Consider the following 144,179-nt stretch of genomic DNA (forward strand, 5'->3'; position numbering starts at 1 on the left):
GTTTGAAGCTCTTCCTCAATCTTCTAATCCAATTGAATGGTTTTCAAAATCTATGTCAGATTCTCCACGTTGTTTTAAATCTTTTCAGGTACCATATTTGGAGTCTTTGGAAGATGATTTGCTGCCATTTCAAGATGAAAAAGAATTGAAGTTAGATAATGAGACCTTCCTACCATCTCAAACAAAGGAAGAGGATATGGTCTCGCATTGTATTCACAAGGAGAGGCGAAAACGCCATCATAATCAAGGCCTTGTGGAAATTCAACACACGATTTTCAAAGTCCCTTGAAAGGAATCACTTCTTCCGACCAAGGTTCAGAGGTACCTTGACTTCTTCCCACCCTAGGCATTCATCTATCATGGAACCATATCTCGCCTAGACATTAAATAAAGCGCTTGCTAGGAGGCAACTTAGCTAGGTTTGTGTTCTTTCCTTTTATTCATGTCTTTTAGCTTTATTTTATCTCCATTCCACACACTCTGCCTATTTGCATTACTGCATTCCATTCATTGTTTATGCATCAAAGACAATGCTCAGTTTAGGTTTGGGGGTGTGGGATTGAAAGTTTTCCTTTGTTTTTAGTTTTGGTTAAGTTTGCTTTTGCTTCCTAATGTGAATGTAAATGAGGGCTATGTTTACAAACAAAACTACAGTATTGTCATGAAAAAATTTTGTATCTTATTTTCTTTTACAAAGATGTTACTCTTGGAATTATGATGGTAAAAGTACCATGCTCAAATTCTGGAAGAAGAATAGTGGAGGCTACCCTAATGAGTTATTTTGAGCCTATTTGCTTCTTTGAGAGGGTTTAACTGTTTCTACTCCTATCTTTTTCTTTCAATTTCACTTTAAATGATCTCATTATTTCTCTTTGATTGAATGCTAAGAATAATCCTATGTTGCAGATGCCATGTGTTTATTATCACCTATGAATGAACTCATTGAGATGATGTTAGGTTGTGCATGTTTTAACCACTAAAAGGCCTAATTCCTATCCCTTTGTGTGCTCCATTCACCCTTGTTGCAGCCAAACACTTTTAGCCTAGTTCTTTCATCACCCATACCAAACTCTATCAATTTTAGCCCATTACAACCATACCTTATAGTTTGGGGAATGCTAAAGTGATGAAGACATAGATCGATTGAGCTCTAGATTAAGAATGTGGCGTGTACCAAGGTAACATATGCTGGAATTACAAATAAAAGAAATAAAAGTTACAGAAAAAAAAAAAAAAAAAAAAAAAAACTTATTCATGGGTCCTAGACGCCAAGAACAAATAACAAAGACCAATTCAAGTGAAGAGCCTGCTTATTTCATAACAAAGACACCTTGGTATGTCCCAAGCTCTAGTATTTCCTATCCTTTCTTTCATAGCCCATAGCCTATACCTTACATTACAACCTTGTGAAAGACCTAGTAGATCTTTGGGGATGTATTCATAGGTGCTGGTAAGTACGTGTGTTATCAATATTCTTAGTATTTGATTCATTCCATAAGATATGTTCAGAAATTGTGCTTTTATTTCATATTTCATACGTGAGAATTTTTTAATCCCTTTTACATAATTTCACTCACATATGTTTGTGGAGAGACTACACCTTAAGATCTGAGTGAAAATTTGAGTGATATTTGTGAGGACTAGAGTTGGGGCGAATTCTATCTTTGGCATTTGAGTATGGTGTCTTTGAAGTCATAAGTCATGGAGTAATAGTTTTACACTTTACACATGATACAATTCTTTGATGTGGCAAACTTTTAATTTGGATGTATCACTAAGCTTTCATTGGTTCTTATTAGTTTGTTTTCAAGTATGCTTTAACCAATTTGTTTGTACAGTCTATAGATGTTTGTGGGCGTCATCACTGTAAACCCTCAGGAGACACAACTTCTCCGACTAGGGATACCTAGAGGTTCAAAGGCTTGTTGCACATGCTCAGTGCAATCATGTAGCCAGTGAAAGTGGTATAGTTAGATTTTATTGTTTTTGTGTGTTTTTAGTTATAGTTTTCTTAAGGACTAGCAAAAACTAGGTTTGGGGGTATTTGATAAGCCATATATTTCATGCTTTTATACCATCCATTTTTAGTCTCTTTCTGTTATTTTTGAGTTAAACCGGTTGCATTTTACCTTATTCTGTGCTAGTGTGTAGTTACATGTACTTTAGGATCAATTTGAAGGCAAAAGAAGTGAAGACATGCCATTTTTGGATCTAGCCCTTATTCAAACGTGGAGAGAAGTTTAGTGGCCTATTTGGGAGCCCAAATAAAGTTGTTACTTGTTTTGAAGCCCAAATAAAGAATCCAAAGTGAATTTGGCTAGTTAGGAGACCAAAAGTACAATGGGAAAGGAATTGGAATATCTAGCCTGATTTGGAGGAACCAAATAAGGAAAAATGTTCAAAACCTTGGCTTAATGGTTGGGATCACCTTGTAATCAGTTGTAGCCCCATTTAGCATATAAATACTAGGGTTTCAAATCCCTTTTGTACAAAACCCCCTTGGGGTCACCCAAGGCTCTCTTTCTTCTCTTTCTTTGGCCTTTCTTCCAGAAATAAAACCCTATTTCCCTTCGCCATCCGCAACCACCGAAGAAACCACGTAGCTATGCTGTTCTTGAAAGATTTCCACATCAGAATTGCTTAAAGGGGTTTCTTCTATGAACTTTAATTTCCCTCTATATTATTCTTGATATTTATATATTATGTAATCATGTTGTGTACTTAAGTTCATAGCTAGGGATTTCGATGTAGCCTTGTAGAACTACTCTATGTTATTAAGTTAAAGTATTCAAACTACCAATTTGTGTTCTTGTTTCATTCACTGGTCTTATAGTTTAATTTGTTTGTTAATCTTAATGTTTGATCACCACTAGGTCTGCTTATGAATTATTTGATCAAGGTTATAGTACACATCATGCTTAATCTTGGTGGACATGTGAATGAATGAAGAAACTCCAATGCTTGTATCCTACCATGTGATTTCTATGGTTCTTTGAAGTTTTCTTGTTCTTAATGGATTCTTACTTGCTAGTCTAAGTCGAACACCCCAACTAGGTTGCAGATTAGGAGTACTTGATCACAACCGCACATCAAATGGATGATTATAAATAAGTAAAACGAACCCTAGTTGCATATTGGAGAGTTGAATGCGTTTTCACTTAATTTTCATAGAATTGACTTGTAATGGTGAAATCGGTATCCCTAGTTCCATTCCCATCATTTCTAAATCAATCTATCATTCATCTTTATCTTGTCTTGCATTTAAAGTTACTTTAGCTTTCAAAACAAAAATCTAAATTCAGTTTTCATTTTCATTGCTTAGTTAGGGTTCACATAAAGCTAGTAATTTGTAGAGTTCTAATCAATCCCTATGGTTTGACACCCTTACTTGTGCCATTATACTATCTTTATATTATGCACTTGAAAGGAACACAACAAGATTGTGATTCCATTGTCCACTATAGTTCTATCAACGATGGTGTGGGAAATTGGACAAATATCACCAGGGTGTCATCATGGGGAAAGTCTACTTTTTGGTGTCCTGCTCGGTGAAGCCAATGATCGAAGCTACTATGACTCACCCTGATCCAGAATGTCCACCTGGACTCCAAACCGAGCTGTGCTAGCCGACACTAGAAGGGTGATGAAGCCATAAAGTGTGGTGATGTGGAAAATGTGAATAAATTCAAACCTAAAAGTGCCTAAATATAAGAGTGTGCATGTGAGCAGGGAATGAACCCATTTCATAAGTGATGTCAGAGCAGAAGTAAAGTACAATAAGGTAAGATGAGAATTATGCCATCTCAGGAAAACTCATATACCGAACTTTTCCACGAATCCTCGTCAATACAAAAGCTCAGCTACTAGAACCTAGAGGGGCAAAAAACTAAGGTGAGTAAGCCTAAAAATAAAGTTTTGTAAAACCTTTTCAAAAACATAATAACCCTTAAACCAGTATAGTTTCCAATATATACATGCTACATATAGTATGAAAATACTTACCGTAGCCTACAATATCTCAAGATTCAATATGTCATAAAATTCGTAAATAAGCATCTAACTTCTAGTAATCGCAATATCTCGCAGAAATAAACATATCACATCGAATGCTCATCGACAAATGCTGACACACGAGTTCATGCACATGTATTCTAACATGAACAAGACTAGGTGTAATAATGAATTACGCTCCAACACTACAATCATGTGAAGACTAGCGCTACGTGCCTCACATGCGAGTCCTAATTACCTATAGCAATCTAGGACAGGACTGGCACCAACAATGGCTCCAAAGTCAGCATACGGTGCGATGTGAACATATACATGAAAGACTAGCCCTGCCTCGGGCAAGTACTAACACCGCTGCAGCAACGATGATCAGATAACTTAAATAAAATCATGCAGCAGTAAATCAATAATTTACGTCGACCATAATGCTATTCATAACCATAAATATAATTAAGGCACTAATAATAATAATACGCATACCTATGCATCCCGTAGGACATAGCATAACTTCATAATTTATCAATGCGCGAAATCTTATAAACGTTACGCTAATCTAGGGGTATTGTGAAAAACTCTTTACGAAATGTATAACTGGAAACTGATAATTACACACACACACACACACACACACACACTATATGTACTATATAAAAGAAAAGACCCACTCACAGATACTTGTGAAGTCGTAACCGTTCGAACTAGGATAGTCGGAGTCTCCGATAGTAATCGCACCTAAGTATAATATTGGAACCCATTAGTAAAACTCCATTAAAACATTTGAATTTAGAGAAACGAACGACGAATTCGAAATCTGAGCATTGAAATACGCTACGAAGGGTTCTGGGCAATTTTCGTAAAAAGTCAACGACAAGTCAACGGTCAACCCTAAAAGTCAACTGCGTTGCCCCAGTGGTCAACTACGTTAAAACTTTGGAATTTTTTAAATAGATGTCAAAAATGGACTCGGGACATTGAAATTAGCCTAGGAGGATTTCTGAAATTTTTTTGAAAAGTCAACGCAAGAAATATTCTTTAGAATATTCCATGATCAATTTTGAAATTGGGCAGGGTTAGGTAACAGCCCAAAGGTTTGGACCAAATGTGACAACCCGTCCCTAATTTTACATTTTTATTAATTTTAAAAGCGTGAATTTACGAAAATGCCCTAGAGGCAAGATGTCACATCCCTGCCCGGGGCGGACCACTTCCCGGGCTCGCTCCACCACCGTAGCACAATATTGTCCGCTTTGGGCTTACCATTCCCTCACGGTTTTGTTTTTGGGAACTCACGAGCAACTTCCCAGTGGGTCACCCATCATGGGATTGCTCTAGCCCTCTTCTCGCTTAACTTCAGAGTTCCTACGGAACCCGAAGCCAGTGAGCTCCCAAAAGGCATCGTGCTAGGTAGAGATGGGAATATACATTTAAGGATCACTCCCCTGGGCGATGTGGGATGTCACAATCCACCCCCCTTAGGGGTCCGACGTCCTCGTCGGCACACCACGACCAGGGTGAGGCTTTGATACCAAATTGTCACATCCCGCCCCGGAGCGGATCACTTCCCGGGCCCGCTCCACCACCGTAGCACGATATTGTCCGCTTTGGGCTTACCATTCCCTCACGGTTTTGTTTTTGGGAACTCACGAGCAACTTCCCAGTGGGTCACCCATCATGGGATTGCTCTAGCCCTCTTCTCGCTTAACTTCAGAGTTCCTACGGAACCCGAAGCCAGTGAGCTCCCAAAAGGCCTCGTGCTAGGTAGGGATGAGAATATACATTTAAGGATCACTCCCCTGGGCGATGTGGGATGTCACACAAGAACTTTGACTTCCGTTGACCATCGGTTTGAGAGATGTGGGACTTATTCTTTCAGCGTATCCTCTTAGTACTCGTTGGTACGAATGCATAGGCGAAATCCGTATGCGAGTCCGGATTATAACAGTATAGTTATGGACGTTTGAAAATGGTTATTTAAAGTTTAGTTATAAATTATTTGAATTCCCACCTTGTGGGAAAGTGGCCCAATCAGATTTGTGTTAGTAAAGGACCAATTAGGTAAAGGAGTGAGTGACCAATCAGAATGGGAGAAAGGAGGGCAGCAGCCAATCAGAGAAAGGGAGAGAAGCTCCCAACTTCTCCTTCTCGTGCACAACCCAAAACCACCTTCGCAACCTCCCATTTTCTAAGGCTGATTCCGACCAACTCCGATAGAGTTTTTCGATGCCACTACCACCATATTAAAGCTCTCATTCCCCTCTACGAAACAAGCAAGAACCACCTTTATAAACCACCACATGTGGCAGGCGAAGCTACGAAATCCAACGCATCAAAACCATGTTCGGCCACTCTTTTCAATTTTCCGACGAATCGGCAAAGCAATGGCCAATGCCACCACTTGGGCTTTGTAGCCCATCATCCCAGGAGAAAATCCCAACCAACCTTGACACCGTTGGACCACCGTAGATGATGAATCAACACTGGGAAGCTCTAGGCACCCGGCATCTTTGTGGGCAAAATTGACCATATTCCGTCCACTTTTGGACTTTGTGGTAGGTATGAAAGTTGTTCCACTCCTTGAGATCTTCATTTCTGTGAGTTTGAGAATTTTTAGAAATAGTGGAATTTTCCAGTGAGCTATGGCGGCCAGCCACCACGCCCGGCGGCGCGTGGGCCAAGACTCCACCTGATCTTCCTAGGCTAATTTTGAAGCCCTGATTCCACATTTGACATCCGTTTAGTGAAATTATGGTGTTGAATATAATTTCATAGTTGACCACCTACTTGGCCATTAAGAGGTCCTTGCATGAATTGACGATTTGATCGTTGGATCGTCACCAAGTTTTAATACATTATGATATGTAATATTTGAGGATATTAGAAACTTACGGATTGGAAATTTGACATACGGATCTTCCCAAATTGGATTTGTAAGTTCGTAAAATAAAACTTTGACCGCCACTTGAATTGGCAATTGGCAGAGATCCAACCGTTGAATCGTAATGAAACTTTAGTATTATGTTCTAGAAATATAATGTGTATCTTTAGAAGTTTCGGATCGAAAATCCGAGATGTGGATCTTCCAAATTGAGTTATGTAGGGTTGTGGACCCTACCGTTGATCTTTGACCGAAGGTTGACTTTTGGTCAATGGATATGAAATCATTCTAGAACATCCTTGGGATGTGTTTTATGTAAATTATGGGTTCTATGGATAAGAGTTCTGAGATGTGACTGAATAATTGTTCTAGGTGAGGATCGTTCGTGATGTCTTGATATTCGTACTTGGGAGTTGTAGCGCGAACCTAAAGATAGTGGGCCTTTTCCCTTCTATCGTGTGTGTGTGTGTGTGTGTGTAAGATTGACTCTCCACAAACGTTTATAAATTGAATATTTCATATAATTTCTGTGAATGCTTTGGAGGACTAGTGCGAACTATGAATGGCTTGATCCCTGTTTAGGGTACATAGGCAGTCTAACGAGACGTTAGATGCAGCCATACAATAAACGAGACTAATTAATTGGGATAATAGCCTTGTTTGGGGAATTGAGCAATGCGAAGGATATTGGTGGAAAATGTGAGATTTAACCTTATGATTTTGGTGGTTAAATGTTGGTCATAAATCAATATGTGAGGAATCAAGGAAATGAAGTAAGGAAACATAAGTAATGATGGTTAATTAAATTAGTGTCTAGTTGGGCTTATCACCGATAATTATTCCCGAAAATAAATAGTTTGGAAGTGGGGCGTTACAGATTATACATTTCATGCCATGTTATATTTATATATTTGGAAACACTATGTTATGGTTGAGTTTTAGATTGCTTCATGGCATATCCATATGTATATTATCTGTACATAATTACTATAAATGCTTAGAAGTGCGAAGTGGAACGCAGGATGCATAAGTAAGTTCATGTGAGTTTATGGTGTTACTCGAAATGATCGAGTTATGACATGACTATATTTATGTTTTTAGACAACTCTGACATTGTCGTATAGGTTGCCCATGAGTCGTACATGTTATGTTGAGATGCATTGAGAGCTCATGAACCTGCACCCCAGTGTTAGTGCTCTTGCCCGTGGCCAAGGTACAGTCCTTCACATGATGTTCGCCTCCCACACCTTACGCTCACCTTGGATCCAAGGTAGGTGCACAGTCCTGTTGTACAGACCACAATAGGTGGTTCCGACTTGTAGGTGACCAGCGATTATTCGCACAGTCTTCACGTGATCGTAGCACTTGAGCGTATTTATTTACACCCAGTCCTGTCGTACAGACCACTTTAGGTGGTTCCAACTCATGTGCAGGTATACTTATTGAGCTATAGATTCAGTCGTACAGGTCACTATAGGTGACTCTAACTTATGTGCTAGCATTGATGAATGAGCTACGGATGAGCCGTACAGGTCACTTGAGGTGACTTCGGCTAGCATGTTGATGAGCTATTGATTCATCCATACAGGTCATGTGAGGTGACTCCGGCTAGCATGTTGATGAGCTATTAGTTCAGCTGTACAGGCCACAATAAGTGGATTCGGCTGACATACCATTTCATGTTGATTTATTTCACCTGGGTTACTTATTCTTGTCGAGATATTTGACACGACATAGCTATGAGACTGTTATTTTGGTTATGGTTTTGAGTTATAGTCACGCCTGTTATTTTCTGGGAAATTATACAGGTGTTACGGCGAGGGGTTACTGCCTTTGGTAATTGAAATTGGGTTGAAAAGTTTTGTTTCACTCACTCACATTTTCTATTGTTGCACCCCTCCAGGTTCTAGCAGCAGAGTTCCGTATCGACAAGGATTCATGGCACTTTTCAGTACAGATGTCTTCTTATGGTGGTATAATCATTATCTTACCTTATTGTACTATACTTATGCTCTGTATCACGTGTGAAATGGGTCCAGACCCGCTCACCGGGCACTCGTGTACTTAGGAACTTTTAGATTTTAATTTATTCATATTTTATACATTATCACACTTTATGGCTTCGTCAACTTCCAGGTGTCGGCTATCACGCCTCGATTTGGGGCCTTAATGGACATTCCGGGTTGGGGTGTGTCACCAAAGATTATAGGCCGGGTTTTGGGCTTAAGGCCCCTATTTTTTGTCTTTTTTTTTCCCTTCTTCTCCGGCTGATTGCCACTGCAACTGCCGGAATATGAGAAAAAGGATGTTTGGGATAAACCCCGGCTCTGACCAACCAAAAACTTCACTAAGCCTAGCCTTCCAATATATCAAATTGAAGCTCGGAGAGCAAGGAATCGGAATATACGTTCGGTTTCCTCAACCGTGGCCGAAGTTAGTCGGAAAATGGCTCGAAAGTCGCTGAATCTTTCGTCGAAAAACTGGGTTTGAGTTCCCCGAATAGTTTTTGTCCCCCAACCCTACAACAAAGGCCTAAAACCTTAAAATATTTGACAACGACGAAAAAGGATGAGAGATGGAGGTTCTCGAGACCTACCTTGGTCGGAAAATCGTGGTGACTCACTGGGAAACATGTAGATCGAGGTCCATGTTCGTGTTTCCAGCTCGAGGTCTGGGTATGCGGTTTCACAGTCAAGCAACGAGGTAGGCTTCGAGTTCGTGGCCATAATGCTCGTCAGAAAGGATGGTGGGTGATGGTGGTCCAGCAAATCTCACAGAGAGAGAAAGAGAGAGAGAGAGAGAGAAAGTTATCAGAGAAAGAGGGATGAGAGAGTTCGGGAAAGAAGACACGTGTTAAAAGGAGAATGGAGAGTTTTGGGATATGGGGCCCCACGGGCTAATAATAATTAGAAAAATATTTAAAATATCCCCAAGTAATATTGTAATAATAATAATAATAACAAAATAATCTTAAAAATTATGAGAAATATATAAAATAATAAATAATAGTTTTTACAAAAGTACTTTTCAGATTTGTAGTTATGTAAAACCTTCGTCGTAACCTTGACTTCGATTTCGCTTGCGCCTATGCATTCGTACTGTCGACTAATTCGAAAATACAGTAATATAGTAGCTCGTACGCGTCACGAAATGACGGTCAACAAAAGTCAACAATCTCACCACTAGGGGCATTTTCGTCACTTCACACTTTTAAAATTAATAAGATCGTGAAATTAGGGACGGGTTATCACAATCTACCCACCTTAAAAATATTTTGTCCCTGAAATTTGAAATAAGTTTCTATACAAAAAATACTCAAAATAGAAATAAAATATATAAAGAAGAAATCAAGCTAGAGCAGTTGCATAAAAGAGAATGTCATTCCGTCGCGATCAGATTGCAATGATTCCTCTTTCACGCCTCCAAACTCATACTTTCCTTCTCCTTCAGTACAATAATATAATATAATACTTATTATAAAAACATAAAATCGAAAATATTTATATATGTATAATAACTTCACATCAAAATACATATATATAATAACGTAAAGTTAAAATAATTGTACTGATATTAAAACTGAACATAGAATATTTTTCACCTACACACCTGTTGCATCACGTACTCCGAAGATAAGTGTGTAGTATCTTTGGGTTAAGCCCAAACAATAAATAACTAATTAAATAAATAATACAAATGCTAATGTAGACGACCAATTTGTCCACTTGCTTAACGAATCCAACAAATAAGTTAACAATATTACGGTTTGTAGCCCGTAATACTAACAACGCATTGTTGTCTCGGCAAGCAAGTAATAAATTCTCGAGGGTGCAATATTAACATCATGCCCCCCCATTGGGAAATATACATACATCGCATGATCAAACCCTCGATCGTACTCACGCACTACCCTCTCGGGCAACATCGCCAATATTATACAATTCTCTATATCGTAATCTCGATCATTCAAATACCTGCTCGCAATACTCATATGTCAATCGTATTCTGTGTGTAAAATCTCTATACAACGGCTTAAACAGTATTATAGCCAACCCAGAAAAATAACTATCATTGTACACAACTTAAACAAAGATAGATACCTATCACAGTCATGCTAAAATTGCAGGACCAGACAAAAGCAATATGTTCTCCAAGGTTTAGATAGTTCATTTAGACTGGCGATTAGTCTGAAGGTAAAATGGGGTATTGAATAACAACTTTGTACCCACATCTTTCAAGAAATCTTCCCAAGACTTGGAATTAAAACACGCATCATAGTGTGATACAGTAGTGATATGCACACCCTATAGTTGAACAAATGTAGTTCACAACGCCTTAGTGAGCAAATTCAAAGTGAATTTCCCTCGGATTTAGTGAAAAACTATGTCAAGTAGGCTAAAAGAACACTCAAGAATTTGAGAGTCAAAACAAGTCCATCAAAACTAGAGTACAAGGTAACTGGATTGAGTGCATAATATCTCACTACAACTATAACTTCCTGAATATTCAATCACCAATGGTAAAGATTTGTTTAGCAGAGTATTTATTGGGTGATTGAGGAATTAGTTGTAGCAACTAAAATTTCACTGTCTGGGTGATTCTCCAAGACGATCTGTCTGCAACAGAAACAATACGAAGTGCAGCAGGGTAGACATGTACCCAAGATTGACCAAAATGCCTTCCAATAGGTGATTATGAAATCATATTCAGAATAGATGTTGATCAAAACACCTTACCAAGTGGTCTAAAATGTAGTCCCTCTGGACCAACGGAAGGTGAGTTGACTTGTCAAGTCGGTTAGTAATCATCGAACATTGTCATAATCTCCACATGTACAAGATAACTCGTACCAGGAACTTATGGTGATATTTCTCCATCTCCATTTGGATGTAGGAAGTGATTATAACCACCCGAACGATTCTTGATGATTTGTAAGTAATGTTAAATCAATACTCATGAATTCCAATTGAAATGATATAAGACAAGCTGAAAGTGTGCAAGGGCATATATGTCTTTTGCTGTGGCAATAGTAATTATGTTTGCACAACCGGGGTGATACACGATAGTGTAATCATAGGCGTTGATTTGGTTTCCCCATCGTTGATGTCAACAATTTAGCTATTTTCAAGAAAAAGGAGTATTTGAGAAGTTTGTGAGGTTGGTAAAGATTTTGGACACGTTTCTCCATAAAGAAGTGTCATTCAGCTTTTCAAGTAAGAATGATAATTGTTGACTCAAGGTCATGAGTAAGATGGTTCATTTCATACGGTACCAACCATTGGAAACATAAGCGATACTCCATCATGCTGCAATAGTACGCAACCAAAATATACAGAGAAAACATCATCGTGGATTTCAAAATTATCGAGTCATCGAAAGGTGTAAGAAAATGCTCAGGAAAAAACAATACTTCAGTTGTCAGAAACTTCATTCATAATCAACAACACAACTAAACGAACTTTCCTTGGTTGACATGTGAACAAAAACTCCATAGCCGAAAAACCACTAACAAACGACCAATAAAATCAACAAAACCAAGGATATCACGTATTTCACAACACCTTGTGAGGATTTCAAACTTCTTCCACTAAAACCTTTTTGGGAAAAAGAAAAGAATATTATCTACCAAGATCACGTCTCCCAAGAAGAGTGCCAATTTAAACAAAACTAACATTTGACAAATTTGGTATAAAGTTGATTGTCGGTATTTAGAAAATTTGATCTCATTGCTGAAGTAGGTGGGAAAATCGTCTGTAAGACTACAACAAATTCGACAAGCTAAGGAAGAAAATTCGAGTTCTAACAGTTGGTCAGGTAGACCATCAATTCAAAGTATGGGTTAACGATTTTAACCGTCGCCCAATTGGTTTCCTAAATCTAGGCATGACCCTACGGTTCAGTATTTCCTCTTCGCGGATAGGTTTGAGGTTCCCTAGATAAAGTGTTTGGTTGGCTAAATTCCTAATCAGTAAGCTTTTGTAACTAAGTTCTCTCAATGATGTAGAAGTTGTTCAAAAATACGCAAGGAAATTTGATGTAGTACGAGAAAGTGGATCAATAGTGTACTTCACTTCACCATTTGGTGATATTCCAAGTAAAATTTTGAGAAATGATGCCAAAGGTATATGCCCTCGAAACATATCATATTACTTCCTTTCTCTACGGCACATACTAATAGGCCTTCGTAATTTTCTCAATTCTCATTTCGCTCCTAAAGCGGGAAATTAACTCGTGCTTCGATTCTACTATTTTTCTGTGAAAGTGATGAGACAGATGGCTGGTCGAAGAGGTTTTGTTTACCTAGATGGGTGATTAGGTTAAAACAACTATGAGTTTACTATCCTAATACAAAACTTGCTTCTAAGTTTCTATGATTGTAATTATTTCGACTCAGGTTATCACTGTTAATCAGTCTATCAGTCGCACTACTAATTAACGCATTTAAGATATTTTGATATTGTTCGTTGCCCTGAAACTGTGAACCGGTGTTCTGGCACAAAGGTATCACTCCTAGATACTAGGATGTGTCTGGTATCAGAAATCATACCGCCTGAATATTGGTGGACAATTCCTAGATATTGGACAGTATCGTCAATTAGTAGCACCACTGTAGGTTGATTACAAGTTAGAGCCTGCTTAGGTGGATGGTTTCGGATGATTGGTAAGGAATCGGACCTAATGACTTGGTTTCATTGATTCAAGGAAAAATTGATTACTGCTTTTGGGAAGGAAATCTCGAAAGGAAAAATTGATAAACTTATACTCACAAGCCTACACTCATCGAAATGATCACTACAACATCGAAAGGAAATCTGGGAACTAATGTTGGTTGGAATGTCCTAAGGCTGGAAAAAGGAATTTGCTACTTTAGAACAAACTTAAATGGAAGGTGATCTTCCTCCTGAAGATCTAGAATGATCACTAGTACGTTCGAAAAGATTAGTGCTATCGGGGACCAAAAGTGGTTGTCCCCCAGATGTTCTTCCATCGAGTGCTACCACTCTAGCACTAGGTTGTTGCTCAAGACATTTTTGGAATCTTGACGAAGTAAACGCTGTAGGAATTCTAATAGATGGTATACTAATGGATGCTACCAAGGAATCAAAACTATTCTTGATTTCCTAACTCGAAAGGGTTGGTAAAGATGACGAGATAATAGTAGTGGAATTGATGAGTAAAGTCTTTGGTGGTACACAATTACCAACAAAATAGCCCTGCTTCAGGGCCACAAACTCTTTTTTGAATCGGGATTTTCATTGGTAGGAAGGTTCTTTGTTTAAAGTCTAGAGGAGGTTGTCTAAATAACCCATAACTTAGGAAAAGCTAACACGTTTTTTCGTATTCGACGAGGTAGCAAGATTTGACATTTAGGTTCAAGAACCAAGAATGCTTACATCACGCATGTGATGAGCACAATATTGCCCAAACTTATGCTCTGATACCAAACTGACACACCCCGACCTGGAATGTCCACTTGGACTCCGAATCGAGTTATGTTGGTCAACACCAGAAGGGTGGCGAAGCCATAAAATGTAGTGATGTGGAAAATGTGAATAAATTTAAACCTAAAAGTGCCTATATATCAGAGTGCGCTCGTGAGCGAGAATGAACCCATTTCATATGTGATGTTAGAACATAAGTAAAGTAGGTAAGATGAGAATTATACCATCTCAAAAAAAAACTCATATACCGAAATTAGCCACAAATCCTCGTCGATACGAAAGCTTAGCTACTAGAACCTGGAAGGGCAAAAAACAAGGATGAGTGGGCCTAAAAATAAAGTTTTGTAAAACCTTGTTGAAATAATAACCCATTGCCATAAAACCAATATAGTTTCCAAAATATACATACTACATATAGTATGAAAATACTTACCGTAGCCTGCAATATCTCAAGAATTCAATATGTCATCAAATTCGTAAATAAGCATCTAATTTCTAGTAATCACAGTATCTCACAAAAATAAACGTATCACATCGAATGATCATTGACTTATGCTGACACACGAGTTCATGCAAAGGTATTATAACATGAACAAGACTGGGTGTAGTAATGAATTACACTCTAGTACTATAATCACATGAAGATTAGCGCTACGCACATCACATACGGTGCGATGTGAACATACACGTGAAAGACTAGCCCTGGGCCAGGCGAGTACTAATACCGGTGCAGCAACGATGAGCAGATAATGTAAATAAAATCATACAACAGTAAATCAATAATTTACGTCAACCATAATGTTATTCACGACCATAAATATGATTAAGGCACTAATAATAATACGCATACCTGTGCATCCCGTAGGACGTAGCATAACTTCATAATTTCTATCAATGCGCTAAATCTTATAAATGTTATGCTAATCTAGGAATATTGTAGAAAACTCTTTACGAAATGTATAAATGGAAACTAACAATTATATATATACACACACACACACACACACACACATTGCATAAAAGAAAAGACCCACTCACAGATACTTGCGAGGCCGCAGCCGTTCGAACTAGGATAGCTGGAGTCTCCGATGGTAATTGCACCTAAGCATACTATTGGGAACCATTAGTAAAACTCTCAAGTAAAACATTTGAATTTGAAGAAACGGACGAAGGATTTGAAAGCAGCACGTCAAAATATGCTAAGAAGGGTCCCAGACAATTTTTGGTAAAAAGTCAACGAAAAGTCAACGGGCAACCCTAAAAGTCAACCGAGTTGTCTTGACGGTCAACTACGGTAAAACTTTCGAATTTTATAAAATAGATGTCAAAAATGGACTCAGAACGCCGAAATTAGCCTAGGAGGATTTTCGAAAAGTTTTCGAAAAGTCAATGCAAGGAATATTCCAAAGAATCAAGGAATATTCCAGGATCTCTTTTGAAATTGGACCAGGTCGGGTAACGGCTCAAAGGTTTGGACCAAAGATTATGGGCTAGGTTTTGGGCTTAAGCCCCCCTGCCCCTTCTTTTTTTTTCCTTCTTCTCCGACCGATTGCCACTGCAACCGCCCGAATCTGGGAAAAAAGATAGCTAGGATAAACCCCGGCTCCGACCAACCAAAAACTTCACTAAACCTAGCCTTCCAATATATCAAATTGAAGCTCGAAGAGCAAGGAATTAGAATATACCTTTGGCTTTCTCGGCTGTGGCCGGAGTTGCCAGAAAACAGCTCGCAAGTCGCTGGATCTCTTGCCAAAAAACTAGGTTTGAGTTCCCCAAGTAGTTTTTGTCCCCAAACCCTATAACAAAGCCCTAAAACCTTAAAATATTTCTCAGCAATGAAAATGGATGAGAGATGAGGGTTCCCGAGACCTACCTTGGTCGAAAAATCATGGTGACTCGCTGGGAAACAAGGAGATCGAGGTTCAAGTTTGTGTTTGCAGCTCGAAGGATAGGTATGTTGTTTCATGGCCAAGTAACGAGGTAGGCTTCGGGTTCAATATCCCCAAATAATATTAAAATAATAATAATAATAACAAAATAATAATATAATAATTATGAGAAATATATAAAATAATAAATAGTAGTTTTTACAAAAGTACTTTCAGGATTTGTAGTTTCGTAAAACCTCCGTTGTAACCCTAACTTTGATTTCGCTTGTGCCTACGTGTTTGTACTTTCAAGTACTTTGAAAATATGGTAATATAGTAGCTCGTACGCGTGACAAAATGACGGTCAATGAAAGTCAACAATCTCACCACTAGGAGTATTTTCGTCACTTCACACTTTTAAAATTAACAAGATCGTAAAATTAGGGATGAGTTGTCACATACTAGCGAAAAATAGAAGAGTAATTGTTCCATTAGAAGTGTATATAGTCTCTCTCTCTCTCTCTCTCTCTCTTTTTATACATAGACACACACACACACACACACATAACATGTGCAGTCTTCAGATTGGATGGCATAATGTAGTAAGTGCTCTTTTTAATGGTTCATTTCCATTATTTTTGTTTCATCATGTAGTATTTTCCCTAACATCTTGGTATAGTCATTTGCTTTTCAGGATGGGTTGTTAGGAAGCGGATGTGGGGTGGCACATTTGGTGAAGTGTACAAAAAGGGAGTGCTTTATGAGATTTCATGCTAAAATCATTGCTTGTTTTTGGTATTTCATGTTGTGAGACTATTGGCTTGTTGAATTGATTCTTGGTATTTGTATTTTATAGAAGTACTAAATCCAAATTGATTTTATGTGATTGTTTCGATACAACTTAAGGTCACGTATTGATCTCGGACGTATCTCGGGATTGAGGCGCAACACCACAAGTTTTGGAGCCTAAGTTCCATACCTAAGTGTGATTGGCACTTTATTGTACTTAGCTCAGTGCACTAGAATGGACATCTACTTCGCTATCAAATTTTTGGCAAGTGGCAACCATGTGCCTACACGCAGACACTAGACAGCTGTTAAAGACATCTTTTGCTACCTCAAAGTTATGACGGATTTGGGTTTGTTCTATCCCTATGAATCCTCAAGGAGGAGCTGCAACCCTTCTCGGTTTTCGAGTTGATTCACGCCTTGTTGGTTGTGTTGACACAAGGTACTTATCTGACTCGAACAAGGCACATTCTCAAATGAGTTACATCTTTATCATTGGAGGAACTGCCATATCTTAGAGGTTAACCAAATATACCCTTAGTTGCTATTGGAATGTGCCCTAAAGCCAATCATATGATGATACTTTATGGACATTTCACATGTTAAACTAATCTAGTTTAATATAAGGGCAAATATTATTGTTTAAAGTCATCTCATATAAATATTATGTGCTTGAACAATAAGTCCAAGGAATATGTAACTGAGAGAATGTAATCTAAAGAAGTTAGATCCATGAGACCATTCTTTTTCGTATACATATTCTAAATGTTCATGATCATAGGATTGCCAATTGGGCATTAACAGTCCATTACGATCAGTATGTGATATGTCTTCTCTCTAAGAGAGTGACTAGTCTTAAGTCATTGGTGTGATTGACACCAAGACAAGCATGTAGGTGCTCAATAAAGAATGAGTCCACTAAACGCGATCAACAAGGAGTTCTCATGCTCATGTCACATGAGAACTCAAGGTTGAGGTAATGCAAAGTAGTCCTTTGACCAAATGCATCATTATTGTCTTGTGGTTAGGTCCTTGATCTTTGACCGTGTCAAAGGCACTCCATCAGAGAGTGTCCACGACATAGTTGGGGTTAAGCCACTTAACTATAGAGGCAGGTGAATGCACAACAAGGGAATTATTAACCTTCAAACCGTTGAGGGAGAATACTCTATGATATGATTAAGAATCTCTTGCCAAAGTATTAATGAGATTTAGGAAGTCATTCAATATCACATTCATGGTAATCATATAAGTAAGAGAATCACATTGGATAGTAGACATGAATAAACTATCAAACCAAACAATGTGATCAAGAGTATTGTATTTGAGAAAGACCGTATTGCATTGTAATCTCAAACTGAATAGGTTCCTCCAACATCTTCTGATTAGCTTAGGTAGCCATGACATAGTACTAGGTGTCACTCATGTCTTGTGGAAACCCTTAATGGTGTATAATCAGTAAAGGGACAATTGAAAGTAAGTTTCAATTCACAATCAATTAGTAAGAGTTCTAATCGCCACTGCCTCGCTAAAAGGAATCTAATAGATCACACACTATGTAAGGTAATGATTGAAAGAAATAACGAAGATGAGTAAGGACTATTAAATAGTTTAATTGTATATGGCAAGGATTAATTAAAAGTTAATTAATCAAGAATGAAAGGCTTGTTTAGGCCTTAAGTTAGTTTTGGGTTTCGAGACTCAAAAGGGTTTTGGTCCACAAGGCTCATAAGGTTAAGTTGTGTCACAACTAAAATAAAATGGGCAATTAACCCACTAACAATAGGGAGGCCTACTTAGAGAGAGCGTGGTTTTGGACTTACTACAAGTTTGCCACTCCAGTGAAGGTAGGTATAAAAGTAACTTTATAGCCTTTTCTTCATCAGGGTTTTTCTTTGAGGAAAGATTAAAGAACACAAGCTCTCTCTTTCTCTCTAGAGAGGCCGGCCACCATGGGAGAACATTGCTAGCATTTTGTTCTTCCATGGTCACTCATCTTCTTCCTCCACCATCCTTGGTGTCAAAACTAGAGGTCTCCAACTTGGGGACTTTTGGAAAACCCATTCCTCCATCCATAACCAAGAAGTCATGGAGCCAAGAAGCAAAGTTCCACCATCCACAGAGGAAAGAGACAAAGGAAAGAAGGCCCTCACATGGGTGAATATCCTTTGCTAAGAAAAGAGGTGCTTCAAAGGTATAAAAGTTTCTCAACTCCTTTCTTTAAGATTTGAGTTAAGTACTGGTCCACCCCAACTACTAGGCTTTGAATTTCATAGTTTAAGTTTTGTTTTAAAGTGCATAGAAACATACTTCTGCCATTTAATTGTTAAATGCATGTATTATGTTGCCTAATGAATTTAGTTTTTCACAAATCTTCCTTTAGTTGCGACTTCTTCGATCCATACTAAAATTCTAGTCCTATATAAAGCTGTGTAGGAATGTTTTTGGTTAAGAGTAGTAATGGAACTTATTCAAAGCACCTATGAACTTTCTTTCATCGTTGATGTTCCTACAATGATCTATAAAGGTAACGTAGCATGTATCGAACATCTTCAGAAGGGATACATCAAATGAGACAACACCAAGCATGTTGCGCTGAAGTTCTGCTTCTCTCATCAACAACAACAACATCAGAAAATTGAAGTCAAGCAAATCCATTCCCAGGACAACCTGGCCGACCTCTTCACCAAATCACCAAATCAATGTCGAAGACTATTTTCTAGAAGCTTGTTCAAGGAATTGGTATGCAATGACGTTTTGAGTTGTAACATTGTTAGTTCTCTTTGGAATTATGTCAAACTCAAGGCGAGTATTCTGAAGCATACTTGCTTAATGTTGATGTACTATTTTTTCCTACGATTAGGAGCATTTTTTCCCTTTGGGTTTTTGCTACCTAACTAGGTTTTAACAAGGCACCCATCATGGGCTACTCATACCCTTGTGTACGTCCTGTAGACGCTTAAATTGGCTTTGCATTAACTCACCTTTTTCCTTAGACTATGGGTTTTTTGTCCATATTAGGTTTTACGATATCCGAGTTTTGAGAGACTTATTTCCTTATGCAAATTCCTTTTGTTTGAGACTAGTGTATTCCTAAATCAATGCCGACGAGTTGACTTCCTCAACTTTACCTAATGACCAATCTACTTGAATAATTACACACTCAAGGGGGAATGTTGTGGATACTCTTTAATGGTGGGTGCGTAAACTTAGATTTAGTTTTTAGGTATATCTATTACTCTAGTTATTCTTTCCGTATAGGATTGTACTTACTTGGAAGACAAGTTAATCCTCTCATCTTCTTTTATTATACATAAAAGCACTGCATAAGGAGAAATACACACAAGACTCCCTAAGCATTCTAGTCTAAGCATTCTACCATCTCCACTCTCTCGCTCTTTGCGACAGCTAGGCCACAACAAAATTAACCCCTTTTTAACATAAGACTAACTGAAATATCTATCTGGACTGTAATTGTTAATGGAGTTCAACACAAAACTTAATTTAATAACTTTTATACCACAAGGGTTAGATTAAAAGTATAGTACCACCACAGGAATCACCAAAAAATTTGGCTTTTAATCTATGCAACAATTAAAAAGTCAACCAAAATAATTCTATAGAAGTTTTTATATTGGGTGGTGCTATCTACATACTTTTTTTACCTCTCACGCACTTCTATTAATCTATGTCACTTGATCCTTATGGACCCATGATTTCCTATGAATGGAGTAAGGTGAATAGAAATACACATATTTCAGAAGTTTGGTCATGGACTCAACATCCTAGGCAACAAAGCTAAATAAATGGACCATCATCCTGCTCCAAAATCAATGGAAGACTTCACTGAGGCTGATCATGCTTGGTCCACAAGATACGGAAACCTAATCAACATGGAATCAGCAGGTTTCCTATAATCTTGGAGTCCTTACAATCTAAGGATTGACATGTGCCGCAAGTAATTACACTTGTAAAATGATGCAATATTGACTTCCAAGATATCATCGGGTAACACGATTATTGTATACTTATTCTCTTGCTCACTAGTTCAATCTTATATTGCTTACTAACTTGATTGTGTAGAGCTTTTGATTGACACAGTCCCCCCCTTTCTCCAGTCTTTGGCTAGTTCACGGTTGTTTACTCTTTACAAGTTACTTGGGTTTGTACATCTTCACCTCCACCTCCTACAGCAGTGCACGAATTTGGTTTTAACAATCATTTTTAATTTATTCGATTTAACAGCTGAAAAATTAAGAAGTTGATTAGACCTAAAATTACTGGGTTAGGCCAAGTATAGAATTGTTCTCGGCCCGGAAGCTCTGCTCGAGGATTGCTATGAACCGTCTGGTTCATGGGCCGTCTAACCGAGGTCGGCCAAGTCCTATTGGGAAAAGGAATATTCTAGATAAATAGAAAGTGGGTGAGCCCTATTGTGAAACGGATGAATGAAGAAGTTGAGTCCTGATGCAGGAAGTGAATGCGGCCTGATAAGGGGTTGAGTTCAAAATCCTAATGGAATGAGGACTGGCCGAGACAAGATGGATTGGGGTAAGGAGTCCTAGTCCGAGTATGGTTTTAACTCAATCGTAAGAAGGATTTGTTCTTGCTGCTATAAATAGAGAACGAAGTGCACAATTCAAGTCTCTCCAATTCAACACACAATTGCGCTGCGCAAACCTCTCAAACATCTTGAGATTTTTTATTTTCTTTTTTCGCCGACACATCTTCAGTTTGGATAAACAGCACTGTGAAGGCAACCGGCGAACATCTTCAGTTTGGATAAACAGCACTGTTGTCGTAGAATCAGCCGACCAATGAGCACCTTCAGTTTGGATAAACAGGACTGCATCGAGGCCGACTGGTTACCTATCCAAGTCCCGGTCTAGAAGGGTTTTCGAATCCTTGTTGATAGAGGTCACCTTATTAGCCTTCTAGGTGTTACAAGTTACAACATTCAGCTTATTGAATGCCGAGTGATTTTATGATTGGATATTCACAAGTGAGTTTCAGAGTTCGGCATTCTGACGGCCGAACCACATTTACCATCAAGACATACATCTCCATTGAGTATTTGTGTCCATATAGTCTGGTGTCGATTCGACGTGCTTATACTCTTGCGAATATAATCATTGTGCCCGAATCCGGCACCGACGATTCGTGATCTTCGCAGAACTAGCAGCCTTGTCTTCAGGCTCGAGAATCCGAAGGCTGAGACATGTTCCTTCCTCAGCCCCAATTGCAAGATCAAGAAGTCAGCAACGCGCTCAATGTAACATCAACAAATTTTACTCCTCAGCCGAGCTCGGCCGACGAGTTGGCACGCCTCACATTTGACCGAATGACGTAGTTAGCTCGTTAGTTACTCGGCCTGCACGCCACATAGGCTTTGTAATTTTTAGGGTCAACATTTTGGCACCCCCGATGGGACCCAGTGCTAAAACTTTATGAGTTCATGACCATTGAGACACGGTCAATCAAAAAGAAAACAGTCATGGGAAAATCAACGACTGACCTACCAGTATAGGGCCCTGGACAAGATTTTCCACAGGTGCCAAATCCCCTCATTACTATGCCACCTGAGGCTGCAAGTGCGACACATCGAGAAAAGAAGTTTCTCTCAGCAGCCAGCCTCGCAATGCAGAAATTCCCAATAAAACTACAGGCATTTTCATCGAAAGAATAGTGGAAGATTGCGACGAAGATGATGGGGAAGGTTCTAATCCCCCAAGTAGGTCGTTTCTTCGAAGATGACTTAATGAGTAATCTCGCCAAGTCGAACAGTCAATTGGCCAGAAAATGAACAATTTGCTCAAAGCCATACAAAATAATAGTGATATGCAGACTAGATTGCTTGAACTATTGGTCAGTAAAGCCTTCGAAGATGGCCACGTCGGCCAACCTCGACAACTTCCACTTAAAAATGTTCTAGTACAAGCCAAGACAGGATCCGCTCGGCTCCAACCAATTGACTTAGAAAAAAGAGGGGGATCTAGGAGTAAAACAGACGGGCTCGACCAGGGAGTGGAGACAGCATCCTTCAATATGACTGAGGTCTAAAGGATGATAGACTCGGCCTTAAAAAATGGGCCCAAGTTCCCAAAGTTCATCCATCCATACCTAGCTTATGTGGAGAAGTTCGAATATCCTAAAGGCTTCAAGATCCCGAACTTCAGTCTTTTCGCTAGAGAATCGTCTTTATCCTCGTTAGAACATGTAGCTCGGTTCACTGTGCAATGTGGAGACGTTAATAGTGACTTCCATAAACTGCGACTATTCAACTTCTCACTAACAGGATCAGCATTTGCTTAGTACATTAACCTCCCACCTAATTTCGTCCAGAGTTGGGAGGAACTGGCCGAAAAATTTGATGAATGATAGGAGCATATTCATGCGACTTAATTAGCTTGTTCTCGTGCATTTATGTTGTGTTTACTTATCTATTTCAGTGTTTAAGGCCACTTTTGTATATTTTCAGATTATAAGGCCAAAGTGTGCAAGAAGATGCAAATTGGAGCCTTTTGGAGCGAAAGAGGAATGAATGAGTTGAAGACGTGAAGAAACGACGAATTCCTACTCCAACGATGAATTCTTACCAAAACGAGGAATCCTACTCAAACAAGCCACAATAATCTTGCAGCCGCACCCATCCATATCACCCATTCTACCCTATTTTTCTCCCAGCCATACCTTCCAAATTGACGCTAATTCCCCTACTTTTCATTCATATCATGCAGCACCACAAAACCTAATTAATTCACATTTAAGCCGTAGCCACCATGATCCCATTGCCATTTATTTATTAAGCCACCATATCCCATTTTTTATTACAACCTAATTATCCCATTCATTCATTTGTTTTATTCAACCCATTATCTCATTTTTCTTGGCCTTAAGCCGTGCATTGCCATTAACCCTAATCCTCTAATATATTATTCATCCACCATTCCATATACAATTCGTGCACTAATTTCCCATATCCATATCTAATATATTATTCATCCAACATTCCATTTACTCCCATTATTAAACCCTAATTCCACTAACCCTAAAGAATATATTAGACCTTCACACCATATTCTCCCACCATCCGCACTAGCCCATTATTCCATTTTTAATCGTCCACTTCCCATTATCCCATTTATATACCCTAAACCGTGCATTCCAAAAACCTAACACTAATCAACCATATTCCATAATTCTGATCTTCCACATATTTTCACAATAAGCCGTGTATTATCTCCCAATTTCTCCCATTGCCGCAGCCATTCTTCCAACCTTTCACACCATTTCACACCATTCCACACCTTCTCCATTTCCTCCATTTCATTTCCATTCCACACTTCCATCCCCCCAACCAACTATCCCTAGACCTTATGCTACAATAAAGAGGAAGATAAGAGGGCCTAAACGTTCATACAATTCAAGATTGAGTTGTTGGAATGTTTAGGCGTTTCTTTGATTTCAATGTTTAATTTCAATTCTCTTTGTTTTGTACGTATGAGGAAATAAACCCCCTTTAGCTAGGGGGTGATTCGAAACTATGTTTATATTTGCAATATGAATTGATTACTTTTGGTTGGGATTTCATGAATGTTGGATTCAATTTGTTTAACCGTTTGATTGATAACTTATTTATGAATGTTTATTAAGAATGCGCACTTAATTTTCATGCATAAATATGACGCTAGAATATAAGTGAATTTCACCTAATCGTTATGAACTTATATTCACAAGTAGTGGAGGTTGCTTATAAACAATCGCGTTAAATGAATTCTTGGCACGAGTATCATGCTTTTCATAGTTACAAATGCCTTGTCGATGCTTATAATTTCCAAAGAACGTAATGATTCTAACTTGTATCTTTATCATGCTGTTCATATAGAGAACTTGTTAGGAATAATTTGTTTGCGATGCATATTCATCCAATTCAATGATTCTAGGGAAATTTGAAGGTTAATTTAAGCGGACCTAATTAACTTGGGGCGTTGAGAGTTTCATAATTTATCGAAAGACCAACTGAGAATCAATTTTGTATGCAAGTATAACATGTGTGGAGATGAACCCCTTGGCTATTCCATCATCCATATTTTCATCTTATTCATATTTACGTTTTGCCTTTAATTACAATTTTTCCATTTAATTTAATATTGTCCAAACACAATCCCCCCCTTTACTTTATTGTCAAATTAGTTAGAAATCAATTTAGTTTAGTGTTTTATATTGTTTTTACGTTTTTGAGTCAAAAATCCAAGTGATTAACAATCCCTCCTAATCCCCGGTCCAGAACGATCCCTACTTATACTTATACTACAATTGTCAAAAAGAGGGTTTAATTTGTGTGCGTATAAATAACGCATCAATGAACAATTTTATCGACCTGGGATGGAAATGTCAGTCTCATCATTAGCTAGGATGGCTCAAGCCTCAGATGAGTCACCAATGGAATACTTGACAAGGTTCAAGTCGGCCAGAAATTGGTGCCGAGTATCTCTCCCTGAAGTTGAATTCATCAGAATCGCTCTAAACGGCCTGGATGTGAAATACAAAAAGAAATTCCTGGGGGTAAATATCTGAGATATGTACAAACTGGCTCAGCACGTTGAGCAGTATGATTATTTGCTCTGAGAGGAAAAGATCTCAAAGTCCCCATCCCGGGGAACGATATACAAGAATCCCATAGTTAGTTACGCATTGGCCGAAAGCGAGGATCCCCAATGCGCCAATGTGGATGCGGCTGAAATAGTCATAGACAAACCATATGTTTGCAAGGAATTAGCCCAAATCAATTCCAAGGAGGCCAAAACCCGCTCGACCTCTGAAGAGACGATTAAAACATCGAAAATCTACACTTTCGATATCACCAAGGCTGATGCAATTTTCGACCAGTTGTTGTTAGCAAAGATCATAAAACTTTGGCCAAGACACAACGTCCCTAAGGCCGAAGAGTTGAAAGGCAAAACATATTGCAAGTATCATAATTCAAACAAGCATACCACCAATAATTGCGTCGTGTTCCGTGATACAATTCAAAGTTAGATTGATAAAGGTAAGTTAAAATTTCCTGAGAAACAGATGGCGGTTGACATCAATCCTTTTCCCTCAACGACAATTAGCATGGTGGACGCTTACCTACCTAAAAACAAAAGGAAAGGGAAGGCCGAGTTCGTCCCAGTACAACATATCCTGAAGCGGAACTCTCAGCCGAGACTCCAGATTGATTTATTTTCAAATGCACCGCCCGTGGAGTCTTCGGGACCGGCCATAGTTGAATCTACTTCAGCTTCTAGTTCCAAAGAAACTGATGAACCAATGGTTTTGTGTGGACGCTATCAAACATGAGTTGTCCTAACCGAACCTGAAAAGATAACACCTTAAGCTCCAACTTTATGTCAACCGTCCACGACTGCAACAAAACCTCTGAAGGAACTCGGTGCCGGCCAACGCCGGCAGGTGTTCGAGAGACTCGCCCCACATGTACGAACAAAAGATCCAAACCCAGTTAAACGACGTCTTGACTTTGATGTGCCATTCTAGAATAAGGATTATTATTCGCATAACTCCAGCAGTTCGAGTTCATCGGTGGGTCAAAAAACCTTCAAACCACCTAAGCCACGCGACCAACGTTGGTATAGTTACAATTCTCGTACTGGTATGTACACGACGTTATCCAAGTCTCAAAAACATCATTGCCAATGGATAGACTGCATGGTCCGACGACAGGAAGCACAAACTCATTCAACCATTATGGCCAAAAGAGGTACCAGGACGCGGTGACGACTGACATATCCCAACCATTATGGCCAAATTACTTCAAGAGAAAAAGGCAATTGATCATGATTTTGAAACCACCATTGAAGAGTCCGGAAAATGCATCAAACTCCTTCTTCGGCCTGGAGAGATGAAAGCTCATTTTGAGCATTTCAGACAAGAAGCCAAAAGCAAGCTTCCCCCCTTAGCCCCGCAAGAATCGTTAATAAAAGTCCAGCGAAATTTACACCCACCATTTTTTGGTGAATCCTTGGAATACATGCGAGAATTTCATAAGAAACATTCCACCAATGACTTGTACGGACTGCCCAAGGCATGTCAGGAAGCCCTCGACCTAGCACTAATTTATTCTGATACTGAACAGATTATCCAGAAAACCACCGGTCTAGCAATAAAAGGTAGGTTCTAGCATATACGTGAGGCTCGAGTCCTCGGCTTTGAGGTCGACCCATACACAAATATAGACACTGCCGAGCTACCTTTTCCCCTTTAAGACCTTCAGCACTTGCGATATCATTTCGACGTCTTCTTGGTTGTGTCCTTCTTCGGCTTTTCGACGGATGAGGAAGATCGTGTGGCGCGTTTAGATGCATACCTGGACACAAAGAACACCCGAATCACCTACGAAGAACAAAATCATTCTTCAGCAACAAACAAGCTTGAGGACGATGACCAGAATGAACTAGGTTTAGTCGACGCGCCATGAGAGCAAGTACATAATGGGGCAACAGATGATCCAGTTGAAGACACTCCAAAGACTGGTACCACACTCACTAACCTGGAAGACGATAACTCAGACCCGATGGGTCCTTCGGTCCTCGAGCACATGGAAATCAGCATGGTTCATGTCCTGCCGGTTGAATTTCAACCACCCACCAGTCAAATTTCTTAGATGGGGACGTGGTTGCCGAAGAAGCGACACAAGTTGATTTCATCGCTACCGAGAGGATGGGGAAATTAGTAAAGATGACAAACTTAAAGCAGCCCTGGCCGAATTTTTTCCCCGCTCTCCTTCTGTTAATCTCCAACATTTAAGGTCGTTATACGTTACGACTCGTATTGAAGGATACCCCATTTCCAAGGTGTTTGTCGATTGTGGAGCCACAGTCAACACCATGCCAATTTCCATCATGAAGGCATTACGCCGCTCTAATGACGAGCTCATACCATCAGGAATAACAATGAGTAGCTTCATCAGCGACAAGTCCCAAACCAAAGGAGTGCTCCCGTTAGAGGTAAGTGTTGCACGTCGCAACCACATGACTACATTCTTTATAATTGACTCAAAGACCGAATATAATGCATTGCTTGGCCACAACTAGATCCATCAAATAAGCTGCATTCCTTCATCGTTATACCAAGTTCTCATCTTTGGGACGGCAAATCGATAATAGTCCATCCAGCCGATAATCAGCCGTTCGAGACCAACATGATTCAGGCCTGCTATTATGACGATCACGTCGGCTACATTACCTTACAGGGTTTTAATAAGGATGGACGGCCGACTCGGATGTCAGTCCAGAAAGCCATCGAGGTAGGCGCCGAGACTATACACCAGGATTCGGTGAAACTCGGCTTGGCAGACCTAATCACCAACACCGATGACTGACGCCGCCAAACAAGAAAGGCGTCTGGCCGCGGTTTCATCCACCATGGAACGTCTGCTGGCTCATTGGTATGCTATTTCTAAACAACCGCACTCGGCATAAGCTTAATCAAATTTTTGGCCGAGGGAGATAACGGCCCAGTTTTATCGTTAGATAAAGTTCAGGCCGCACCGGCCGAACTCAAAGACAGTTGGCCACAAGTCAAGGACCCATTAGAAGAGATAAATGTTGGCACAGTCGATGAGCCCCGACCGTTGTTTATTAGTGCGTTGTTGCCTCACCCCATGAAGGTTGAACTTAGTAAAGTACTCAACGAGTTTAAAGATTATTTCGCGTGGAATTATCATGAGATGCTGGGCCTTGACCGAAACCTAGTCGAACATAAGTTACGCATCAAAGCTGGTTGTAAGCCTTTTCGACAACCCTTTCACCGATTCTCGACCGAAGTACAGCTCGGCATAAAAGACGAATTAGTTCGACTTTTAAAAGCCAGGTTTATTCGGACCGCTCGATACGTCAAGTGGTTGGCCAATATTGTCCCGGTGCTAAAGAAAAATTGAGCCTTACGCATCTACATCAATTTCTGTAATTTGAATCTGGCAACTCCCAAGGATGAGTACCCGGTACCGATCTCGGATTTGTTAATTGATGCCGCAGCCAATCATGAAATATTGTCCTTCATGGATGGCCATGTCGGCTGCAACCAGATCATTATCGTCGAAGCTGCCATTCACAAAATCGCCTTCCATTGCCCGAGAGCACTCAGTACATATGAATGGGTCGTCATGCCATTCGGCCTCAAGAATGCCGAGGCCACATACTAATGCGCTACGAATACGATATTCCATAATTTGATCGGTACGGTCATAGAAGTATATATCGACGATGTGGTAGTGAAATCGAAGTGTCGCCGAACGCATCTAGATGATCTTCGACAAGCATTCCTTCGTATGCGCCAGCATAATCCGGCCAAATGCGCCTTCGGTGTATCAACTGGTAACTTCTTGGGTTTTCTTGTGCACCATCGTGACATCGAGGTCGACGAAAATAAAGCCCGCGTAATCATTAACGCTCCACCCCCGACCACCAAGAAGTAACTCCAATCGTTACTCGGGAAGATAAATTTTCTCCACCGTTTCATAGCTAATTCGGCAGGCAAAATGAAAGCATTCTCTATGCTCTTGAAACTTAAGGACTCAGATAGGTTTAAGTGGCGAGAAGAACATCAAGCAGCTTTCACGCAAATCAAGGTTTCCCTTACCACACCACTAATACTGGTACCGCCTTGCCGTGGTAAGCCTCTCAAACTGTACATTTCGGCAGCCGACAAGTCCATTAGTTGCCTCCTCGCGCAAGATAACGATGTTGGGCGTAAACAAGCTATCTTTTATCTCAACCGAAATCTGAATTCACCTGAGTTCAATTATTCACCGTCGAGAAACTTTGCTTAGCTTTGTTTTCCGCCACGTCAAAACTTCGACATTACATGCTCCCATCAGTTACACAGGTCATCGCCCAAACAGATGTTATTCGTTACATACTTACTCGGCCTATCGTAAAAGGCCAAATTGGTAAATGGACAATGGCATTATCAGAGTTCAGTTTGCAGTACGTACCCCAAATGACCGTCAAAGGTCAAGCCCTAGCCGATTTTTTGGCCCACCACCCCTCTCCTTAGACCATCTCCAATGGTTGGGCTAAAAGCCAAATATTTTAGCCCGGAAAATTTAGCTTTTAGCCCAGAAACAACTTTTCTGCTCCAACCGTTCTAGCATAAAATTTTAGCCCGGGATTATTAAAGAATAAACTTAGGCTATTTTTTTTTGTTAAATTAAATTTAAAAAAAATAAATAAATATGTAGACTATTGTAAATTAATTTTATAAACATTTTAATCTAAAAAAATTTAAATTCCGATAAATATTGGGTGGAGTCCACTTTGATTTCTGGGCTAAATTTTGGGGGGAATTTGGCCTTGGTTTAGCATTTAGCATTTAGCCCCAATTTTCCCCTTGGGTTGGAGTGGGTTTGGGGGGAAATTTTGGGGGGTAATTTGGCTTTTAGCCCACCATTGGAGTTGGTCTTATGGTTTTGGGGGCAGCGAAGTCGACATCGGTTTAGTCAAAACATGAGACAACTATTGGATGATGCATTTTGATGGTTCTAGCACCTCAACCTCGGCTGGTGTTGGTATCGTCATTCAATCTCCCGACCACTACCGTTGGTATTTCTCTCAAGTTAGATTTCAGTTGTACGAATAATCAGGTCAAGTATGAAGCTCTCATCATTGGCCTTCACGACTTAAGGGCAACCCGTGTCCTTATCCTCAGTGATTCTGAACTGGTAATTAACCAACTAAACAGTGTTTTTCGTTGCATGAGTTGTACTTTGGCGCCCTATCACATGGTTGCCACCTATTTGGCCAAGTTGTTTGAAAGAATTACACTTGAGCACATTTCGCATGTTCAAAACACTAACGCAGACGAACTCGCCCAAATAGCCTCCGGAGCACAACTCCCGAGGGGCGAGTTAGGCCAGGCAACACCTATAGAACGGCGGTCTTACCTAGCCTTGGTTAATCAGCAAGATCTCCAGTGCAGTCAAGTGATACGTACATGAGTGATGTCTTTACCATCATTGCTAAAGCAAGGAGACCCTATAGATGTATACGCCATCGAGACAATGCCAAACGATTGGAGAATAGCAATTATACAATATCTCGATAACCCCAGTGACAAACACGACCGCAGAACGAGAGTACATGCCACAAACTACGTGTCATACCAGAATGAGTTGTATCAAAAGGGTGAGGATGGTTTATTGTTATTATGCCTCGACCCACAAGAGGCTGCTCAAGAAATCGCCGAAGTACACGAAAAAATTTGTGGGGCTCACCAATCCAGGCATAAGATGTATTGGTTGCTTCGTTGACACGGTTACTTCTAGCCAAGTATATTGAAGGATTGCATCGAATACGCACGGGGATGCATACAACGTCAAATTCACAGACCTATACAGAGAGTCCCAGCCGAATTACTCCACTTAGTTACCAAACCATGGTCGTTCAGAGGATGGGCAGTGGACCTAATCGGCAAAATCATGCCGTCTTCTGGAGCAATGAAACACGCGTGGATATTAGTGGCAACCGATTACTTCACTAAGTGGATCGAGGCGAAATCATACTCCGAATTAACAACCAAAGAAGTTTGCAATTTTGTAGAGGAAAATATGTGACCAAATTCGACGTGCCAGAAACGATCATAACCGATAATGGCACAATCTTCACAGCCGACAGGTTTAAGGAATACACGGTGAATCTAAATATTCGACTTCAGCAGTCTACGTTGTATTACCCATAGGCGAATAGCCAGGCCAAAGTAAGCAATAAGGTTTTGATCGGCATTCTTGAAAAAATGGTAAGAGAGAGACCTGGGATGTGGCATTTAAAGCTAAATGAAGCATTATGAGCTTACTGAACTTCACCCTGATCAGCCACAGGAACAACTCCTTACGTGTTAACCTACGGACACGATGCTATGTTATCGGTCGAGCTAAGTATAAAGTCATTATGAGTGATCGAACAAAGTAGTTTGTTCAGTGCCGAATACAGTCAAGTGATAACACAAGAGTTAGAAGACTTGGAAGAAATTCCACTTGACGCTTATAATTTATTAGTAACACAGAAGAAGGTTGTTGAACGAGCTTATAATCAGCATGTCAGACAAAACATGTTTGGCGAGGGAGAGTTGGTTTGGCAAACTATGCTGCCCATAGGGATTAAGGACCCCAGGTTCGGCAAATGGTCGCCGAATTGGGAAAGACCGTTCATCGTCCACAAAGTTCTCGGCAATGAGGCATACCACCTTAAAGATCGAACTGATTTAGTTCACAAGTTGCCAATCAACGGAAAATTTAAAAAAAAAAATATTATCCAATCACTTGGGAAATGAGGGAATAAAAGCGCGTTCATTAAATTTGGAAAAAAGTTACAAGTGATTGAAGATTAAAGTAGCCTACAGATATACAAAGTTCTAAGGGGTCGAAGGAAGGAAAGCGTTCAGAGCAGCTTTTAATTCTAGCCATCTTACTTCGCCCATTATAACCTTAGCCTGCCGTATCTTCTTGTCAAGCTTCAGTTGCTCAATCCGCTTCGTGCCAGTTACGAACTTGGTCAACTTAACCTTGTTCGATTCAAAATTCTTTTCAAATTTTGAAGCAAGGGCCAATCTCTAGTGTTAAAGTTCCGCAATTTGATGGTCGAGATCAGCCAGCTGCTTCTTTTGAGTTTTGATTGCCTCAATATCCGGTCGGATTGTTTCTTGAACAACCATTGCAGCCTCTAGATCGTTTTCTGCTCGAAGGGCCCACTCAAAAATAGTAAATTATTCTCGAGTTTTCTTTAAGACCGATGACAAGTGAACAACGGATTCATTACTCAGTTGACCTTCAGAGGCAAGGATGTTCAAACACTCTCCTACGGAGTTAAGGCCGTTGTGATATAGGGCTTACGAAGCTGAAAGAAGAATGAGTTCTTGTAGTTTGGCAAGAAGTTGGTCTCGGTTGTGGTAACAGTAGGGTCGGCCGAGGTGGTTGAAGAACCAGCCGTCATGGAAGTGCTCAAGAGGAGAGCGTCAAGTTCGACCTCCTATGAAGGCTGCACATGAGAACATTTTTTTTAAGCACAAGGAAAATTATAAAGGAACAAAATGAAGGGAATTTTTTTTTAAACCTGCCAAGAGGTGACTTCGGCTATGTCCTTTGGTTCATTGCTCGAACCTAGAGAGCTTAATGGCCGAGCCCAGTGTCTAAGACTGCTTTTCAATTCATGCGGCCGATGGAGTTTATCTACGTTTGACGGCTACTGAGGTTGCCAGGAAATGTAGATAACACCCTTCGGCGTATAGAATTGCCGATGAAATGAATGGTCGGCCTGACATTTAATATTTTCCTAGGTTTAGACGCATTATAGTAAAACTAATAAGGAAAAGGGATCGAGCCTTACAAAAGCCGAGGTGACTTTTTGTGGAGGAATGTCGAGGTTTTGATCTTATGAATGGATCGGCGTCTCCGTCGTTGCTTCAGGCTCGACCAGGGGTCTTTTCCCACGATCGGCTGCAGGGGATCCAGTTAAACATTCACCTCGACCACGGGGGAAGGATTGGTGGAAGGAAGTTTGGTTGGTCGAGGGCGACTCGCCAACAAAATCTCGTCGCCCTCGTCGCTTTCATCATCCTAAACAAAAAAAAAAAAAAAAAAAAAAAAAAAAAAAAAAAGGTTAATACTTTTGAGATTAATGAGAGAAGGGAGTTACCAACGATATAATTATACCTCTTCCAAGATGATCGCTGATTGTTTTGGATTTCTGGGGAGATTTTTCTCGACCAAAGGGGTTACCTCCTCCAAGTCAGATGCTACGATCAGCCCCGGAGCTGCAGGTTTTTCAACCAATGGTGCAGTAACTGGGTTAACCACGAGCTCAGTTGGGGGTTGAATTTGGGGTGCTGAGCTGATTGGAGTTGGTCATTTCTCCACCGAGGCCTGGACAATGGGAGCAGGAGGAGAAGCACTAGGAGCGGTCGCTCCCATGGTCTGACTGGAGATAACGTGAATCTCCCGCTTTCCTTTCTTTGCCAATTTCTTGACGCATTTTGTAAGACGAAGAGCTTCACCTACTGTCTTAGTTTCCTGGCAAGGCCGTTTGCTCGGCGGGGTTTGCACGGCGATTTTAGTTTTCTTGGAAGAGGGGACCAATTTTTTCCTGGCCGCAGCCGCGACAATCGCATCTGCTTGTTTCAATACTCAACCGCCTGAGAAAGTGAAATCAAGTTAGTAAAATTGAGCAAGTGATTGAAGCATAAAGGTAAAGATGATCATATACCCTGGGTCGTTTCTTTGGATTGAGGAGCAGGAGCTTTTCTGGGTCGGTCGCCGAAAATTTTATTGACCACGTCTTCGGCCAAAACACCAAAAAAGTCGTGAGTATACTCTTCCCACCAGTCGCTGAAGGTGTCAGTACCAAGAGATTCAGGAATAGTCGGTCGAAGTCAAAAAATTTTGCACTGTTCCTGAAACTCTTTTTCTGTATCTCTACATTCCCTCTCTGAGGAACCAGAGAGGCGTCCTCGGCTTAAGAGAGAGTGAGAAGTAAGTAGGGGCATTGGGCAACCTTGGAGGTAGCCGAGCTGCCGGGCAGCAAAGTAGGGCTGGTAGACCTCCCAACTAGCTCGACGAGTGTCGTAGCCAAGGGGAAGGTCGCGTGTTAACATGAACGACCCCCAGTTTTGACGGAGATCAGCATCTTCAGTCTCATTCCATGCTGATGTTGGAAGCCTGATTGAGGCGGGGTATTCTTGACGCGACATATTAAGAATTCGTTGTCAGAAAGGATGTCTAGGCCAAAGAAGTATTTAAAAACTTCATTGGCCCGGTCAAGAGGCCAATTGAAGGCTGAGCGCTACGGCAGACTGCAAGATGGTAATCTCTGGCCGAAGTGTGGAAAAATAGACCTGCAGCCAGATTTAGAATACCTAGAGAGGTCCGTTCTGGTGTGGGTCGATCTTGTTGATGGTCGTTTCGGCCAGACAACGCAGGAGGTTAGCAAAGATAGCTGGACTGAGCCCCAGGGAGTGACCACTAGCCAGGGCTTGAGCCACCGGCATATTTTCGACCAAGCACTTATTTGACCTCGTACAATAGATAAACTTGTTATACTAGTAAAATATGAAGGCTTCGTGCTCGCCCTTCCATAGACTCGCCTCCCCTCGGCCAGTGAAATGGAGGATGAGGGTGTTGTAATTGAAAAAGTTCTTGTGTAACTTTTGAACTTCTTCATTTGAAAGCTCCTAACCTTCTTGGCTAAGCGTCTCGATGGCCCGTTCGTCGAATAATGCTTGAAGGTCGAGATTCGACAGGCACCCAAAAAGGGCGGCATCTATTGGGATGCCAAAAGGAGAAGTCCCACGAATAGCTGAGATATCAAGGATGGTGGGGCCGAAGTGAAGATCATGGTGTTTGTGGCCAAGCACCAGAAACTCAGAGATGCCATAAGGATTTCTTTATCCATGGCAATCTTCATGGTCAAGAGTTTTATGGCGTCATAAATACCAAGAGCCTCCCATTCTTTGTCGAAGAATTTTTCCATCCGTTCGACCCAGGCTGCCCAGGTCGCATTGGTCGAGGGCCAAGCTCCATGGGGCTTCACCAAGCACCACTTCGACCAATCATACCCTTGCAATAAGGGTGTCAGGCAGTGATCTTTGAGGAAGTTGGTGATGGGCGATGGCACTGCGTCCTTGAAAAGTGGCCCCAGGATTTGATGAGTGGCGCTTAAATCACTCTCGAAGCGTAGTGTTTTGATGGCATTCCGGTCAATGAAATCCTTGCATTTATTGTATTCGTCAGAGAGCTTTGAGATGAAGGATGTCATCGATGAAGACTCGAGGATTTTTTTGGGTTTGAAGGGGGTTTTCTTGGATGGGAGTCTTCGGGTTTTCTGTGATTTTGAAAGCAGAATGGCAAGAAGATTTTGGGGTTTTGTAAGCGTAATGTACGAATGGGAAGGTTTCAGGTATTTATTTTTGAGAAGAAGGTCAAGCGTTTGATTTTCAGAATTTGGGGTAGAATTGACCGAGAAGTTGTTAATCATGAGAATCCACGTGAAAAGATCGAGGTTTTCGTGGTTCAAAGACGCACGATTGCGTGTTACGGCGGATTTAATGCGGAGGAGACGTTTTGGTTGCCGCACATTTTTGAAGGTCATGATTAAGGGCTTCTAGGTTTACCAGAGAATTGACATGTGGCAGGACATTGGGAAGAACTGAGATTGCGCGATCATGTTTCATAAATGCACATGGTGGTGATTATCGAGATGGTTAAATTTAATGACAAAGGACGATTTCGCTTCTTCAAGGCCGAGACTTGATCAAGGATTGATGGTCGATGACCTTAAAAGCTAGGGGGCAATGTTTGGACCTAAAATTACTGGGTTGGGCCAAGTATAGAATTGTTCTCGGCCCTGAAGCTCTGCTCGAGGATTTCTATGAACCGTCTGGTTCATGGTCCACCTAACCAAGGTTGGCCAAGTCCTATTAGGAAAAGGAATATTCTAGATGAATAGAAAGTGGGTGAGCCCTATTGCGAAATGGATGGATGAAGAAGTTGAGTCCTAATGCAGGAAATGAATAAGGCCTGATAAGGGGTTGAGTTCAAAATCCTAATGGAAGGAGGACTGGCCGAGATAAGATGGATTGAGGTAAGGAGTCCTAGTCCGATTATGGTTTTAACTTGATCGTAAGAAGGATTTATTCTTGCTGCTATAAATAGAGAACGGAGTGCACAATTCAAGTCTTTCCAATTCAACACACAATTGCCTTGCACAAACCTCTCAAACATCTTGAGATTTCTTATTTTCTTTTTCCGCCGACACATCTTCAGTTTGGATAAACAGCACTATGAAGGCAACCAGCGAACATCTTTAGTTTGGATAAACAACACTGTTGCCGTAAAATCAGTCGACCAATGAGCACCTTTAGTTTGGATAAACAGCATTACGTCAAGGCCGACTAGTTACCTATCCAAGTCTCGGTTGAGAAAGGTTTTCAAATCCTTGTTGGCAGAGGTCATCTTTCTTAGCCTTCTCGGCAAAGTAAGGTGTTACAAGTTACAACATTCAGCGCATTGAACGCCGAGTGATTTTATGATTGGATATTCACCAGTGAGTTTCAAAGTTCGGCATTCTGATGGCCGAACCACATTTACTGTTAATACATACATCTCATTTGAGTATTTGTGTCCATATAGTCTAGTGTCAATTCGATGTGCTTATACTCTTACAAATATAATCACTATGCCCGAATCCGGCGCCGACGATTTGTGAACTTCGTAGAACTAGCAACCTTGTCTTCAGGCTCGAGAATCCGAAGGCCGAGACGTGTTCCTTCCTCGGCCGCAGTCGCAAGATCAAGAAGTCAGCAACGCGCTCAACGCAACATCAACAAATTTTACTCCTCGGTCGACGAGTTGGCACGCCCCACATTCGACCAAATGACGTAGTTAGCTCATTAGTTATTCTGCATGCGCGCCACGTAGGCTTTGTAATTTTTAGGGTCAACAGAAATATATGTGGAAAGTCAAAGAGAGTATGCATGGTATAGCCCTTTATATTTACACATCACCATTCATCTAATAAGTTCACACTAATTTTTATTTGCACCCAACAAAAACATTTTAAATTTAAACTTTTTTGAAAAACACTAAACGCGACATTTTGTTACCAAATTACACTTAAACCCCAATACCCACCCTTTTGAGGGTACGCTTACTAATCCGTGATCAGATTGAGAAAAATTGAATTGAGGATAAATTGGATTGAGGAGAGATTGAAATGAGATGGAATCAGAATCAGATTCCTGGTGAAGTTGTTTACTAAAACTGTCTAGAATCGAAGTAGGGTTGATTAGTAAATTGCCCTTATATAAATAAATTATTTTCATACTAATTAATTAAATTAAATTTCTTAATTAAATTTATATAATAAAATTTATCTATATAAAAATATATAAATAGGTTTTATTTATTTATTAAAAGATGGTTATTTCCATCCATCTCCCACATGTCCATCTTTCCCACGCCTCCCTTTCATCCTGAAGGTCCAATTGCACTGCATTCCACCCATTCCTACCTTTCATTGCCCGGTCTCTATCTTCCACCCTTTTACACTTGCATAGCCACTGCCCCATAGCTAGGTCATTCATGGTCCAGCACAGAGCGGTCTCTTTGCCGTCTCAATCCCGATCCTCGATTAAGAGTGCAACGGTCGGATTCAGGTAAGAGCCCAGCGATTCAGTGAAACGAATAGAGATTAGGCTAGGTATGTGATGCGGCCCTTCGCGGCGGAGGGCGTGGTGTAAACAGAGATGGAGAATGAGCAACGCTAGTTGAGTATCAAATGAAGGGCAATGTTGGGATAATAAAAAACAAGTGAGGGCATAATTGGTAAAAAAAAAAATCCATTCCGGATTTTCAGGTGTTCAGGAATTAAAATAACTCCCTCATGTAGGGAGTCCAATTCCTCCAAAATAAGGAATGGGATTCCCAAATTGGTGTGGACCCCACATATTTTGATTCCCCAAAATTACGTAAACAAAAGTGTATCCTGTAATCGAGATCTAATTCCATAAATTAATTCCAGTTACCGGTATGTAAACATGCCTTTGAGAGTTTTCGAATTAGATTCATCGCTTTGGTTGGTTCTTTTGGAGGCTTTGCATAATTCCATAAATTAATTCCAGTTACCGGTATGTAAACATGCCTTTGAGAGTTTTCGAATTAGATTCATCGCTTTGGTTGGTTCTTTTGGAGGCTTTGCATTGATGGAGCTTCCAAATGGCAACTTCAGCAGACATGTCAAATTCGCCGATTTGTTTTCGCTTTTCGCCCTCAGACGATAAATACAAATTCGACTATTTTATTCCACATACGTAACATTACCTATTGTGGCCTTGACATTTAACCATGTATAAGATCCTTGTCACTATCATTCCACATAAACAATCAATCATCTCCGTCTCTCTCTTTCTTACGCCTCCAAATTATTAACAATCATCTCCGTCTCCTCTTTCTTTAACCATATATATAATTCAGATCTCACAGTTTAGAACTTAAGTTCCAGGCGATTCGGACCATTTAAATTGAATCTAATGGTCCTCGGTAACTCATTGTGCTGGCCCACTTCAGACAAGCCAAGGGCTCCGATTTTCTAATTCTTTGGTTCCGGACACTAGGGTCTGAAGAGGATCCAAATTCATTATGTGTCTCTGTATGTAAGGTCCAACAACATGTGCAGCACTACAAAAATCATCTTCAAACAAAAGGTCCACCCTTACAACCAACCTAACATGTTTCCTTCTAACATGCTCTCTTCCCATGTGCAATTGTCACTCTATCTCTTCCAGCTTTACATCCAATCATATCAACCTCAATCTTTGTTTCTTTTTCTTTTTCATTTTTTATGATTAAATCTTGCAAAGCATAATAACCAGAATCCTAAGCAGCCATGTTGTTATACAGCTTGGGGCATCATCTAAACAGACATGTCAAAGATAATGAATGAATGAATAGTCAAAAGAAGAAAGCAAAATGGGAAAGGGAATATCATTAAATAATTCACTAATGAGTGTAATAAAAATATCATACAACAAAATTTCTGTCATTTCTTTCATTTTTTTCATTTTTTTCTTGCTCATGATCAGTAGCATCTCAATCAATCTGCTAGCAATCCAAGAATCAATAACAGAAAATTTTTAGAGGTTCTTGAGGTCTACTGACAAAGATCGTGGAAAGAACGAAAAAAAAAAAAAAAAAAAAAAAACCAATAAATACAATAGACTTGTGATACCTGCTGCTTTACTTGATCATATCTTCCACGTCCCAACCCTTTTGCGTCTCTTTTTCTAGTTTCCAAAATGTTATGGTCTCTATTTCATTTTTTATCATCGACAATCCATTGAATCGAACGAGTCAGCAAATCCAGAAGGTTTTGAAGGGATGCTTGATTGAGTTTGAGAGAAGGACATATCGTCAAACATCCTAGAAGTACCTTCATTGGCTTGCCATCTTTGTAACGCTTGCGGAAGGCTCATGTGCAGGTCGATGCCAGAGTTTTCTTCTTTTTCATGGGTGGTCGGTTTCCAGTGCTCAACAAGAGGACCCAGGATGTTGACAGCATGTCCCATGTCCGGTCTCTGGTATGGCTCACGAGCAGTGCAGTGTCCTGCCAGCTCAGCAACTTTGTATATGCTCTCCATTGTCTCCTCATCGGGGTCAAGAGTTTGGTCAATAGCCTTTGGAATGTTTTCTTTGTTGACAAGGACTCTGCGGAACCATGAGACCAAATGAGACCGTTCATCCGGCATTGTATCATCTAGAGCTTTTCTACCACTCATCAACTCCATCAAAACCACTCCGAATGCATAAACATCTACTTTTGTAGTGACTCTGCCAGTAGCTGATTATAGGAACACAAATCATATCAATGTTGTAGCATAACGACATAACTACAATTAAATCATAGAGAAAAACGTAAATTCACAATTTCAAAGTGACAACAAATTGACGAAACTCTTTAATAGTATCATCAGTTCCCAGTGAATTCAAAAGTCCAGTTCAACAAATTACTGAAGGGTATTATATTGTGTCTTTTTCTTCCTCGTTTGAGGTTCTAAAATCTAGTTAAAACAAAACACGCAGTGGAGACAAATACTATTTTCTCCTCCCAAAGAATTAGATGACATGTTTGATGCAATTGAGTGGCAATATTAATTTTGCAGGTGCGCATACATATACAAGTTAGCTTAATGCTGGAAGTCTGGAATGATTGAAGCTTAGGCAAATGCACGATTCCTTCAATTCATAGATGAAAATCTAAAAATTAGAAGGTTTCTCTTACCTGCATATTCTGGTGCGAGATACCCGAATGTCCCGGCCAGCCTTGTCTCAACAGAATACTTCCCGTCGGGGGCATTTTTAACCAAACCAAAGTCAGCAACCTTGGCCCTCATGTCATCCCCCAATAGTATGTTTGAGGGCTTTAAATCTCTGTGAATAAAACTTTGTTGAGCCAAGCTATGCAAATATTCCACTCCTCGTGCCACATCCAATGCTATTGTTACTCTCTGCTTCCAAGTTAGTGGAGGCACTCCAGTCTCGCGCCATTCAAATAAATGTTGTGTTAAAGTCCCTTGTGGCATGTACTCATAGACCAAAAGTCTCTCGTTGCCATTTATACAGGATCCCAAAAGCGCAACCAGATGCCTATGCCTGACCTTAGTAAGGACCGCGATTTCTGCCTGGAACTCGTTCAATCCCTTTGTTCCTACTGCCACAGATTCCATCCGTTTGACGGCAACTTTAGTCCCATCATGCAATTCGCCTTTATAAACAACTCCAAATCCTCCTCTGCCTAATATGTTGTCCTCGCTAAAATTTTTTGTCACTTGTCTAAGAACTTGGATCGAAATTGCAACATTTCCACCCTCAAAAACGTGAAGGTCACCACTGCTCTGGCTTTGCAGTTCACTTGTAACTCCATTGTACCCATTTGCGCTACTCATAACATCACTCTTAGCAATTTCTGTCCCATTTGATGGATTACCCACCCTTCCAAATTTCCTATGCTTTTTACTAGTATAGCATTTGAAGGACACAAACAATACCACCACAATGAAAATTATAACAGCAATAACTATACCAGCAATCATACCAGGCGATACTGAAGAACCATTCGATACCAGAGCTGGACTCCCACTAGGAGTAGTTCCATTAGAACCAGAACCCGACGGAGTACCTCCTTCCCCTCCAGTGCTCGGAGTAGTCCCAATCAACACATTACCATTTGTAATTAACTTCACCGTAGATGGAAATTTTGGAATTGCCCCACTTAGATTGTTGTTGGAAACATCAAGAAGCTGAAGTTGAGCCAAGCTTAGCAAGCTATCTGGTATCGACCCAACCAAATTGTTACGACTCAACACCAAATTTTTCAACGATGTCAGATTGGCAAAAGCAGGGGAAATGGTCCCATTGAAATGCTTGTTCTCAAAATTCACTGTGAAGACCTTTCCCTGTGGATCACAAACAATGAAGCTCCATCCACTGCAAGGCTTGTTCCCTTCCCAAGAGTCAGCAAGCAAAACCGGGTACCCAAAAGCCCCTGCAACCTCAAGCAGCGTGGTGACCAGCGGATCACAACGCCCTGGAGTCGTTTGACAAAAGCTATTACCATCAACTGTGGACTTTTCCACATTGGACCCAAAAACCGGCATTGGACCCTGTAGTTTGTTGTTGTCCAGAGAGACGTTCTTCAAACTGGATATGGACATCAACGTGGAAGGCACAATGCCAGTAAACTGGTTATCCCGGATCTGAAGATCGAACAAAGTTTCGCACTTTGAGAGGTCGGGGATCGGACCAGTGAATTGGTTCTTATGGAGCCATACCTGGGACAACTGGGTCATGTTTGCTAAGACCTCAATAGTGCCAGACAACCCAAATAGCTGATTGTTAAGCCAGAGGTTCTGAATACCAGATCCAGAAAACGTTTTGGGCAAAAACCCAGTAAAGTTATTGTACGAAAGCCTTACATTTTGCAAGTTCGGAAACGAATCAAACACATCAGGCAACGGCCCATATAAATTTGCATTGCCAGCAGCCAAAGTGACCAAGCTGGAAGCTTCAGTGAGCTCCGAGGGGAAAACCCACGAGTCGAGATTGATGTTCTGGCTCATGCTCAAAATCTGCAAGCTCGAGAGGCCTTTGAAGCAGCCGGCGGGAATGGAGGTGAAGTTGTTGGTATCGAGGTAGATTTCTTGGAGGAAGGAGAGGTTGGCCAAAGAAGGAAAGGCGCCGGAGAGAGAGTTGCTCTGGAGAGAGAGAGTGGTGAGCTGAGAGAGAGAGTTCAGATTTGAAGGGAGAGAACCGGAGAGAGCTTTGGAGGCTAAGTTGATGGAGGTGATTCTGTTTGAAGAGTCGCATTTGACGCCGTCCCAATCGCAGTAGCCGGTGCTTTTGGACCAGTCTTTGGGTGCGGGGCTGAGGCCTTCTGCGAGTTTTGACATGACGTCGGAGTCGTCGGCGGCGGAGGAGGCGGTGGTGATCAGGAGGAGGAGAGAGAGAGCTAGAACGAGGCCTCGAAGGGTTTTCTGCTTACCCATTTCTGGGTTTCTAGAGAGATAGAGATGGGACTGGTTATCAGGTTTAGTGGTTTTTCTTTCGGTTTAGCGAGTGGTGGGGGCTTTGTACAGGAAGACAACGAAAGGAAGCTGCTGCTTCTGTTCGCTACGGCTGTTGAATAGGTTCTATTTTTAGATCAAGACCTGGCTGCTGATTCTTCAGCAACCCTCCTGACAGCCAATCACGGCTCAACATGTATGTAAGTTGTGATTTTTTTACTCACAATTTGAATACGTGTTGCACCATGATAGGCCTTCAGAAAGAGGGGTTGTTGATTCTTTCAGCAACAAAGTTAAATCCTTATTTTTATCAATCTTATTTTCATTTTTAAATTTGTTTAATTTTGATTTTATCCATGAATTAATTACACTGCAACCGCTTGAGGTATATTATGTTTTCAAAAAAATCCTTCACATTTGAAAATTACACTAACAACCTATGAGTTCCCAATTTGCTTCCACACAACTCCTTTAAGATCAACATCATCTTAAAATATTTTTTAAAAAACAAATTTGCCTTTATTATTAATTTCTTTATAAAATAAAATATTTATAAAAATAAATATAATAAAAAGAATTAATAAAAGTTGCTCGGAACAAGAACAACATTATAAAAAAAAAATATAAAAAACCAATCTCGCCTCCACCTCAGTCTTCTGCTCCCCTTCACCCACCACCCTACTGCGTACTTGGATCTCTCCGGACTTTTGTCTTTGGATCCAACATGCCTATTGAGCACCTACACATTTGACCGTGCGGCTATGTATTTATTTTTTTAACAGTTGCCCATCCTCTTTCACAGTTGAGGACATGACGACAGCGTCAATGCCTTTTGAAGGAAAATTTTTGGAAGACTAAGTTGTGATGAACCAATACTCAACCATGAAATTCAATGTGATTCTCGAATACAATACTCTTGATGATATTGTTTAGTTTGATAGTTAATTCATGTTTATTATCCAATGTGATTCTCTAGTCTATATGATTACCTTGAATATGATTTTGAACGACTTCCTAAATCTCATTCATACTTTGGCCAGAGATTCTTAATCATATCATAGAGTATCTCCCTCAATGGTTTGAAGGTTAGAGATCCCTTGTTACTAAGTCACCTACCTCCATGGCTAAGTAGCTTAACCCCAACTATGTCGTGGACACCATCTGATGGAGTGCCTTTGGCACAGTCAAAGATCAAGGACGTAACCTCAAGACAACTATGATGCCTCAAGACAAATGACTACTTTGCATTATCCCAACCATGAGTTCTCATGTGACATGAGTATGAGAACTCTTTGTTGATCGCATTCAATGGACTCATTCTCTACTGAGCACCTACACATTTGTCTTGATGTTAATCACACCAATGACTCGAGATCAATCACCCTCCCATATAGAAGACATAGCATGTACTAATAACGGATTGTCAGCACCCAATTAGCAATTCTATGATCAGGAATGTTTAGGATATGTGTACGAAAAAGAATGGTCTCATGAATCTGACTTCTTTAGATCACATTCTCCTAATTACATATTCCTTAGACTTATCATTTAAGTGTATAACACTACAAGAAAACAGGGCTTTGTGGCAACTGACATTCATCAGATAAATATGAAAATTTGTCACATTTGATTATATGTGATGCAATTCCATCACCACAATTATCGTCACATGTACGACTCTGGGTTATGCCAGAGAAGAAACATATACATATACATCTCACACCAACACTAGCTGTGGCTAGTAAAGCTGTCCAACACTTACTTCGCCAGTGAAGCTGGGGGTATAACATAAATATCCTTAACTGTGTTCTATGGCCAGAGACAATATACCCATGTTGTGTGTATGTGTTGTATTATAACCCACTAGATAAGCATAAAAAAACATCTCAAAAGCATATCTCAAAACTCATATCAAACCTCGGATCTCAAATGTTCAAAGCATCATGTCATAAAATCAGAAAAACCTTCTAGCTCCAAATCATCACTAAAACCATAATAAATAGTCATGTGAAACCACAAATTCAAAATTTGTAAATCCACAGAATTTCGTATGTATAAATCCAATGATTCATAATCTTTAGCAAAAACATAAATTCGAATAAATCATAATTATTTCGTAAAAGCAATTTAAATAGATCCTGAAATATGCAATGCATGCAAGCCTAATAATTTCGAAAAATATTTAATTTAAGAAGGGTCCACTCACAATGTTCGCCATCGAGGCGCCGCTCGAACGAGGGAAGATGGTGTCACCTTCCACTGACTCACCTATACACAAATAGAGACCCTTTTAATAAAACTCTACTAATACGATTGAATTTGTGAAAACAGAGTGCGTATTTGGAATTAGGATGTCAAAATTAGTCTAGGAGGGGTCCCAGCCGAAACCCGAAAAGTCAACCCAAAAGTCAACGTTGACAAGTCAACAGGTCGGGTCAACAATCAACAGTCAACGAGTCAGATCTGGGCTTAGGTTGTCGGGTTGGGCCGTTTATTGGGTTAGGGTTATTGGGCAAAGGCTCGGGTTGATGGATTGGGTCAAATTTCAAATCAGGTTTTGGCCCTGGTTTTGGGTTACGGATCGGGTCAACCCGATTTAGCTTGCTAGTCATTGGATTCTCACCGAAATCTACAACATTACATCGAGAGTTTGAAGAGGGTGATTTCAATCCCAAAATTTACAAATTTCATGTTAAATCTCGTAGAAAAACATCACTGCAAGGTTTGGGGACTTACTTAGAGTAGATTTAGGAGAAATGAGGGTCGAATCCACCTTGGGTTCGACAAATTTTCCTCGGGGACCTTTGCCAGAATCTAGAAATGGAAAGCAGAGTGTATGCATGTCAATACATAGTTATCTCTACCCTAAAGTCACATCCAAATAGGTATCTAGTTACCTGGGATAGTGTTCAAAGAAGTTCAAGTGCCAACACCTTCAAACTCGCCAGAAAAGTACGAGGTTCACCGTCGAAAATTGAGACCAAGAGAATGAGTGCATGCAGAGAGTTAAACCCATGAATGCAAGCTTAGGTTAGCCCAACAATACATTAAAAGTCTAAATCGAGCTAAACCCCAAGAAGACAGCCACCACCTAACTTCGAACTCAACGACATTCGCCAGAATTCATCACCGGGATGACATGCATGCACAAATTCCAAACAAGATTAACCCTCGAGATTTTTGACATAAACCTCATCACAGATAGATTAAAACCCACACAACCAATAGGGGGAAATAATTCATACCTGAGATGGAGTTTGAGAGAGCTCAAGCTCTGCGCGTTAATGGCAGAGCACATAGTGGTGCACCGATGATACATACGCTGCAGGCGGATTCCCCATGTCGCAAGGGTTCGAGGTTCAAATTTTTTAGGGTTGATTTGGTTAGCATCGAGAGGAATGGTGGGGGTTCTTTCTCGGAGCTTAGAAAAAGGAGAGTTCAGAGAAAGTGAGTGATCAACAGAGAAAGAGGAATGTCATGGGAGAAAGAGAAAACAATGGGCCAGGTTTGGGCCGGATTTACAAAACCCAACACAAGGGTATAATCGTAATTTGCTTCTATTTTTAAAATGGTTTGTTACAATCTACCTTCCTTAAGAAAATTTCGCCCCTGAAATTTAGAATAACTTGCTATAAGTAAAATACTCGAAAATAGGAAGAAAATATGTGTATATATATACAAGGAAGAAATCGAGTTAGAGTAGCTGCATAAAAGAGAATGTCATTTCGTTACGATCGGATTGCAATGATTCCTCTTTCATGCCTCCAAATTCACACCTTCTTTCTTCCTCAGTAATATAGTATAGTATAATACTTATATAAAAACTATAAAGTCAAAAATATATATAATTATGTAATAACATTAAGTCAAAAAAATATATACGTACTAAGATAATGTCGAAAATAGATATATATATATATATATATATATATATGTGTGTGTGTGTGTGTGTGTGTGTGTGTGTAGCATAGAATTAGAATACCTGTACTAAATTTAAAACTGAAAGTGGGGATAACCACCCAAATATTATGACGTCAAAAATATATATAACTAAAATAATGTAATTTAAAATATTCTCCTTGAAAATTAAAACCAAAAATAAAAATGAGTTACGCCCCTACATTCGAACTGTCATGTACTCCGAGAATGAGTGTGTACATCATGAGTCAAGTCCAAAACGATAACTAATTAGTAACTACTGTTGTAGATGAGCTGACTTGCCCACTTGCTTAGCAAACCCAACAATTAAGCCACCGATATTACGGTCTGGAGCATTGATGTCTCGGTAAGCAAGTGCGAAGTTCTGAATATGCCAAAATACCATTTTGCCCCTCATGCGGGAATATGCCGAAATAGTTCGATTCACGCCTCGATCGTGCTCTCGCACTACCCCAAAGCGCACCAACCAAAGATGAAAGGAATGCTTCGACGATGCTTGAATCTAACGGACCAAGTATTCCATGCATTTTTCGATGGACTCGTGATTGTTTTATCGATAACCTTTTTGCTTACTCCAACCATAAGGCCAGTTCAATAAATATCAACAGCTAGCTTTATGCCAAATTCTTCAAATGTCGATCTTGCTTAGATTTCATACCTTTCTTGGGAGACGTGTGTGTAGCAGAAGATATTCCTACCAAATTCCAGGTTGTGAAGGTTGGAAATCGAGAGTCCTCTTGAGTGTCATAAATTATAAAATATCATTGGTCTTGTCGATTATATCGACAATTGTCAATGACTCTTTGACCATACCCCTAATTCCATTTTCTTAGGTTAGGAAAAAGTCAGATTTGTTAAGATATTTAATGTGAACAAAATTTCCGACAATTGAAGTGGTGTCTCACCCGACCACTATTCCTACGCTTTTCGATGACGTCAATCAATTTCAAATCCTACAGTGATGTTTTATCAAATGGGTAGTTGTGCACTAACGCAACATGATCAAGTGAACGCTTTTACCTTCAACGGTTGGGACCACATGATGTGAATCATCCTATCTACGACCTAGAGTCTATGGTTATCGTTCTTACTTGAAAACTTAATGACACCTTTTTGCGGAGAAACACGTCAGATCTTTATCAACCTCGCAAACTTCTCAGTTATCTTTACTCGAAAGGAACTAAATCTCAGACAGTAGCATTGAAAAGGAAAATACATAGGTACCGAATGTGCAATTGTAGACACTTAGTCTACGATTGCACCATCGCATACCGCCCCGATTGTGCAATTGTAGTTATTGACAACCACATTAGAAAAACATAGGTATCGAATGCTCTTCAACAAGTTCTATTTCCACTTTATGCGGAACTCTCGAATACTTTTGTGACGTTACTTTTTGACCAGCAAGAAACCTTGTTAGCTAATTTTCAAGTTCGATCTTTCTACCTCGGCCTAAGATGGCAAAGGAACTATTTAGTCCTTTAGTATAATTTTTTTTATTTTCTAAATTGTCAGACTTTTTAACGTTTTGGTATGCATCGACTTTGTTCATAATTCTAGATTCACCTCCTAGTACAAAAAGATGTTTTACTCAATCTTGGGTTACTTTTCTATTCTTCGTATCATATCTGAAGTAAACAGACTGTTCAGGAGAACCACCCAGACGTTGAAGTTTTCAGTCAAGATCATCAGTCCTTGAATCACCCAATTAGCATCCTATCAAATGAATCTTCATCGTTGGCGATTTAATATTCCTGAAGATACAGCTGTAGTGAAGTTCAGTAAATTTTGGTTCAGGCAAAAGTCTAACTTTATGTCCTTTAGCTTTCAATTGACTATCGTCCAAGTTAAGTTATCGTTCGACCATTTCAATTACTATCACGTAATCAAGTTAAGTATTTATACGTATTCAAGCAGCAAAGTTGTATATTCAATCCAGATATCTTGCACTCTAGATTTAATGGAGTTGTTTCGACCCTCAAATTCTTGAGTGTTCTTTTAACCTTCTCGACATGGGTTCCCACTTAATCCGTGAGGAATTCATGATGAATCGACTCAGTTGAAATGTGGGCTTAGTTTCATATCGATTTTAACAAGAACATTAGGAACATAATCTGTTTGCAAGCTTACTGGATTTACCAGGAAGAATTCCAAGTGGTCTTGACGAATGTGTAGTATTTTAGTAAGGAATCGGTGAAGGTAGAACTGTAGGCTCCGAGTCCGATGATTGTGGGGCCAGTTTCAGTTGATGATTTGAAATGGTATCCATTATTCGAAGGAAGTGGTTTAGCGATAGCTCCTTTATTACAAGTTTCGAATCTTGTACATCTCGATCGGGGAGCAATCATCGCAGTTAGTCACGAAAGAAATGTTTTACGACAAGTGTTCGTCTTTACGCATCTGACACTCCCCGACCTTGATATCCTTAAATACCAGAATGGGCACATGTTGGCCGACACTCGAGGGTGACGAAACCATTTTAAACATGCACACAAATAAAAATATGTCAATATAAAGAAAAATACTAATGTTGATCGTGTTCAGAGCAAACAACTAGCCAAGAAAAACAGCAAAGATCCGAACAAAGGAATGAGATCTACACTAAGAAGGCTCGAGGATACCTAGGCGGAAATGCCCTGACGCCGAAATCATATGCCTCGCTTCTAACTCCGGAAGGTGCGCAAAAACAAAGGATGAGTGGACCATAATTTATACTAATACTAATAATATGAAAACCATTTTCTTTCTTAACATACTAACCCCCTATTTTGAAAACACATATATAATACTATGTATAGGTTTTTTTGAAACTCTAGCATGCCGAAAATATTCATAGCAACAAGATCATCTCCAAATGTGGTATTGATAAGGCTGAAGGAAAAACCCAAAAAATCTCATAACTCAAATCAATTATAAAATCAATTAGGGGTATCATAGTCGCCCGAAGGCATAACCTGTCCATCACCCGAAGGTGAAGCTGTACGACACTGGGTTACACCAGTGAAGAAACATGGTAGGCCTCATCACCCAAAGGTGAAGCTGTACGACTCTGGGTTACGCCAGTGAAGAAACATGGTAGGCCTCATCACCCAAAAGTGAAGCTGTACGACTCTGGGTTACGCTAGAGAAGAAATATATCTATATATAGCATAACACACCGACACTAGACGTGGCTAGTGAAGCTGTTTGACACTGGTTTCGCTAGTGAAGCTGGAGGTATATCATAAGTATCCTCAACTGTGTCTTATGGCCATAGACATCTACATACCCGTGTTGTTTGTATGTGCTATATGATAACCCACTACATAAGCACTGAAAACATAACTAAAAAATCATACCAAAACATCGGAGCTCAAAAGCTCAAAGCCTTAATTCATAAACCATTATATTCGCAAATCCTTAATATAAATCATATTCGTAATCCATAGAATTTCATAAATGAAAATCCAATAATTCATAACCTTTAGTAAAATGTAAATTCCATAAATCATAAGTATTTTGTAAAAGCAATTTAAATAAATCAAGAAATAAGCAATGCATGCAAGCCTAGTATTTTGGAGAAACATGTAATTTAAGAAGGGTCAACTCACGGATAATGCAACCAAGATCCATAATAGGTGCCACCATCCAAGTTTGTAACCCTAATATCGCACCTATAAAATAACAATGTACAAATTCTAACACCTAATATGAGTAACGGAATATACACCTTTTCCGTTGAAGACTTCGTTAAATTTAACGGAAGTCACTGCCTGTCACTGTTAAGGTTAACAATGACACTGTTCGCCGTCGCTGGAGCTCGCCGGAAAATCGTCAATTATCCAGAAATACACAGAAATTAAAATGAGCTCATTTCCTACATGGATTTCCATCCCAAATTCGCTCATAACACCAAATAAGGGTTTAGGACTTACCCAGTCACAAATTAAAGATGAAAGAGGGTAGATTTGTCTCAGATTTCACCAGAGTTGCACTGGTGTGGATTCGCTGGTTTCTGGAACTGATTGCAGAGAATAAACAGAGGTGAAACACCTCGGTTTCACATGGGTTTACACAAGAATTTCACTAGAATTTCAGATAATTTCCTTAGGGCATCATAACAGATGAAATCGAGTCAAATTCACTTCGATGCGACAAGACTTCGTTGGATTTCCTTGCTGGTTTTCTGGGAAAAATAGCACCAATACATGCAGAGGCTTAAAACTTTGCACAGAGGTTCAGAGATTTACCCAGTCATCGATTAGGTATGAATTGGTCTCTGATTAGATGCAATGGCACCGGTGATGCTTCGTTGGTTTCCAGGTAGAAAATACAGAGCATGCATTAGCTCCAGTCCTTCGAATTTAACTTGAAATTAACATGCAGAGCATGGGTTAAGCTGCCTGAGTTTCGAACGGGACCAATTCGAGCTCATGGGACCCCAAGTTTGACGGGTTCCTCGCCGGAGCTCCACACCGGAAGCCGGGTCAGAGACCCAGATTTTGAACCTAGATTTAATCTGAGATGCTAGAAGACATTGCCTCAGATGAGAAATTCCATAATTTGGGACGGGTTTGATCTAGAACTCGTCGGAGTTCTGCCGGAGAGGATTGCCAGATGCTAAAGTTAAAGAACAGAAAATTACAGGGGTTTTAGACCTTGGATTCCAAGTCAATTCGAACATGCAGGGCTTGAGGATGATACCTGAGACATTATAGGGGAAATATCGAGCCAAAACAGAGACTGGAAGGCTGAGCTCCTCCCTGAATTCGGCGCGAACTATGAAGCTCCTTGTTCCGCTCCATTCCGTCATCAAACTGGACATGTAGCACCACCATTCGATTTCCCAGGCCGCGTATAAGCTTAATTTGAGGGTTTAGAGGTACGATTTAAACGGAGGTTTAGGATGGTATCATGGTGGTGGTGTCTGGCATTTGGTGCAGAGGAGAGAGGATAAAAGGTTTCAGATATTGAGGGAGTTGTAGTAAGAGAGGCGAGAGAGTGGGTTATCGGGAAAGAGAGGAATGTCGTGGGTACCAAGAAAAACCGTAGGCCGGGTTACAAACACAAGACAGTGGTGGGTTCCACACCTAAATTTTAAAAACGGATTGTTACAATCTACATCATTAAGAAAAACTGTAGGCCGGGTTACAAACACAACACAGTGGTGGGTCCCACACCTAAATTTTAAAAACGGATTGTGTTACAAACACAACACAGTGGTGGGTCCCACACCTAAATTTTAAAAACGGATTGTTACAATCTACATCATTTTAAGAAAATTTTGCCTTCGAAATTTGAAATAACTTGATATAAGTAAAATACTTGAAAATAGAGAGAAAATACATACATACATACATACATATATATACACACACATACATACATATATATACACACATACATATATACATACATATATATATATAGACACAAGGAACAAATCATGTTAGAGCGGCTATATAAAAGAGAATGTCATTCCGTCACGATCGGATTGCAATGATTCCTCTTTATGCCTCCAAGCTCATACCTTCTTTCTTTCTCAATAATATAGCATAGAATAGTACTTATATAAAAACTATAAAGTCAAAAATATATACAATTATGTAATAACATAAGGTCAAAAATATATACGTAATAAGATAACATGAAAAATAAATAAATATATACTAACGTAGGATTCAAATACTTGTATAGAGCTTAAATTCGAAAGTACTTATTGATGAGACTACCCAGAATATTCAGATAATTAAAGCTAACCTGAAAGTGGCCCAGGATTGACAGAAGAGCCTTGCTGATAAACACGCCACTGATAGAGTGTATAAAGTTGGAGATTGAGTATTTTTAAAGCTATCTCCGTGGAAAGGCGTTGTGCGGTTCGGTAAGAAAGGTAAGTGAAGTCCTTGCTACATTGGACCGTACCAGGTCACCGAGCGAGTCGGTGAAGTCGCCTACAGACTTGAGTTACCTTCAGAATTATCACAGGTGTATGATGTTTTTCATGTCTCTATGCTTCGTCATTATGTCTCTGATCCATCACACTTGAAACCTCCTCAGCCACTAGAAATTAATCCAGACTTGACATATGATGAGGAACCAATGATGATTTTGGATTGGAAGGATAAGGTTCTGAGGAACAAAACTATGCGCATGGTGAAAATTTTGTGGAGGAACCACTCAGTGGAGGAGGCTACTTGGGAAACGGAGGATCATATGCGAGATATGTATCCACGATTGTTTTATGGATATTAATGGTTTGTTATGTTAGTGTATGAAATTTCGGGGATGAAATTTTCTTAAGGGGAGTATGTTGTGACGACCCGTCCCGAATTAAAATATATTTTATCCTTAAGTGCGTGGAAATGACTATTTTGCCCTCATAGGCCTTGTAACATGGATGTATGTATATAGTCCTCAATTATCTTTTCATTGACATGACTAAGTTGTATTCAATGTTATAAGAGCGTGGACACAAGTTAGGGTTGAGTCGGGTATGTAGAGAAAATGTTATGTTGAAATAAAGGAGATTGGGTTAGTTCTTTTAGTTTGATTCAATTGTATGGATCTTGGGTTTGGTAGCCCAATTAGGGCTTGAGGTTGTTTTAGGTGACCAACCCCGTAAACCACACACACACACACATGCAACCTTGTTCTTTCTCTCTCTCTCTCTCTCTCGAAAATTCCTTCTGTTCGTACGATCTAATTCCTTCAGCCCTCAAACACCATCAATCACCCACAGATCGAGTGATTGGAGGTCACCATCATATTCCTTGTGACTCCACGAGTTTGGCGACACTTTTGGAATGAAGAACAGTTCACGGGGACCCGAGAACTTAGAAGCTCTTGCTTAGTACCCTGTTTCCAAGATGTGATTGTTGAGGCTTTACTTGTTTTTAAGACTTGGAAATGTATTAATACAACTCCTTTAGTGTTTTAGACTAATTTTGTTTAAGTTTGAAAGTCGAAATAAGCTCGACTGTGGGTTTCCAGGTTTAGCAGGAATTTTGAGGAATTTTTCGACAACCTCTCATCGGTTTTAGGACCTCTAAAAGGTAAGAACATGTTCTACTCGTTCAGGGCTTCAAATTGATATAAAGTTTGTGAAATTTGGTTGAAAAACGAGGAAGATATTAAGGTTTAAAGATTTTTACAGTTTCTAGCGACGCAACGGCGATCGGCGCCGAAATTCGGCGAACCACCGAAGAAGGAAGGGGAATATTCCGTCAACTTTGGTAGAATATACTAATGGTGTTAGGTAAAGTTAACATTATATGCTACTATTTAACAGAATATTCCCTAACAGCGTTAAAGATTCCGTCAGTGTGCTAGACACGTGCTTGCGGGTGGCTGGTGCGTGAGGGCGTGTGAGACGTCGAAAAATTATTCTAAAAATGTGGGGATGCTCGTGGTGTTGAGTAGGCGACGATGGTACATTCAAAGACCCCAATTGAGCAACGTATGAGAAGTTATTACACGGTTTTGGTTATGTACTTAAAATTAACATTAAAATAGTGGTTTCACATATAGGTGAGACGTTTCTGGAGGACGAGCGCAGTCAAGCGAGACTCGGGGGTTACGATCCAGCTACATACCAGTGAGTAGGTTTTTGGTTTTCTATATATACGTATATATGCTTTGCGTTTTGCCAGAAATTTGTTTTAAATGGAGTCACGATTTTAAATGCCATGTCAATTGCATTATGCTTTAGAGTATGCATTAGGATAGATATGCATATTGTTGCTTGATGCTGTGGATGCCCATGTAAGCTTCAGGTGAGTATATATTGATGATAGTGGATGCATTGATTGTGGTTATACATAGATGCATTTAGAGCTCATTATCCTGCATCTCGGTGCTTAATGCTCCCGCTAGTGGCCAGGGCACAGTCCTTCACGTGATGTTCACCTCCCACACCACACGCTCACCTTGGATCCAAGTTTGGTGCACTGTTGGAAATGTGCCCTAAAACCAAACATATGATGATACTTTACAGACATTTCACATGTTAAACTAATCTAGTTTAATATATAGGGCAAAGATTATTGTTTTAAGCCGTCTTATATAAATGTTATATGCTTAAACGATAAGTCCAAGGAATATGTAATTATGAAAATGTGATCTAAATAAGTTAGATTCATGAGACCATTCTCTTTCGTATACATATCCTAAACGTTCCTGATTATAGGATTGCCAATTAGGCATTGACAGTTCATTAAGATCAGTACGTGCTATGTCTTATTTTAGGGAGAGTGACTGGGCTCGAATCATTGGTGTTACTGACACCAAGACAAGCATGTAGGTGCTCAATAGCGAATGAGTCCACGAAACGCGATCAATAAGGAGTTCTCATACTCATGTCACATGAAAACTCATGGTTGGGATAATGCAAAATAGTCCTTTGACCTGAGGCATCATAGTTGTCTTGTGATTAGGTCCTTGATCTTTGATTATGTTAAAGTCACTCCATTAGAGCGTGTCCACAACATAGTTGGGGTTAAGCCATTTAGCCATAGAGGCAAATGAATGCGGAACAAGGGATCTCTAACCTTCAAACTGTTTGAGGGAGAATACTCTATAATATGACTAAGAATCTCTGGCCAGAGTATGAATGAGATTTAGGAAGTCGTTCCAAATCACATTCAAGGTAATCATATAAGTAAGAGAATCACATTGGATAGTAGACATGAATAAACTATCAAACCAAATAATGTGGTCAAGAGTATTATATTAGAGAAAGACCTTATTGCATTGTAATCCCAAACTGAATAGGTTCTCCAACCTCTTCTGATTAGCTTAGGTAGCCATGACAAACTGCTAAGTGTCACTCATGGTTTGTGGAAGCCCTGAAGGTGTATAATTGCTAAAGGGAGAATTGAAAATAAGTTTCAATTCACAATTGATTTGAAGAGTTCTAATCGCCCACTGCCTCGCTAAAAGGAACCTAATGGATCGCACACCGTGTAAGGTAATGATTGAACGATATAATGGAGATAAGTAAGGACAATTAAATGGTTTCATTGTATATGGCAAAGATTAATTAATATGTTAATTAATCAAACGAATAAGTTTGTTGTAAACCTTGAGTTAGTGTTGGGCCTTAAAGCCCAAATGGGCTTCAAATCGTCAAGCCCATTAGCTTAAATTGTATGACAACTTAACAACCAAAATTCAAGAAGCCCAAAACAGCCCAAAGGCTTGGGAAAGCTGGCAATAGAGAGAGGAATGACCTTTTGGTCCAATATGCAAACAAAAGTTGAAAGCATAAAAGGGGTATCTTTGCTCCATCCTCATTAGGGTTTTCCAAGGATGAAAAGTGAGAACTGAAGGAAAAATTTTGTCCTAGCTAAGAACATGTAAGAACATTTGAATACATATGCAAACTAATAACACTTTAAAGTAGGCATGCATTCAAAAACAATTCATAAAACCCATGACTTTCAAAGCCTAGTATATGGTGAACCATAAGACTCTTTAACAAAATTAAAGAGAATAAGAATTTAGAGATTCTTTACCCTTGAAGCTCATCCTTGATTGCACAAGGGATTCACCCAAGTGGAGGGCCTTCAAGTCACCTCCTTACTCCTTGGATCTTCCTTGTGATTTTCTCCCTTTTAGTGCTCCTTTTCTTCTTTGAGGATTTGAGGATTTGTTCTCCAAAACACCAAAAGTTTGGTGTCTCTAAGTCTCCACACCAAAGATGTTGTGTGAAGATGAAATGGATGACTTAGGGAAGAAAGATTGCTAGATGTTCCTCACCTAAGGTAATTTGTTCTCAAAGAAAATGAGAGAGTTTGTTTCACCCAAATTCAATTAGAAACCCTAAGGATGAAATGGCTATAAAGATGTCTTTATACCACCTCACAATGGAGTGGCAAACTTGCAATTAAGCCAAGTTCACTACCCTTGAAGCTTATGGCCGGCCATTAGTTGTTATTGGGCTTAATTGCCCATTTTGTTTTAGTTGTCATACAACTTAAACATAATGGGCCTTGTGGACCAAAACGTTTTTGTGCTCCGAAGCCCAAAACTAACTTAAACGCCCAATACGAACGTTTCGTATAATTAATTAACTATTTAATTAATCTTGACCATTCTTCAATTAAACCATTTAATTGCTTATCCATTTCATATAATTTCTTCACTTATATCTTTACTCGGTGTACGATCCATTAGGTTCCAATTAGCGAGGTAGTGGGCGATGTTACTCTTAACGATCGATTGTGAATTGAAACCACATTTCAATTCTCCCTTAAAATTAGTGTTTGCTAATCTTTAGGGCTTCCACAAACCATGGGTGACGCCTAGCCGCATGTCATGGTTACCCAAGCTAAGTAGAAGTGGTTGGAGAACCTATCCAGTTACAACTACAATGCAATACGGTCCTTCTCTAATACAATACTCTTAATCACATTGTTTAAGTGATAGTTTGTTTCATGTCTACTATCCAATGTGATACTTCTCTATATGATTCAATTGAATAAGATTTGGAACATCTTCCTTAGTCATATTCATATGCTTTGGCCAAAGACTCTCGAATCATATCTTAGAGTATTCTCCTTCCATCATGGAAGGTTAGAGATCCCTTGTTGTGCATTCATATGCCTACATGACTAGATAGCTTGACCCCAACAATGCCGTGGACACTCCAATGGAATGCCGTTGACATAATCAAAGATCAAGGACCTAACCATTAGACATCAATGATGCCTCAGGTCAAAGGACTACTTTGCATATTGCAACTATTGAGTTCTCACATGACATGTATGTTCGAACTCTTGTTTGATCGTTGTTCAGTGTACTCGATTACTCTTTCGAGCACCTATGTGTTTGCCTTAGTGTCCAACACCAAATGACTTGAGACTAGTTCATACTCACGCTTGAGTCGACATAACACATACTAACCTTAGCGGATTGTCAATGCCCAATTGGCAATCCTATGGCTAGGAACGTTTTAGGAATGAACATAAGAGAAAGGTCTCGTTAATTTAACTAACTTAAATCACTTGTCTCTTAGATCAAATACATTCCTTGGATTCCCTTATTGCTTAAACACAAGATACTATAAATAGTGATTAACAATAAGCTTTGCCCTTTATTAAACATATAAAAGTTTAACACAATAAGTATTCCAAAAAGCTATTACATCAAATGAGTGGCTTTGTGGGCATACTTCCAACAATCTCCCACTTGCACTCAAAGCCATCCTCCCATGTATCTAATACCCATCTTTTCCATATGGCGGTCAAGTTGGATTTGAGACATTGGCTTCGTTAGTGGATCTGCTACGTTATCGACTGAAGCAACTTTGAGGATGTTGACTTTCCCCTCGGCAGCATATCTTCTAATGATATTAAAGCGCCTATCAAAATGCTTGTTCTTTTGATGTGCCCTGGGTTCCTTGGCTTGAGCTATCGCCCCATTATTATCACAGTACAAAGTTACTGGTGACGTAATGGTTGGAACCACTCCAAGTTCAGTGATGAACTTCTGCATCCAGAACGCTTCTTTGCCGGCTTCAGCTGCAGCGACATATTCAGCCTCTGTCGTGGAATCAGCAATTACACTTTGTTTCTTGCTTTTCCAGCTGACAGCCCCACCATTCAGAGTGAATACATATCCGGAGTTGGAACTTCTATCATCGACGTCAGATTGGAAATCTGCGTCTGTATAGCCTTCCACTCGCAACTCTGTCGCTCCTCCATAAACGAGGAACATGTCCTTAGTTCTTCTTAAGTACTTAAGGACCGTCTTGACAGCTGCCCAGTGTTCTGATCCTGGGTTAGATTGATATCGACTAGTAATGCTCACAGCATATGCGATATCAGGCCTTGTGCATATCATGGCATACATGAGACTTCCTATGGCGGAAGCATAAGGAATAGTATTCATTTGCCGTATCTCTTCAGGAGTCTTAGGTCCCATGGACTTAGAAAGGTGAATTCCATGTCTCACAGGAAGAAAACCTTTCTTAGATTGTTCCATCTAGAACCTACTTAGCACCTTATCAATGTACATAGATTGGGATAATCCAATTAATTTTCTGGATCTATCACGATAGAGCTTTATCCCAAGTACATAAGATGCATCTCCTAAATCTTTCATGTGGAAGGTTTTGGACAACCACACTTTTACAGAAGAAAGTACTGCAGTGTCATTCCCGAATAGTAATATGTCATCTACATATAACACTAGGAATACAACTGCTTCCCCAACGACCTTTTGATAAACACAATTGTCGTCTTCGTTTTGAGTAAAACCAAACGATTTGATTTCAGTATCAAAACGAATGTTCCAGCTCCTGGAGGCTTGCTTAAGTCCATAAGTGGACCTCTGAAGTTTGCATACCTTAGTTTTTTCAGACTTGGACACGAAACCTTCGGGTTGAGCCATATAAAGCTCTTCCTCTAGGTAGCCGTTTAGAAAGGCTGTCTTCACGTCCATTTGCCAGATTTCATAATCATGGTAAGCAGCTATAGCAAGCAAAATCCGAATGGACTTAATCATGGCTACAGGAGAGAAAGTTTCTTCATAGTCAATCCCTTCTCGTTGCCTGTAACCCTTGGCTACTAGTCTAGCCTTATAAGTCTCCACGTTCCCATCAACGCCTATCTTCCTCTTGAATACCCATTTATTTCCAACAGGTACTATACCTTCTGGAGGGTCTACAAGAGTCCAGACCTGATTTTGATACATGGAATCCATCTCGGATTTCATGGCCTCATGCCATCTCTTTGAATCAATGTCGGACATTGCTTCATTGTAGTCTCTAGGGTCCTCCTTTGTGTCATTGTCACCTAGAAGGTGCAATTCCGCAAAGTCATTGTCTAAGCCATACCTCCTAGGTGGCTTAGTGACCCGTTCAGATCTACGTGGAGCTAGGGGTTCAGGAACAGGGTTGTCAACATGTCGAGTGCTTGTTTGTGGTTCATCATTAATCTCATTAATTTCCATCGTTTTACTTATAGTTTCTTTGAGAACAAATTCGTCCTCTAGAAACTTAGCAGTTCTGGCGACAAAGACTTTCTGGTCGTCAGGATGGTAGAACTCATATCCCATAGTTTCTCTAGGATATCCCACAAAATAGCACCTTTCTGATCTCGCTTCAAGCTTAGTAGCTTCAAGCTTCTTGACATATGCTTCACAACCCCAAATCTTAATGTGATTAAGACTTGGCTTTCTTCCATGCCATATCTCATAGGGCGTTTGTGAAACTGATTTGGAAGGTACTCTATTAAGCAAGTAAGCTGCTGTATATAGAGCGTATCCCCAGAATGTTACTGGCAGATCAGCAGAACTCATCATAGAACGAACCATGTTCATCAAGGTTCGATTTCTCCTTTCAGAAACTCCATTAAGTTGTGGAGTTCCCGGTGGAGTCCACTGTGATTTTATTCCACACTCTTTGAGATAATCTAGGAATTCATTACTCAGATATTCACCCCCTCGATCTGATCTTAGGATTTTTATCTGTTTCCCAGTTTGCTTCTCAACTTCATTCTTGAATTCTTTGAACCTTTCAAAGGATTCTGACTTGTACTTCATAAGATACACATAGCCAAACCGAGAGTGATCGTCGGTGAATGTGATATAGTAGGAGAAACCTCCTCTCAACGTAGTAGACATAGGTCCACATACGTCAGTGTGGATTAACCCTAGAATTTCAGTGGCACGCTTTCCTTTCCCAGTGAATGGAGATTTGGTCATCTTCCCTTTCAAACAGCATTCACAAGTACCCATCTGGTCATTACCTAATGGGCGGACATATCAGTCTTTCGACATCTTGCGAATCTTTTCAAGGTTCACATGTCCAAGTTTAAGATGCCACATCCTTTCTTGGTTAACTTCATCTCTAGCCCTTTTGGGTTTTGAGGTATTCCCGCTTTCAATACAGTGCATCCCACTATTCGTCTCTAGGTGAAAAAGTCCCTCTATCATATTACCATGAGAGATAATACGATCGTTCAAGTATAAAGTGCAACTCATTTTGTCAAACAATACTGAGTGCCCATCTCGTAAAAGCTTAGAGATAGAAATCAAATTCTTTATACATGAAGGAAAATATAAACAATTTTTAAGTTCCAGGACTTCCCCAGAGGGTAGGTTAAGCATGTAGGTGCCTATTGCTTTTGCAGAGATTTTGGCGCCGTTCCCAACTCGCACAACCATCTCCCCATTGCACAGTGTCTTGCTCCCTACTAGTCCCTGCATCGTATTACAGATATGTTGACTAGCGCCTGAATCAAATATCCAGGAATTGGAGCTCACTGTAAAAGCACTTTCTATGACCGAAATAGTCTCTTCAAAAGTTCGTGTCATAAGGCTCGCAATGCGCACCCTGTATTTCTTCTTCCAACGTTCATCCCTTCCACAATGAAAGCATGTTCCTTTGGATTTCTTTGCCTTCTTCTTAAGAAATCTTTTCCTTGTTTTTGCATTCTCACTCCCACTGTCCTTTTTGAAACATCTTTCAAATTTACAGCACATGTCAATCATCTCGTTAAAAGTATGATCGAATCTATTCACTTTATAGTTTACAATAAACTTAGTGAAATCATCCGAGAGATATGCTAGGAAAAAGTCTTGGGCCATTTTGTCAAGTATAATGGTGGGTAGTATTTTAGGCATGTCGTTAACTACATAACATAATAGAAATCGTATTAGATTGTTGATTAACTACTTGATTAGGTCTTGAATCAAATAGTACCACCCACTATTTTTGGCAAACTCCACATCCCTCAATGGAATTCGAGAGTTATATTGAACTCTTAGCGGGGCATGGGAGACTCACCATTACCAAGCCTACCTCACGATGATACGATGTTGGTTAGCAAAAATAATGATGAGAGAATAATGCTTTATTCATTTACAACGTTTGTAATTACCCATCTTGTTTGGCCTCTAGAGAATGTTGCCTCACGATGATACGATGTTGGCATTATTGCACTTAGTTAAGTTATTCCCACCATGCTTAGTTCGTGTAGGGGTTCAAGAATAACCTCACGATGATACGATGTTGGCTATCCTCGTTGCCTACACTTACCTCATCATATGTTTATGGACTCCTCCTGAGTGTAAGCATGCACTTTGTACTCCCCCATGATAGGGTGAAGCCGGTGTACAAGTCACAAACGATTGGAGCCCACCACGGTGGAAGGCCTACGAAGAAATGTTCAAAACATCTCTCGTTTATCAACTTAATATTCGTTTGAGGGAGTAGTTTTGGGCTACATCAAAAACATTTTAATCATATTAAAAGAACATGGCCCTATCATAACTATTGGTCCAAGTTAATATGATTTAGTAGCATATAATACTCCCACTGTTTCGTTGAAACAAGCGAGACTATATGGAACTACTAATTGCATTGATAATTATTCTACTCACCCATTTTATTTTGTTCTTTTGTATTATAGTGATGTGTAGATAAGTGTTTTTTTTTCTTCTGTTCATAGGCATCTATGTAGACTTTTTCGTATTTATGGAATGTCACAGAATTTGTATTCAATTTAGGTTCATTATGTTTATTTTTTAATATTTTAGATAAATTTTTCCATGGAGCATGCTCAAAGTCGTGCAAGACAATGGCGTCAATCATTGAGTCCTGAAGAACATCAAAGATATCTAGCTCGACGACGTCTAATAGCACGAGAAAAAAGACAACAAATTCCAACTCTATATGATGATCATACTATGACATCGCCCAGTAACATACAACAAGAAATTCCTAGTATTTATTTCATATTCCTTTTTCTTTAACCCATACTAATGCAAAAAAAAATAAAAAAATAAAAAATCTAAGTTCTAATTTTTCTTTTAACTATGCAACAAGTAGGTCCCAATAATATACAAGAACGAGTTCAATTGGCTAACTATCATGTTGAGGTCGACCCCAGTAATATAGAACAACAAATTCCTGGTATTTATTTCAATTTCTTTATTTGTATTTGTTTCACTCTAAAAAAATTAGGTAATTTTTTAGAACAAAATTTTGTGAATTGAAATCTCATTTTATTCTTTTGTTTGATACTCTCATATTGATCTCAATGTTGTAGTTACTTTTAGTGGTAGTCTTAAGAAATATTAGACTCACAACTAAATATATTAAATGTAACATCCCACATTGCCCAGGGGAGTGATCCTTATATATATTCCCATCCCTACCTAGCATGAGACCTTTTGGGAGCTCACTGGCTTCGGGTTCCTTTGGAACTCCGAAGTTAAGCGAGTAGCGCTAGAGCAATCCCATGATGGGTGACCCATTGGGAAGTTGCTTGTGAGTTCTCAAAAACAAAACCGTGAGGGAATGGTATGCCCAAAGCGGACAATATCGTGCTACGGTGGTGGAGCGGGCCCAGGAAGTGATCCGCCCCGGGCCGAGATGTGACAATTTGGTATCAGAGCCTAACCCTAGCCGTGGTGTGCCGACGAGGACGTCGGGCCCCTAAGGCGGGTGGATTGTAACATCCCACATCGCCCAGGGGAGTGATCCTTATATATATATTCCCATCCCTACTTAGCACGAGGCCTTTTAGGAGCTCATTGGCTTCGGGTTCCGTAGGAACTCCGAAGTTAAGCGAGAAGGGGGCTAGAGTAATCACTTGATGGGTGACCCATTGGGAAGTTGCTCGTGAGTTCCCAAAAACAAAACCGTGAGGGATGGTAAGCCCAAAGCGGACAATATCGTGCTACGGTGGTGGAGCGGGCCCGAGAAGTGATCCGCCCCGGGCCGGGATGTGACATTAAATATTAAACACAAAATTTTTAACTAAACATATTATAATGTGGTCTATTTATTAGAACAAAATGAGCATGAAGGCGTGAATTCAAGGGTTCTGTCAGATATCACAAATCGTGATAACCAAACTTCTACTAGAATGTGTACTCATATAGGACTATTGGCACATTCAAATAGGTCACAAATATCTGATGGGATGCTCTCAATTCCTCCCCACAATGGTGAGCTTAGTATATAATTCTATCTATATATAGATATATTATTAGTTACAAAGAAAATTCTTATACTGAATGTTGGATATTCATGTAAAAATATTAGAAGAAGAACATGCAAATGGAACCAATCATCATGTGTGCCAAAGCAGAGGAAGAAAAAACCACAATTGTGCTAAAAATTATAATGAGAATCGGGGTATCCTAAGTTACCAATTACTTGCTCTAACCACATGTCCGTACTGCTATGCACGATTGTTTACTCGAGAAACTTTGAATATGTGTTGCTTGAAAGGAAGAATTGCTTTACCCCCAATACAGTCTCCACTAGAAATGGTTGCTCTTTTCTTTGACCAAACAAATGAGGGTAGACACTTCAGGCAAAATATTCAAGCTTACAATCACGCATTTGCATTGACTTCAATGGGAGTACACGTGATAGGAGCATATTTATGCGACTTAATTGGCTTGGTCTCGTACATTTACGTTGCGTTTCTTTAGTTATTTTAGTCCTTTATGCCATTTTCGTGTGTTTCTAGGTTCATATGGCTAAGGAAGCAAAAAGGTGCATTTTGGAGCATTTTGGAGCAAAATTGGGCTTGGAATGGATAGCTTACGTTAGGAGCAAAAGGAATGGACAAAATTGAAGAGGATTCCTAATCAAATGAGGAATCTTAGTCAAAGAAGGTTTCCTACTTCAAGTAGGAAAGTTAAAGCCAAGGTTTCCTATTTTGGGTTTAATCTTTCCTAGAGCCTTAATGACTCCATATTTCAGCAATATCAAAGGTTCCTACCTATTCAAGGTCACGAAACTTGCAACCTTAAGCCATGCCGTGAGTCCCTTTGTGTCTCCCTTCCTTGCCGTGCAAGGAAGGGCCTTGTTTCCTATTTTAAACCATTTAAACACATTCATTCATCAAACCATCTCAGCCATTCACTCAAACACCCTAAACTACAACCTTGCAGCCGCACCATATTCTCATTCATTCACATATTTTCATTCAGCCACATGCACTCATCATCATTCAATCTAGCTGTCACTCACATGCTTTCCCATTTCATTATTCATTCAACTTTCATTCACCCTAATCACTCACATGCAAGCATCTTCCCTTTAAACTTCAAAGCCGTGCAAAACAGCACCCCCCTTTGCATTTCCAGCTTCCCACTTCATCATTGCACCACATTGTCTTCCATATTCCCTTTTTAATCCACATGCATTCATCATCATTCACCCTAGCTTTAATTCACATGCAAACACATTCATTTCCAGCACCAAACACCCCAAGGCCGTGCATTTCATACCCTTTCCAGCATGAATCATTTAAGTGTGCCGTGCAATCCCTATGCCATTGCAGCCACCAACCAACCTAGCTTTCACCCACATGCTCTCCCATCATTATTCCCTCTTTAATCCATGCAGCCATATGCTTTCCCATTCTATAATTCAGCCACAACTCCCATCATCATTGCAGCACATTCACTTCCATATTCCCTAGCTGGTTTTCCATTCATTCCCTTCATAATTTCAGCCACACTTCCACATGCATTCCCTCTTTAATCATTCCCTCCTAGCTGTCATTCACATGCTCTCCCATCCATTCTCTCCCTATAAAACCATGCAAATCATTCACACAAAAAAGACACAAAAACAAGAAGCCTAAGCCTTGCAAAACAGCAACCATTCCCATACACACACCATCACACATCCTGATTGCCGTGCATCCCCTTCAATTCCAGCATTTTTCCCTTCCATTTCCACCACTCCTCATCCCTCCAAAACACTACCCAACAATTCCCCATCCCTCCAAAACCTATCCTTAGACCTTGTGCCACAACAAAGAGGAGGAGAAGAGGGCCTAAACGTTCATACAATTCAAGTTTGAGTTGTTGGAATTTTTAGGTGTTTTCTCTCCTTGATATTCAATGATTAAATTTACTTATCTTTGTCTTGTACGTATGAGGAACTAAACCCCCCCTTTGCTAGGGGGGATTCGAAATACATGTTTATGCTTGCGATATGATTTGATTACTTCTAATTGCGTTTCATAAGTTGTGAATTCAATTTACTTATCTATGTGAGTTACATTGATTTGTGTACGTTGGTTGAGAGTGCACGCTTAATTATCATGCATAAATTGGATGCTAGGATATAAGGAAATTTCACCTAATCGTTATGGAATTATATTCAAAAGTAGTAAAGGTTGATGATCTCAATTGCGTTAAGTAAATTCTTGGCATAAGTTTCATGCAATCATAGTAACAAGTGCTTCGTCAATGCTTATGGTTTTCATAGAACTTAATGATTCTTGCTTGTATCCCTATTATGCAATCATGTAGGGGACTTGTGGGGAATGTTTTGGGTTGTCGTATGCAATCATCCAATTCAATAACGTTAGGAAAATCTGAGGGTTAATTAGTGCAATTCACGGTTAATCTGGGGCGTTGAGAATTCATGGTTTATTGAAAAGCAATTAGAAATCGTTTTGTGTGCAAGTATAACATGTGTGGAGATGAGCCCCTTAGTTAGCTTCCTATCCATTCAATTCCATCAAATTCGTTTTTACAATATGTTCTAATTCAAAAAGTTAGTTTTGTTTTTAAATTCGTCCAAAACCAATCCCCCTATATTTTGTTTAGTCTTAGTCATTACAATCTTTCTTATTTTGTGTTTTTAAGTATTTGGAGTCTTGTGGACTTATTTTGAGTTTTTGTTAAGTGAGTTAAGTGTTTTAAAGGTTAGTTTTATTTATTTGAGTCAGTTTAAAGTGTTTAGCACCCCTAGTTAATCCCCGGTTAGAACGATCCCTACTTACATCATTACTACAATTGTCACAAATAGGGTTTAATTTATGTGTCACATTCGTAACGCATCAAATTTTGGCGCCGTTGCCGGGGATTGGCAAAGTTGCTAATCCCTTGTCTTGAGTCTTGTTTAAATTGTTTGGTTTCTGTTTTGTTTTAAATTTTGCACCGTGTGTATGTGTTTTGTTTTTGTGCCATGTGTGACAACTTATTTTCTTACTTGTGCCGAGTCTATTAAGTGGGTTACTTATCTTGTTTGCTCTTGTGTGTAGGTACTAGTTTATGACCCGTAGCTCACAACCTGTTCGTGAGCATATCTCCGACTTTGACGGCGATTTCGAGAGGACTTTGAGAAGGAAAAAGAAATTGCAAGAGTCTAATCCTCCTAGTCCCGAACCTGAAGTAGAAAAGCAAGAAGTTGAGGTTGAAGAAGAGGCCACGACAAAGTTTGAAGGGGAAGTACCAACCATGGCAACGGACAATCGAACCATCAAGGAGCTTTCTGCCTCGGGTTTGGCCAATGCCGCACCATTATGCATTCAATACCCTGCGGCTGCCCAAGGCAAGACCGATGAATTCGAGTTGAAGTCAAGCTTGTTGCACCACATTCCGAAATACCATGGGCTTTCCATGGAAGATCCCAACAAGCATCTCAAGGAGTTCGAGGTTGTTTGTTCGAGCATGACACCCATAAATGTCGATGGGAAAATTCTGATGATGAAGGCTTTTCCATTCTCACTTTTGGAAAAGGCGAAGGATTGGCTTTACGAGTTAGCACCCGGAACGGTTACATCTTGGGATAGTATGAAAAGAGCTTTCTTGGAGAAGTTTTTCCCAACTTCAAGAGTCATTCTCTTGAGGAAACGGATTAGTGGCATCCAACAAAATCAAGGTGAATCGTTTCCTTCTTATTATGAACGTTTTAAATCACTTGTTGCTTCTTGTCCACAACATCAAATGAAGGCGAAGCTGCTCATTCAATACTTCTATGAAGGACTCCTTCCTATGGAACGCCAAATGCTTGATGCCTCGGTGGGAGGTGCGTTGGTGGATAAAACTCCGGGGGCTGCAAAAGTTCTAATTGCCAACCGAGCACATAATGCACAACAATACGAAGGTGTTGGACAAAGAGACCCCCCACGGCCACAAGTGAATGAGGTAAGTTCTATGCCCGAAATTCAATCCTAATTAGCTAACCTTACTTCTATTGTTTCTCAGTTGGCCGAGGGAATGAAGATTCATGGACCAAGTGTGTGTGGTGTGTGCTCTATGCAAGGACATGCCAACGATCAATGCCCTAAATTAATTGAGAATGGGGGTTGGGAATCTGCCAATGCTGTGGGTTTTGGGAACCAAAATCAACCACGCCATGATCCATACTCTAATACCTACAATCCGGGGTGGAGGGACCATCCAAATTTCAAATGGCGGGATCCTCAACAACCCCAAGAAGGATTTAGGCAGCAACCACTGGGCTTTTATACAAAGCCATTCGTCCCCAATCAAAACCAAGTGCAATCTGCCCCAACAACCTCAGGTATGTCTTTGGATAATGATCAAGTTGTTAAGTTACTTACTACTTTGACGCAGGAAGTACAAACTCAAAATAAGGAGAGACAAATCCAAGACAAACGGGTGGACAATTTGGAGAAGCAAATGGATCAAATTGCCGAATTTATGGGGCAAATTAGAGAACAAGGCAGATTGCCTAGTTCAACCGTTATGAACCCAAAGGGAGGATTTGAAACCGCTAAAGCCATCATGTTGAGAAGTGGTAAACGGGTTGGAACGAACTCAAATACATCCAAATCAAGTCAAGACGAGGAAGACAAGTTGCTGCAAGAAGAAGCACGGGAGCAAAGCCCACGGCCAAGGATGACCAAACCTTGCCGAATTCATCTAGTCCTCCTAAACCATCCCAAACCACCAAGGTAAGTCCCAATTCGACTTTTTCTAGTTCTATTCCACTAAATGTGCCCTTTCCTGGCAGGTTTAGGCAATCAAAGAAGGAAGAAGCCGAGAAGGACATTCTAGAGACCTTTCAGAAAGTTCAAGTCAATATCCCGCTCCTTGATGCGATTAAGCAAGTCCCGAGGTATGCTAAGTTTTTAAAAGAACTTTGTACAACAAGGAGAAGGATCTCGAACAAAGAGGTGGTTCAAGTAAGTGAAAATGTCTCTGCTGTGTTACAAAGGAAATTACCCCCTAAATGCAAAGATCCGGGTAGTTTTACAATTCCGTGCGCTATTGGTAATACTAAGTTTGAACAATGCATGTTAGATTTAGGTGCTTCTATTAATGTCATGCCATATTCCATTTATGCATCTATGAATCTTGGTGAGTTAAAACAAGATGGTGTTATAATTCAATTGGCCGATCATTCTAATGTTTATCCCAAGGGAGTTCTTGAGGATGTTTTAGTGCAGGTCAATCATCTCATCTTTCCTGCAGATTTTTATGTCTTAGAAATGGAGGATTCGAGCCATGCTCCATCATTGCCACTCTTGCTAGGCCGTCCGTTCATGAAAACAGCTCAAACAAAGATTGATGTGGCCAAGGGAGCATTAACAATGGAGTTTGGTGGTGAAATAATTAAATTCGATGTTTATAACTCTATTAAGAATTCTAACGATAGTCATTCTTGTTTTGTCATAGGTGTGCATAAGGACAAAGGGCCGAAAGGATCCACACTTACCACGAAGGATGTATCAAGCACCACCATTGGAGAAGAACTTGGAGTGATTGCCCTACAACCACCCAATATGGCCGAAACTTCAAATGGGGACATTGTTGATAGGGCTGCCGATTTTGAACCTTCACTACAATATGCTAGTAAGTCTCCAATCCCAATTCCGATTCCCATTTCAACTAATAGGTTGCTACCTTGTTTGGTGCAGGTACCCAATCAATTTCAAGGTGGTGGGAGCTTTTACAGGGACTTTAGGAATCCAAACGCCAGAATCAGGGAGGATCACTATCCCCTCCCATTCATTGAGCCGTACTACGAGAACTTTATTGAGCATGTTGTGGAGGAGATCCCATTGCATGCTGTGGGTCCTAAGTGAGAAAAGAAGGTTTCGTCCAGCTACAAGACGTAAAAGAAAGCGCTACTTGGGAGGCAACCCAATACACTGAATAAAACAAAGCTTGTTCATTGATCTCCGAGAAATTACAAGTGCGGAAAAAAAAACAAAAAAACAAAGAGAAGATGGAGCCTTCACAAAGGTTGTTTACGTGAAGCCCCACTATGTGGCAAAACTCTAGGAGCGGGAGGCATCGGAGTGGGAGGCATCAGAGCGGGAGGCATCGGAGCAGGAGGCATCAAAGATAGATCATTCGAGGCCTCAATACTTGGTGGAACGCTAGATGACGCAGGAAAAAGGTGCCTCTGGAAGAAAGCCGCAAGCCTTTGACGGTCACTTTGAATTCGACCTTGAGATTCTTGCATCTCATCAAGCTTCCTCTTCATGCCTGTCGAATAATTATTTGCAAGCACGTGCAAACTTCTATTCTCGTGCTTAAGCTGTTTGATCTCTTGCTTAAGATTTTCCACCTCCGCCATCAATGATTCAACTTGACGGGATCGAGCAAGTAGGCGTTGGCCCATGTTGGAAACAGAGCCCGCACACTGAACACTGAGAGCTAGGGACTCTTGAACGGCCAACTCATCGGACCGTCCTGAAAGCAGCCTGCTATCTTTAGGAGTGAGGAGGTTCCTAGCTACTATCGTAGCTGTTGTTGCATCCGTCATCACGGAATCTTCACCTGTAAGAGGGACATTAGAAGATAAGAAAGACGGGCACCATACATTACCTTGACGCGGCACAACCGGATCACTGCTGAGACTCAAATCTAAGCAAATGTTAGATGGGTTAGCCATTTTCAAAGATGTTAAAAGAGAAAGGTTGGATGGAGTAAAATCTCAAAGGGCTGGAGACGATTTTCACGAATGGGCAATATTCAAAGTGTGCATGTTAGAGGTGATCGATCACCTCTACAAAGGGAGAGACGACACAACCACCGATTCAAATTGAAGAGACACCACTCTTCAAAGCCGGATTTTCCTGCGTAAATTTCGCCAACTCTTCAGACACAATCTCGGCTTTTCAGATAACGCGTGCAACTTTGTCAAAAGCTCTCTGACAAAGTTGAAAACACGTGGAGGTCTTTATTCCAACTACACACTTTTGCCGACAAGCGAGGGTGACAAAGCCGCAATCTCTGCTTTTCAGAAAACGCGTGCAACTTTGTCAAAAGCTCTCTGACAAAGTTGAAAACACGTGGAGGTCATTGCCGCATCCGCACTACTACTTGCCATTACAATTCTTATATACGTCAACATTCATGGCAAGGTATACATCCAAAAACCCATGACTCTTCTTCTCGGCCGAGAATGTAGCTGCAACCAAACCTCTCAAACATGCTCAGTTTTCTTCTTCCCTTGAGTACACCTATTCGACCAGTGATGTACCCCCAAAGAAGATACCAGATGCCTGTAGTACAGATGAAGCAGGAGGAAAAGGTAGATCGAAGCATGTGGAGACAAGCGCAACAAATATATGTGCTGATTCATTCGCTGCTTCTTCAAAAGCAAAAGTATCTCATATCATCAAGGGCGAAAGCAAAGGTATCTCATATCATGCTCTTTCCCTGTCTTTTCCTTTGTCCTTGTTATTACTCGCATGGCAAAGTGAAAGAGAGCAATCAGCCGGCACTTGGAGTCAGTCTTCTGATCTACCCTCTTCAATACGAATTGGAAAGATTGAACAAAGAAACAGGTCATCACCTCCACCTCGTGCTTGCCTGCCATGTGTCAGAATCCTCCAACCCAGTTCAAGAGTAGCCTGTGGACAATCAACGATTGGAAGAAACCAGAAAATCTTCCAGTCAAACTAAAGATCAAGCCTCAATGCAATCACCAAGGAGAAGATGGAATTTACACTCCATAACCAGATTTGTGTCCCTAAACTCTTCTCTTTGTTAGTTACATTCTGCCATGTTTAGTATGTTTAGTTGCTGTTTATGTGTTTACTTTTGTTTGGTGTGAATTTAGGCTTAAAACATTGAGGACAATGTTTGATTGAAGTGTGGGGGGGGGGGGGGTAACTAAGTATGTTGATGCAAATTCGTTGGATTTTATCACCCATAACTTCAAGTATTGTTCCTTGCTGTTTTAAAATGTTTTTAAGCTGATTTGGAGTGTTTTAGTGTGTTTTGTTTTATAACTCCGAAAATCACATAAAAATTTGAAAAACATGTTTTGAAAAGCCTAAAAAGAGTGTTTTGAGTCGTTTTTGTGTGTTTGTGTCTTAGGGTACCTTCCAACGCAATGATGAGGATTTGGTTTTTAATTGCATGACTATTAAAAAAGTGTTATAAACATGAAGAAAGGTTTGATTTACTCTTGGTATATGCTTGGTTATGGTTATAATGTATGACTTCATATGCAATCATAAAAGAAAAATTAGTTTTTGTAACATGCTTGAAGGAAGGAACTCAAACAAACGCTACAACCTTGTGAGACTTGAGCCTAAACGTTATTTGGAGAGTTAAAATCTGTGCATTATTGTTTTCTAAAAGTCGTACATGATCTCATAATTCTTTGCTTGGTTACTACTTAGAAGGCGTTTCATCATATAGTTCCAAGTGCTAGAACTCATGCCCATTTCATTCAAAGCATGTTATTGATTTGCATAACACATATTCAAGAAGAAGTTGTGTAGTGACCACCACCAAAGCCAAATTGTTGTGTATCCTACTTCATTATTTGTTTAAGTTAACCCCGTTGAGCCTTGTTAAGCCTTTATTCCTTGTTAACCCACATTATCCACACCTAGCCTAGTTTAGGACAGTCCACACCCTTATTCTTAAAAGATAGTGAGCATAACTTAAATGAATTCCTTTTGAGTTACATTATGCAAGAAAATGAGTATGGGGGAAGGAATGTTTGTTCTTAAGTTTATATGTATGTTTTGAGATTCAAAAAAAAAAAAAAAAAAAAAAAAAGCTTGAAAAGATGTAAGAATGAGTGATTAAGTGTTGAATGTTGAAGAAAGGGTCCAAAACACCAAATCTGGCCCCTAAATTGTCTAAATTTTCCCTTTTTGTTCAAAAGTTGAGTTTTCATTCAAAAGTGAATTCTAAGTTGATTCGAATGCTTTGCTCACTATTTCTTTAAGAACCTTTGTTTTCCATATCCCTTCTTTGTTAGCCAAACACCCCAAGCCCCATTACAACCCTTGACTTCTATCTTGAGTGTTGCGCATTTCAATTTGTAGAGTTTGAATTTGGCATGAGCATATGGTGTCACTGGTTCTCGCGTCTAAGTAGTAGCATTCCATTCATGAGATCATATCTAAACATGCTTATTAACTCCAGAAATTGCTTTCTTTGTGATACATATATGTGAGTGTTCGTTTTCATGTTTACATCAATCTTCTCACATATGACTAGATTAGGGTGTGTAGTTAGAAAATCTGAGTGAAAATTGGGTGCATATCTTGTAAGGAATTGAGCAAATTCTCTAAAGCATGTTACTACATTCAAAACATGGTTTTAAATGCTTAATTGTGAACTAGTATGTGGTGACTATGAGTAAGAATGTACTTAAGTGTGAAGATGACTGAAATCTGTGGAGATAACGAATTTTAACATGTCATGTGCATTGGAAATCCCTGAGGCAGCGTTGGAAGGTTTAGATTGTCTTTTGTTTGTTTTGTTTCGTTTCGTTTTGTTTAGTTTGTTTGTTTTGCTCGAGGACTAGCAAAAGCTAAGTGTGGGGGAATTTGATAGGAGCATATTTATGCGACTTAATTGGCTTGGTCTCGTGCATTTACGTTGCGTTTCTTTAGTTATTTTAGTCCTTTATGCCATTTTCGTGTGTTTCTAGGTTCATATGGCTAAGGAAGCAAAAAGGTGCATTTTGGAGCATTTTGGAGCAAAATTGGGCTTGGAATGGATAGCTTACGTTAGGAGCAAAAGGAATGGACAAAATTGAAGAGGATTCCTAATCAAATGAGGAATCTTAGTCAAAGAAGGTTTCCTACTTCAAGTAGGAAAGTTAAAGCCAAGGTTTCCTATTTTGGGTTTAATCTTTCCTAGAGCCTTAATGACTCCATATTTCAGCAATATCAAAGGTTCCTACCTATTCTAGGTCACGAAACTTGCAACCTTAAGCCATGCCGTGAGTTCCTTTGTGTCTCCCTTCCTTGCTGTGCAAGGAAGGGCCTTGTTTCCTATTTTAAACCATTTAAACACATTCATTCATCAAACCATCTCAGCCATTCACTCAAACACCCTAAACTACAACCTTGCAGCCGCACCATATTCTCATTCATTCACATATTTTCATTCAGCCACATGCACTCATCATCATTCAATCTAGTTGTCACTCACATGCTTTCCCATTTCATTATTCATTCAACTTTCATTCACCCTAATCACTCACATGCAACCATCTTCCCTTTAGACTTCAAAGCCGTGCAAAACAGCACCCCCCTTTGCATTTCCAGCTTCCCACTTCATCATTGCACCACATTCTCTTCCATATTCCCTCTTTAATCCACATGCATTCATCATCATTCACCCTAGCTTTAATTCACATGCAAACACATTCATTTCCAGCACCAAACACCCTAAGGCCGTGCATTTCATACCCTTTCTAGCATGAATCATTTAAGTGTGCCGTGCAATCCCTATGCCATTGCAGCCACCAACCAACCTAGCTTTCACCCACATGCTCTCCCATCATCATTCCCTCTTTAATCCATGCAGCCACATGCTTTCCCATTCTATAATTCAGCCACAACTCCCATCATCATTGCAGCACATTCACTTCCATATTCCCTAGCTGGTTTTCCATTCATTCCCTTCATAATTTTAGCCACACTTCCACATGCATTCCCTCTTTAATCATTCCCTCCTAGCTGTCATTCACATGCTCTCCCATCCATTCTCTCCCTATAAAACCATGCAAATCAGTCACACAAAAAAGACACAAAAACAAGAAGCCTAAGCCTTGCAAAACAGCAACCATTCCCATACACACACCATCACACATCCTGATTGCCGTGCATCCCCTTCAATTCCAGCATTCTTCCCTTCCATTTCCACCACTCCTCATCCCTCCAAAACACTACCCAACCATTCCCCATCCCTCCAAAACCTATCCTTAGACCTTGTGCCACAACAAAGAGGAGGAGAAGAGGGCCTAAACGTTCATACAATTCAAGTTTGAGTTGTTGGAATTTTTAGGTGTTTTCTCTCCATGATATTCAATGATTAAATTTACTTATCTTTGTCTTGTACGTATGAGGAACTAAACCCCCCCTTTGCTAGGGGGGATTCGAAATACATGTTTATGCTTGCGATATGATTTGATTACTTCTAATTGCGTTTCATAAGTTGTGAATTCAATTTACTTATCTATGTGAGTTACATTGATTTGTGTACGTTGGTTGAGAGTGCACGCTTAATTATTATGCATAAATTGGATGCTAGGATATAAGGAAATTTCACCTAATCGTTATGGAATTATATTCACAAGTAGTAAAGGTTGATGATCTCAATTGCGTTAAGTAAATTCTTGGCATAAGTTTCATGCAATCATAGTAACAAGTGCTTTGTCAATGCTTATGGTTTTCATAGAACTTAACGATTCTTGCTTGTATCCCTATTATGCAATCATGTAGGGGACTTGTGGGGAATGTTTTGGGTTGTCGTATGCAATCATCCAATTCAATAACGTTAGGAAAATCTGAGGGTTAATTAGTGCAATGTTAATCTGGGGCGTTGAGAATTCATGGTTTATTGAAAAGCAATTAGAAATCGTTTTGTGTGCAAGTATAACATGTGTGGAGATGAACCCCTTAGCTAGCTTCCCATCCATTCAATTCCATCAAATTCGTTTTTACAATCTGTTCTAATTCAAAAAGTTTGTTTTGTTTTTAAATTCGTCCAAAACCAATCCCCCCATATTTTGTTTAGTCTTAGTCATTACAATCTTTCTTATTTTGTGTTTTTAAGTATTTGGAGTCTTGTGGACTTATTTTGAGTTTTTGTTAAGTGAGTTAAGTGTTTTAAAGGTTAGTTTTATTTATTTGAGTCAGTTTAAAGTGTTGAGCACCCCTAGTTAATCCCCGGTTAGAACGATCCCTACTTACATCATTACTACAATTGTCACAAATAGGGTTTAATTTATGTGTCACATTCGTAACGCATCAACACGTGGATGAAAGAATAAATATTGGTGGTTGTGGGATTTACACATTTCGTGCTCAAGGTGCATTATATCATAAGATTAGTGGACTTTTACTAAATGAAGGGAACATACCGCGATTTTTACAAGCTTATATATATGACACTGAGCATGAAGTTGAAAACCGAATGTGTGAAAGTGAAGTTTTAGATAGATGTGTGGTTGAAAAGTTACAACAAATGTTGAACAACCATAATCCTTTTGTTCATACATTGCGAAGCCTCAAACAACGCCAAGATTTGCCGAATTGCAAGTTGATCCTAAAAGAGCAACCAATAGATCGGTGTCAATATAGTCTACCATCAGCATCACAAGTTGCGGCAATTATAATAGATGGACATAATGCTACAATTGCAAATGGAAGGGATATCGTGGTGGAGACAATTAGTGGAAGACTTTCCCACGTCCGAGTTTATGTCGAATTTTATGATCCTTTACAATATCCACTATTGCTACCTTACGGTACATATGGATGGGATGTTAATAGTCGTGATGATGGTGGAAAAGCAATAACATGTTGCGACTATTATGCTTATATGTTACAGGTTTGTACTAAATAACATAATTTACTTCCCAGTATATATAGACGAATGATGATTCCCATATTAAAAGCAATATATGAAATTTGCTTTTGCAGATACGCCATAATGGATCATCACTTTTGCTTCAAGGTGGATGTCTCTTGCAACAATATGTTGTAGATAACTACATTAAAATTGAATCACAAAAACTTAGATGGTTGCATTCTAATCAAGCCACAGTTAGAGCGGATCTCTACAAAGGACTTGAAGACTCTTTAAATGCAGGTCAACACAATGCAAGTATATATATTGTTTCAGTCATCGTTATTTAGAAATACAACTTTGTTTAAAGTGTATACAAGATATATAGCTAATTGAAAATAAAAAACTATCAGGTAGCATCGAGCGTAGAATTATTTTACCATCATCATTTATTGGAAGCCCACGTGACATGTACCAATGATATCAAGACGCAATGACTCTGGTTCAAAGATTCGAAAAGCCAGATCTTTTTATTACTATGACATGTAACCTAAGTTGGGAAGAAATCAAAAGCGAATTACTCGCTGGACAAACTCCACAAGATGTCCCTGACTTACTCACTAGAGTATTTCGTGCAAAACTTGAGCAACTAAAAGAAGACATCATTGAAAAGGGGGTATTGGGCAATGTTGTTGCTTACACATACGTTATTGAGTTTCAGAAATGTGGTCTTCCACATGTGCATATGGTGGTGGTGTTAGATAAAAATGATAAGATCAATAACCCAGATGAGTATGACCGAATTGTTAGAGCTGAAATACCAAATGAAGATGTAGAGCCTCAACTTTATAATGTGGTGTTAAAGCATATGATTCATGACCTGTGTGGGATTCATAATCCTCAATCTCCATGTATGAAAAATGGGAGTTGTAAGAAAAGTTTCCCAAACTATTTGCACCAATCACTATTCAAGGGAATGCGTATCCAATTTATCAAAGGCGAGGAAATCGATTGCCCGTCTCACTTGATCGACAAGGAAACATAATAGTTGATAATAGTTGGGTCATTCCATATAATCCATGGTTGCTGTTAAGGTATGATTGTCACATCAATGTTGAAATTTGTGCAAGCATAAAAAGTGTCAAGTACTTATATAAGTATGTTTACAAAGGCCCAGATAGAGTGACAGTCGAAGTGCAATAGACCCTGAATACGATGAAATAAAGCAGTTTCAGGATGCAAGATGGGTTTGCACACCAGAGGCATTATGGAAGATATTCAAGTTCATTATTAATCGAATTTACCCATCTATTAAGCGAATGCAAATACATCTTCCTAATATGCCCCAAGTTCAATTTCGTGCTGACGAGAGCATAACAAATATTCTACTTGATGAGAGTACAAGAAAGACAATGTTGACTGTATTTTTTACACTTAATCATGTGGATGCAGAAGCGCAACAATACTTATACATGGAGATCCCATCACATTACATATGGATTCAAGCTCAAAGAAAGTAGTCTAAAAGAATGAATCGTAACAAGGTTATTGGGCAAATATATGCAGTTTCACCTGCTAAAGGCGAAAAATTTTACCTTCGGATTCCTCTTAATCATATTAGAGGACCAACATCCTTCACAAACTTGAGAACAGTTAATGGGGTTTTGCATCCAACATTTAAGTAGGCAATAGAACAACGAGGTTTGTTAGAAAGAGATGACAGTATTCGACAATGTATGCTAGAGGCCTCCACAATTCAGATGTCGTCAGCTTTAAGAAGATTATTCGTCACCATATTGGTATATTGTGCACCAATTGGTGTTCGAGGGTTATGGGATGAGTTCTATCCATTCATGATAGAAGATTATCTTTCCATGACTAACATAACTCCTACACTTGCTACCAACAGACTCTTGCGTGAGTTAAACATACTTTTGGTTCAATTTAATAAGAGTGTAAATGAGTTTGATTTGCCCCAAATGACAAGAGGAAATGAATCAAGTTCATGAATGACAAGATGTATTGAAGATGAAATATCCAAAGGTATTCCACAACAAGATCTTGATGCAATTGAACGCTTAAATGATGACCAAAGAAGTGTGTTTAACATAATAATGGGTGCAGTTCAACGATCGGATAATGCAACTTTTTTTGTGGATGGTCTTGATGGAACTGGAAAATTGTTAGCAAACTTGAGAAGGTTGGGGCACATAGCATTAGCAACAACATCATCTAGAATAGCAACTATGATATTGCCTGGTGGGAGGACAACACATTCTAAATTCAAGATACCGTTTAGTCTTGATGCATCATTGATGTGTTCGATTACTAAGCAATCTGATTTAGCAAAGCTAATATAAAAGGCAAAGGCAATTATCTAGGATGAAGCAACAATGATGCATCGTCATGCATTTGAAGCACTCGATCGAACGTTCAGAGACTTAACAGATATTGACTTACCATTTGGGGGGAAGATAATGATATTTGGGGGAGATTTTCGACAAGTTCTTCCTGTTATCTGAAAAGGAACCAAGTCCGAACTAATCCAAGCAAGTGTTGTTAAGGCATCGTTGTTAAGGCATCATTTTGGTCACAGGTAAAGATTTTAAAACTCAAATAAAACATGAGATCCATAAATGATAAGATTTTAAAACTCAAACAAAACATGAGATCCATAAATGATCTTGAGTTTTCAGAATTTTTACTTCGTGTTGGTGATGAGAATGAAGATGTTATTATGGATGATATGGTAAAACTACTTGAATGCATGGTGATACCATGGGAGAGTGAGCATTCCATTAATCAATTAATTGCCAAAATCTTCCTTGACTTAGAGGATCATATAAATGATGCAACCTACATGGTGGAAAGGGCTGTGGTAACTCCTACAAATGAAGACGTTGATCTGTTGAATGAAAATATAATCAATATGTTTCCGGGTTTAGAAGAGATAATGTATTCATTTGATTCAGTTGAGGATGACGCAAGGAAATTGTATCAGCCAGAGTTCTTGAATTCAATCTCACTTGGTGGTTTGCCTCCACACAAGTTAACTCTGAAAGGAGGTGCTCCAATCATGCTTTTAAGGAATTTTGATCCGAAATTGGGATTGTGTAATGATACAAGATTATTGTGTCATGGTTCTTACTGAAATCTTATTGATGCTGAAATTCTAATTGGACAATTTGTCGAATCCAGAGTTTTCTTACCAAGAATCCCTCTCAAAAGTACTGATATTGCTGGGCTTCCATTTGAACTTACAAGAAAGCAGTTTCCAATGAAACTAAGTTTCTCTATCACTATAAATAAATCTCAAGGTCAGACAATACCACATGTAGGCGTTTACCTTCTAGATCATGTCTTCAGCCATGGACAATTATATGTGGCTTTATAGAGGGGGGTCTCAAAATCAATCACAACTGTGTTAGTAAAAAATGGCTCCATAGTAGGCCAACAAGGTGTATTTACACAAAATGTAGTATACAAAGAAGTCTTGCTTCATGCCAACTAATTATGGTGATTCCTAATAGGTAACAACTTTATTAACGATAACCTTTCAATATGCATTTCTCACTTAGCAATTAACTCTTTTTATTTGATTTATAATTTTCTCACTATCGTTTGTAGATTGGCAATGAAAATTTGAAGCATCAATCATGAACAAATGGGTGGAAATTGCAACATTAATGTCAATATGTAAACTTTCTTTTCAAAAGAAACAGTGACATATAGACTATATGAGTATTGTGAATAATGTACATATTGTTATGTAGGATTTATATTTTGACATTTAAATTGTTTTGTATTTTGCTATGAGTACTTAATGTTGTCATCTACTATTTTTTTATTTACATATACTTACTATTGTTCATGGGCTTTAGGTATGAACTTGCATCTAAAATCGCATGTTGTTTGATAAGTGCATGAATCACATTTAAATCATTACTTTACGCAGAGTAAAAACGAAAAACAAGATAACTTTTTAAGACGTGCATGATAAAAAAAAAGTTCCTCTTTGCACAATACATTTAAAGCATATCTTGACAATTACAATGGGAAAAACTAACGCAATATACCTTTAGGGGGGCGTAGCGCCCGTGATGCAAAAATGTCTCTTGCATGCACGTTAGTGCGTGCGGAGAGGCTAGTATATATATAAAGAAAAGACCCACCCACAGATCATGTCGTCGAGTTGATCGTGTTCGAACTAGAATAGCCAAAGTCATCGATAATAATCGCACCTAAGCATAATATTAGGACCCATTAGTAAAACTCCACTAAAGCAATTAAATTTGGGAAAACGGAGTGCGGATTTGAAATCAGGGCGTCAAAATATGCTAAGGAAGGTCCTGAGCAAATTTTGTAAAAAGTCAACGAAAAGGTCGACGGTCAACCCTAAAATGTCAGCCGCAAGGCCCGATGGTCAACTGCGTTAAGACTTTATAATTTCATTGAATGGATGCCAAAAACGGACTCGGAGCGTCGAAATTAGCCTATGAGGAATCCTAAGAAAATTTCGAAAAATCAACCCAAGTTATATTCCAAGAATATTCTGAGCCCAATTCAGAAATGGCCTAGCCTGGAACAAAGGCCCAAAGGCTTAAGCTTAAAGTTTTGGGTCAGATTTGGGCTTAGGCCCACGGATCCGAATTAGCCCCTTTCTTTTTCTTTTTTTTGTTTTTTGTTTTTCCTCTTCTTCTTCTCCAGGAGGTTGCCACTGCAACCACCGGGTAAAGCCCAGCTCTGACCACCTAGTTTCTTCACTAAACCTAGCCTTCCAATATATCAAATCCAAGCTCAAAGAACAAGGAACCGAAATGTACCTTTTGTTTCCTAAACCGTGGCCGGAGTTGGCTAGAAAACGGCTCGAAGCTACCAAGAAAATCTGGGATATCTTCTCGGCAACGGTTCTGTACCAAAACTCACATCAAAACCCTTAAGAAAGTTAGAAACATACGCTAAAAGAAGATCCAAGACGTTTTGGGTGATTTTTAGAACTTACCATCCTTAGAATTCAAGAAATCTCGTCGAGAAGTATGGCGATGGTGCCATCGTTGCACCTGTGCATCGAGCATAGTACCAAGTCCAAGTAAGTGTTTGAGAGGAGCAAGAAGGATAGGGACGGTTTGGAGGGTGCATTGTCCGGCTTGGTGTTTACCACTACACCGTCCTGGTGCAGTCCAAGGAGACGAGAGAGGTAGAGAGCTCTGATAGAGATAAGTGAGGGGATAGAGAGTTGAGAGAATTAGAGAGATGGGTGAGGTGGAAATCATCCATTGGGAGAGTGAGGTGAGAGAGATTTGAATATTGAGAGATAGTGTCCTGAGAGATAAGGAGGCACATGATGAGTTTTTGTGTGGGTGTGGTTGTAACACCCCACATCGCCCAGGGGAGTGATCCTTATATGTATATTCCCATATCTACCTAGCACGAGGCCTTTTGGGAGCTCACTGGCTTTGGGTTCCATGGGAACTCCGAAGTTAAACGAGTAGCGCGCGAGAGCATTCCCAGGATGGGTGACCCATCGGGAAGTTCTCGTGTGAGTTCCCAAAAACAAAACCTTGAGGGCGTAGTCGAGGCCCAAAGAGGATAATATCGTGCTACAGTGGTGGAGTGGGCCCGGGAAGTGGTCCCCCCCGGCCCGAGATGTGACAATTTGGTATCAGAGCCTAACCCTGGTCGTGGTGTGTCGACGAGGACGTCGGGCCCCTAAAAGGGGTGGATTGTAACATCCCACATTGCCCAGGGGAGTGATCCTTATATGTATATTCCCATATCTACCTAGCACGAGGCCTTTTGGGAGCTCACTGGCTTCGGGTTCCGTAGGAACTCCGACGTTAAGCGAGAAGGGGGCTAGAGCAATCCCATGATGGGTGACCCACTGGGAAGTTGCTTGTGAGTTCCTAAAAACAAAACTGTGAGGGAATGGTAAGCCCAAAGCGGACAATATCGTGCTACAGTGGTTATGGGAATATACATATAAGGATCACTCCCCTGGGCGATGTGGGATGTTACAGTGGTTGTGGGTCCCATGGCCAGAAAAACTAATAAAATAATAAAAAGATCCAATCAGAAAATAATAGAATAATCATTTAGTATTATAAAATACTATAAGATAATTAGAATAGTAATTTCTTCAAAAATAACTTTCGAATTTGTAGTTCCTCAAAAGTTTAACCGTAACTCTGATTTCTATTTTGATTGTGCCTACGAGTTCGTAGCATCGAGTACTTTGAGAATACGTTAAAATAGTAGCTTGTACATGTCATGGAAGGACAGTCAATGAAAGTCAATATCCTCGCCTCTAGGGCATTTTTGTCAATTCACACTTTTAAAATTAATAAAATCTTAAAAGTAGGGGCGGGTTGTCACATGAGAGCCTCCTCTTCCAACTCAACCTCAGCTAGGTCACATCGTTGATGGAGCAAGTTGTGAAACTCCAACAGTAGGTAAAGGCCCAAAATGCTCACATCACGACCCAAATTGCCCATATTGCTACGCAGGAGTCTAGGATGGCCCAGATCATCTCTACTCTTTAGATGTTCGGCTTTCACATCTCAGCCATTGCATCTCCTCCTCATACATCTTCAATCTCCTAGGCCCCCGACCCAGCATAGCCGACCATCAGAGTTGACAGTGACGATTTTGTTTTGTTTTTTTCTTTCTTAAATATTCATACTTTTTCAATTTTCTCCGGCTTGTACATACATTTTCTTATTTATTTTAAATCAATATTTTTCCTCATCAATTACTGTTTCTAATTTAATTTATATTTTTAAAATTATTTTGTTTAAAATTCATTTTATAAACATTTTTTAAAAGAAATTAAAAAAACATTTGTGCGACGAAAGACTTCGTCGCATAAAAGTAATGGAAAGCAAATATTCATCACACAAAATCCTACCTAAGAATTCTTCTCATCCCCAGTAATTTAGCACGATGACAGGACTTTGTGGTGATAAATCATGTTATAAGAAAAACTTCATCCCTCTAAACTTTATGCGACGAAGTATCGTTTCGTCACTCTAGCTTTATGCCACGTAGATCTTCGTCCCTTTAAACTTATTGCAACAAATCCCTGTTTGTTGCACAAAATACTTTGTCCGACGACTGTTCTTCATCCCTCTAAACTTAGTGTGACGAAGCATTTATTCGTCGTGTAAAAGTGTCACATCCCGGCCCGGGCCCTCACCACATCCCGGGCTTGACTCCACCGTAGCACGATATTGTCTCCTTTGGGCCCCTACCACACCCTCACAGTTTTGTTTTTGAGAACTCACACGATAACTTCCCAGTGGGTCACCCATCCTGGGAATGCTCTCGCCAGAACTCGCTTAACTTCGAAGTTCCGATGGAACTCGAAGCCAGTGAGCTTCTAAAAGGCCTCGTGCTAGGTAGATATGGGAATATACGTATAAGGCTTACAGGATCCACTCCCCTGGCCGATGTGGGATGTTATAATCCACCCCCCTTAGGGGCCCGACGTCCTCGTCGACACACTTCCGGCCAAGGATTGGCTCTGATACCAAATTGCCACATCCTAGCCGGGGCCACCACCACATCCCAGGGTCGACTTTATTGTTGCATGATATTGTCCTCTTTGGGCCCCTACCATACTTTCACGGTTTTGTTTCTAGGAACTCACACGAGAACTTCCCAGTGGGTCACCCATCCTGGGAATGCTCTCACTCGAACTCGCTTAACTTCGAAGTTTTGATGGAACCGGAAGCCGATGAACTCCCGAAAAGCCCCGTGCTAGGTAGATATGAGAATATATATTTATATATATATAAGGCTTACAGGATCCACACCCCTGGGCGATGTCGGATGTTACAAAAAGACTTTGCATGACAATTGTTCTTCTCTTCATCACGCATGACCTTTCTTTACGAGCCTTGAGTGACAAAGTGGCGGCGACGAAATTCTTCTTTGCGCAACGGTTGGTGTTTCATCGTAGTAGTGTTAACAACGTGTTATACCATTGATCCTTTTCACTAATGCTGCCTATTCTTCCATTAAATTTAGGGGTATATTAGGAACTCCATCTACATCACTAAAAATGAATTTAAAATGAGAAATGAGAAAGGAAAAAGAACAAAAGAAAAATCAAAGTTTTTTAGTGTTAAAAAAAAAATTGAATACACATGAATTTTTTTCCATAGTTCATTATGTGATTTATTAATTGTTTATGTCCAACCACAATTCAACCTTCTACCAACTTTGAAATCGCATTGTTTAATATTTACAAGTTGCAAAAGTCCAACTATTTTTAATTTGTTTGTAGTTCAATTTCTTTTTGTTTTATATTTAAAATATTATCTATAAATCTTCATTTGTGTTTTAGTTTCTTCTATTGGTTTTTTTAAGTTTTAAGTTGAAACTCCTAATATACTTCTAGATTTAACAGAGGAAATATGATGTAAGTGAAAATGACCAAAGGTGCAACACATTGTTAACTTTGATGTTGCTAACCTTGTGGCCTAAAGAAACTAATATGAGAGTTCAAGGACTACAATTGAAATAGAGGTATAAGTTCAAGGATGATTGCTACAATTAACCCATAACTGTCAAGCAATGTACAATGATTTCTCAATTTGTTCTATTGAAGTTCTAAAATTCATTCAATAAGCAGCAGATTACAAAGGGAGACAATGGAAGAAAAAGAAGACTGAGAAAGCTTGGACCTCTGTAAAATGAACCTTCGGCATAAAAACCTCCTACAAGGAGGACAATTGACCAAAGAAAAAAAAAGAGCTCCTCCCACTTGACATTTATTACATGAATTAAAGATAAACTCCTGCATATGCTAATTGAAGATATCGAACAACAATGTAGAAAAGCACTGTAATTCAAGGTGAAGAAAAGGGAAACTGCCAACTTTTGCTAACATCATAAGGATGCCCAACATCACTCCCAGCGTTGCTACCTGCAAATAGTCCTGGGAGTAGCCCTACATCACTTCCAGCACCATTACCTCCAAAAGATGCAGAAGGCAGATCCATATGACTTTCCGTACGGACTCCAATGTTGAATTGATGTGGCAAATGCCCAAATACTCCATTGTTTGATCCAGCCTTGTCGTCCCCAATACGAAATCCAGTATCCTCATTGTAAGACGTCATACCGAGCCCTAGATCACTTCCCACATTACTAGTAATACCTGCAGCTTTAGTCGCATAACTAGGAAAAACCTCTTGCTCCATCCCAGTTCCACCATTCATGTCTTCAGAATTCATCAAAGTCAACCTTTTATCGCTTCCATCCCCACCAACTCCCCAATCGCAAAAAGGACGACTCTCCTTGTAATTTCCATATTCGTTGTCACTTCCAACATAGTTTTGATATTTGAAGAATCCACTATGGACCCCCATGTTATCCCCAACGCCACTTCTAGGACCTTCAACACTCCTTATTTTCTTAGGCAACCCTAAATCACTTCCATCACAATTGCCTCCCAAGTTCCAAAAAGGCATCCCCATGTCATTTGCAATAGTAAAATTACCAAAGAGCGAGCTTGGTGGTATCACGATGTCACTCCTAACACTAATAGTAGGACCATAATTGTTCTGAATTTGCTTTCCCAGGTCTTTGTACATAAACAAAGACTCGGGAAAATCACTTCCAATTTGGCTTATCATTTCTGACTGATCTCCACCCCCTTGTGAAGGAGTACTTGGCGGATGATTAGGATTCTCCTGCTCAAAATAATCGATACGTTTTTGGATTTCTTTCATCCTCTCCTCTAAAGAAAAAACCACGCCAGTTAGATCATTATCATCAAATTCAAACAGGGGCTTACCTTTTTCAATAATTTGGTGCAAGACATTATTTGTGTTCAGCTCATTGTTCTTTTTCATAATCTTTCTGATTTGCTCTTGCATTTTGGCTGCCCTGTCCTTCAGGTAAGTCTCTTGGCTCATCATTTTCTTCCACCGCTCGAGATCTGGTATGCTTTGAAACCTGGCAATCAATTGTTCCACCACCGTGCGATCCGGCCACACGGTTGGCTCCTCACCGTCTTCGCCATAAACAATGATAAACGCACTGATGTCGCATAAGGTGGTTAGTTCACGCATTTTCTTCACCAAGCATGCATTTCTCTTTCTAAAGCTAGATTTTCTAGCATTATCATTCACTATCCATGCAAGCTTGACCTTATTTCTAGTCATGGTTGATGATAGTCTAATGCTCTACACTCCTGACCCCTCCCACCTAAGGGTATAAATAGATACGTCGAAAACAGTGATACGACTCTCATCATCCACAAACACATCATGGGTGCAATGTTGATATGGAATGAAATTAAAAAATGCATCTTGGAAGATAGTGGTAATTAGTTATGACGATTTAATTTGAAAAAGGGGTGAGATGGTAAGTTATCAAATCACTTTTAATGTTTGTATATCCTCTTAAAAGGAAGAGTTTTTCCTTTTCAGGATGCAAGCATTTATGCACACGATATAGAATGAGATTTTTGAAGTGTCAATAACACTTTCCAAAAAAAATAGTCAATAAAATTAAAACAAGATATAAAAAAAATGTGGAAAACTCTTCGCAATAAACATATGTTCGTCATGCAAGAATATTATCTTATAATATTAAGTGACAAGAAAGTTCGTCGGTTAATGTCACTTTCAGTGACAATAACCATATTTCATCACCAAAATGCAACTAGGGTTTGGTTTGGGTTTGGGTGACAAAGTTTTCAAAATTTCAGAATTTTTTAATCTAAAAGTTTTGACAGCCCCCTCTCTCTCTCTCTCTCTCTCTCTCTCTCTCTCCCTCTTTCTCCTTCTCTCTCTTCTTCTCCCTCTCTTTACCTTTCCCCCTATATGTCCTCTTAGTCCACACTCCATCCTTCTTTCTTATCCTCCGGCCTTCATTTGAAATTTGTCGGACCACTAACTCCATATTTTTCCATCTCTATCTCCTATCTCCATTATCTTTGTTATCTACCCGTTAAGGTCGCTCCTCCACCACCATTGGGTACAGTAAGCAATAACTGTTGTAGCCTATTTTATCCAACAAAAAGAATAGGGCCGGCGGCAAGGGTAGAGAAATAGAGAGAGATGTGTTTGTAGAATTGTAGGGAAATGTGTGTGTTATCCCTCCTACGTTGTGCCTTTATTTATAGTAGTAAAGGGAGAGAAGATATTCCTTCATCCCCAAGGAATACAAGTTGTAATAGGAAAGGATTACTAGAATCAAATCTACTCTAGGATTTACACAATCACATTTAAACTAGGAAAGTTTACAACACTCCCCCTTGAGTGTGTAAATACTCAAAGTAGATTCAACATCATGCAGAAGTTGAGGAAGTCAACTCGGTGACACTAATTCTAAGGAACAACGCTTATTCTCAATAAGGTAGGAACTTACATAAGTAAGTAATTCTCACTAAAAAAACCCTAAGGCTATGGCAAAAACCCGAGGAGGGACAAAATCCATAGTCTAAGGAAATGTGTGAGAAATGCAAAGCCAAAAGAAACGTCTATGGGACATCATCAGGGATATCACTAGCCCAAGGTGGGTGCCTCGTTAAAACCTAGTTAGGTAGCAAAAATCCAGTGGCAAAAATGCTCCTAATCTTAGGGAAAAAGAGTACATTAAGATCAAGCCAGTATCCTTAGGATACTCCCCCTGAGTTTAACACAATTCCAAAGAGAAATAGCAAAGTTACAACTCAGAAAGTTTACGCATACCAATTCCATGGGCAAGCTTCTGAAACGTCGTCTTAGGCAGTGATTTGGTGAAGAGGTCGGCTAGATTGTCATGCGAACGGATTCGTGACTTCAATCTTCTGATGCTCTTGTTGTGAAAAGAAGAACTTTGACGCAATGTGCTTGGTGTTGTCTCATTCGATGTAACCCTTCTTGAGCTGTTCGCTGCATGCTGCATTGTCTTCAAAGATCGTTATCGGGACATCAACGGTGGGATAACGATCACATAAGCTTCGAATATGGCCCACAACTACTCTCAACCGAAAGTATTCCCGAGTTGCTTCATGTAAGGCGAGAATTTTAGCATCGTTAGACAAAGTGGCAACTAAGGTCTGTTTAGTTGACCTCCAAGAGATTGCAGTGCCTCCAACGGTAAAGACATAACCCGTCTGAGAATGTGCCTTATGCGGATCAAATAAGTATCCTACGTCGGCATAACCAACAAGGCAAGAATCGACTTGAGTAGCAAAGGGTGTGGCATCACTCGAAGATCCGTAGTACCCTTAAGGTAACGGAAAATGTCTTTTACGCTTGTCTAGTGTCTGCGTCTAGATGCATTACTGTATCTTGCTAAAAGATTAACAAGGAAGGAGATGTTGGGTCTAGTGCATTGAGCTAAGTACAATAAAGCGCCCATTGCACTTAGATAGGGACCTTCAAGCTCCAAAATCTCTTCATCATCCTCCTTTGGATAGAAGGGATCTCGTTTTGCATCTAGCGATTGAACGACCATAGGAGTACTTGAAGGCTTCATTTTATCCTCATTAAAGCGGCACAACACCTTATGGGCGTAGTTTGATTGATGTACTAGGATTCCATCTGAACAATGCTCTATTCGAGACCAAGACAAAATCAAGTCTTATTGGAGTTATGCCCTGAAAGTCAATCTTTGGAAGAAACCTTTCAGGGCAATGTCCGTATGTATAGATAACTCTAATACAACAAAAGGCAAAGTCACTTATTAAGACTATCTCAATGAACAATATACGTCCAAAATTAGTGAGTCCACGGACAATGGATCGATGGAAGAAGTAATCTAGAGATGTTAGATTACAGAGACCTTCTTCACATAACCATAATGTCCAAAAAGGTTCGTAGTCATATGATTGTTAGAATGACACTAACAATTTGGATAGACTAGTACGTACTATGTCTACTTTAAATGGGAAGGATGGAAAGTCTCAAGCTATTCGTGTAGTGACACTAAGACAAGTATGTAGGTGCTCATTAAAGGAATAAGTTCACTAAATACAATCAAACAAGAGTACTTGCATAGAGGTCTACTCACATGTCAAGCAAGTAACACTACTTGTTGGAATAATGTAAGTAATCCTTTGACCTGAGACATCATAATTGTCTTGGGGATACGTTGCTGATCATTTGATAATGAGACGTGACCATATCTCATCTTGGATGTGTTTTATGCATTGTTGGGGTCACTGATTTATTCTCAAAGGCATGTGAATGATAAAAAAGGGATCTCTAATCCTCGTTAAGAGAGGAAGAATACTCTAAGATATGATTCAAGAATCTTTGGCCGAAGTATCGAGCGTAACGATGGAAGGCATTCCTATACGACTCAATTGAATCATATAACTTGGTATAACCACATTAGGGGTTTGACATTAAGTATCCATACCCTAGTAATGTGATTGTGAGTAGTGTATTAGAGAATGATTGAATTACATTGTAATTCCAACTGAATAGGTTCTTCGACCAAATTCTACATTAGCTTGGGTAGCCATGATATATGGTTAGATGTCACTCATGGCTTGTGGGTTCTCCTAGATGATTAAATAAGTAGTCATCAAAGAACAAGGAGAATTAAAAGTAAGTTTTAATTCACTAAGTGATTGGATAAATACTAATCAATTGGATTGATACCACTCACCTAACTGCCTCGCTAATTAGAACCTTAAACAATTGTACACGGATACACTCTTGTGGTGAGACAACTAAAGGATGATGGAATTAATTAATTGGATTAATTAGGTGTTATGATTAATTATAAAGTCTAAAGAAATCATAGAAGCGATGAAAGATCGTTTCAGGCTTAAAGAAAAGTTCGGGTTCATTTGGGCCCAAACCCATTGGGCTTTTTTTTAAGCATAGGATAACTTGAAATGATAAAAACCCAAAGCCTAAATCAACACTAAAGGCCCGGCCAAAGATGAGGAAAGAAGAGAGTGAAAGAGTCAATTAGTTGACTTACTTCTTTTACCTTTATAAAGGGAGTTTAATGAAAAAGTTTCATAAGGGTTTTTTATGTGAACTTTTCAACAAGACAAAAACATGTCTCTCTCTCGATCTACACACAAACATAGCCGGCCACCAAAGAGGGATATAGCTAATCATCTCTTCCCTTTTTGGTTATTCCAATATCCATCTCACTACACTAGTGAGTGTGGATCTTTAGAGGTCTTCTACTTTGGAGACTAGTGGAGAATCAAAGGAGCTCCAAATCTATCAAGCTGGAGGAAACTAGGAGGGAGGCTAGACTCAAGGAGCTCCAAGAACAAAGAGCTTAGAGGTGGTCTATCCTTGGTCTAAAGTCTAGATCAAGAGGTATGAAACTCAACCTTCACTTTTTTATTCCATATTTTGTTTGATGCATCATGTATGAACCTATGTTTTTTGAAGGGGATTTGCATGACTATAGCTTTGATAATATGTGATAATATGCTTCTGTTGCTTATGTATATAAACTTAGAATTGTATATGGATGCTAGTCACTAGAAATCCCACTATAAATATCATAATTTCCTTCAAATGATATCAAGAGCCAAAGGTTTATATTTGATGTGTCCTTTTGGATTTTATGCATATGGGTTTTGATTTTATGTTTGACATATTATTTCTTCATTCTAAATATGTTGATCTTTTTTTTTTTTCAAGTGTTGAAAAATGTGTTTCAAGAGTTGAAAAGGTTATGTATGCCAAAAGTGTTTTGGATACATGAATGAAGAGTGAGTTTTTTGAACAAAATTTGGGGCTTTTGTAACATAGGGGAGGACACAGTTTTGGGGAAATTTTTTGGCTAGTGTTTGTGTTTTATTTTCAGTCACACACACACACTTTTAAGCTAGAAAGCCAAGGCCTTGTCATATTTGTTTTTGGTTTGAAAAACCACCAAGAAAGTGCAAATCTTGAAATTGTTTTCATGGTTTTGTTCTTGGTGTTCATATCTATGTTCTTGTGTTCATACTTTGATTTTGAATTTGGATATTAAACTTTCTATCAAAAGCTTTCCCTAGATTTACTCCATCCTAGACAAGACTAGAAGGCCATACCCTAACCATACCTTTAAAGTCAACAAGTACAAAAGGTGACAAGGAAAAGTATGGCCTTACTTTCTTTTGAAATTAAGGGAAAAAGTTTGACCTTCTTCCTCTCCCCATCATCATAACCAGCCTACCATAATGATGAGTCCTTTATTGGCTATTTTGCAATTTAAAAAGTTGATTATACTTTCTAGTATTTTTGATTTGACCCCTAACTTTCTATATTTGCATTTCGGCCCCACCTCCCTAGAGGACAAAATATTTTGATTTTAATTTTGTTTGCAATTTAAACTTATCATACAATTATGCCCATATGTACTAAATCTAATTGATTATGCTGCATTCCAATTTAATTATTTAATGGGATTAGGTAGTTAGAAAAATGTCACTATGGGCTGGTGCCTTAAACGATAATTAAGCTATGAGAAAGGCCACTAAATTCAAATGGTTTGAACCTTGGGAATGTGTTTTAATTACTATTTCAATTGGACCACAACACGTTAGACGTTAATCTTTCTCTCCCTCTTAGTATATGTAATTTGTAGGAATTTGTACAAATTGGTTTGTAATTCTTATTACTTCTTTATCTCTTTCAATTAGTTGATTCCTTCTAGTACTAGACTAGAGTTTCTTTAACTATTGGTAAGGAGACATATTAAAAGGGATTTTACATGAGATTAAAGATTTGTTGGGTCCAACGCCCTAATTAGCAATGAATGATTGTCTTTCGTTTCTAATGGCTCAATGTTAAATGTTTTAATTGCATTGAAAGCATGTAATTAAAATGATACAATCTTCCCTAGATCTAATCCAACCAACATCCAATATTAAGTTGAAAGCGGAGAGGTGCTTTGAACACTTCTTTGTGGCCTTCCACCATGGTAGGCTCCAATCGTTTATGACTCATATACCACCTTCACCCTATCATGGGGGAGTTCAAAGTATGTGCTTATACTCAGGAGGAGTCTATTTCAACATTTGATGTGGTGAAGGTAGGCAACGAGTATGGCTGATATCATATCATTGTGATGTCATACTTGGACCCTTATCCGAACCAGCATGGTAGGTCAAAACTTAACTAAGAGAAATGGTGCCAACAACATATCATTGTGAAGCATTGTTCTCTAGAGGCCAACTAGATGGGCAATCACAAGATGGGTAACTTTACCCTCTTATTATTATTTTTGCTAGCCAACATCACATCATTGTGAGATGGGCTTGGTAATAGTGAGCCTCCTACAACCCGTTAGGAGATTTCTTTGAAATCACCTGGATTCCATCTTGAGGGATATGGGATTTGCCAAAAATAGTGGGTGGTGTCATTCGGTTTAAAGACCTTAATCGTTTGACTTAATCAACAATCAAACTAATTTATTTTATTGTTATGTATTTAGATATGGTTGGAAGCACACTATCAAAGATACTCGACAAGCATTGTCTTGAGGGGCACAATATCCAATCATGGTACCATAATGTCAAGATTCTCCTAACATTGGACAAAATTGTTTATGTACAAGACAAGGCTCCACCTCACATACCTCTTGGCCCTGAGGCCATTGAGGATGAGCATGCTACGTATGACAAGCACGTTGAGGATGATACATAAGCCAAGTGCTATTTGTTGGCTTCCATGAAAGAGGAGCTGCAGAGACAACACGAGGGTATGGACAGTGCATCCTTCATCTTACGGAGTTATATGGTGAAGGGACACGCAACCATTGCTTCAGCACTGTCAGTGAACTTGTGAAGACCAAAATGGTCAAGTGAGCCCCAATGCATCAACATGTACTGAAGATGATTAGACTCATTGAATAATTGGAGAACCTAGGTACTTTACTTGACAGAGAATTGGCCCAGGACTTCATCTTGGCTTCTCTTTTTTATTCGTTCTTGCAGTTCGTCATGAACTACAACATGAACAGCACTCTCTATGAGTTACTAAACATCTTAGTAACCACTGAGAAGACTATGAAGAAAGAGAATGTTTTACATTTAGTAGATCCATCTTTAGAGGTGTATGTGCAGCTGGAATATGTGATCTTGTCACGTGCGCTAGATCAGTGAAAGCATCTGGCATGATCTGAGATATGCTCAGGAGATCTAATATGCGATGCACTTCAGTTTCAGACTGAGTGGTGTGGGGATCTAAATGAGACAAAGTGGGGGTCATCCATGATAATTTGTGTCGTTCTTTAGGAACGTTGATGTTCTTATCTCCCCATAATGACAGGAAGATTGTCTTGTAGAAGTGATAATCCGCTCAACCAAAAACGCGCAGATGTGATATGTCGGGTTCATATCCGGTAACAAACTGAAGGGCGCTATATGGTTGTGTCGTAATAGGCCTTAGGCAGACCAACTTTGTTGCGTGCAATATTGGATAGCCCCAAGCAGCAATTGGGAGCTTGTTGTGTATGACCAACGATCGAGCAATCATTTGTAAGCGCTTAATGAAAAACCTCTGCCAGGCCGTTCTAGGTGTGAACTTAGGTTACAGGATGTTCAACTTCAACCCCAACCTACATGCAATAGTCATCAAAAGTTTTAGATGTGAATTCTCCATCATTATCTAATCGATAGATTTGATCGGATAATCAGGGTGGTGAGCCTTGAGCTTGATAACCTGAGCCAACAGTTTGGAGAATGCAGCATTCCTTGTGGACAAGAAGCACACATGTGACCAACTTGTGGAAGCGTAAACCAAAACCATAAAATATCTAAATGGCCCGCAGGGGGTGAATCGGTCCACAAATGTCCCCCTGAATCCGTTGTAGAAAAATGGGAGGATTCGAATGAATCTTGTCATAAGAAGGCTTAGTAATAACCTTTCCCATTGAATAAGTTTAACATGCGATTCCTTGGATCGAACCTAAACTTCGGGTTAGTGGATGCCCGTGTGATGATTTAGGGATACGGTGCATCGTTATTCGTCCAGGATGTCCTAAACGATCATGCCAAAGTGTAATTTTGTGAACGGTCCCAGTAGTAGGGTTGGCCACATAGTGGCTTTCTATGGGGTGGTATACAGACCACTCGGGATACGGTTCATCTTCTCTAGAATACGTTTCTCGCCATATTCGTAGGAAGTTATGCACATAAATTCAACTATGTTTTCTATTTGGGTTATAGCATGGTAATTGTTATCTCTAATGTCCTTGAAACTCAACAACATTCTTCCGGAACGTGGAGAATAGAGTCCCTCAGAAATGGTCAAGATTGTACCATTGGACAACATTATACATGCCTTACCGTATCCTTCTATCAAGTTGGATGGGCCTGAGAAGGTTGTCAGAGGTGCATTCTTAGGTATGAAGTTAGTGAAATAAATGTGTTCACACAAAACTATGTGCGTGGTTGCACTATCTACCAGATAACTAACTTTCCCACTAGTCATACCTAGAATGAAAAATTAATTTGAATCGATCACATGCATAAAAGTTCTAAAAAAAATATCAATTCAAAATAATTTCATTTATTCAAGGATGGTAATTAATTTAAACTTAATATCCAAAAACAAATCACCAACAAATAATCCAAACATAAAAGAAAATTGTTCAAAAATCAACCAAAAATAAAGGTGGGGTTCAACCACTAGGTGGAATTCGGCCCCATTGTCTTATTTCAAATAAAAAAAATAAGTCTATGTCTAAAATTCTAATCTTCCATAAGGGTGGTATCCTCTTGAAAGTCATAAACCTCCACCTTTGTAGTCTCCAGTTCGTCCACTTGCACGCAGTTTGATTCAAACTTCTTACGACGAGAATGATATTCATCTATAACCTTCTTGGGAGGTCGGCAAACACGGGACCAATGGTCCTTTGAACCACAGCGATAGCACATATCCGCATCTATGGTTTCAGGTGCTTTACCTTTATTCTTTAAGTTCGGGGCCTTGGGAGCGAGGTTTGAGCGCTTTTGGGCTTTGTTTCCTCCCTTGGATGGGCCTTGATTCTGTTGACCTTGGTAGGATGGCTTCTGGCAGCCCATACCATGCCTCTTTTTTTGGGCATTGGTTTGTGCTATAATGTGCTTTAGGCATAACAGTCACCCCAGTAGGTCGAGCTTGATGATTCTTCATCAACAACTGGTTCTGCTTTTTAGCGAGAAGTAAAATAGAGATCAAATCTGAGAACTTAGTGAACTTCTGAGCTCTATATTGTTGTTGCAGGACAATATTAGAAGTAGAGAAGGTTGAATAGGTCTTCTCTAGGAGATCCTCTGATGCGAGAATTATACGCACACAAATTAAACCCTCTTTTTGACAATTGTAGTAAGTATGTAAGTAGGGATCGTTCAGGACCGGGGATTAGGAGGGATTGTTAATCACTTGGATTTCACTCAAAAACGTAAAAACACAATATAAAACACTATACTAGACTCAAAGAATGCAAAACTAAACTTTAAAACACTAAAACAAACCAAAAGACTCAAAACAGCACCAAAACACTCAAAACTGCCTTAAAAACACTTTCTGGGCAGTTTTGAGCACTTTGAGTACTTTGGACGAATTTGGGTAACAAATTGAATCAAAACACTTATAAACACAAACTAAGACACTTTCTAACTAATTTGGACAATACAAAGACTCAAAGGACTCAAAACAAGTTCAAAAGACTCAAAACTGCCCAAAAACACTAACTAGGCAGTTTCTGACCTTAAACCCAATTTTGGACGAATTTAAGTTGTAACTTGACTCAAGACTCTTAAAAACACAAACTAAGTTGATTTCTAACTAATTTGACAATAAAGTAAAGGGGGATTGAGTTTTTGACGAAATTAACTAAAATGCACAGATTGTATTTAAAAACAGATTGTAAAGATGAATGTGATGGAATTGAATGGATGGGATGGCTAGCTAAGGGGTTCATCTCCACACATGTTACACTTGCATAATAAAAAGATTTCCAATTGCATTTCAATAAACCATGAATTCTCAACACCCCAAGTTAACCGTGATGCACTAATTAACCTTCAAATCTTCCTAACGTTATTGAATTGGTTGATTGCATACGACAACCCAAAACATTCCCCACAAGTCCCCTACATGATTGCATAATAGAGATACAAGCAAGAATCATTACGCTCTATGAAAATTATAAGTGTTGACGAGGCATTCGTTACTATGATTGCATGAAACTTATGCCAAGAATTCGTTTAACGCGATTGTTTATAAGCAACCTCCACTACTTGTGAATATAAGTTCGTAACTATTAGGTGAAACTCACTTATATTCTAGCGTCATATTCATGCATGAAAATTAAGCGTATACTCTCAATAAACATACATAAATAAGTTATCAATCAAACAGTTAAACAAATTAAATCCGCAACTTATGAAACGCAATTAGAAGTAATCAAATCAAAATGCAAGCATAAACATATATTTCGAATCCCCCCCTAGCCAAGGGGGGGGTTTAGTTCCTCATACGTACAAAACAAAGAGAATTGAAATTAAACATTGGAATCGAGGAAAAGAAACACCCAAACATTCCAACAACTCAAACTTGAATTGTATGAACGTTTAGGCACTCTTCTCCTCCTCTTCGTTGTAGCACAAGGTCTAAGGATAGGTTTGGAGGGATGAGGAGTTATGGATGGTGTAGAATGATGTGTTTAGGATAGGGATGGATGTAGGGGACCTCAAGGCTTCTTTTTGGGCAGAAAATAGGAAGAATGGTGAAGTATGGATGTGTTATAGAGAGGCGATGAATTTCTGGCGTGAATGGTGAATGAATTGTGTATGAATGGGAATGAATCCATTGTGGCTGCAATGGATGCTTATTTATAGGTGAAAAGGAGGGAATATGACAGCTAGGAACTTGGTGGAAATCTGGAATGGTGATGGGAGATGCATGTGGCTGATTTGTGAAGGGAATGCATGTGGATTAAAGTGGAATGACAGCTAGGTTATGATGATGAATGCATGTGCAAAGTTGGTTGAATGATTATGGGTGCATGTGGCTGATTTATATGAAGGGAATGCATGTGGAATGAATGTGTGAATGATGGCAGATTGTGTATGTGAATGATTAGGGTGAATGTGCATGTGCTTTGACAGCTAGGTTGAATAAATTAAAGGGAGTGCATGTGGCTTGGCTGGAATGATTGGAATGCAATCTGAAATGGGATGTGTTGGTGTGAATTTCTGGTACAAAGGGCCTCCTTTGGTCTTCAATTTCGTCCATCTACTTGGCTTCAAGTATATGCAATCCATTTAACGCCCCAAACTACTCCAAAATGCACCCTTTTGCATACTTTGCCCTTAGAACCTGAAAACACACAAAAGAAGCATAAAGGACTAAAATAACTAAAGAAACATAACGTAAATGTACGAGAACAAGCCATTTAAGTCGCATGAATATGCTCCTATCAAATACCCCCACACTTATCTTTTGCTAGTCCTCGAGCAAAATAGAAAGAAAAACAAAACAAAACGAAACGAAACAAAACAAGTAAAACACAACCTAAACCTTCCAACAATCGTCTTAGGGATTTCCAATGCACATGACATGTTAAAAATCATCATTCCCACAGATTTTAGTCATCTTCACACTTAATTACATTCTTAATCACAGTCACCACATACTATTTCACAATTAAGCATTTAAAACCATGTTTTGAATGTAGGAACATGCCTTAGAGAATTTGCTCAATTCCTCACAAGATATGCACTCAATTTTTACTCAGATTTTCTGACTACACACCCTACACTAAGTACATGTGAGAAGATTGATGTAAACATGAAACCGAACACTCACATATATGTATCACAAAGAACGCAATTTCTGGAGTTAATAAGCATGTTTAGATATGATCTCATGAATGGAATGCTACTACTTAGACGCGAGAACTAGTGACACCATATGCTCATACCAAGTTCAAACTCCACAAATTGAAACACATAACACTCAAGATTGAAGTCACGGGTTGTAATGGGGTTCGGGGCGTGTGGATAACAAAGAAGAGATATGGAAAACAAAGGTTCTTAAAGAAATAGTGAGCAAAGCACTTGAATCAACTTAGAATTCACTTTTGAATGAAAACTCAACTTTTGAACAAAAAGGGAGAATTTAGACAATTTACGGCCAGAATTGGTGTTTTGGACCCTTTCTTCAATCACTCATTCTTTCATTTTTTTCAAGTTTTTTTTTTTTTTCTCTTTCTTTCTTTCTTTTCTTTTTTTTTTTTTTTCTTTTCTTTTGAATCTCAAAACATACATAAACACTTAAACATTCTCTCCCCCACACTCATTTTCTTTCATAATGTAACTCAAAAGGAATTCAATTAAGTCATGCTCACTATCTTTTAAGAACAAGGGTGGGGATTGTCCTAAACTAGGCTAGGTGAAGAAAATGTGGGTAAACAAAGAATAAAGGCTAAACAAGGCTCAACGGGGTTAAAACTTACAACATATACGAAATATGGGAAGTAAGGCTATTTGGCTTTGATGGTGGTCACTACACAACTTCATCTTGAATATGTGTTATGCAGACCAATAACATGCTTTGAATGAAATGGGCATGAGTTCTAGCATTTGGAACTATATGATGAAACGCCTTCTAAGTAGTAACCAAGCAAAGAATAATGAGATCATGCAACGACTTTAGAAAACAAGAAATCACAGATTATACTCTCCAAAGAACGTTATAGGCTCAAGTCTCTCAGGGTTGTAGTGTTTGTTTGAGTTCCTTCCTTCAGGCATGTTACAAAAACGAATTTTTCTTTTATGATTGCATGTGAAGTCATACATTATAACCATAACCAAGCATATACCAAGAGTAAATCTAACTTTTCTCTATGTTTATAACTCTTTTTAACAGTCATGCACTTACAAACCAAATCCTTATCATTGTGTTGGAAGGTACCCTAAGACACAAACACACACACAAAAACAACTTTAAAACAACTATTTTTGGGTTTTTCAAAACAATTTTTCAAATTTTTATGGGATTTTCGAATTTTTAAGTCAAAACACACTAAAACAGTTTAAAAACATTTTAAAACAGCAAGGAACAACACTTGAAGTTATGGGTGATAAAATCCAACGAATTTGCATCAACATACTTAGTTACCCCCCCACAATTCAATCAAACATTGTCCTCAATGTTTTAAGCTTAAAACACACCAAACAAAAGTAAACATATAAAAAGCAACTAAACATACTCAACATGGCAGAATGTATCTAACAAAGAGAAGAGTTTAGGGATGCAAATCTGGTTATGGAGTGTAAATTCCATCTTCTCCTTGGTGATTGCAGTGAGGCTTCATCTTGAGTTTTTCCACAGGCTACTCTTGAACTGAGCTGGAGATTCTTTTGGTTTCCTCCGATCGTTGATTTTCCTTTGTGCTACTCTTGAACTGGGCAGCAGGATTCTTTTGGTCTCCCCCGAAGGTCTGAGCTTACTCCTTTTATCTGTTTCTTTATTCAATCTCTCCAATTCGTATTGAAGAGGGTTAGAGGATAGCTCAGCATATGCTTGTCTCCTCATGCTTCAATGTATCATTTTCCTTTGCCTTACTTGCTCCCCTCTGCAGAAGTGGTCCCTTCTCTGGAAGTGTATCAACCGTTGAAGATGACTACTCGAGAGCAACGCTAGGTAAGCAACCAGGGAATAGAGTCCAGGTAGACTCCAAGTGCCGGCTGATTGCTTCTTTCACTTTGCCATGCAAGTAATATCAAGGACAAAGGAAAAGACAGGGAAAGAGCATGATATGAGATACCTTTTCTTTCGCCCTTGATGATATGAGATACCTTTGCTTTCGAAGAGGCAGCGAATGAATCCACATGCTTCGATCCACCGTTTCCTCTTGCCTCCTTTGTACTCCAGGCATTTGGTAGCTTCTTTGGGGGATACATCCATGGTTGAAAATGTGTTCTTAAGAGAAGGAGAAAACTGAGCATGTTTGTGCGGGTTGGTTGCAGCTTACATTTTCGGCCGAGAAGGAAAGTTATACGTTTGTGGGTGTATGCCTTGCCATGAATGTTGATGTATATAGGAATTGTAATGGCAAATGGCAGTGCGGATGCAGCAATGTCTTCCACGCGTTTTCTGAAAAGCCAGGAGCTTTTGACAAAGTGGCACGCGTCTTCTGAAAAGCCGGGAGCTTTTGACAAAGTTGCACTCGCTTTCTGGAAAGCCGGGAGCTTTCGACTTTGTCACCCACGTTTGTCGGCTAAAGTGTGCAGCTGATTTCTCGCCTTCCACGCGTCTTCTGAAAAGCCAGGAGCTTTTGACAAAGTGGCACACGCTTTCTGAAAAGCCTGGATTGCGTCTGAAGAGCTGGCGATCTTTACGCCGGAAAATCCGGCTTTGAAGAGTGGTGTCTCTTCATTTCTGAATCGGTGAATGCCTCTCCTTTAATAGAGGTGATCGATCACCTCTATCATGCACACTCTGAAAATTGCCCAGAAATCGTCTCCGGCCCGTCGAGATTTCACTCCATCCAACCCTTCTCTTTTAACTTCTTGAAAAATGGCTAGCTCATCTAACCCATCGAACATTTGCTTAGATTTGAGTCTAAGCAATGATCCGGTTGCGCCGCGTCAGGATAAGGTATGGTGCCCGTCTTTCTTATCTTCTCATGGCCCTCTTACAGGTGAGGACTCTGTGATGACGGATGCAACAACAGCTACGATAGTAGCTCGGAACCTCCTCACTCCCAAAGATAGTCAGTTGCTTTCAGGACGGTCCGATGAGTTGGCCGTTCAAGAGTCCTTGGCTCTTAGCGTTCAGTGCGCTGGCTCTGTGTCCAACATGGGCCAACGCCTTCTTGCTCGCTCCCGTCAGGTTGAATCCTTGATGGCGGAGGTGGAGAGTCTTAAGCAGGAGATCAAACAGCTTAAGTACGAGAACCGAAGTTTGTACGTGCTTGCCAACAATTATTCGACAGGCATGAAGAGGAAGCTTGATGAGCTTGATGACCGTCAAAGGCTTGCCGCTTTCTTCCAGAGGCACCTTTTTCCTGGGTCATCCAGCGTTCCACCAAGGATTGGGGCCTTGAATGATCTATCTTCGGTGCCTCCCGCTCCTATGCCTCCTGCTCCGATGCCTTCTACTCCGATGCCTCCTGCTCCGATGCCTCCTGCTTCGAGAGTGTTGCCACGTAGTGGGGCCTCACGTACACAACCCTTGTGAAGGCTCCATCTTTCTCTTTCTTTGTTAGATACAATTGTAGTTTCTCGAAAAATCAATGAACAAGCTTTGTTTTATTCACTGTATTGGGTTGCCTCCCAAGTAGCGCTTTCTTTTACGTCTTGCAGCCGGACGAGACCTTCTTAGGCTCAATTGGAACCCACGGCATGGAATTTATCTTTGAATGGGGGGTGATACTTGAGATGATCCGGTAATGGTTTAAATTCTAAAGTGGGTGCCTGAATCATTAACAACATATTAGTATAAACCAAAATTGAAATTCGGGGAGGTGGCTAACCTGTGTGCTCCGACATAAACTCAAGAATAAACACCCCTTCGAAAGTTGTAAGACTAGAAATTTCCGCTAGATTTGGTGTTTTGAGCGTTATGACTTGTCCTGTGTCATGAAATCCAATTTCTTTGCGAATTGTTGTCTCAAGTATATCCTCTTTGATGAATTCTAGACATTCCCCAGTCACATCTTGCTCTTGATTCTTTGGAAAGGATTCGAAGATGTCTTTCTCACCCTCTTCTTCCTTGGATTGCATGATCCTGCAAGGAATAGGGACATTCAGTGGAACGGGGTTAGAAATAATTAACTTTGGAACAACCTTACCTGAATTGGATGGCGTAGGTGCAATAGGTGCCTGCGGCAAAGGTGTTTCCTCCCTTGCCGTGTGTTGGGTGTGTTCCTCTTCCTCAAATTGCAATCTTTCATCCTCATTGTGATTTGATTTTGATGGTTGAGGGTCCGTTCCAACCTCCTTGCCATTTCTCAAGATGATTTCCTTGGCAGTTTCAAATCCTTCCTTCGGATTTGCCATGGTTGAAATAGGGAGTTGGCCTTGGTCTTGAAATTGTCCTACGAACTCCGCTATCTGCCCAATTTGCTTTTCCAAGTGGTCCAACCTTTTGTCTTGATTTTGCCTTGCTTTGTTTTGATCTTCTTGCCCCTGAGACAAATTGGTGAGTAACTTACTAACCGTATCATTATACAAAGACTCACTTGAATTTGTTTGGGTAGGTTGTGGTGGCTGCATAGGTGTTGTATAGAACTCATCATATGGTTGCCAATATTCTCCTTGTTAAGCCTCCTCGAGTTGGTTTTGTGAGCCCTGCACCAAAGAAATTAATTCATTAAGAGCTTGATTATAATCTATTGACAAACCTGTGTTTGGTTGGGCATATTGTATATGAGGTTGTGGTGGATGCATAGACGTTGAATAGAACTCCTCATAGGGCTGCCAATATCCTTCTTGTTGAATATGTTGAGGTTCCCACCATATAGAGTTTGAATGATCACTCCAATCTGAATTGTAAGTATTGGAAAACACGTTATTCCTTGATTGAAGATCAAATATATCAACGCTTTGCATTTGGGACCTTTCCATGAGCTGTGACAATAGAGAAGCATTATCAAGTGCCATGTTGTGCTTCTCTAGTACTTGAATTCAACAAACAAAACACAAATAAAAAAACTAAAGCTAAAATACATAACAGAAACGAACAATCCAAGGGATTAGCAAATTTGCTAATCCCTGGCAACGGCGCCAAAATTTGATGCGAGAATTATACGCACACAAATTAAACCCTCTTTTTGACAATTGTAGTAAGTATGTAAGTAGGGATCGTTCAGGACCGGGGATTAGGAGGGATTGTTAATCACTTGGATTTCACTCAAAAACGTAAAAACACAATATAAAACACTATACTAGACTCAAAGAATGCAAAACTAAACTTTAAAACACTAAAACAAACCAAAAGACTCAAAACAGCACCAAAACACTCAAAACTGCCTTAAAAACACTTTCTGGGCAGTTTTGAGCACTTTGAGTACTTTGGACGAATTTGGGTAACAAATTGAATCAAAACACTTATAAACACAAACTAAGACACTTTCTAACTAATTTGGACAATACAAAGACTCAAAGGACTCAAAACAAGTTCAAAAGACTCAAAACTGCCTAAAAACACTAACTAGGCAGTTTCTGACCTTAAACCCAATTTTGGACGAATTTAAGTTGTAACTTGACTCAAGACTCTTAAAAACACAAACTAAATTGATTTCTAACTAATTTGACAATAAAGTAAAGGGGGATTGAGTTTTTGACGAAATTAACTAAAATGCACAGATTGTATTTAAAAACAGATTGTAAAGATGAATGTGATGGAATTGAATGGATGGGATGGCTAGCTAAGGGGTTCATCTCCACACATGTTACACTTGCATAATAAAAAGATTTCCAATTGCATTTCAATAAACCATGAATTCTCAACACCCCAAGTTAACCGTGATGCACTAATTAACCTTCAAATCTTCCTAACGTTATTGAATTGGATGATTGCATACGACAACCCAAAACATTCCCCACAAGTCCCCTACATGATTGCATAATAGAGATACAAGCAAGAATCATTACGCTCTATGAAAATTATAAGTGTTGACGAGGCATTCGTTACTATGATTGCATGAAACTTATGCCAAGAATTCGTTTAACGCGATTGTTTATAAGCAACCTCCACTACTTGTGAATATAAGTTCATAACTATTAGGTGAAACTCACTTATATTCTAGCGTCATATTCATGCATGAAAATTAAGCGTATACTCTCAATAAACATACATAAATAAGTTATCAATCAAACAGTTAAACAAATTGAATCCACAACTTATGAAACGCAATTAGAAGTAATCAAATCAAAATGCAAGCATAAACATATATTTCGAATCCCCCCCCTAGCCAAGGGGGGGGGTTTAGTTCCTCATACGTACAAAACAAAGAGAATTGAAATTAAACATTGGAATCGAGGAAAAGAAACACCCAAACATTCCAACAACTCAAACTTGAATTGTATGAACGTTTAGGCACTCTTCTCCTCCTCTTCGTTGTAGCACAAGGTCTAAGGATAGGTTTGGAGGGATGGGGAGTTATGGATGGTGTAGAATGATGTGTTTAGGATAGGGATGGATGTAGGGGACCTCAAGGCTTCTTTTTGGGCAGAAAATAGGAAGAATGGTGAAGTATGGATGTGTTATAGAGAGGGGATGAATTTCTGGCGTGAATGGTGAATGAATTGTGTATGAATGGGAATGAATCCATTGTGGCTACAATGGATGCTTATTTATAGGTGAAAAGGAGGGAATATGATAGCTAGGAACTTGGTGGAAATCTGGAATGGTGATGGGAGATGCATGTGGCTGATTTGTGAAGGGAATGCATGTGGATTAAAGTGGAATGACAGCTAGGTTATGATGATGAATGCATGTGCAAAGTTGGTTGAATGATTATGGGTGCATGTGGCTTATTTATATGAAGGGAATGCATGTGGAATGAATGTGTGAATGATGGCAGATTGTGTATGTGAATGATTAGGGTGAATGTGCATGTGCTTTGACAGCTAGGTTGAATAAATTAAAGGGAGTGCATGTGGCTTGGCTGGAATGATTGGAATGCAATCTGAAATGGGATGTGTTGGTGTGAATTTCTGGTACAAAGGGCCTCCTTTGGTCTTCAATTTCGTCCATCTACTTGGCTTCAAGTATATGCAATCCATTTAACGCCCCAAACTACTCCAAAATGCACCCTTTTGCATACTTTGCCCTTAGAACCTGAAAACACACAAAAGAAGCATAAAGGACTAAAATAACTAAAGAAACATAACGTAAATGTACGAGAACAAGCCATTTAAGTCGCATGAATATGCTCCTATCATCCTCTTCAGTCAAAGTTTTGTTACAAAACTTGAGAAGTGATTAGATTTGACAATCATCAGAATTATATTCATTCACAGACTTGGAAGCGCAAATGCTTCCAGTCATGTCTTGATTTAGGCAAAAATATGTCCTTTTGGTGATTAAAACAATCAGCCAAAGTGACCCATAGTGCACGTAGATCCTCCTCAGCAAGATACTCAGTTTGCAAGGCATCATAGATATGTCTTTAGATGAAGATTATAGCAGTGGCTTTTTCAGCTTCACTAACAGGGTTGTCCATCTCTTCTTCAATAGTGGGACGCAAATTCTTTGCAGTGAGGTGGAGCTTCACATCTTGGACTCACTTGAGGTAGTTCTTTCCAAAGCCCTCTAAATCAATGAAGTCGAGTTTGTTCAAATTCGACATGTTCCTATCACAAAATACATGGACAAGATGTGGTTAGTGTAATGGAGAAAAAATCATTCCATTCACATAGGAGGAGAACATACAAGCTCTAATAGACATGTATTGGTTTAATTTTGCATGAAAAAACTTTAGGTTTTCATGGGTGATGCTTTTAAATGAAAACTTTAGGTTTTCAAATAAGGCATGTTTGTAAGAAACTTCAAGTTTCGAAATAATTATGAACTTCAGGTTCATATATTCCTGCAGGCAAACACAAATATGCAACAAAAATATGCAAATAGAACTATAGGTCTATAATTATAATTGAATTAACTATTTGGACTTCGGGCCAAATTAAAGTGTGAGTGAAACAAAATAAAACCCATTGGGCGTAAAATAATTAGGCACATAAAACTTGGGCCCCAAAGGAAAAACCTAAGCCCAGGGGTGGCTTAAGAAAATGTGGTCCGTGTGTGGTTTCTCAGGTGCAGGCTTCAGGCCTATGAGGAGGAGAGGAATGAAAAAAGCCGCAATAGGCGAGCCCCCAAAAAAAATCCACAAAGGCCAGGGGGATATTGTGGGCAACCCCAAAACAAAAGTTTAAAAAAAAAAAAAAAAAAAAAATCATAGAGGTTGCTTCAGGCAAGCCCAAAAACATAAATTTGTTTTTTTTTTGTTTTCTTTACAGGGCGGGGAAATAGTTAGGCCCAGGGGAGGATGCGATCTAGTGCGTCGCATCATTTAGGAACACCATAGCCCTCGGACTAGTGCCTTGTGTGGGCCGAGCCAAAGTGTTTTGGGTCACTGCAGGTGAGCCCAAAGAAAAAAAATGTTTTTTTTTTTTTTTTTTTTTTTTTTTTTTTCCAATTTAATGGTTGGATTGGACTTGGAAAAACAAGCCCAAAGAGAAAAAAAATTCTTGCCCGAGATTATACCTAGCCCAGATTGGGGTCAGGTTTTGGACCAAGAAACCTAGCAAAGCTAGGGAGTGTCACCGAGGAAGAACACCAGCGCCGCTAATGTGGGTGGCCAAATCTTGACGGGGGGAACTCGGGACACCTATGTTGGGTGTTATTGACCATAATTATGAATTGGAGATTGGAAATCTCAATGATTCAACCAAAACCTTGAAAATTAGAATCGGAATTTCAAAAAAAATCGATGGTAGTTGAAGGAATCTTCAATCAAGGGACACTGTGGATGATCGATGGGTTCTTGGTTGGGGATGAGGCCTATCTTCATGGATGGTGGAGGTCATGGGTTCCAAAGAACCCTAAGTTTCCTGATTTTGATTTTCTTTTTCTTTTTTTTTTTCTTCAATTCAATTCATATATGATTTAATTTGATGCATATGCAATTCATTAATTTGGTGCATGTACATATATTTGATGAAATTATGAATATAATGCATACACAATTCATGTAGAATCTAAAATTTGAAAAACGTAAAGTTGGGTCATGCATTATGGTGAATGTTCATGCTATCAGGGTTGCAAAAATATCGAGATAAAAGCCGTTGTTTTGAAAGAACCTGATTGTGTGATGATATGGATGAACAGGTTTGATGCAAAAAAAATCTTCAATGTCAGATTCCTAAGTGCAGTGATAGGAGCGTGCTGATAAAGTGCTATAGCCTATTTGACAAAAAGAATAGGGCCGGCGACAAGGGAAGAGAAATAGAGAGAGATGTGTTTGTAGAATTGTAGGGCAAATGTGTGTGCTATCCCTCCTACATTGTGCCTTTATTTATACTAGTAAAAGGAGAGAAGATATTCCTTTATCCCCAAGGAATACAAATTGTAATAGGAAAGGATAACTAGAATAAGATCTAATCTAGGATTACACAATCACACTTAAACTAGGAAAGTTTACAACAATAACGGTAATTTTGATTTTTTTTTTATTTGTTTTTGTTGGCTCCACTTTTTCTGGAATAATTAATACATTGTTAGGAATATTGATCTTAATCTTGTGAGATTGACGATTGTATTTGCAAAAGCGATCCCAATTGTACATAAAACAACCGATAAACCATGAATTTTGGTTTCTACCATTGAAAGTTTTTGACCTGTTTTAGAATCTCCGAATTTATTGCGGTGATTTTTTGCATATGTGATCTCCAAGTTTATGCAAGCATTTTTTAAGGTGGAACATGCACACTAGTTTCATACAATGCATGTCTCATTCAAAAGCTTCAATACCAAAACACTTGGTGCTTCTTCTATATTTCCACTAAGTAGAATATAGATTTTTGTTGGCTCTACTTTTTCTAAAATATTTAATGCATCATCAAGAATGTTGATCTTAATCTTGTGGGGTTCACAATTGTAGTTGTAAAAAATGATCTCAACTAGACCTAAAATGACTGTTAAATCGTAAATTTTCATTTATAACCGTAGAAAGTTCTCCACCTATTTCCAAATCTCTGAACAATTTTTTTTTTGCATACGTGATCTCCAAGTTTATGCAAACATTTTTTTACGGTTAGATGCACGCTAGTTTCGTATAATGCATGTCCCATTCAAAAGCTTAAATACCAAAACACTTAATGTTTCTTCTATATTTCCACTAGGTATAATATAGGTTTTTCTTGGCTCCAATTTTTTTAAAATAATTAATGCATCATTGAGTACATTGATCTTAATCTTGTGGGGCTGATGATTGTATTTGCAAAAAATGATCCCAATCGGACCTAAAACGACCGTTAAATCGTCAATTTTGGTTTCTAACCATCAACAGTTTTCATCCTATTTCCTAATCTCCAAACTTTTTTTTTTGTTGTGATTTTTACGTATGTGATCTCCAAGTTTGTGAAAATATTTGTAAGAACGTACACACTAGTTTCGTACAATGCGTGTCCTATTCAAAAGCTTAATACCAAAACACTTTAGTGTTTCTTCTATATTTCCACTAAGTAAAATATAGGTTTCTGTTGGCTCCATTTTTTCTAAAATAATTAATGTATTATCAGGAACGTTGATCTTAATCTTGTGGGATTGACCAATGTAGTTGCAAAAAATGATCGCAATCGAACGTAAGTTAAATTGTGAATTTTGGCTTCTAACCATTGAAAGCTTTGGACATGTTTCCTAATCTCCACATTTCTTTTTGTGTTATGATTTTTGCATATGTGATCTCCAAGTTTATGCAAACATTTTTTTACGGTTGGATTGTGCACACTAGCTTCGTACAATACCTGTGGGTGGTAGGAGGAAACATTAGAAAAATGAATGAAAAAGAAGATATTTATAGTGGATGTATATAGATTTACCAGATGAACGTTTGTTGGTGAAGCATTATGGTGGTGGAATTTTTCCACACTTGAGTTTCATATTTGTGACACATTGAAAAATGAAATTCAACTTTTGACTAATTTTGACTAATTCAATAGATTCCTCTTGAGCGAAAAGCCACAGCAAGGGAAACCTGCAGGCACCTTAGTTTTCAGTAGCAACAAGTCTTATCGCTGCTCTTTCTTGCAAACTTCCTGCAGCAACATGCTGCTGCTGCAGGAATATTGCTAAGGTTTTTTAGGTGACTTTTTGATGTAAATCTCCTTAAATCAAGGAATGCCTTGTCATCAGTCAAAATCCATTTTTTAGTCCTTAAATCAAGGAGAAGGTGGCGTGTCCCTTCTCCCTTGTGTTTTATTTGATGCTTTATATTGTGCTTTTGCTGTAAACACAAATCATCATTAGCAATATATCAAAACTCATTTTTCCACATGGCATCAGAACAGTGTCCTTCTTAGGCCTAACTTTGCAACCTTTTGCCATGATTTTCCACTCTTCTTAGCCAACAATATGGCAGAAGAAAATTCAATCAATCAAAAAGCTGAGAGCTCTCTTGCCTCACCGGCTACAAATTTCTATGAGGTTGAACGGCCAAGGGCAATTTTGCTGAATCAGTTTACTTATCTTCCATGGTCAAGGGCAGTTACTTTGGCTCTTGGTGGAAGGGCCAAGCTCAAATTCATCAATGTAGTCAATGCACCAGAAATTTCGGCTCCAAATTATGAAGCATGGCTTTGCGAAGATCACTTAGTTATGTCATGGTTGCTAAATTCTATGGAGAGGAAAATTGCTGAAATTTTCAGCTATTCTAATTCCTCACAACATCTATGGGACCAAGTGAAGGAAATGTATGGCACTCAGCCTGTGTCTTTCAACTCAAGAGAGACGTTGTAGCTCTTCAACAAGAAAACAAGTCCTTCGTGCAGCATCTTGGCAACCTTACCACTATGTGGAATGAGCTAGATGTCTATCGACCTCACATCACAAATGTGACTGTGTTGTTAAAAAGAGCCAAGGAGGACAAAATTTTTCAACTACTAGCAAGCTTGAGCTCAGAGTATGAAGACTTGAGAAGTCACATTTTGATGACTTCAGAGCTTCCGTCTTTCTCGAGCGTGTGTGCCACCATTCAACGTGAAGAGATCAGAAGACATGTCATGGGATTGGACACCAAAGTTGTTGCGTGAGAATCTCGAGTGTATACCTTGAATTACCAGTCACCTGAGGTGAAGGTTTATAAAGGTAAGAACCCCGACTTGAAGTGTGATAATTGTTTTGGAATTGGCTATCACAGGATTGGTCACACCAAGGATCAGTGTTGGATACTTCATCCCGAGCTAAAACTAAAGTTCAACAAGGACATCAAGGGACCATATAAGGTTGCTGCTAGTTCACCATACAAAGTTAGTCATATGGCAAACCTCGTAAAGTCTACTTCAAATCATGTCACTACTGATGGGATGTTGGATTTTACTTCAAGTCCTTTTGCTCTAATAAATCAATTTGCTTCATTTCTTCAACACAAGAAAGGGAATGGAAAGGTTGAAGAGGTAGCGGTGACTAAATCCGAGAAGCATTTTGTGATGCCTGGCAAGTTTGCGAGGTTTTTAGTAGAGGCTGAAGGTGTACCACATGAAGCTGCCCAAGTGTTTTCCATGCTTTTTCTACTACTCTAAATAATAGTTGTGTGCATGATTGTTGGATCATTGATTCGGGTGCCACTGATCACATGACAAACCAAAGAACAATCTTGCATGAATTTCAAAATATGTCATCTCAAGTGTCTGTTGCTAACAGAAAAGGAGTCTCCATTATGGGTAGAGGAAAAATTATGTTAATTTCGAACCAAGTTGAGTCCACTGCCCTATATGTCCCTGCCTTCCCTTTTCAACTTCTTCTATTGGAAAAATTACCAAAACTTTAAATTGTCTTGCAATTTTCTGACAAAAAAAATGTTATTTTTCAGGACCTAGTCACCGAGAAGACGATTGGTGAAGATTTCATTCTCAATGGTCTCTACTATTTGCCAAGAAATGGTTCACTGTCCAAAGGCCTCCAAGTTAGTGCAGCCTCAAGTTCAAAACAGCCCCAAGATCCACATTTATGGCACCAATGTCTAGCACATCCATCCACACCTATGTTGTCTAAGTTATTTCCTACTATGTGTCAAACTCTTATCAAGTGTGACACTTGTAATTTCTCCAAATTTGCTAGACTACCTTTTAATTCTTCCTTGTTTAGAGTTGGTAAGGCTTTTGAAATTGTACACTCGGACATTTGGTGTCCAATTAATGAATCATTTGATGGCTACAAATATTTTGTGACATTTGTTGATAATTTCACAAGAATCACTTGGTTATATCTCTTGAAATTCAAAAGTGAAGTGTATACTATGTTCAAAGACTTTCACAACGTTGTTACTACTCATTTTGAGTCCAACCTTCAAACATTAAGGTCTTATAATGGCACCGAATACATGTCTAACAACATGACACAATTTTTGAGCATGCATGGCATATTTCATCAAACAAGTTGTGTTGGGACACCCCAACAAAATGGGGTGGCCGAGAGGAAAAATAGAGACCTCCTAAAGAAGACACGTTCTCTGATGCTTCAGATGAACAGTCCTAAGAAGTTTTGGTCACAAGGTGTGCTCACTGCCACATATTTGATAAATAGGCTTCCAAGTCGAATTTTGGGGTTTAAATCACCCTATGAAGTTCTTAAAAAATGTCCTATAGATTTGTCACATTTAAAAGTGTTCGGATGTACATGTTTTGTGCATGTTCAAGCATCTCATCGTGATAAGTTGGATCCCTGATCTATTAAGTGTGTGTTTTTGGGCTACTCTTTGACTCAGAAAGGGTATAAATGCTTTAATCCTATTACTAACAAGATTGTGGTGTCTCGAGATGTAAAATTTGAGGAGTCCATTCCTTATTTTCATAAAGGAACTGCAAATTCAAGTACGGGGGAGACTTGGGACGATTTGATTCCACTGCCTAATCCTAGTGGGGATTTTAACTTGGACTATCTCCAAGTTGATATCGCTCATGCTCCTACTTCTGATGCCTCTCATTCTCCTAATTCTTCAAGTCCCTGCCATGTGCCATAGTCCCATGATGAGGCCATAACAACATCTCCCAACCGTCAAGAGCTTGACTCACTTCCAGTTAAAAGAAATCTTCCAAGAGCACACCAACCTCCACCTAAATTACTAGATTATGTTACCTATGCAGCACGGCATCTAATCACTCTTGCATATCATCGCTATTCACCTTTCCATGCAGCTTTTCTCAGTGCTATCTCAAACCACCATGAACCCAGTACGTTTCAGGAAGCCAACCTTCATAACAAATTGAGACAAGCTATGGATGAGGAATTGCGAGCCCTTAACAACAACCACATTTGGAATATTGTCCACCTCCCTTGTGGCAAGAAAGCCATGGGTAGTAGGTGGGTCTACAAGCTCAAATTCCATTCTGATGGCTCTATTGAGCTTTATAAAACACGATTGGTGGTTTGGGGTTTCACTCAAATGTATGGGGTTGACTACAAGGAGACTTTTGTGCCTATGGCCAAGATGAATACAGTTCGGGTTCCTCTTTCTGTGGCAGTCAACCAAGGTTGGTTCTTATTCCAAATGGACGTGAAAAACGCATTCTTGCATAAGGAACTTGAAGAAGAAGTATATATACAACTACCTCCTGGACATCCTCAAGCCTTCCAAAATGGCCTTGTTTGTAAACTTCACAAAGCCATTTATGGGTTAAAACAGTCTCCTCGAGCATGTTACAGTAAGTTAAGCTCGGTTTTGGAAGAGGTAGGAATCTCCAGGAGTAATGCAGATTCATCCTTGTTTATTCGCATAGGTTCATTGGGTAAATTGGTGGTGCTAAGTTACGTCGATGATCTTGTCACAACTGGCGACAATACGGATGAGATTGTTTCCCTCAAACGGTCTCTTCATCAGAAGTTTTCTATCAAAGATCTTGGCAAGCTAAACTACTTTCTTGCCATTGAGATAGTAACTTCCCATAATGGACTATTTTTTAACCAAAGAAAGTACATTTTGGATCTTCTTCAAGAGGTCGGTATACTTGATTGTAAACCAGTCACTACTCCCTTGGATTGCAAGCTCAAGTTGGACACGGCTGGCGAACTTCTCACTCACATAAGTTACTATCAACGACTAGTTGGTAAACTCATTTATCTTACTATTACATGGCCCGATATTATTTATGCCATGAGTCTTGTTAGCCAGTTTATGCATGCTCCCACTGTTACACATCTTCATGTTGTTAAGAGGATACTACGGTATCTCAAAGGGTTCATTAGGCGTGGTATTCTCATGAGAAATAATGGTTCAACCCAAATACAAGGCCATACAGACACAGATTGGTCGGGCAATGCTCTTGATTGAAAGTCAACCACGGGTTATTGTACTTTCGTGAATGGTAATTTGGTCACTTGGAAAAGCAAAAAAACAGAATATCATTGCTTGCTTTAGTGTTGAGGTGGAATATTAGGCAATGGCTTCCACTGCATATGAACTTATATGGCTTAAGAGTCTTCTTTTTGATTTGGGGTTCCCTAGCAATGCACCGATGCCCCTTATATGCGACAACCAAGCCACGATGCACATTGCATCCAATTCGGTCTTCCATGAATGTACCAAGCATATTGAGGTGGATTCCCATTATGTGTGAGCTCGAGTTCAGTCCAAAGTTATTCAAACTCTCTTTACTCATAGCTGTGATCAATTGGCTGATTTGTTTACCAAGACATTGCCAGCTACACATTTTCAGCACCTTCTTGGCAAGCTTGGCTCCAATAATCTTATGGATTCAGTTTGAGGGGGAGTCTTGAATGAAAAGCCACAGCAAGGGAAACCTGTAGCCACCCTAGTTTTCCGTAACATCAAGTCTTATCGCTACTCCTTCCTGCTGTTTTCCTGCGAGCATCATACTTCCTGTAGCAACATGCTACTGCTCCTAGAAACTAGGATTTTTGGGTGACTTTTTTATGTAAATCTCCTTAAATCAAGGAGTGCCTTGTAATCAGTCAAAATCCATTTGTTTAGTCCTTAAATCAAGGAGAAGGTGGCGTGTCCCTTCTCCCTTGTGTTTTGTTTGCTGCTTTATATTGTGCTTTTGCTGTAAACACAAATCATTATTGGAAATATATCAAAACTCATTTTTCCACAATTTCCCAGGCCTATTACTTCATATCTGTGACCCACAAAAAAAGAAGTTGAAAACTTTTAACCTTTTAGTATTTACCCGGATGGGGGTAGATTCCCCAGACCTCTGTCTGTTAATAGTTTTGTGTCAGATGGTTCACATGCCCATGATTGGGTATCTATGACACTTTGGGCCTCGTTTGGCACACTGGATAGTACTAATTATACGGAATACGGTGTTTGGTATCCGTTTGTATTAAATAGCCACCGGATTAAACAATCTGGCCCATCTACTTTATACGGTAAAGACTCGCTTGCTTATCCTCTCCAAAACCACGGTACAATTTAGTCGGGCACTCTCCTTCCTCTCCAGACGCAGCCATTCTCTCTGCTCTAGGCTAGTCTTCTCACTCCTTCTTTGTTTGAATCCCAGTTCATTTTCTCATTTTTCTTCTTCTTCCCAGATTCCCCTCCCTCTGTTCTTCTTCTTCGTTTCCCCTCCCTTTGTTCTTCCCCCTCCTTCCCACAAATCCCAAAACCCAATTCCTTTGCTGGCCACCATGAACCACCAGCACTACCAGGTTCCATCCAACCACCCCGATGATTTTCAATGATGTTGCATTAGTCGATCCCGATCACAACATACTTCACAAAGTTGGATAGCCCAACGGAGACGACAGCCCACTACGAATATCCTCGATAACACCCATCAATTGCATTCTGCCATTGCTCTCTTATTCACCATTATTGTGAGCAATGGCAATTTCTTTGGCACATTTGAATGGTTCGTTAGCATCGACAATTCCAACCAGCGTGCAGGGTTCGGGAACCACCAAATTTGCAGTCCCCTTTCCTTGCAGACCGACAGATCAATGATTCCATCCACCATAAGGAGTATGGAGATTACAGGAGCTTCAATTCACATATTATACGCCTATGTATGCTTCCCTTAATGCATACAAACACTACGAAGCATAGACATGAGGTATTGACATCCTTGGTTTTCAATTTTACAAATTGGAAGGACAAATGGTGTTGGATTTTGAAGTTTATTCTGCCATATTATACTGGTGTTATTCTGATCATATATGAAGACTTATTGACTGATAAATGTGGATGGGTTAATTGGTATGTTGTGGGAAAATTTGTGAAAAAAAGATTGTTATGCATTTGTGTGGTTTTCAAATTTTCAATAGGTCTAAATATGAGAAAATAAAACAAACAAACAAAGATTTGTCAAATATTTTTTTCTTCCCTTTTCTTATCCGATTCAGTACCAAACATAGTATAAATAATACGGTCATTAGTCTAATACTGCACCAAATGTCTGACTAATTTAGTCAGTACTATCCAGTGGCTATTTATCCTATTCGACAGAAATAGTCAGTACAGTTCGAGCTGCCAAACGAGGTCTTTGGAAATGGAGATCTTGAAATTTTGACCAATAGTGTTTACCCGGTTGAATTCCGCCTGAAAGTTTCTGTCCGTATATTCCCAACGCACGTGTTTGGATTTATGTGAAAACTTTGCATATTTGAATTGCACCTTTTGATGACCATTGAACTCCATACCGACAGAGTTTCGTTGGGTAATCAACATTAAAGTTCATTTTCTACATCCCTTGGGTATTTGGGACAGATTGATAGGTGTACTTTTGACCAAATATATATCAACAAATTCTACTTACAATTACAATTATATATATATATATATATTATTAAAACATAAATTCTTCAATTTCTACCATTTTTACATTACGATGTTCCTTATTTTATTTCTGTCATATTAGATAACATAACACAAATACATTTCGTCAAACTAGTTTTGACGAATTTGTTTACCCTTTCATTAAGTAATATCACATGTTGGATTACAAGTTTACAAACTATTCAAAATACTGAAAATATATAAAAGGTTACGTAATATCACATGTTAAGTGTATAATGTTCTACTTGTTTTGCTTGGAAAAATTGCATTTTTCTTGTGACATGTTGGATTTAAATAAAAGCATTTACACATTTTTGTGCCTGTATGGTTAGGCAAAGGAAATGACTAAATTGCATTATATTTATATGATTTTGTTGAGTCAATTGGAACTATTGCCATTCGTATTTTGAATGCAAGGATGTCTTTATCTTTTGTTTAAGAGAATGGCATTGTATAATTGGCTTGTACAAAGAGATGACTATTTAACATTTTGTGAGGCTTCATTATTATAATGGAAAACTAACCAAAACACTCTCAAAGGTTTCATCTTAATCATCAGGACAAAATTTTGTGATAATACCCAAATTGGGCATAGGAAAGAAGACAAGGAATCAGAAAGGTATGGGAAAGAAGACAAGAAATCAGAAAGCTCACATGGGTTCACATGGCCTTTAAAAGCAAAAAGAAAAGACAAGTTTGGCAGATGCAGAAACAATGTCTACAGATTCAGAAACAGTGTTAGAAAAGGAAGATAAAGCACACCATTCAATTAGAATTTTGTATGTTAGTATCCTTATTCAGTGTATATAAGGAGATTTTCCTTTCATTGTAAAACACATCTCGAGCTCAACATCTGAAACACCACACTCAACATCTCAAAACCCTTCAACACCAGATACTCACATACCATACTTCTTACACCAAAGCATCCGTAGCCTTTCTACCATCCTTTGTAAACACTTCCTTGTAAACAATTTTCTTTGTAAACATTTTGTATATCAATAAAAGTTCAAGTGTACATATTCAAGCAATCTCCTAAGTAAGCTTTTTTTTCTTTCCTTAGTGTGTTTGTTTAATTAGACTTCTAGTCCAAAACAGGGAAACACTTTGTTCGAGCACTCTGTTATAGTTGAATGTTTGCCATACAAATAACTAGACATTAACCATGGTACCTCTGAGTTCTTCGTACCTCTAAGTTAAACTGTTAAGGCCTTATACCTACATTATGAGTGGCAATCATGCTGAAACATGTTGAGTTCCTTGTGCAAGGTTTTATGTCTAGTTGTTATAATGGCCATCCGACTATTTAACCGGCCTGCTTTGTGAATCTGGTATCAGAGCCAAGTTTAGCATTTTAATAGTATAATTATAATAGTAAAGTACCTTGAGGATGAAAGTCATTAACACAACTGATATCACACTTGTTTATTTTGTATGAACAACAAATATTATTGCCCTTGTAGACCTTGTCAACCACAACCACCAGGTATTTATTGTCCCAGAAATCCAACTATAACTAGCATAAAGAGAAGATTAGCATACATATCCAAAAGAATTAGCAGGACTTTGAAGAAGCAAAAGTTTTATCTTGGTTATCTTGAACATCCTTCATTTATTCGTAAATATAATAACACAAAAATGCAGCATAAAGTTTTAGAAGCAAAAAGAGCAACAAATCAAGTTTTAGAGACCTTGAGAGAAGAAAGAGAGTTTCTAAGAAACTAGTTAGCCATAACTCTAGAGAAAGATAGACTGTAGTATATGATAGATTATCTTAATTTAGAAATTAGTGAACCAAAATAGTTTAGTTTGTTATTTTCCATTGAGAAAGCATAATCATATTTTGCATATTGAAGAAAATTCACAAGCCAATAGTATTGTAGATCTTATTATTAGTCAAGCAGAAAATATAAAATTAGAAAATAATAAGCATAATCATTTGTTAAACCAGTTGTTAGAATAATTTCAGAAAATTCCATAAAAACAATTAGACAAAATTTAGACTATATTACATTTCAGTTAAAAGATAATAATAAAAATATTCAAAAGTTTCCTAACAAAAGAGAGATAAAAGAGCTTGTTGATCTCTCATAGGTAGTAAGCCGTAGCAGGTAGAATTTAGATCATTAGAAATAGTTGAGTAGCTAAAATTAGAAGTTCAAAAAATTCAATTAGTACAAAAAGAGTTAAGTGAACAAGTAGATAAGTTACATAATAAAATAGATAAATTATTAGTTTAATGACTGATTCTAGAACTAGCAGAAAATATATCCAAGCATTGAAAGAAATTAGTAAGTTAGATAAACAACCAGTAGGTTTAACAGATTTTTCAACACAAGTAGCTAGTAGTAATATTTTCATTAGGCAAAATAATTTAATTATTCAATTAGTTTTAAGTTTGGCTGAAAAATTAGATCAAGTTGAAGAGCAAATAGTAGAATTAAACCAAGTCTTACATAACTCATCTTCATCACTTCCACCATCTTTGCTAGATAAATTAGAAAATTTAACTTTAAGTGCAAATAGTAATATTAGAAGACCTAAGCTAAATCCCTTTGATAATAGAAAATGGAACTCTTTAGGAAAAAAGGAAAAGAAGTAGTTTAAGAAGCACAATAATTTATTAGAAGAGGTTTTGAGAGAACACAGAAGAATAAACATAATTTGTACCAATTAGAATTATTTGAAAACAGAAGTAGAATTGTAAGTAGTATCAGTCAACATGAAGTTAGTTGTATCGATAAAGAAGTCACACTTAATTTAATTAGTAAAGAAGCAGTTACTCATTTAAGAAAATCACATTTTAGTCAGATTCATATAGGAACAATATTAATTGGAATAGCAGGATTGACCAGTGATACACCCCAACCGAAATCAGGGCATCCTGGCCGTCACGTGAGGGTAACGTAACCATGTGCACAGTGCGGAAGCTAAGAATAATAATAAAAGTACGAACAAATAAAAACCAAACTACACACAGGGTAGTTAACATACATGTGCGAGCGTAAGTATGAAAAACAATATTCAGAGCACAGAAAACCTAGTGCAGTCCAAAGGAACAAACACCAACTAAAACACACCCAGAGGGGGCCCTACACTGGTGATAATCTGTCAGATATGCCGTGAATCCCTCGAGAGCCACCAAAAGAGCAATCCAAACTAGAACCTAGAGGGGCGCAAAACAGAAAGTGTGAGTGGGCAAAAACAAAACTTTTCAAACATCGGGAGCACGAACACTGGGGGTGCAGGTTATGAGCTCTTTATGCATCTCACATAACTACTAATTAAATTCATAAACCATAACTTACCTAACACTTACTTGTGCGTCTGCAGCACCAAACATACATATATGCAACTACTAATGCATAAATAGTTTGGCAAACACTATGCATAGCATTTAAAACATATAAACATTTCATTTCATTTTCTGGCAAAAACCACAGTATATAGGTATATACAGAAAACCAAAAGCCCACTCACTGGTATGTGGAAGGGTCGTAATCCCCTTGCCTCGAGTCACTGCGCTCGTCCTCGAGATAGGTCTCACCTATATGCGAAACAACTATAAAAACGTTAATTTAAAGCACATAACCAAAATTAGGTAATAACTTCTCATACAATGCTCAAATGGGGTGTTTGAATACACCAACGTGATCTACTCAACCTTACGAACATCCCCATATTTTTAAAATAACTTTCTGACCTCCCACAAGCCGCCACGTGCCGGCTAAGGCACGGCCAAACTAGCCAGACACGTGCCAGGCACTCCGACGGCGCCAGTTAACGCCGTCAGATATATTCCGTTAAAACTGACCTAACGCTATTAGGAATATTCCATCCAAACTGATGGAATATTCTGTCATCTTCTCCGACACACCTCCGATGCCGTCGCCATCGCCGGAAAAACGGGAAATTTTCAAACCTTTGTTTCTCACTCGATTTTCAACCAAATTTCATGAAATTTGCACCAAAATGAAGCTTTCAACAAATAGAACAAAACCTTACCACTTTCAAGCCCTAAAATTCACGGAATCACGCCGGAGAAACTTCACAAAATCCGGCCAAACCTGCAACTCACTATCCCGACGTTTAAATCCTTTCAACGAACCACCCCAAGTTTCCTACAAGCTTCAAATTCCCTAAAAAGCAACATTTCACGTGTGCATGAAAAGTGCGCGGCAGCATTCCTAGCATGGGTGACCCATCGGGAAATTCTCGTGTGAGTTCCCAAAATCAAAATCGTGAGGGCGTGGTTGGGGCCCAAAGCGGACAATATCGTGCTACGGTGGAGTCGGGCTTGGGAAGTGGCCTGTCCGGGCCGGGATGTGATAACCAGAGCACAAGTAGGCACAAAAACTTTAGTATACATATATGACAATAGATGGGATAATCACCAACAAGCAGCAATAGCAACAACAGTAGTAGACTCAAGTTCAAATTTAGCAGTTATAGGTTGTATTCCTAATTATGTTATGACAATAAACGAATTTAGTAAATATATTAAAGTGAGCATAAGAACAAAAAATTATAATATGAAAGGTGAATATAAAAATTTGTGTGTTAGCTTAATGTATATTGGTAAAGTGTCTGATAGATATAATCATAAGTTTAATTTAGTTTTTCAAAATTTAGTTCAAACATTTGGTAGTAAACATGTAAATATGATAGAAGCAAAATCCGTAGATAATAGCAAAAAATAGGCAACTTGATAAAGCAAAAATATATGAAACTAGTATAGGTCAAGCAACAATTAGGTTTAGTAATTACAAGCAACTAGAAAAAATAGAAGAGGATGAAAGCGAGATTGAAAATGCGAGTATTCATATGGCTTTTGATAATTTAGATATTAATTTAGTTGAGAAAAATTTTGATCATATTTTAGATAAGCTCATAGAAGATATTGACCATTTAGATGAAGAACAATACTTAGAAAAATATAAGACATATGATTTAGGATTACATAGAATTTCAGATGAAGAGATGAAAACTTTAATTTTAGAAATAGGAGTAGAACATATTTTAGGACCAAAAGAATATAATAATTTATTAGAATTGAGAGCAGAATCCAAATTAGAATGTAATTCAGTAGAAGAAAATAGTACATCAGGAGTAGAAAATCCAAATCCAGGACACGCAAGTAGAACCGATCAACAATTTCTAAGACCAACAAATGAACACTGTAATGAAGGAGCATGAGTAGACCACATAGAAGAAAGCAAGATAAAACGTAGAAAAATAGGATTCCATATTTGAGAGGCTTAGAACAAATTAATATAGTAGGTAATATATTAAACTTAGATAATGTAGATCCACAAGATTGGGAAAGAACAATTGAAAGATGGGAAAAAGGTTGCGTACATGCAGCATTAATGTTAGATTTTAGTAATTCACAAAATATGTTGGATTATTTTGAGCATACTTTAGATGGTTTATTTTTTGATTATTTCCAGTCATGGAAAGTTCTAAATCTAGAACAGCATCAAGCAGCTAAAACACATTTTAATATTGATAGTTTTGTTACTTTGATTAAACAAGAATTTTTAGATCATAATAGGTTAGATGGCAGAAGCGAACAAGAACAGAAAAGAGCAATTTGAAATTTAGAACAATTACAAATTTGTGATTTACAGTATATATGTCACATCCCGGCACGGGGCGGATCACTTCCCTGGCCCGCTCCACAACCGTAGCACAATATTGTCCGCTTTGGGCTTTCCATTCCCTCACGGTTTTGTTTTTGGGAACTCACGAGCAACTTCCCAGTGGGTCACTCATCATGGGATTGCTCTAGTCCCCTTCTCGCTTTACTTTGGAGTTCCTACGGAATCGGAAGCCAGTGAGCTCCCAAAAGGCCTCGTGCTAGGTAGGGATGGGAATATACATATAAGGATCACTCCCCTGGGCGATGTGGGATGTCACAATATAGCTGTTTATACCACAGATTTATTTAAATATTTATGAAGAACATGTAGAATTAGTGGTATTAATTTATTAGACACTTATATGACAAAAATAAAAGGACCAATAGGTGAAAAGATTTGGAATGAATGGCAAAAGCACCCAAAGAAAAATGATATTGTAATAGGACCTAGAATTCAACATGTATATGATATACTTAGACAAGAGTGTAGTCAAATAAAAGCTAAGAGACAAATTAGGAAACAATTTTATATGAGTTGTAAAAATATGGATTTACCACAACAATATGGTTTTCATAAGAAGAATAAGCATAAGAAAATATACAAAAGGAAATATAAATCATGCAAACCATACAAACAACATAAGAATTTCAGCATAAGACCTTCAAGAACAAATAAGAAGAGAAAATATATTCCAAAACAATTTAGAAAAAGAAGTGGCAGACCTTGGGTTAGAAAATATAAAGCGCCAAAAGATAAGAGTAGTTGTAAATGTTATTCATGTGGAGAAGCTGGACACATTAGACCTAAATGTCCAAAATTAGGTAAACAGCCGAGAGAAAAAGTACATTTAATGGAGTTGTTTAAGTTAGAAGAAGATGAAGACATACAGTCAATATACAGTTTAGATGATTTAAGTGATAATGAGAGTATTTATAGTATAGAGAGTATTAACATGATAGATTCAAACTCGGAAGATTCAAATAGCACAAATAGTGATTTAGAAGAGTATATGTATGTATTCATAGAAGAACAACATGAAGAAGAATATAAATACATTAATTTAGGTTGGCCAGAAAAATGTCATAAGTGTAGTAAATTAGTTGCAAATAAATACTATAATACATATTCAATATTGTACGAAAAGTGTTATAAAAATGAGTTATTAGAAATTAATTCAGCAGAATCACAAGAAAATACTGAAATATTAGGAAACAATGTTTATAGTATAGAAAAGCCAAAAAATAGTTCATTAATTACCATAAATTGTGAAATAGAATTAGCAAAAGAACATAAGATACAAACAACAGCTATGATAGATATAGGAAGTACAAAGAGTGTCATAAGAGAAGAATTAGTACCAAAAAAATATAGACAAAAATTAGCAAAACTAGTGAGAATAACACAATTTGATGAGAGATCAGTGTACTTAACACATTGTATTAATAATGAGTATATTAAAGTAGAAAAACAACAATTTAATTTACCATTAACATTTGTTTCACCAGTAGGATCATACCCATTCATTTTAGGTTTGAATTTTTTGAAAAGTTAACAAGGTTTTTTATTTATGAATCCTAGCATAACATTTTTCAAAAGAGGTATTACAATAACTGACCAAACTAATATTGTAGAAGCATATAAAAGCATAAGTGTAGAAGAATCTAGTAGTCAAGATGGTTATTATTTAGAAAACTCAAAAGAAGATGATGAGCATAATAATATAGAAGAGTTTGGTGAAGAAATATTTGAACATGAATATCCGATTTTGGAAGAAAAAACCCGTATAGAAATATTACAGTTAGATAGACTAAAGAGTTTAGAAGAATTATTACAATTAGCAGAACAAACTAGAATTGTAGGAGAAGACCCTTAGTTGCATTGTAATAAAAATAAAATATTAGCAAAATTAGATATAATCATTCCAGATTTAACCATTAAGACAGCTGATATGCCTTGTAGTTTATTAGATAAACAAGAGTTTGAGCAGTAAATAAAAGAGTTGTTAAATTTAAAAGTAATTAGACCTTCCAAGTCTAGACATAGATCAGCAGCATTTATTGTGAGAAAACATTCAGAATTAAAGAGAGGAAAGCCTAGAGTTTATAATTACAAGAGATTAAATGATAATACATATGAAGATAATTATAAGTTACGAAACAATGATGAGCCCATAAATAAAATTCAAGAGTAAATATTTTAGTAAATTTGATTGTAAATTAGGGTTTTGGCAAATACGATTAGCAGAAGAATCAATTGAGTGGACAACTTTTACTTGTCCAGAAGGACATTTTGAGTGGCTTGTTATGCCATTTAGACTTAAAAATGCTCCATCAATCTTTCAAAGAAAGATGGACCAAATTTTCTAAAAATATGATAAATTTTGTAGTGTTTATGTAGATGACATTTTAGTACATAGTAAAAATAGAAATAAACATAGGAAGCACTTAGAAATAGTTTTACAAGAATTTATCGAAAATGGAATTGTGATTAACAAAAATAAAATAGCATTAGAAAAGCAAGACATAGAATTTTTAGGAATGTATATCAAGTTAGGTACAATACTGACACACCCCGACCCGGAATGTCCACTAGGACCCCGAATCGAGCTGTGCTGGCAGACACCAGGAAGGTGACGAAGCCATAAAGCGTGATAGTGTATAAAATGTGAATAAATGAAAACCTAAAAGTGCTTAAGTACACGAGTGCGCGATGAGCTAGTCTGGACCCATTTCATGCATAATACAGAGCATAGGTATAGTACAGTAAGGTAAGATAATGATTATACCATCATAAGAAAACATCTGTACTGAAAAGTGCCATGAATCCTCGTCGATACGGAACTCTGCTGCTAGAACCTGGAGGGGTGCAAAAATAGAAAATGTGAGTGAGTGAAACAAAACTTTTCAAACCAATTTCAATTACCAAAGGTAGTAGCCCCTCGCCGTAACACCCATATAATTTCCCATAAATAACAAGCGTGACTATAACTCAAAAGCAAAACCAAAATAACAGTCTCACGGTTATGCCGTGTAAAATATCTCAACAAGAATAAGTAACCGAGGTGAAATAAATCAATATGAAATGGTATGTCAGCCGGATCCACCTATTGTGGCCTGTACAGCTGAACCAATAGCTCATCAATCAATGCTAGCATATAAGTCGGGAGTCACATATAGTGACCTGTACGACTTATCCATATCTCATCAATCAATGCTAGCTTATAAGTCGGGAGTCACCTATAGTGACTTGTATGACTTGTCCATATCTCATCAATCAATACTAGCATATAAGTCAGGAGTCACCTATGGTGACCTGTACGACTTATCCATATCTCATCAACATGCTAGCCAATAGCTCAATAACATGCTAGCCAATAGCTCATCAACATGCTAGCCAATAACTCAATAAGATGCTAGTCAAAAGCTCAATAACATGCTAGCCAATAGCTCATCAACATGACGACTTATCCATATCTCATCAACATGCTAGCGAAAAGCTCAATAACATGCTAGCCAATAGCTCATCAACATACTAGCCAATAGCTCAATAACATGCTAGCCAATAGCTCAATAAGTATACCTACACACGAGTCGAAACTACATAAAGTGGTCTGTACGACAGGATTGGGTGTAAATAAATACGCTCAAGTGCTACGATCACATGAAGACTGTGCAAATAATCGCGGGTCACCTACAAGTTAAAACCACCTATTATAGTCTGTACGACAGGATTGTGCACCTACCTTGGATCCAAGGTGAGTGTAAGGTGTGGGAGGTGAACATCACGTGAAGGACTGTGCCTTGGCCATGGGCGGGAGCACTGACACTAAGGTGCAGGTTTATGAGCTCTCAATGCATCTCAACATGACATGTACGACTCATGGGCAACCTGTACGATAGTGTCGGAGTTCCTTATGATTGCAACCTGTACGACAATGTCGGAGTTGCCTAAAACATAAATATAGTCATGCCATAACTCGATCATTTCAAGTAACACCATAAACTCACCCGAACTTACTTGGGTGTCCTGCGTTCACCTTTGCACTTCAAAGTATTCACAATAATTGTGTGCAGGTAGTATACATATGGATATACCATGATGGAATCTAATACTCAACCATGTCATAGCATTTTCAATTATAAACATATATATATAATATGGCATAAATTGCATAAGTTGTAATGCCCTACTGCCAAATTATTTATTTTCGGGGAAAATCATTGGTAATAAGCCCAACTAGACTAGTTTAATTAATTATCATTACTTATGTTTCCTTACTTTAATTTCTTGATTCTTCACACATTGATTTATAACCAACATTTAACCACCAAAATCATAAGGTTAAATCTCACCTTTCCACCAACTTCCTTCACATTGCTCATTTCCCCAAACAAGGCTTTTGTCTCGATTATTTAATCTCATTTATTGTATGGCTGCATCTAACATCTCGTTAGACTGCCTACGTACCCTAAATAGGGATCAAGCCAATCCTAGTTCACACTAGTCCTCCAAAGCATTCACATAAATTATATGAAATATTCAATTTATAAATGTTTGTGAAGAGGTCAATCTTATATATATATATATATATGTATGTATATGTGTATATATATATATATATATATGTATATACACGATAGAAGGGAAAAGGCCCACTCACCTTAGGTCCGCGGTACAACTCCCAAGCATGAATATCGAGATGTCGCGAACGATCCTCACCTAGAACAATTATTCAGTCACGTCTCAAAACTCTTAACCATATAACCCATAATTTACATAAAACACATCCCAAGGACGTTCTAGAATGATTTGAGATCCATTGACCAAAAGTCAGCCTTCGGTTAAAGATCAACGGTAGGGTCCACAACCCTACGTAACTCAATCCGAAAGATCCGCATCTCGGATTTCCGATCTGAAACTTCTAAAGATCCACATTATACTTCTAGAACATAATACTAAAGTTTCATTACGATCAAACGGTTGGATCTTCGCCAATTGCCCAAACCAAGTGGCGGTTAATATTTATTTTATGAACTTACAAATCCAATTTGGAAATATCTGTGCATTAGATTCCCGATCCGTAAGTTTCTGTGGTCATCAAATATTACATACTATAATGTATTAAAGTTTGGTGACAATCCAACGATCGGATCGTCAACTCATGCAAGGACCTCATGGTGGCCCACTAGGTGATCAACTACGAATTTTCATTAAAACATTAAAATTTCACTAAGCGGATGACAAATATGGAATAGGGTAGTCAAAATTAGCCTAAGATGGTCATGTGGGTTCTCGGCCAATGCGCCGCCGCGTGTGGTGGCTGTCCGCCACGGTTCGCCGGAAAATTCCACTATTTCCAAAAATTCTCAAATATCACAAAAAAAGGAGATTTCAATGAGAGGAGCAACTTTCATACCTACCACGAAATCCAAAAGTGGACGAAAAATGGTCAATTTTGCCCATGAAGCCAGCGGGTGCCTAAACCTTCCCGGCGTCAATTCATTGTCTACGGTGATCCAACGGGGTCAAGGTTGGTTGAGATTTTATCCTTGGATGATGGGTTACAAAGCCCAAGTGGTCACATCTGCCATCACTTTGCCAATTCGCCGGAAAATTGAAAATGGTGGCTAGAGCACCGCGAGAAACGTCGACTTTCGTGGTCTCAAACCGCCTCATACAGTGGTTAATCAAGGTGGTTCTTGGTTGGGTTTTGTTGAGGGGAATGAGAGCTTCCAGATGGTGGTGGTGGCGTCGAAAAACTCCATCAGAGTTGGCCAAAATCGGCCTTGGAAGATGGGTGGTCGCAATGGGTGCGGGTGCGTGTGAAAGGCTACGGGAAGGCTGGGAGCTTTCCTCTTTTTTTTTCTTTCTTTTCCTAATTTCTGATTGGGCTATTACCCTTTTTCTACCTTTTATCTAATTGGTCCTCCTTAACCAATTAACTAACTTTAAATAACCAACTTCAAACGTTCGTAACTATATCGTTATAATCTGGACTCGCAAACGGCTTTCGCCTATGCATTTGTACCAACGAGTACAACGAGGATACGCTAAAAGAATAAGTCACACATCTCTCAAACTGATGGTCAACGGAAGTCAATGTCCTTGCTTCTAGGGTATTTTCGTAAATTCACGCTTTTAAAATTAATAAAAACGTTAAATTAGGGACAGGTTGTCACAATACAATTACAAGATCATATAGCCAAAAAGGTCTTAGAATTTCCAGATCAGTTAAAAGATAAAAAACAGTTACAAGCAGTTTTGGGATTGTTAAATTATGCAAGAAATTTTATCCCTGATTTAGGAAGAAAAATAGCAGTATTACACAGTAAAACTAGCAAAACTGGACAAAAGTATTTTAATAGTGAAGTTATTAAATTAGTTAAAAATATAACGGAAGAAATTATTCAACTTAAGCCATTAACATTACTATTGGATGATATTTACAAAGTAGTTGAAACAGATGCTTCATCATTAGGATGGGCAGGTATATTATACCAGAAAAAAACATAAGGATTCACCAAAGTCTGACCAGCAAGTTTGTAGATATTCATCAGGAAAATTTAGTGATGTACAGTCAAGATTACCATCAACAGACTTAGAAATTTTAGGAATAATTAACTCACTTGAAGTATTCTCTTTATTTTTACATAATAAAGTGTTTACGATTAGCAGATTATCAAAATATAGTTTCCCATTATAACAAAATACATGCTAATAAACAGGCAGCCCGAAGATGGGTTAATTTTGTTGATTCAATTATAGGAAATGGTTTTAAACCAATTTTTGAACATATAAAAGGTAATGACAATACATTAGCTGATATCTTATCAAGATTAATTTGCTAAACAGGAATGGAATATCGTGGACCATCATCTTCAAATGGCACAAGATGACAAGGCAGAAGAGCATCTTTTAATAGCATAATGATGCACCATGGACCTCCACCATTCAATGGATTTCAAAATAGCATAAGCAGACCAAAATCACCACCAGTACCCACTTTTAATTTTAATGGCAATATTGTTGAAGGAATCAGAAATCCAACTCTGAGGTATAGGACAAGGGTACCAAAACTCTATGATAAGCAACAGGTTCTCCTAGATAATTTTTGGAACATCCAAAATCAAACAGCCAAGCATGAGGTTAGGTCAAGGAAAACCAATTAGAGCCTTAGAACATGAGTTTGATAGTTTTAATTTCAATTTCCATCAAAGCCAACATCATATTCATTCCCTTGAGCACAACATTCAAGTCATTTCTAGAGACCATGAGTCATTGCATAGTAAGTTTACCAAAATGAACCAAGAACTCCAATCTCTTAGAATGCTGCAAAAGGCAAGTGACACCTTGAAAAGAGAATGAAAAATAGGTTAGGAAACAATTGATCAACATAAGAATAAAGAAAAAGAGGTTATTAAACCCATAAGACAAGAGGCTAATGAGCGCATGGAAGAGATTAAGATTGAGCTCTTAGAAGAAGACATTGAAATGGAGAAGCATCAAAATTATGAGCAGCGTCAGCATCTCAGTGACAAAGAAAAACAAGAAAAATATGAAAGTTTTCTTAGGAATTTTCCTTTAGACTTAATATTAGATGATATTTTATTAGAGAAATTTCAAAAGCAAAATTAAGAATAATACCACCAGACATGCGAAATGAAATCTGAGCAGAGTATCACAATCCATGAAAGAATTACAATTACAATTACCATGTGCTTTGTACCAGTCAATCTTTGATCCAAAATCAGGGATGAATATTATTACAAAGATGTATCCACCATGTCTTTGTGATAGTACAGAGAATTGTATTTGTAAATTAGAGGTTAGCATAGCTGTGGCCAGGATTAACATGAGAGATTTTAGACCATTGCATTTTAGTTATGAGCATCAGAAAAAGCATAATGTGGTAGAAGTTACCCCAGCCTTACTACTAAAGTTTGGTTATCTCGATAAAATATTCATTAACCATATTTCCCAACTAGAATCATTTCCTGAAAAACTTATGAAAGTAGTAGAAGATTATTAGGAAAAATGAAAAGAAATTTGCATAAATTTTATTAGTAGTCCTCCAAATTGGTATGTACATATGCATAAGGAGAAAGTTAGGCATGTAGCCATGATTAATGAAGAATCCTTTAGACCATCTCCTATATCTCCTCGTAGGTGGACTCCTTCATACAACAATATTCTAAAATTTCAAGGGATCCAAATGTTTGCCTTAGATGAGTTTGTAGATTTTAGGTATGATATGATATTAGTAACAGAAGAAGAAGAAATGCATATTTACAACAAGTCAAAAGCCCGCCATCAACCATACTGGAAGCCTCAAAATTTCAAAGGAGAAGCATAAGATATGTATTACAAGGTGAAAGAAGATAGAGAAAGAGATGCAGAGCTAGTAGAAGGCGATGAACTGTAATGGAACAATTTGACAGAAGTAGAGCTGCATAACATCAACAACATGATGGAAGCATGAAAAGTTGGAAGCAAATTAGCATAAGTTGAATATCATCATGTAAAATAATGTATTTCTAGACAGAAATGTCAACATCAATGTGGACCGCTTTTAATGGCATAAGAGTAAATAAAGAAAAGAGCTTGACCCATTATAGACTTTTGATACACAAAATGTCCTTTTGATTAAGAATGAATTGTGCCAAGCTCTTTTCGTTAAAACTCCTTTATTATAAAGCTAAACTCACTCTCACTTAAAATATATCAAGGTTTTCGATTTTGACAAGGAACAGTTTTCCTATTACTTTGCAAGCTTGAAAGGAGGTTTGACAGGTCAACAAAATGTGGAACACATACCTTGCACGTGATGTATTCAATTGCACAAACGTTGCCCTTATTTTGTCATTTACACCAACAAAGAAAAGAAAGGCCTAATCTAATTTTTCTGGAGCAAGCCACCACATACAATTGTATTAGAGTAAGAGGCTTTGGACGATCAAATTCGAAAAGAGATGGAAATCCAGCTTCCTAGATCAAATTTTAGTTTGAGGGTCTCAAGCAAAAGTATGAACATGAGATATTTAATTGATGATTTTGATCTGTTGTGGAGATTGGCCAAGTTGCAAATTTGGTGGATGTCCATTTTGGAGATGTGATTGTCATTCAACACTTACCAGAGCATTGAAGAGGTAAATTAAGGAAGCCTACTACTGCAATGAATTGATTTAGAGGTATAAGGCTAGGGGTGATGTCAGTGAGATAACAATGAGAAGGAGTTAAAAGTTTCTTCCGTTTCTCTTCTTCATTCTTGTCAATTAATGGGCTTTAAAACCTTTGTCGATTATGGAAAAGGAAACAGGAGGGGAAGCAAAAGAAAAGAGAACTAATCAAGATTCTAAAAGCACATACATTAGAAAAAGAAGGTTGTAGCAGAGCAAAGGAGTTTACAGGGTTTTCTAAACTTAATTTTCATTTTTCTTATTATGAATTCAGTGACAATTTCATCTATGTTTCAGAACTAATTTTCCTTAGCTAGGGCTACGATGTAGTCTTGACTATGAATACTTAGATTCTAAAGTGAATTATTTTCAAGTTTTCAATTTTCATTGAATATTGTTTGCTGTGCTTATATGCTTGGTATTAGTCTTGGTGATTAGCTGCAGTCCTGATTTTTGTTTGGTAAATTTGATGCAAGTTGTACATATGCCATGCTTTGAACCTGAGTTAGAGCTTCTTGCAAATAGATACCATAAATTACCTAGTAGTAGATGCCATACTCTAGGATTTGTGTAGTCTTTATATAAATTTCCACTAATCATAATGAGTTTCATTATGTTAAACTATTCCAAATGCCATGGATGGTTGCATAGTGGAATATACGTAATAGTCTACATGCCATAGATATTACATGTGTTAGAGAAATTTGACTATCAATGAGGTCGAGTACTTGTTAATAATTCGTTGCAGGAAATTAGTTGGATTGGTTATGGTGAGTCAGATGCTCTAGTGTTTTAATCGACTCAATTATAGTTTTGCCTTCTTGGCTGCAACTTTTTACGTTGTGCTTAAACTTTCTTCTTTTCATTTGTTTTTACTATTAGTTTTAGTTCTCAAATCCATCTTTCATCAATCTTTGTTAAATTTTACTAACATTGCAATTGGATTTAAGTTAGTTGCTAAAGATTAAATCATTTTCTGAATGATGATATTAAGTGCTTGCTTTCTATACTATCAAATGATTTGTATGCTTGCGAGCATAAAATTTGGAACTAAGTTGAATTGATTTCGGTTAGTTGAATTTTCGCAACATCACCTAATCCTCTTATTCTTGAAACATATGGTTTACAACTTTACAAATCACGCAAAAATGCTCTGATTCTTGACCATGCAAAAATGCTCTGATTCCTGACCATGCAGGAATATGCATTTAAAAAAAAACATTTAAAATAAAAGCTCAGCTGCAAACTCACTAGGAACACTTTTAAATCCAGTGCCGCCTCAACTTTACAAACAAGGTTGAGCCTTTTTTCTTGACTGACCCAACCTTACGATTTAGGCCGTTTCACCCATTACGGTAGTATCCTCTTCATGTTCTTCCACATGCAAGAAATCAAAGCACCTTTTGTTAATCACCATCTTCAATCTTGTTCACCACCGCCTTCGACCTTATGGTGGTATCCTCCCCACATTCTTGCACATTACGGTATTATCCTCTACATGAACTCCTTAGACTACTAGCACAGTAGACATGCATTTGCTAATGATGCTTTTTCATAAACTTGTGTTGAGGGTTTAGGCACATAAATGTAGAGGAGGAGGTGATGGAGGAAAATGAATGTATGGATGAGAAAAATGAAGAGGAGGCATAGATTTATAAACTGCAATTGAGGGTTTACCTGACAAACTACTCCATCGGGTAACTAAAACACATGTCGGGTAATGTCTAGGTGATGGACTTTTTTGGCACGTGACCAATGGACTTTTGACTGCCTCGAGAAAATTTCCCAGCGCACTACTCTGACGGCTAAACGATTTTGCCACAACGAAACATATGTTCGTCGTTTAAAACATTTCCTCCTTGGCGCCAAAATTGTATCCCACAAATTGTTTCTTCACCTATGAACTATGATTGCAGTGTAAGAACTTTTAATCAACCCAGTTTGCTGACTAACATTGACTACCACTGGCAATGTTCGTCGTGTAAAGAAGGTTTAACCAATGAAATAGTTTCCATAGACCAATATTTGGTAGGGCAAGCTTAAATTATGGTAGTGTACACAAGTGTAGGGACACTTGAAAAAAAAAGCTTCCCTTCACTTATATAATAACATATGGTCAATCGCCTTGTATTCCGAGCTTATTGAAAAATCTCTTGTGCTATTAGATTTTTTTTATCTGCCATCATTTTTTAATCCGTTTTACGTTTATGAATTCAAATAATTTCTCTTCTGAGAGAGCAATGGATCAAGGATGATTCTTGTATTCTTGTTATGGGACAATAAGAGAGTTTGAATGGGTGCGATTAGCTTTCTCTCCTAACATATTTTCTCTTCTTCTGAAAACATTTCTCACCATCTGTGTGAGGTTTCCAGATTTGGAATATCCTTTAATTGTTGGTCCTTGCCATGGCCAAGGCTGCAACCCATTTCTGTTTCATTTTTCTTTATTTCATTTCTTTTTTATTCTTTCTCTCTATTTTGATGGTAGCTGTTGAAGTATAATTATTGAAAGATATTGGAGTGATGGGAAGTCATGGGAAGATATGCATGGGACACTATGGAGTGACTGATGGACCTAGTTGACATGGGTATAGTTCCCATGATGGCTCCCGTAAATTAAGGATTAGTTGACTTGTTGACATGGTTTTTAGTTGTTTGATGTAATCCCTTGATTTAGGGATGTTGATAGCGTTAGGGGTTACCTAGTTGTTAGAGTTGTTTAGGGAAAGGTTGCTTGGAACCGGTTCCCTTTCTTCTTCTTTATATTTTGTCTTGTACTATACATTTCAAACGAACTTAAATTTCAACATGGTATCAGAGCAGGTTTTGTAACTACCTCTAGGCATTTTTTTCCACTGCATCTCTCCTTCAACCTTAAGCCATGGCTGAAGAAGATTCAGTAAGTATTGAGGGTGACATCTCTCATACCTCTCCTTCAAATTTCTCAGACATTGAGGTTAACACAAATCAGCGTTTGTGTTCAGCCTTGCTGAATGACTACAGCTACATACCTTGGTCTCGTGTAGTTTCACTTGCCCTAGGAGGGAAAAGAAAGCTTGGCTTTGTAAATGGAAGCATCGAAGCTCCTAAAATCACCTCACCAACTTATGAGGCTTGGCTCTGCAAGGATCAGCTCATCATATCCTTACTTCTCAATACTATGGAGAAGCATGTCGCAAAAATTTTTAGTTACTCGAAGTCCTCACAAGATTTGTGGAACTGGATGAAGGACATGTATGGAAATCAAAACAACTATGCAATAGTGTTTCAACTAAAGAAAGACATTGCAAGCATTCAACAAGAATTAAAGTCTTTTTGTACAACATCTTGACAACCTCAAAACTATGTGGAATGAACTGGATGTGTATCTTCCACACACCACAGATGCAAGTATCCTACTAAAGAGAGGTGAGGCAGACAAGATATGCCAACTTTCGGGAAGCTTAAGTTTTGAGTAGAAGGATCTCAGAAGCCACATACTTATGAGCCAAAAACTGCCAACCTGCAAAAGTGTGTGTGTTACTATCCAACATGAAGAAACTAGAAAGAAAGCTATGAATAGTAAGACCATTTAAGGCCAACCAAAGCTCGAGCATATGTTGCAAACCAAAAAATATACAAGGGTAAGAATACCCATCTCAAGTGTACCTACTATGACAGTGTTGGTCATGTAGAAGAAAAGTGCTGGATTCTTCATCCCGAGTTGAAGCCCAAATTCACCATGGAAGGGAAGATGATTCCAACAAAATCTTCACCAGCAAGCCACTTCAAGAGTCAACATGCAGGAAACTTCACCTCCGGGTTCTCTCTTGGATCCATGGACTTTACTAAAAGTCCTGTGACACTCATAAATGAATTTGATGTGTATTTGCAAACCAAGGGTCATGGGAATGCTGCATCAAACTCTCAAAATGATGGAGGACACACTTGTTGGAGATATGCCTTGAAAGTCAATCTTTGGAAGAAACCTTTCAAGACAAAGTGTATATGTGTAGATAACTCTAATATAGCAAAAGGGTAAAGTCACTCATTAAGACTATCTCAATAAATGATATACGTCCAAAATAGTGAATCGATGGACAATGGATCGATGGAAGAAGTAACCTAATGATTTTAGACTACAGAGACCTTCCTCACATAACCATAATGTCCAAAAGGTTCTTGGTTATGGGATTGTTAGAAGGACACTGACAATACATAGACCAGTACATACTATGTCCCCTTCAAATGGGAAGGATGGAAAGTCTCAAGCCATTCGTGTGGTGACACTAAGACAAGTATGTAGGTGCTCATTAAGGGATTGAGTTCACTAAAGACAATCAAATGAGAGTTCTTGCATGGAGGTCTACTCACATGTCAAGCAAGTAACTCTACTGGTTGGAATAATGAAACTAATCCTTTGACCTAAGACATCATAGTTATCTTAAGGATACATTGCTGATCATTTGATAATGAAACATGACTGCATCTCATCTAGGATGTGTTCTATGCATTGTTGGGGTCAGTGATTTATTCTCAGAAGCATGTGAATGACCAACATGGGATCTCTAATCCTCATTACTCTTAGATATGATTCAGGAATCTTTGGTCGAAGTATCGAGCGTAATGATGGAAGGCGTTCCTATACGACTCAATTGAATCATATAACTTGGTATAATCACATTAGGGGTTTGACATTAAGTATCCATACCCTAGTAATGTGATTATGAGTATTGTATTAGAGAAGGATCAAATTACATTGTAATTCCAACTAAATAGGTTCTCCGACCAAATTCTACATTAGCTTAGGTAGCCATGATATATGGTTAGATGTCACTCATGGCTTGCGGGTTTCTCTAGATGATTAAAAAAGTAGTCATCAAAGAAGAAGGAGAATTAAAAGTAAGTTTTAATTCACTGAATGATTGGATAAATACTAATCAATTGGATTGGCACCAATCACCTCACTGCCTCGCTAATTAGAACCCAAAACGATTGTACACCAATACACTCTTGTGGTGAGACAACTAAAGGATGATGGAATTAATTAATTGGATTAATTAAGTGCCATGATTAATTAGAAAGTCTAAAGAAATCATAGAAGCGATGAAAGATCGTTTTGGGCTTAAAGAAAAGTTCGGGTTCATTCGGGCCCATCGAGCCCAAACCATTGGGCTTTTTATTCAAGCATAGGATGACTTGAAATGATAAAAACCCAAAGTCCAAACCTACACTAAGGGGCCGGCCAAAGATGAGGAAAGAAGAGAGAGAAAGAGTCAATTAGTTGACTTACTTCTTTTACATTTATAAAGAGAGTTGAATGAAAAAAGTTTCATTAGGGCTTTTGAGTGCTTTTTCAACTAGAGAAAAACAAGTCTCTCTCTCTCCACACATACATAGCTGGCCACCAAAAGGGGAAATAGCTAATCATCTTTCTCCTTTTGGTTATTCCAACATCCATCTCACTACACTAGCAGGTGTGGATCCTTAGAGGTCTTCTACGTTGGAGACTAAAGGGGAATCAAAGAAGTTTCAAATCTATCAATGTGGAGGAAACAAGGAGGGAGGCTAGACTCAAGGAGTTCCAAGAACAAAGAGCTTGGAGGTGGTCCATCCTTGGTCTAAAGTCTAGTCAAGAGGTATAAAACTCAACCTTCACTTTATTCTTCAATATTTTGTTTGATGCATCATATATGAACCTATGCTTCTTGAAGGGATTTGCATGACTATAGCTTTGATAATATGTGATAATATGCTTCTGTATATAAATTTAGAATTGTATATGCATGCTAGTCACTAGAAATCCCATAGAAATCTCATTCTTTCCCTTCAAGTTGTATCAAGAGCCAAAGGTTTATATTTGATGTGTCCAAAAATGTGTCCTTTTGAATTTTATGCATATAGGTTTTTGTTTTTGTGTTTGACATATTATTTCTTCATTCTAGATATGTTTATCTTTTGTTTTTCAAGTGTTGAAAAATGTGTTTCAAGAGTTGAAAAGGATATGTATGCAAAAAGTGTTTTGGATGCACGAATGAAGAGTGAGTTTTGAACAAAATTTGGGGTTTTTTCTTCCATAGGGAGGGCATGGTTTTTTTTTTTTTTGGGGGGGGGGGGTGGGGGGAGGGTTTTATGGCTTGTGTTTGTGTTTCTTTTTGAGTCACACACACACACACACACTTTTAAGCTAGAAAGGCAAGTCCTTGTCACTTTGATTTTTGATTTGAAAAACCACCAAGAAAGCTAAAATCTTGAAATTGTTTTCATGGTTTTGTTCTTGGTGTTCATATTTTTATTCTTCTTCTTCATTTAATTTTGATTTTAGGAGTTAATCTTTGTTGACTATTGTTAAATTTGTTTTAAAAACCACCCTAGATTTACTTCATCCTAGACTTGACTAGGAGGCCATACCTAAAGCCATACCTAAAAGTATAACAACTACAAAAGATGACAAGGAAAGGCATGGCCCTTTAATTTTGACATAAAGGGAGAAGTATGGTCTTCTCCCTCACCCAACATGCCTAGGCCGACCACTCCCTTTCAAAAGGGCCCCATGTAGGCTCTCAAAGCCTTCTCCATTGCATTACAAACAAGTACTAAATATGATTGTTGGATTGTTGACTCCGGTGCCACTGACCACATGACAAACAAGCTTTCAAATTTGCTTGATTTTTAAACATTCAAAAAACCTTCACTAGTGTCTGCTGCAAATGGAAAAAATGTGTTAGTTTTGGGTAAGGTAAGAGCTAGTATATTCACAAATAGTAATGAGTCATTAGCCCTCTATCCTCATTTCATTTCCAATTACTTTCAATAGGAAAGATTACAAACTCCCTAAACTGCCATGCCATTTTTCTCACCAAACAAAGTTATTTTTCAGGATATCATCACCAAGAAGATGATTGGTGAAGAGTTCCTTCTTAATGGTCTCTACTACCTTTGCAAAAAATCAGTCATGCCTAGAGCCTTACAAGCCAGACCTAAGTATTTTGAACATTAACAACAGTGGCACCAAAGACTTGCTCACCCATTTGAACTTGTTTTGTCAAAGCTGTTTCCTATGTTTTGTCAATCACCACTTAAATGTGAAATGTCATTTTTCAAAGTCAGTTAGACTACCTTTTGGCATTTTTGTTTTTAAGACATGTAAACCATTTGAGATGGTACACACTGATGTTTAGGCACAACAATTGAATCAATGGATGGTTATAAGTTTTTTGTCATATTTGTTGATGATTTCACTCATACCACCTTTCTATACCTTATGAAATCAAAAAGTGAGGTTTACTACATATTTAAAGATTTCCATAAACTTGTACAAACTCAATACAACTCAAACATTAAGGTACTTAGCTCGGACAATGGCACTGAGTTTCTGTCCAATAACATGGTTTAGTACTTGAGTTCACAAGGGATCATTCACCAAACCAGCTGTGTAGGGATAACTCAACAAAATGGGGTATCAGAAAGAAAGAATAGAGACCTACTTGAAAAAAACTTAAGCTTTAATGTTGCATATGAATGTCCCTAAGAGATATTGGTCGCATGTTGTTTTCACTGCTACCTATATAATCAACAGACTTCCAAGTAGAGTATTAGGGTTCAAAACTCCACATGAAACCCTACACAATAAGGCAATCAACTTGGTACATTTTAGAACTTTTGGTTGTAGCTGCTTTGTTCATGTGCAAGCACTTAATCGTGACAAGTTGGAACCTAGAGCAGTGAAGTGTATCTTTGCTAGATACTCACCAACTCAGAAGGGATACAAATGTGTTGGTCTTATCACGAAGAAGTGTATTGTGTCCAGGGATCGTTTTAATGAAACGATACCCTACTATAAAAGAAAAAGGACTTATGTTAATGAAAGTTAGACCTTGAGTAATTTGGTTCCCTTACTAAGAGTCACTGATCATGATACACTAGAAGAGGATCACATCTCAAATTGTCAAAACATTGAAGAAGTTCAAGCTGACTTGATTCCAAGTATGGATCAACTACACTCTCAATCCATTAGTGAGCATACAAGTGAAATACAAGCAAGCTCAACCCCTTCATAGTCAACCACACCTCAAGAGGCCAGGAGATATCTTGTTCGAACAAGAAAGCCACCAGCTAAGTTGGTGGACTATGTTACTTGTGCCTCAAGGCACCCCCTCACCAAGACTCTGAATTACAACTGTTTCTCAAAGTCTCACACTCCGTTTCTCACTGAAGTTGAAAATAATGGTGAACTTAGCATATTTCAGGAAGCAAATCAATCACCTCAGTGGAGGAAGGCAATGGCAGAGGAATTACAAGCCTTGATTGGCATCAAAACCTGGAGTCTTGTTTATTTACCACTTGGCAAGAAGGCTGTTGGCAGCAGGTGGATCTTCAAAGTGAAATTCAAGACTGATAGCTCAATCAAAAGGCACAAAGGTAGACTCATTGCAAGTGGATTCACTCAGACCTTTGGAGTGGATTATATAGAAACCTTTGCTCCAGTAGCAAAGATGAACACTGTCAGAGCTCTTTTATCTGTGGCATTTAATTGTGGATGGTCTTTGTATCAAATGGATGTAAAAAATGCATTTCTCCGTGGAAAATTGCAAGAGGAAGTGTACATGCAACCACCACCAAGTTATGGTCAAGCTCAAAATGGTTTGGTCTGCAAGCTTCACAAGGCTATTTACGGTTTAAAGTAATCTCCAAGAGCTTGGTATGCCAAGCTTAGCTCAGTTTTGGAAATGGCTGGTTTTCTCAGGAGTAATGCAGATTCCTCTCTATTTGTTCAAAATGGCACAAGAGGAAGGTTGATGACTCTTATCTATGTGGATGATCTTATAATCACAGGTGACAGTGCAACTGAGATTGCAGCCTTGAAGCAATCTCTACACGAGACCTTTGCCATCAAAGACCTTAGGAGGCTAAAGTATTTTCTTGGCATAGAAATGGCTACCTTTTCCAAAAGGTTGTTCCTAAATCAAAGGAAATATGTAACTAATCTTCCCAAGGAGACCAATCTACTTGATTGCAAACTTGCAGCCTTTCCAATTAACAACAAACTCAAGCTTACTGTGAATGGGGAAGCTCTTCATAATGTGAGTTATTATCAAGGACTAGTTGGTAAGCTAATTTGCCTCACTATCACTCGTCCAGATATCATTTACACAGTGGGGATAATTTGTCAGTTTATGCATTCTCCCACCATTGATCATCTCAACATTGTTAAACGGATTCTTCGTTATCTTAAAGGTTCCATTGGGAGAGGAATTCTCATGCAAAATAACCAATCTACAAGCATAAGTGTCACATCCCAGCTCGAGCCCCCACCACATCCTGGGTTCGACTCCACCGTAGCACGATATTGTCCTCTTTTGGCCCCCTACCACACCCTCACGATTTTGTTTCTAGGAACTTACACGAGAACTTCCTAGTGGGTCACCCATCAAGGGATTGCTCTCGCGCACTACTCGCTTAACTTCGGAGTTCTGACGGAACCCGAAGCCTCTGAGCTCCCAAAAGGCCTCATGCTAGGTAGGGATAGAAATATACATGTAAGGCTTATAGGATCCACTACCCTGGGTGATGTGGGATGTTACAATCCACCCCCCTTTAGGGGCCCAACGTCCTCGTCGGCACACTTCCGGCCAGAGATTGGCTCTGATACCAAATTGTCACATCCCGGCCCAGGCCCCGAAGGATTGTAACATCCCACATCGCCCAGGGGAGTGGATCCTGTAAACCTTATATGTATATTTCCATCCCTACCTAACACGAGGCCTTTTGGGAGCTCACTAGCTTCGGGTTTTGTCAGAACTCCGAAGTTAAGCGAGTAGCGCATGAGAGCAATCCCAGGATGGGTGACCCATTGGGAAGTTCTCGTGTGAGTTCCCAGAAACAAAACCGTGAAGGCATGGTCGGGGCCCAAAGCGGAGAATATCATGCTACGGTGGAGTCGAGCCTAGGATGTGGCGGGGGCCCGGGCCGGGATGTGACAATGAGTGGTTGCACTGATGCTGATTGGGCTGGTAATGCCATTGACAAAAGGTCCATGATAGGCTATGGCACGTTTGTTGGAGGCAATATTGTAACCTGGAAAAGCAAGAAGCATCATGTCATTGTTCGATCCAGTGCAGAAGCTGAGTATTGTGCAATGGCATGTTGGCAATATGCCCTAAAGCCAATCATATGATGATACTTTATGGAGATTTCACATGTTAAACTAATCTAGTTTAATATAAAGGGCAAACATTATTTTTTGAAGCCGTCTCATATAAATGTTATATGCTTAAACGATAAGTCCAAGGAATATGTAATTGGGACAATGTGATCTAAAGAAGTTAGATTCATGAGAGCATTTTCTTTCATATGCATATCCTAAATGTTGCTGATCATATGATTGCTAATTGGGCATTGACATTCCGTTAAGATCAATACGTGCTATGTCTTCTCTTAGGAAGAGTGACTGGTCTCGAGTCATTGGTTTGATTGACATCAAGACAAACATGTAGGTGCTCAATAGAGAATGAGTCCACTGAACACGATTAACAAGGAGTTCTCATACTTATATCACATGAGAACTCATGGTTGGGATAATGCAAAGTAGTCATTTGACCTGAGGCATCATAATTGCCTTATGGTTAGGTCCTTGATCTTTGACTATGTCAAAGTCACTCTGTCAAAGGGTGTCCACGGCATAGTTGGGGTTAAGCCACTTAGCCATGGAGGCAAATGAATGCACAACAAGTGATCTCTAACTTTCAAATCGTTTGAGGGAGAATACTCTATGATATGATTAAGAATCTCTAGCCAGAGTATGAATGAGATTTAGGAAGTCGTTCCAAATCACATTCAAGGTAACCATATAAATAAATGAATCACATTGGATAGTAGACATGAATAAACTATTAAACCAAACAATATGGTCAAGAGTATTGTATTAGAAAAATGCCGTATTGCATTGTAATCCTAAACTGAATAGGTTCTCCACCTCTTCTGATTAGCTTGGGTAGCCATGATATACTGCTAGGTGTCACTCATGGTTTGCAGAAGCCCTAAAGGTGTATAATCACTAAAGGGAGAATTGAAAGTATGTTTCAATTCATAATCGATTTGAAGAATTCTAATCGCCCATTGCCTCGCTATAAGGGACCTAATGGATTGTACACCGTGTAAGGTAGAGATTGAAGAAACAACGGAGATGAGTAAGGATAATTAAATGGTTTAATTATTTTTGGCTAGGATTAATTAATATGTTAATTAATCAAATGAATAAGTTCGTTATAGACCTCTGGTTAGTTTTGGGCCGTAAGGCCCAATGGGATTTGAATGTCAAGCCCATTAACATAAGTTGTATGACAACTTATAGACTTAAGACCCAAAAGGGCCAACAATCCATAGCCCTAAGGAGGCCGACCATATAGAGAAAGAAAGGGGTTTTGGTTCTTTTAGTCACTTAATTGAAGGGACTATATAAAGGACTTTATATTTGGTTCTTTTAGTCACTTAATTGAAGGGACTATATAAAGGACTTTATAACCATTTCATCATTAGGGTTTTCCTAGAGGAAATTGGAGAGAACACAAGCTCTCATTTTCTCTCTAAGAAGCCGGCCACCCTAGAGGAAATTAGCAAGCAATCTTACTTCCTCTATGTCACTCATCTCTTCATCAATGCTCTCCTTGGTGTCGAGACTTAGTGGTTCTCTATTTTGGGAACGTGGAGAATTGATTCTACCAAGAAATCGATGGAGCTAAGATGTAAGGAATGAAGGCCCTATCTCTTGGGTGATTAGCCTATGCTTATGCAAAGAGGAATCAACAAAGGTATAATATTTCTCAACTCACGTTGTTCTTTAGTTGAGTCTCGATTCACCACACTTACTAGGCCTTGAATTTCATGGGTAAAGTTTTGTTTTTAAGTGCATACAAGCATGGTTCTGCCTTTTAATTGTTAATTGCATGCATAGATGTTGCTCAAATGAACTAGTTTTCACAAATATTTTCTTCATAGCAGCCATTGCATGTGAGCTTATTTGGCTCAAAGGACTTCTATCTGATCTAGGGTTTCATTGTTCCAACTCTATGCCTCTTATGTGCGACAATCAGGCAACCATACACATTGTTGCTAACCCTGTCTTTCATAAAAGAACAAAGCATATAGAGGTGGATTGTCATTTTGTTCGATCTCAGGTTCAATGTTAGGTCATTCACACTGTGTTCACTCACAATTATGATCAATTGGTTGACCTATTCACTAAAGTACTGCCATCTGCTCAGTTTCGTCGTCTTGAAGGATGGTGTTGAAGTATAATTATTGAAAGATATTGGAGTGATGGGAAGACATGGGTATGCATAGGACACTATGGAGTGACTGATGGACCTAGTTGACATGGGTATGGTTCCCATAATGGCTCCCTTAAATTAAGGATTAGTTGAGTTGTTGATTTGGTTTTTAGTTGTTTGATGTAATCCCTTGATTTAAGGAAGTTGATAGCTTTAGGGTTTACCTAGTTGTTAGAGTTGTTTAGGGAAATGTTGCTTGGAACCCGTTCCCTTTCTTCTTCTTTATATTATGCCTTGTACTTTCATTCATTCATTCATCTATGAAACATACAGTTTAAACCAACTTAAATTTCAACAGTAACCCTTGCTTTTCTGCACAATTTTCTCTGTCCCAAACCCCTCTTACTATCGTGTTAGTAGCCCTGAGCTCTAGATCGGAAAGCTCTCAATTCCGACCCTCATTTTTCTTTTCTCCCTACTGTTTTCTCACCTTCATGTTTACATTCAATCCATCATCTAATTGTCCCAATCTGCTCAAGCATCCTTCAAGCTTATAGCTTTTTGGATTTGAAACCATTTCTTTCTACAGCATTTGGCAACTTTATTGGAAGGTGCATAAACCTCCTGCGGCTTGTGTGTTCAGGGTCGCCCCTAAGGGTAGCCCAAGTAGGCGTTAGCCTAGGGCCTCCACTTTGGAAGGGCCCCAAAAAAAATTTGTATCCTGTAATTAACATATAAATACAAAAAAAAAAAGTAAAAAAGATATCATAATTCATTTGTTAGTGTAGTGGAAATGTTGTGGCTTCATTTTTCTTTGGGGGTGTTGAGTTTGAAACACGAAGGTGCCTTTCAGTCACTAGATTTTTCTTGTTTTCAAAGTTACTGCCAATCCATCTGTCCAACTCCCAATCCATTTGTCCAAATACATATAAAGTTATAAAATTCAAGTCTTTAAACCAACTTCCAATTCTCTCCATTTCTATTGAATGTTTTAATCAACTATCATATGGTCTTAAAGATTGTACTTTAAGGTAATCAAAATTTTGAATTTCTATTTTTCTTTTCAATAACTTTTTATTCAATGGATTATTTTAATATTCAATTCATTAGTGTGATGTTGATTTTAGAAGGAAAAAAAAAACACAAGAGAAACAATTGGCGTTGAATTTATTATACTCGTCAATC

At 38.8% G+C, this 144,179-nt stretch overlaps 3 protein-coding genes and 3 pseudogenes across 3 annotated transcripts; 3 read left to right on the top strand and 3 right to left on the bottom strand.

Annotated features, from left to right (window-relative positions):
• Positions 1–39,496: 39,496 nt before the first annotated feature.
• On the bottom strand, positions 39,497–43,304 carry LOC137737659 (receptor-like kinase TMK4). Its single transcript, XM_068477202.2, has 2 exons — positions 40,805–43,304; positions 39,497–40,363 (listed from the first exon to the last, which is right to left on the bottom strand). The coding sequence occupies exons 1-2, from the start codon at positions 43,065–43,067 to the stop codon at positions 39,849–39,851; spliced, it is 2,778 nt and encodes a 925-aa protein (XP_068333303.2). The 5' UTR covers positions 43,068–43,304; the 3' UTR covers positions 39,497–39,848.
• A 14,892-nt stretch (positions 43,305–58,196) lies between these two features.
• LOC148691575 (secreted RxLR effector protein 161 pseudogene) lies at positions 58,197–59,000 on the bottom strand (annotated as a pseudogene).
• Positions 59,001–64,028: 5,028 nt separating this feature from the next.
• Positions 64,029–76,864, top strand: LOC137744962 (uncharacterized). The gene is made up of 3 exons (XM_088682900.1): positions 64,029–64,381; positions 75,977–76,556; positions 76,649–76,864. Exons 1-3 carry the CDS (start codon positions 64,029–64,031, stop codon positions 76,862–76,864), a joined length of 1,149 nt encoding a protein of 382 aa, XP_088539026.1.
• LOC148691576 (uncharacterized) lies at positions 67,038–69,820 on the top strand (annotated as a pseudogene).
• Positions 76,865–79,179: 2,315 nt separating the features above from the next.
• LOC148691577 (uncharacterized) lies at positions 79,180–80,025 on the top strand (annotated as a pseudogene).
• A 5,229-nt stretch (positions 80,026–85,254) lies between these two features.
• LOC137735935 (uncharacterized) lies at positions 85,255–86,683 on the bottom strand. Its single transcript, XM_068475287.2, has one exon. It carries the CDS (start codon positions 86,681–86,683, stop codon positions 85,364–85,366), a length of 1,320 nt encoding a protein of 439 aa, XP_068331388.2. The 3' UTR covers positions 85,255–85,363.
• Positions 86,684–144,179: the final 57,496 nt, after the last annotated feature.

This window comes from Pyrus communis, chromosome 13 (genome assembly GCF_041283825.1).
Source record: "Pyrus communis isolate YQ-2024b chromosome 13, ASM4128382v1, whole genome shotgun sequence".
NCBI lineage: Eukaryota > Viridiplantae > Streptophyta > Magnoliopsida > Rosales > Rosaceae > Pyrus > Pyrus communis.

Coding starts and splice junctions, on each gene's coding strand:
- LOC137735935 (XM_068475287.2), bottom strand. CDS start 86,683: ATGACTAGAAATAAGGTCAAGCTTGCATGGATAGTGAATGATAATGCT.
- LOC137737659 (XM_068477202.2), bottom strand. CDS start 43,067: ATGGGTAAGCAGAAAACCCTTCGAGGCCTCGTTCTAGCTCTCTCTCTC. Junction 40,364..40,804: donor TCTCGCACCAGAATATGCAG/GTAAGAGAAACC, acceptor TCCTATAATCAG/CTACTGGCAGAGTCACTACA.
- LOC137744962 (XM_088682900.1), top strand. CDS start 64,029: ATGTTGGATATTCATGTAAAAATATTAGAAGAAGAACATGCAAATGGA. Junction 64,382..75,976: donor GCATTGACTTCAATGGGAGT/ACACGTGATAGG, acceptor CGTAACGCATCA/ACACGTGGATGAAAGAATAA. Junction 76,557..76,648: donor ATTATGCTTATATGTTACAG/GTTTGTACTAAA, acceptor TTGCTTTTGCAG/ATACGCCATAATGGATCATC.